This window comes from Sminthopsis crassicaudata, chromosome 5 (assembly GCF_048593235.1).
Source record: "Sminthopsis crassicaudata isolate SCR6 chromosome 5, ASM4859323v1, whole genome shotgun sequence".
Lineage (NCBI taxonomy): Eukaryota > Metazoa > Chordata > Mammalia > Dasyuromorphia > Dasyuridae > Sminthopsis > Sminthopsis crassicaudata.
This window is the reverse complement of record NC_133621.1, coordinates 134,376,215-134,520,393: the sequence shown is the minus strand read 5'-3', so window position 1 is coordinate 134,520,393 and position 144,179 is coordinate 134,376,215. Positions and strand designations below refer to the sequence as shown.

Here is a 144,179-nt window from a genome sequence, read left to right as displayed (position 1 = left end):
GAGGGACTGTCTGAAAACAGACACATGAATGTACTGCTGGTGGAACTATGAAGTAGTCCAAATCATTCTGGAAAGTAATTTGGAATTATCCTTCTAAATAATTAAACTATACCTACTCTTAGACTGAATGGCACAACTGCTAGGCTTATACCTCAAATCAAAGAAAGCAAAAAGGGACCCAAATGCACCTATGTGTAAAGGAAGACATGGTCAAGTTAAGAGTTCTCAAGTATTATAATTGAGAATCTCCAAAGTATAAAAAATGAGTATCACAGTATAAAAGACAGACCCTCCATTTCTCAGCTCCAGGCCTTTTCTCTGGCTATCCCCCATGTGCTGGCTGGTTTTCTTGGCTTCCTTAAAGGCCCCAGTAAAATCCCATCTTCTACAGGAATTCCTATTAATTCTGAGGCCTTCCTCTTTTATTTCTCATTTATCCTTTACATAACTTGTTGTACATGTTTCTTTTACCTCTCCCAAAGACAGGTTTTTGGGGTTTTTTTTTGGTTTTTTTGTTTATTTTGTATATTTTATTATATTGTCCTTTGCCTTCTTTTGTATCCCCAGTACTTAGCACAGTATCTGACACATAGTCAAGAAACTTTTTTAAGATACCTACTGAAAGCCCAAGTGTTCTAATGATATCTTCAAGCTGTCAGGAGAAAGCCAGGAAAGCTAGAGTGCTAGGCAGGCTCCCTGTGACAAATTTATGGAAGGACATGGATGGGAAGATATATTTGGGCTGAGATTTGCATCCTTTGGAGGAACATCTCAGTGAGATCACATATCCAGACACTTGAAAAATATTTGGTGACTGATTGAGATGTGCCCTAATTCACTTGTCTGTTTCAGGGATCAAATAAAAGCATTAAAGTTTTTTTTTGTTTGTTTTGTTTTTGCTAATAAGTATCTATTGTAGCAAAACATGTATTGAGAAATTTATTTTTTTAAAGAAGTAAATGAATACATAAGTAGCTCACATTCCAAAGCTCCTAAATATGAGATTTTCTTCTCTTTGGCATGATATTTTTGTCATTGAGGAAAGAAACCCACACCATGGACTTGGGTATTCTTGAGAAGAAAAAAATGTCAGAGTGGCTTCTGTAGTTATAAATATATCTAAGTGTTCCTACAACTTTGTACATGTGTAAAAGTTGTCAGAAAGAAGGAAAAATAAAATTCTTAAGAGAAGAATCTTCTCTTACATCTCAACCTCACTGGTTCTTATACTGTTTATAGTGAGATTACCTCTCAGAAAGATGATTAACTTCACTGTTAATGACCAGTTTTGATTTTGACTATGTCACATTCCTTCTCTTCATTTTAGATGGGTATTATGGTATAGTGTACATTTAAGTCCTTTTCTTGTTTGATTTAATTTATTTTGAAAAGAAATCTTTATTATAAAGGAAATTTAGATAGAATAGGGAAGGATATACAAGGTCCATTCAGAAGAAGGCTGTGCTTTCTGCTAGGATGAGAATATATATCCTATTTTTATGAAAGGAAACAGATTTTCTACACCTTGATGTCTTGCTACACTTAAACTTTTACAACAAGAGTGAGCTTTGCCACTTGTACTTGGTGAATAAAGGCTTACATCTTTCACTTCAGCCAACTGAATATACCTCATACTGGTCAGGCAATTCAATTATTAATCAGTACATCTCCAAGGCCTACTTTTAAAAGTTTGCTGTAATTATCTGATATATGCAAAAGACAACCTAGTAGACCCCTTTATTGTCCTTCAAAACAAACAAAACCTCCATTTCAGTCAACATAAAAAACATTCTAATCTTGGTCTTTCAGGATCCCTAGTTTTCTTTCAGGACCTCTCCTACACAAGGCCTTTTCAGATACCTCAGAGTGCCATGGGTATTCTCTCCTGAAATCACTTTAAATTTCTTTTCTATGTATATACTACATACCCCAGGATACTTATTGAGGGCAGGAATTATTATTATTATTTTGTATCCCCAGCATCTGGGAATATGTATCATGCACATAGTATTCATTTGATATTTATTGATTTGAATTATGATTTTTTTTGTTATGCCCATAGTCTTTTTGCTGTATTGAGAAGAAATCATTCTAACATTTGATTAATATTCATATTCTATAATACCTTATAAAACTTTAATTCAAAAAATTGCACATCCTGTTAACCAAGACCCCCTATTTAAAAAAGACCTCTGAGACAAATTCCCTGCATTTATTTTAGGAAAGATTTTGCCCCTTTAAGCACATTTTTTATAATTTGTCAGACAGTCCATATAATATAATCTACTGTTTGTCTTTTTTTGTCATAAAGCCCAGGAGACAGTCGATTTTAGTGCTCAATAGCAGCATTTAACTCATCTCATCTCTTGGTAGTATCTATTCTCTTTGATCCTCTTAGGATCTGTTATGTTTTTGTCCCTAATTGTCTTATTTTCTATTATTTTTATTTTATAAGCCTGTATTCATCCTTTTGAAAGTTGTAAAGTTTTAAAGATATCTAAATTAGATCACCTTTTCCTTTAAAACAGAACGTGCACAAATAGTAAAATGTCTGCAGAAAATTAATTACAGGAAATATGAAAAGAGACTCATTTTTGAGTCCTGTTTGTGTCTACCTTCAGTTTAAGAAGCTCAAATGTCAATGTAGAAAGAGAAAAGATTAACTATGCATCCCATGTATTTACTGTAAACCACAAATTTGAAAAAATCTAATTGGGATGTTAACTTGTTTTTCAATTACATTTTTCATCCATTAACAGATGAATATCTAAAGTGAGGCAAATAAAAACATTTTCTCTTGTATGCTGCAAATATTGTGTTGAAGTTTCAAGAATACTAACTATGGCAGTCAGGTAAAATTCAAATAGAAAGGGGGTTGGGGTGTTACTAAACCATTCAAAAGGATCCCTACCAGTTGCATATTGACTTAGGAAAAACCACATATTAACACCATCTGTGTCCTACAGTACTTTTATTTATTTTATTAAATATTTTCCAATTGGATTTTGGCCTGCCTCAAAAGTATTTGCAGCAATGCAGTCTGCTCCCATTGATGTAGCACAAAAAAGGTCAGTATTGGATTTAGGAAGGTTCAGATACTGCCTCTTAATACCCAATGAGTGACTATGGGCAAAATTTAATTTCTCAGTATCCCATGGAACTTCAAGATCAAATTACAACAGGTGTACATGATTGTGCTCCCTGATGCTAGACTGGTGGATTGCTTAAGTTTGGGGAGTTCTGAACTTCAGGAGGCCTAAATTTGATCAAGTGTCAACATTAAGTCCACCATCAATAAGGTAAATGCCTGGGAGAGAAGGTTGTCTAGGAGAGGTGAATTGGTTAGAAACGCAAATTGGGTTAAAGTTGCTGAACTAATAAATTTTGCGATTGGAACTGCACTCTTGGCATGAGTGAGATAGGGAGAAAGAACCAGTCACAAAATAAATATGACAGATGAGTTATTGTACATTGGAAGTACAACAGATGAAATTGAGTCTGGATCCAAAAAAAAATCTTGTATTTGTATACTGAGAAAAGCACTTTCATAAGTTATTTTATTTGATCTTCACAACCCATGAAATAGGAAGGGAAGAAATTGTGATCCTTATTTTTACACATTAAGAAAAAAGGCAGAGTTTGTGACTTGCCTTGCCCCAAGCTAGTAGTAGGACCCCAGTTCTTCCTTGCCTAGGATATTAAATCAATGACACAAGCTAATGATATTTAATTTGACTTGTGTAAATCTTTAAAAAAAAAAACTAAAGTCACAGCTGTCGAATATTACTACTCTTTTCAAATATGTCACTACTCGAATGTTGGAGGGGATGTGGGAAAACTGGGACATTGATGCATTACTGGTAGAACTGTGAATGGATCCAACCATTCTGGAGAGCAATATGGAACTATGCTCAAAAAGTTATCAAACTGTGCATACCCTTTGATCCAGCAGTGTTAACTACTGGGCTTATCCCAAAGAGATCTTAAAGGAGGGAAGGGGACCCACGTGTGCAAAAATGTTTGTGACAGCTCTTTTTGTAGTGGCCAGAAACTGGAAACTGAATGGATGTCCATCAATTGGAGAATGTCTGAGTAAGTTGTGATATATGAATGTTATAGAATATTGTTCTGTAAGAAATGACCAGGAGGATGATTTCAGAAAGGCCTGGAGAGACTTACATGAACTGATGCTGAGTGAAATCAGCAGGACCAGGAGATAATTGTACACAGCAACAAGAAGAGTATACAATGATCAATTCTGATGGACGTGGCTCTTCTCAACATTGAGATGATTCAATTTAGTGCCACTTGTTCTGTGATGAAGAGAGTCATCTACATCCAGAGAGAGGATCGTGGGAGCTGAGCATTCTCATTCTTTCTGTTGTTGTTTGCTAGCATTTTTGTTTACCTTCTCAGGTTTTTTGTTTTTTTTTCTTCCTAGATCCAATTTTTCTTGTGCAGCAAGATAACTGTATGGATATATATATATATATATATATATGTATATATATATATATATATATCCATACATATATACATATATTGGATTTAACATGTATTTTAACATGTATTAGAATACTGGCACTCTGGGGGAAGGGGTGGAGGAGGAGGGGAAAATTTGGAACAGAAGGTTTTGCAAGGGTCAGTGTTGAAAAATTATCCACGCATATGTTTTGTAAATAAAAAGCTATTTTTAAAAATTAGAATCTTTTCTATTGAGTCATGTCTTTGCCTTATGTGACCAAAGTTTTTAAGCTTCAGCTTTGGTATTTGACTTTCTAGTGAATAATTTGGGTTAATTTTTTTTTTAATATTTATTGAATGATTTGATCTCCTTGCTGTACCAGGGACTCCAAGAAGTCTTTTCCAGCACCACATGCTTGTGAAAGCATCAATTTTGTGTTCCTCAGATCTCCTTTTAGTCCAACTCTCCCAGCCATATGTTACTACCAGAAAAATCATAGACCTTCGTTGGCAAGGTAAGTTTTAATGTGCAGTTCAGATTTGCCACAGCTTTATTTCCAAGGAGCATCTTTTAATTTCATGACTGCACTCACCATCCACTCCAAACCCAAGAATATAAAATCTGACACTGTTTCCATTTCTTCTCCCTTTATTTGCCACAAAGTGATGGGACCAGTTGCCAAGATCCTCTTTTCTTTGATGTTACTCTTCAGGCAGCTTTTATATTCTCCTCTTTTCCTTTCTCATGAGGCTTCTTTAATTCTTCATTTTCTGACATCAGAGTAATGTCATCTGCATATGAGATTTGTTGATATTTCTCCCAGCAGCCTTAATTTCAGCTTTTGATTCATTCAGCATAGCATTTCACAGATGTATTCTGCCTATAAGTTAAAAACAAAAATAAGGTGACAATATACAGTCTTGTACTCCTTTTCCCAATCTTATGCAACTCGTACTTGGTTTTAACTGTTATCTCCAGGTTCCTCAGGAGGCAAATAAGATGATCTGGTACCATCTCTTTGAGGACTTAATACATTTCAAATATATTTATTATAAAATGATCATTTGATCAGACTTATGGTATTTGACCTAAAAAAGTAATAAGTTCAAAGGAAATACTTATTTTTCTGCTTCACTGAATCCAGTTTATAAGGCACAAATATGGTGATAATTTAATTTCCTTTTCCCTTAAATTATCCTATCACCTTTCCAAAATTCTTCCTTTGAAATTTACCAATTTCTATTGGAGCCAACACTATCTTTCTAATTACTCATGTTCAGAATCCTCAGTCATCCCTGGCTCTTTTCCTTCAGCTCCTATAGTAGATGATATATTTTGTTATTTGTCTCCATCTCCTCTCTGCCCCTTTCTATTCCTTCTACTACTCTGCTAGTTCAGTTCATCTTTCAGCTGGATCATTTCAAATGACTAGTTTACTTTCTAGTTTCTCTTCTCTACATACCACCCTTTTACTTAGTTGTCAAAATATACACTCTAAGTACACTGTTACTCTCCTGCTCAAGAATCTTCAGTGACTATTGCTCACAAAAGAATTTCAACATATATATGTATGTATACACACATACATGTGCATATATTCATGCATATATATCTCAGTCAAATTAGCTGTTCATTGGATTTGCATTCCATCTCTCATGCTATGTGAATTTTTATTTTGTACATTTTGAGGGAGACACTAGTGGGCATATTCAGGTGGAAATATACAATTTGAGATGCAGATCTGAAGGTTGGGAAAGGGTCAAAGCTGAACATCAAATCTGGAAATTATTTAGAAATGAAATGGGAATGAATGAGATTAGCAAGGAATAATGTAAGCCTTTGGGAGCAATAGATCAAATTTTTAGTTTTTTCTCCCTAGTCCCTTGTACTTAGTTGGCAATTAACGTTTGTCAAATTGAATTGAAGGGAAATTGTAGTAGAGAGAAAAGCCCAAGGCCAGAACCTTTAGGGAAGAACCATATTACAGATTTAAGAATAAGGAGCTAAGGAGAGGATACCAAGAAAAAAATGGTGAAGCAATTTGGAGGAGAAGCAGAAATAGTGTCTTGGAAACAATGAGAGTGTATCTAAAAGGAAGGAGTCATTAGTGTAATTATAAGGTACAAAGGACTAAGAAAAGGCCTTAGAATATGCTAATAAGATCATTATTATTTATGATATGTATCTACCTAATAGTTATTGCTGATACTTCAAAACCTAAACATATAAGCTTAGCTCATAAGATACTAACCAAATAGTTTTAGAAAACTGTACACATTTAATAATTTGATTAAATTTATAATTTCAATTAAATTACTTAATGAAAACTTTTAGGTAAATAATATCCAGTTTGAAATCCAGAATGCTCTTGCATAATTTATCTAATTTTGAAAACTAGAATCTCAGAGACTCATTTAACTACTCTTCTTTTGGGAGTTAGTTATTTGTATTTGCAGATCAGATTATAATAACACAAAATGAAAATTTAAAGCTGGAAGAGATCTTGAAAATCAACTACTTCAAACTGCCTCATTTCACCAATGAGGAAACCTTGTGGGAGAGATCAAATGACATGCCAAAGACTATATAGTCACTATCTGAGGAAAGATTTGAACTTGGGTATTTCTGACTGACTCTAGCACTGCCTATTACACCACCTACGTACTTTCTTTAGATATGTGCATAAATGTTACAGAGCTTTCATGAGAATGGAAATGAAACTTTTGCTCCACTGGCCCTCACAGAGCAGTTTGCTTACATCTCAGGTAGTTTTCCTGTAGCATAGGTATTGTTGTAAGGTACATAAAAATAGGAACTTTCCCCCCCCCCCCCCCCTTTTAGCATCTAACACAGTACCTTGCAAAAAGCAGGCACTCAAAATGTGCTGAATTCCAGGGAGAAAATAACTTATGTTTCCCAACCCCAAAAGTTGTAATACATTGCCCTACAAATTAAGCGTTTCTGTAACAGCATTATTTAGTAACAAAATGCTAGGGATACACATTGATATTTCCAAATTTTATTTCATCTCTGTAAATATCCTAGCTTCTGTGTTAATTGGGAGAGCTGCCCAATTGACATGTTTCTGTTTTTACTGGAGTGGGTCAATTAAGAGTTTGTGTTGAACTATTACCTCCAACAGATACTTTAGTTCTACAAGTAGATGAATGCATGTAGAACTCTGTAAAAAGTTGGGGAAGAAGGGAGGAGGTAGTTAACTGATTTGATTCTATTTTTTTCTTTTAATTCAGAAATGTAAAGAAAACTGACCAAAAAATTGGGTGAGGGAGATTGCAGTTAATTCTGTGTGTGCACGCATATACAACATACGTATGCGTACATGTCAGATCAGTATGAATTTGGTTTAAAGGTAGAGGCCTTAATATATTAAATATGATATAAAGTTTATTATGTGTTGTTTCTATTGTTTGACTTAAGAATATCAGTTTTTCTTCACATAGAATAACAATTATTTACACCACCTGAAATGCTAAATTTGACCTTTTTGCCAGTTGGTAATCCCTCGGATAACTTAGCCTTATTTTAGAATGGATTTTGCTCATATCAATGTATAGTGAAAGAATGTGGAAATATTAAGATGTTTATGTATAAACAGAAGAATATATTAGAAACCAAAATGTGAGAACTTTGTTACCAAAAATGTTTAAACTTTGAAGCTAACTGAAAACACCTAAATGGATCACAGGTGGCCCAGATTAGGATCCATCATTATTGAAATATGAGAAATTCAGAATTTGGATATCATAAAATACAATTCAGATCTAGAATCTGCTCTGCTGTTTGGGTCCACTTTCTCATTTTTTTGCTTTTATAAAAGGAAAATTTTCATTATGAAAAAGCACTTCAGCTATGTGAAGATTTGCAACCACAGTAAAGTCCTGCTAATTTGATATAAAACACTTATTTTAGATTAGATCACTTAAAGTTAAAATATTCTTGTCCATATACAATATTAAGGATAAAAGTTCTAACTTGCATTATAATAGATTAAAACTTTCCATTTTCCTTACTATTCTTCATGTTTTAATACATATACACTTCACTCACTGTTTGAACTTGCAGAATTCAAATTTCCAGGGCAAATGGACTCTTTGCTTTAATTCAAATTACCAGATAATTGTAGAGGGAGGGAGGAAGGGAGGGGGAGAGAGAAAGAGGGAGGGAGGGAGGGAGGGGGAGAGAGAAAGAGGGAGGGAAGAAGGGAGGGAGGGAGGAAGGGAGGGAGGGAGGAAGGGAGGGAGGGAGGGAGGGAGGAAGGAAGGAAGGAAGGAAGGAAGGAAGGAAGGAAGGAAGGAAGGAAGGAAGGAAGGAAGGAAGGAAGGAAGGAAGGAAGGAAGGAAGGAAGGAAGGAAAAGAAAGAAAGAAATTTGGCAATTTATGTGAAGAAACTTCACCTTTGGTTGTTTTGTGCTACACCCCCTAAAATATTAAATGCCCTGCATAGCCAATCATTAATGTACCAAACAAATCTCAATATGGGCCAATCCTGTGGAAAACAAGCCTAATCAACTATTCATCTATATTTTGTGGATAAAAGGAATCTACCAGATTTTCTGCTTTGAACTTCTTGTTTCTGGGCCCTGTATTAAAAGTAGCATTATGGGTTTAAGCTCATGATTTGATCTATGTGGAAGCAACTCCCAGTGTGAAAACTACTCATATCAATGCAGATCAGCAACTGTCATTAATATAACTAAATGTTATAGTTACAGGTTACACACACCAACTGTCATTAATATAACTAAATGTTATAGTTACAGGTTACACACACATACACATCAATTCACAAAAAAGAAAATTTGTCAAATTGGTTATTAGGCATCACATAAATTTTAAATTAAAAACAAACAAGCAAACAAACAAACAAAAAACACAACATCCTGGTGGTTTGCCTGAAATCTCTAAGCAACTGTGTAAACTTAGTTTAAAAAAAAAAATGGATTTTTCTTTCCCACTTATAAAACTGCTGCTTATTTTCTGAGTTATTTCCAATTCAACAAGCTGCCTACAGTCAGAATTCCAAAAACATATAAAAGATATGAAGACAATAGTATTTTGATTTGTTTTTATGCTTACATTGGTTTCATTGTTCATCTCTACTTATTGCAACTGTAGCATAGCCATTCTCAAAACAAGACTGGATGGCAGTAAACCTCTTCAGATAGCATGTAGTACTTTTCTTACCTTAAAAATGTATTGTCATCTTTCCTTGTGAGCCAGGATACATGCATGGCACAGTGCAGAGTGTTTTAGATTTGGAATCAGATCCAAGTATTCTGCCACTTCATACCTTTGTGGCTTTGAGCAAGTGACTTAACAATTTCCTCATCATTTTATAAGTGGGAGCAGCAGATTAGATGTCCTTAAAGTCCTTTCTAACTAAATATGTGGTTACTGTACTTTGTTCTCTTAAGTAAAAATTTTCTTTTCATGAATAATTTTGATTGCTAAAACTTCTATATTTTTCTAATAGGGAGAAACCAAACTAACTGAAAAATTCAAAGTTTAATCTCACAGAAGCTATGATGAAAAGTTTCATTAAGAGTCCTAAATAAATAACAATCATAACATCTAAATTCTTTAAAATATATATATATATATATATAGAAGCCAATCTGAACTCATTTTTTTCCTATAAATTTGACACTATGTTGACACTATGAAATATTCATATAGATACTAGATTTCTTGTTGTCCTTTCTTCTAATTTTACAATTATAATTTTATTAAATTTGAGGACCACAAAATGGCTTATTTTCTTCAATATAATTTCCATGACTTTGATCTATTACCATCCAGGACTTTGGGAATGCTAACAAAATAGAACATGTTGGGCACATATAGTGTTAGCAAGGAAATATTTCTGACTGCGTCAGAATTGATACAGGATTCAGATCTGGAAGAGATCTTAAAGGTCATATAGCTGGAACTCTATTTTCCCCATGAGAAAATTGAGGCTCAGAGAAGTTAAGTAAGGCTTTCGAAGTTACACAGAGAGATAAGTACAGGTGGCATTAAAAGTTCAGCTATCCTGACTCTAACTCTTTATAGCACCACAGAGAAATTTTTTATTGGAATAGAAATTTTCATTTGTTCCATAAATGTTTACAGTGCCTACTACTTTGTGTAAGGCTCTGTGATGGGTGATGAGCGTGAAAATATATAAAATACAAAACACAGTTCATGACCTTGTAAAGCTTACAATCTTATGGTTATAAATTGAGGGGATATTAAAAGTACTGATAGCTCATAATGTAATTCCGCTGAGCTTTTACTAATAAATAAAAATCAATTATACATTCATATAATGAGTCAATGCAATGGCATATTTTCCAAGAAAGTTTGCTTCTGATATAGTTAATACTATCCTGAAGAAATTAATATAAAACATCACTTCTAAACAATAAAACTCTCAATATGAAAGAATATATATTAGAAGTATCCAAAACAGCAAATGTATTTTAGATCAAAATCATTTCAAACAAACAAAAAAAATCCATTTAATAAATAGATTTCAATGAAGGTACTTTACTCAAAAAAAAAAAAAAAAATCCACCCACTAACACACCATAAAAATTCCTTTTGCTACTAATATTAATTTAAGAAAATGCTGATCATAAAAATGGGCTCTGGAAGTAGTTTATCATAGTGTCATATATATAAAGAATACTTTTTAAAACTATTAAACAATGATCCAAGCAATTCAAGGAGGAAGGATTTGACCTAAAGGGAAAAAAAAAACAACTTTTTTTTGAAAAAATGATTGCACATAAATGATTTAAGTGTAACATGACTCTATACATAGGGGACAGAACTCACACTATCTTTTATTTATCATATATTCACATTGCACACCTTTTAAAAATGGCTGCAGAAATACTTTTATGGTTTTAGAAAGGCACAAACTTGAAGAAACAAATGAAGCCAAGTTCATTTTCTATCGAATAAATACATCCAAATCATCCATGGGTGGGGTGCATATGTGAAAAAAATGATTGAATTTCATGCCTCTTATTACTAAGTAATTCCTTTCTAAATATGTGGTATAACCAAAGTAATGAAACTGAGGTTGATGAAAACCATTCCACATATTCTCTATCACACAACTGTGAAAATAAGTTTCATTACTTTATAGTTAAGCCATATAAAATTCCAAATAGGAAAAAATGGAATGCCTTATCAACTAAAACTCCCAATCTAGTTACTGGCATTTAATGAATCATGTGCAGAGTTCATTGACATCTAGGATAGCAACTTCAGAAAAGCTTTCACAAATTCAAAGCTAACTGGCTTTAACATGGTCATTTTCATTTTTCCGTTAGTGGGAGCAGCTCTCAAAATTCATTAATTTTTAAACATTTACACACAGCTCAAGCCCCATTTTCCCAAAAGTTCCTTCTTGGTCCCATTTTCCCTCCAAAGACAATGCCTATCCTATCAGAAATCGGTAAAAAGAAACATGTATCAAAAATAACTATAAAGCTTTGTAGTCCTAAACATTTTCTTTTTTTTTTCCCCATATTTCTTTTTCAAGACTCTTTCTTGATGTTTATCTCTAAATTAAAAAAAAAAAAATGATGTGCTAGTGAAATTTCTAGGAAATTTGAAAAAATAATGATGTGCTAATGAAACCTCTTCTAGGAAATTTGGGGGAAAAAAATAAGATTTTAATAAACTTTTTTTTGGAGCTATAGGAGTTCTTTCTTTCTTTCTTTTTTGGCCAGGCAATCAGGGTTGACTTGCTCATGGTCACACATCTAATAAGTATCAAGTGTCTGAGACCAGATTTGAACTCTGATCTTCCTGCCTCCAAGGTTGCTGCTCTAACCACTGCACTGATGAGCTACCTCACCACAGGCTTTTAATGACTATAAAGTTTAAATTCTTGCCTTTCAGATTCACTAAATTATTAGCAAAATAAATTAATTTATGGGTTTTATGTTACCACACATAACATGCTGGGCAGATTCACTATTATGTTATATAAATCAGAATTTAGTAGACTAGAACAATGTGTTATGGATAATGGGATGCTGATAGGGATGATGATCATTTAGCAACTTATCTATTAGTAACTAGATCCTCAAATTTTACATGTAGAAAGAGGTAGAAGTAAGGCAAAAGTTTCAATTCTCTGTCAAATTTCAGAAAATGGCTTAATTTTGAAAAGCTACAGTAAATTAAATAGAGAAGTGCTAACAAACCCTCAAATTTAATCCTATTCCTTTCTCAAAAATAGAAACTTAAAATTTGAGAAATTATGAGTAAAAGTAGAGATTGAACCATCCCTCAGGGAATACACTGATCACAGACTATTGTTTAAATATAGAAAATATTGTGAAGGTTAAAAATGTCTTAAGTTATCACATTTTGACAAAACTGTTAATATTAAATAATACTTTAACATAATATATCATGTGTGTGTCGACAGAAAATTTACCAGCCTAAACTAAACAATATTAATTTTAATGTGGTGAAAAATAATAAATTTTATGGAAGAACATGAACACTGATGAGCCAGAATACTTTTTTTTTTTTTTTTTTTGCTTAATATATTCTGACTTAAATAAGACAATTCCTCACAAGAAGAGATCTAGTTTGTTTGGAAGGTTTGTGCATTTAACATTTTCCATCATTAAGAAAATGTGAAATGACCCTGAGATAAGACTATAAAATTGTCCAGTCTTTTGATTCAGGTGCTACCAACAATGCATGCAAAAGTAATTTCTATTTAGCCTTTAGCCTATCATACCTAAATGGTTACAGCTAATCTGACTAACTTTGGATTCTATGCTCTCTTAATGGTCACAGCAAAGGCAACTCAAGGCACTGGCCTGCATGCTTTGCATATTTGTACTATAAAAAATTCATTATATAGGAAGGATCTTTTCTATTTACAATAGGTGTGGGGACTTTCTCATGGTCTTAACTCAGTCTTTAATATTATTCAGAGCAAGAGGTTTTTTTATACCCAGTTTCCTCTCCCCCCACCCCCCCATAACATAGCTAAGGAAGTTTGTTGTACATGCTCTAGTTTCCTCCTAGAAAATAAGGCATTTTTGTTCTTGGATGATTATTTCAGGGCAATCTTTCCCCTCCCCCAATATATGTGAACTTGCAACCTTTTTTCAAATTGTATGGTCACATTAGTAGATCTTATACACTTACAGAGAAATTTGGTTACAAATGTTATTCACTAAGCACACACTTTTTAGTTTAAAATAATAGTTTCCAACCCTTTGCATATACTGGCAATTGCTTAAGAAAACAGTGCAACTATAAAGTAGCAAGAAACTTTCACGCACAAAAAATAGTATATAAAAAGTGGCAAGTTAGTCATTTTTGATAGTAAAAGACTGTCATGTTCCATCTTTGGTTCCTAATTATGATTTGACAAGTTTGAAGCCTTGTCCTGTGTCCAGCACAGCAGGAAGAAACCACCTCATTTTTAACCTTTTCAGGCACCTAAAACAAGCTTTGCAGATCCAGAAAAGGTTTAGGCCACAAAGCCAGTTTGCCAAATGCACTAGAGGGTATGTAACACGAGGAAAATATAACATCCAGTGCTTGGCAACATCACTTCCTGTTGGCAAATGCAAAGTGTAGTCGCTCCATCTTTTGGATACACCATATACTGCTTTCACAGCCCGTCCCTTTTCGGTCCAGATGATATTACTGTTAGCATTACAGTTGTATTCTACCCAGTCTCTTGTAAAGTCACCAAGCTGTGCAGGGTCAGCTTCTTCAAGGTCCACCATCTTGGTCATTTCGGCTCCCTGCACTGCAATATATTGATCATTAATTGTTCTCACTTCTTTAATCCACGGGATTGAGTTCTCACTATCTAGTACAATAATAAGTCGGGAACAGAAAGAACCATTCTTTTCTCTCCACCATTCCAAAAGTGTGTCAAGTCGTAATGTATCTCCACCTACAAAAAAAGTGAAAAATCAACAGTAAGATGTCTGAAAATATCTGGATTAAGGAAACTGAGATGGAGATTTTAGGAATGGTCTGTGATAGGACTAATATTTGCCAACATTTCTCTGATGCAACTTCTTTCCCCTCTACCCACACTGGGTACACCCAGGCACCTTTTTTCACAGGAATTGGATATAGTTTTTGAATTTCTACAAAAGATGACAAATCCACAAAAGGAATTTGATTTGGCTCCAGTTCCCCCATCATAAAGCCATATAAAGTCCCAGCTGTAGTAGCTGAGGAGCCTCTGACTTAGTGGTTTTCTGAAGACCATTAAAGTCACAATATTCCTCACCATATTTCCCATGCTAATGACCATAAGTATTTTCATATGGAAGATGATGAGGCATCTAGAAAAAGCTAAATGCTACTATGTGTTATGTTAAAGTGAAGGAAAACAGTTCAATGATTTGCAGGTTCATTCTAGAATATAAATAAAGAGGGATGGTGTTAAAAGCTGCTTCCAACAAGATCACAGTTGGAATTAAAGCCAAGTACCTTTGCAATTATTATCATAGTGCTAGTCATTTTATTTACATTTCAGATTAATAAAATCCAAATTCTTGGAATTAAATATACAATCTAAAACTTAAAAACTTCCTTTATAGGAGACATTTAAAAAAACAGATTTGACTAGTTAAAAAACAAAACAAAAGTTATCCTATTTGCTTTAAAAGAAGATTTAATGAGATAGTCAAGAAATTTGTTTTATAAATTTGAATATGACTTATTTTAAAAGGATGTTTATTTATGAGAAAATTATTATGAAAAATGATTTTCTTATTAATAACCAATTTCATATACAGGACTGAAATATCTTAATTTTTGCTTTTTTTTCCCATTCAAATCCCAGTCTCACAAGAACATTCCTCACCTTGTCCCACAACCCAGATCAGCTTATCTAGGTCCAATTTTAACCATAACTGCACCACTGTTTAAATAGGAATGGGTGGAGATTCACTTTTTTTGGAAGAGGCAGAATGATCTGAGAGTGATGACATGATCAAATATATGTTTCCCAGTGACTTATTAAAAAAAACCCACCTCTCACTCAGAGAGAACTATTACCCTCAGGGATATCCCTCTTCCAAAGCTATTTAAATATTCCATGACCTTCATGAAGGATCTTTGGTTATGAGAGACCACTCATTTATTTATTTATTTGTTTGTTTATTCATTCATTCATTTATTTATTATTCACTACTCTAATGAGCTAATTATTAATTACCCAGAAACTCTCTCAGGCTTTTCATTTATACAGTTTAATAAGGAAGATCAATCATACAAACTTAACTAATAAATTATTTTCATCTGTCCTGAGTTTTGGTAGATAAGGACTAAAAGACTTAATTTTATTAGAGATACTATGAATGGTTTCTATTTTTAAAATATTTCTAGTCCAGAAGAATAGAAGATAACTACACAAATGTTCCAAGGACATCTAAAATAGGGGTATCAAATCCATGGGTAGCCTACAACACTGCTGAGGGAAGAACCAGATTAGCAATTTAAATCATCCCTAGTAAAAAGATTTCATATGACCAAGAACAGGCATGCTCAGTGTTTGGACAATAAGAGGAACCTACGGGTCTATATTGACAGAAATATTTTCAACATTTAAAAAGTCTAACAGTGGATTACCTGCCAGAGCCCATTCTCCAGTACCATGAGTGTGACCACTGTAATATAAAACGTAAGTGTCATGTCTGGGTCCATCTGTAGTCCGAAGTTCAAGGAAAGCTTTGAGCTTGGAATGCAGAGTATCCAAAGAAAATCCACTTGTAGAATAGTCACAGCCATATGTTTCAATCATGTGATATGCAAAAAAACGTTGAATAGCATTAAGCATGCCAGTAGACCTCAAGTTCAACTCCTGAACATGATCTGGAGGAAGAAGTGTTGGCTGACCATCAGGACTATAGAAAATACAAATAAACAGAAGAATAAATTAAATTGGAAGGATGCTAAAGATTATATAAGCCAGATGTTCTTAACCATTTTTATGTCATGGACTCCCTTCAGCAGGATGGTAAGGTCTAAAGTTCCCCTCTAAGAATAATATTTTTAAACGCACAAAATAAAATACATAGGAAACCAATTATATTGAAATACAGTTATTAAAAAAAAATGCTAAGCCCAAGTTCATGGATTCCACACTAAGAACCCTAGATCTAAGCCAACCCCTTTATACAAGTGTTAATTCTTAAAAAAAAAAGAAAATAAATTTTTAAAAAAATCACCTTATTGCTCTCCTAAAATTAAGTTTTCAGAGTAGAAAAGAGAATTGCAAGTAACTAAGAGTATTCAGTAATTTAAAAATACCAATGTGAAAGATACTAGTGAAATAAAGAAGAAATAATGGCAGCCACTGCTTTATGCTGGGAAAATCAGAATATGAGTTCCAAAACTTCTCTGGAACAACAATCTCTAGAGACACTTCTGTAATTGTAGGAAAAAAAATTGTTAATAATATTTTTTTAGAAAAAAAGATTATTTTGCTACATATTTTAAGATAAAATTCATTAGAAAATTGGGGGTCAATAAAGAAAAAGGATATCTAAATGTCAAGTTAAAATCTCTAAATAAAAATTAATGAACACTTCAATTATGTACTTAATAATCCTTTATAAAGACCTATTTTAAATGTGAAAATTAACTTCAAACTTAAATTTAAAGAGAGGGATATATTTGAAAATGAAGGTGATACAAAAGATGATTACATTTTTTTATTTCAAAGTCAATGTAGAAGCTGAAAGCCATATTTCCAAATAGAATAGCAAGTTCAAGAAAATATTACTGTGAAAAGCATAACAATGAATATTAATAATAACTATGAGCAATAAATGAACCAAAAGTAAAGGCATTTTATCCTAATAGAAACATAATATGAAAGGCACCCTTAAAGGTGAAATAAGCTATAATTTATTTAATTAAGAACACTTAAAACTCAATTTAGGAGATCACTCCTCATGATTAAATCAAAAAGACTTAAGATCTCAAAAAATAATGATGAATTTACTGGAATCTAGACCTCAAACTTATAAACTGACAAAAAAAAAAAAAATGGCAAATTACCTCTGCATATATCTTGTAAATAAAAAGCTATAAATAAATAAATAAATAAATAAATAAAATTAAAAAAAAAAAAAAAAAAAAAAAAGCCATGTCTATCAGAATTGATCATTGTATAATTTTGTTAGTGTGTACTATGTTCTCTTGGTTCTACTCACTTCACTTAGCATCAGTTCATGTAAATCTCTCCAGGCCTCTGCTCATGTTTTCTTTTAGAACAATAATATTCCATAACATTCAAATATCACAATTTATTCAGCCATTCTCCAAATGATGGGCATCCACTCAGTTTCCAGTTTTTTGACACTACTAAGAGGGCTGCCACAAACATTTTTGCACATGTGGGTCCCTCTCCCTCCTTTAAGATCTCTTTGGAATATAATCTCAGTACAAACGCTGCTGGATCAAAGGGTGAGCACAGTTTGGTAGCCCTTTGGGAATAGTTCCAAATTGCTCTCCAGAATGGTTGGATCAATTCACAACTCCACCAACAATATAGTAATATCCCAGTTTTCCCATATCTCCTCCAATATACATCATTATCTTTTCTGTCATCTTAGTCGATCTGAGAAACTAAGCATCACTTTAAAATGGTAGGAAAAACAATATATATTTGAAGCCTAATATCCTAGATTCAAATACTACTTGGGATCACTTACTATCTGAATGAACTCAGATAAGTAATTTTGACTTTCTGGGCCTCAGAGTTTCCTCATTTGTAAAACAAGGGGCCTGGATTAGATGATTCCTGAGGTCCCTTTGGTCAGGATATGGCTCAGTGATAGAATGAATGCTGGGCCTGGAGTCAGAAAGTTCTGATCTCACATACTTATTTTTCCATTTGTATTACCAGCACTTAGAAGAATTCTTTCAGTAGGAGCCTTCCCAGCCAACACATGGTATCCTTCCAGCCATGTAAGGGTTTCTGCCCGCCAGCAGCCACCTTTGGCCGTGGCATCTTTCTAACTGAGCTCTACTTCCAAATTCCTACAATAAACCTTTTATTTATCAATCTATGTAAATTCATTTTACAGGGGACACTGCGCCTCATGGGATTATCTATGTGCTGAGAAATGGGGTTCCCCCTTTCCTTTCCCTCATTAGTTGGTGGCCCACATGGGGACCCTGAAAATTGTTACCCCAAAAACTAACCTTAACCTTTTCAGGTCTCTCAGAACCAATTTTTGTCCCTAGCAGTTTTGGCCATGTGTCCCCTCGCCTCCCCTCCATCTTGGCTCTTTGCACTGATCCCCCTCTGGCAGCAAAGGGGACCCCCTAGGCCCCTGAAGAGTGTTATATAGAAAACCCCAATGTCTGCCTCCCCCATACCCTTCAGACTCTTATTTATAGTAAAAGCTCCTTGTTTTTCAAAAAAAAAAAAAAAAAAAAAAAAAGAAGAATTCTTTCAATTGAAACTATTTCTAGCCGTATGAAAGGATGCTCCAAGTCTTTATTAGTCAGAGAAATGCAAATTAAGACAACTCTTGGATACAACTACTGTCAGATTGGCTAGAATGACAGGGAGAGATAATGCAGAATGTTGGAGGGGATGTGGGAAAATGGGACACTGATACATTGTTGGTGGAATTGTGAATACATCCAGCCATTCTGGAGAGTGATTTGGAACTATGCTCAAAAAGTTATCAAACTGTGCATATCCTTTGATCCAGCAGTGCTACTACTGGGCTTATATTCCAAGGAAATACTAAAGAAGGGAAAGGGACCTGTGTGTGTAAAACTGTGGCAGCCCTCTTTGTAGTGGCCAGAAACTGGAAATTGAGTGGATGCCCCTCAATTGGAGAATGGCTGAGTAAGTTGTGATATATGAATATTATGAAATATTGTTGTTCTGTAAGAAATGACCAACAGGATGATTTCAGAAAGGCCCGGAGAGACCTATATGAACTAATGCAAAGTGAAATGAGCAGGACCAGGAGATCATTGTATACCTCAACAACAATATTATATGAGGATCAATTCTGATGGATGAGGCCCTCTTCAATAATGAGATGAACCAAATCAGTTCTAATAGAGCAGTAATGAACTGAACCAGCTACACCCAGCGAAAGAACTCTGGGAGATGACTATGAACCACTACATAGTATTCCCAATCCCTCTATTTTTGTCCGCCTGCATTTTTGATTTCCTTCACATTAATTGTACACTATTTCAAAGTCCGATTCTTTTTGTACAGCAAAATAACTATGGACATGTATACATATATTATATTTAACATCATATACTTTAACATATTTAACATGTTTTGGTCAACCTGCCATCTGCGGGAGGGGATAGGGGGAAGGAGGGGAAAAATTGGAACAAAAGGTTTTGCAACTGTCAATGCTGAAAAATTACCCATGCATACATATATCTTATAAATAAAAAACTATAATAATAAAAAAGGGGAAAAAAGAATTCTTTTGATTTTGTACTCTGCATATAAATGCTTTATTCATATTTTTTATACCTATCACATTTTTTCTATTCGACTATAAACTCTTTGAACAATGTACTTAATAAACAGTGGCAATGAAAAAAATCACTAGATGTAAAATCAAGGAACCTCAGTTGTCTTATCTGTAAAATGAGGTGTTTGAATTAGAGGATCTCAAAAATCCCTTTGAACTCTAAAACTAAGACCCTCATATTCCATGAAATGAAAATGCCTATAAATACATCCCATGGCTATTAGGACACACCACCAACATCACAGATAACTGATTAATATTAAAGCCCTTTAAATAAGAAATTCCTTTGTAATGAATTCTCAGAGAAATTATTAAATTTTTCCACAATTGGGGCCCAAAGTATTCAAATAAATCAAAGGTTCTTAACCTGGGGTCCATGAATGTTAGACATTTTTGATAATTGTATTTCAACATAACTGTATTTGCTTTATGTATTTAAAAACATAATTTTAAGAAGTCCATCTGCTTCATTAACAAAGAAGTCCATGACCAAAAAAAAGGGTTACAAACTTCTGAAATAAACAATTTAAAATGTTTTGAATACGCCATGCTTACTTAGAGCAAGACTTTTTTTGTAATGCTTTTATCCTAAAAATAAAAATGCAATGCTCATATTCTTAATATAATGCTTATAGTTGTAAAAAATATTAACCAAAATTGATTTAAACTTAATATGTGGTTACAAATATTCTAGTAATAGTACTGAATCACCTTACCTGCAGAAGTTGGTTGGAATCACAACGGCATATCCAACACATGTTCCTCCTAAACAGTTACCCAGTTCATGGAAGAGCCCATGAGCCATGGATTCCAATGGTAAAACAATAAGAAACATGCTCAAGAAGATTCCATTTGTTGGCTAGATAAAACAAACAAAAAGATCATTTATCAAATGTTTTTCATATTTCAATGAAACAAACTATCTCACACCTCTAAACAAAAACCACCAAAGCCTTTCAGACCTTTTCAACCTAAAATCTTCATTTAAATTCTAACTCTAATAGCTGTGTGACCTAGTATAAGTCGATTACTAGACAGAATAAGTTAGCACTGGGCTTCAGTTTTGTTATTTGTAAGAGAAGAATTGGGCCTGAAATTTATAATATAATATCTTTGCAAAGATATAAGTCCTTTGCTGATAAATGCAGTGTGAGGAAAAATTATCTATGACTGGCAGATTTTCCAAACTGCTTAGAAACAGCCATTTCATCTGTAAAATGAGAAGGGTGGATTGGAGAGCGTGAGATCTTTTCTAACTATCAGTTTACTTAATAATCTTTTAATTTCTTGGATAGTGCACATACCTTGATAATTATAGACTTGATAGAAACACTTATACTTAGGCTCTCTAAAAAGATATTACTCTTATGAAAATTAAGAATTTTTGTGAAATTTCTAAATAATTCCTATCATTACAGGAAAATTTTAGCTGCTGTAGCATGGAAAATGTATACTGCATTCTTCAATGCATTTTCAGATAGAATAATTCACACATTAAGGCATATATATCCAAGAGGAGGAGGGATGACATAACTGTAACTTTAGAAAATCACTTTATAGTAATCCTGAATATCAGAATAATCTTAGATATGGAAAACTAGGGAAAGAATCCAGGATAGCAGTCTTTTTTATTTCAAAATTTACTCATGATTTTTTTTTTTTACTAGTTCAAGGGAAACAGAAAGTATTTCCTTTTGAAGTATTATAGAGTTTGAATATTCTTTTCACTAAGAAGGATATTGAAATTCACTTTGACATTAACTTCCTTGTTCCCCCTTTTCCCTTATTTCTTTTGAAACAATCATCATCTTTTTCTACCCTTGAGACATTATCTTAAAAATTATGCTTGACTTTTTCCTCACAAATCTGATCACTAAATGTAATCAAGTGTTAAATCTTTGTCTATTCTACCTCTTGTCAATCTGGGAAAACTTAGACCAACTAGAACATCAGTAAATAAAGTAGGCATTTATTCAGGGTCAAAGAATTGCAATTTGGAACAACACACTCTCTTATTCAGACAGGGATACCCAGTAAAAAAGAGTTCTTATAAGGGAATAGTCATGGGAAACAGCAAAAGGATAAAAATAGGCTAAATGCACAGAACAATAGAGCTATAGGAGAGACTGACTGTTAAAGAGTTGTAGAACAAGTCGGAAATAGCTTCTATTTAGTTTTGTCAGGTATTCCAGAACAGATGGTGGGACACATATTGGGTTTTCTCTAGGGCAGTTAGAAAGCTTTGGTTAGAGCAAGACAGAGGCTCCTGGATTTCCTCAAAGTCTGACACTGGAACAGTTCTTACACTGAAATCCTTTTCTCCACTTGGCTCTACCACTACTCTAGTTCAGATCTTCAAAATCTTTAATCTGACCACTAAAATAGCCTCTCCCCATTCTAATCCATTCCCTCCACCTGCCAACTTGATTTCCCTAAATTTCTGATTATGTAACTACACATACAGAAATTTTAGGGGGTTCCTTATTGCCTCTTAGGATAAAAACAATATTTTCAGCATAGACTTTCCAGGGTCCCACTTAACTTTCTAGTTTCCATCACACACTCTACCTTTCAGTCAAATCGGATTATTAGCTCTTTTCTCTACCCAGTATTCCATAGCCTATTCCATGTCTTTGAACAGATTGTGAGCCATTTTCAGTAATGTACTTTTCACATTTCCTTCTTAGAATTCCTATATTCCATCAAAGCACAGATTGGGAGCTACCTCTCATAAGATTCTTCTTCTTCTTACTTATGCCCTTTCCCTTTACATTTTGTGAATGTTTTTTTTTTTTTTTTAAATTATTTTGTATTACTTGCCATGAACTAATAGTAGCTTTTGTGTAGATACAACACTGCATCCCTAGCAAAATGTGAGTTCCTTAAAGGCAGGGGCTGTTTTGTTTTTATCTTTGTAGTCCCAGTCTTAATCAATATTTATTTGTTGAAATGAATAGAAAAATGAAGTCTTTATAACAGAAGAAACTACTCATAAAGGAAATCTTGAGCATCCATTATTAGCAGTGACCAGTAGTACTCTACATATTTGAAATTGAAATCCTCACAACTATTACTGTTTCTTAAATTTTTTTTTCTAAAGTAAATTGTCAAAAGTTAGTTATCACTTCCATTCTACAGATTTACTACACAATTTGTATAACTTCTACTTACATTCTTTTCTTCTTGTTCTTCTAAAAAAGGAGCTACACACACACACACACACACACACACACACACACACACACACACACACACACACACACACACACACACCACATACCCTATTTCTTAGGGAATGGCTAAACAAACTGTGGTACACTGTGGCATATTACCGCACCTTAAACAAACAAACAAGCCAAAAAAACAAACAAACAACCAAATATGAAGAATTTAAAGAAGCATGGGAAGACTAGAAGGAACTGATGCAGAGAAAAGTAAGCAGAATGAAGAAAACAATATACACCACTATAAACAATATAAAGAAATAAAAAGAAAGAACCAAAAAAATAAATTGAAGGCTATGGAAGCCTAACTAACAATCTTGGCTCCAGATAAAATACAACTCTCCTCTCTTTTAAGAAGTCAGAGAAAAGAGGTATGATATATTATGACATGTACTTGGTTAGCTTGCTGAACTACCTTTGTTTCTTCTTTTTATTTTTTGTTACAAAGAATGGCTCACTAGCTATGGTGGGGATGGGATACATTTGGAAATGAATGTGAGGTAAAAACAAGATATCAATGAAAAAAACAAGCTACAGTATGAATAGTTTCTAGCTGTTTCATAATTTATGCTGCTTTTCTAAAGATTCTTTGGAAATTATCTAACTTAAGAATTTTTTTTTTCCTTTCCCTGAGGTTGGGGTTAAGTGACTTGCCCAGGGTCACACAGCTAGGAAGTGTTAAGTGTCTGAGACCACATTTGAACTCGGGTCCTCCTGAATTCAAGGCTGGTGCTCTATCCACTGCGCCACCTAGCTGCCTCTAACTTCAGAATTTTTAAGTTATGGGATGCACATGTTGTTGCAGTTGTATGTAGAACTTTACATATTCTCTGGAGGTGCTTTCATATTATTTACATTTTCATTCAACATAGCAAATGCTACAATGTTTCCTACTTTTCTTCTGTAAGGGTTTACATATCATGCAATATAAGGAATATAAAATAATGTTATTAAATTGAATAAGTTTTGGTATGTTTTCTAAAAATAAAAGTTGTGACCATAAAGACGATATTCCAATGATACTGTCATTGCTTATGACACTTTTGCATTCCTCTCTGCTTTCTATTACTTCTTCCATTTAAAAACCTTAGGTTGACTTGACTATTTCTTATAGGACAAAATACAATTTCCTGCAATGGCATTTGAGACTCCTCCACAATCTGAGTTCAACCAGCCTCTACAGATTATTTCATTCTATTTCCCTTGACATGCTAGCTCCATGCTCCAGGCAAACAGGGCAGATGACAGTTGCCTGATCTCATCCAGCCCTTTCCTATGTGTGGTATATTCATGAATACTATCTTTGGAACTGAGATTACAAGCAAATACAATAAGCACATTTAATATGAAGTCAAGAGGATCTGGATTCGAGTTCCTGCTCTGGTTACTTCTCACTTAATCACATGATCTTGGACAAGGAATATTAAATCTCTGTGCTCTACTTAAAATGAGGAAAGAATAAAGGTCCCTAAGAAGACCTAAATCAATTATTCAATGGAATATGGACTCTCCCTCCCTCTGAATTGACAACAAAGTTGAAAGAATGAGTACTGTTGTATATACAGTAAAACAACTCCCATTCAAATCTCATTTTACTTGCTATTTGGAAACTTGTGTGATATTGGAGAAATCAATTAATATACCTAAGGCCTCGATGCCTCATATAATGAATGATCTAGATTAAATCTTCTTTAAAATCCCTTCTGGTCTAAGTCTATGATCCTATCAAATACCATCAAAAACCCTCTTTTTCATAGGGGTGGGGCTGAGGCAATCAGGGTTAAGTAACTTGCCCAGGGTCACATAGTCAGGACATGTTAAGTGCTTGAGTCAAATTTGAACTCAGGTCCTCTTGACTTCAAGACTGGTGCTTATCTACTGTGCCACCTACTTGCCTCATTTTTCTATTTTATTTTATCACTTAATTTCCACCAAAAAATATTATGACTATTGATGTCTCTATTCCACAGAAAAGACTTACTACTCCACCCCCATATTCCCTAATCTAAAAAAATTTTTAATGAATTTTTAAAATATATGCATATGCATACCTGAAATAAATATAAGTACTCATTTTTAATGAGTATATCCATGTAACACTGTTTTTACTTTCCTAATCCTAAAACTTATGGGTTAACAACAGCTACTACTATGTAATGTTATAGCTGCAATAAACAAAATATATTACATATATGTACACATATATGGATGGATACATATGTTTTCATATGCATGTATATAAAATGAAATTGAGGTAAACTGTAGACTTTTACAATTCAAAAATATGCAGTCATTCATAATATATATCTATGAACTAAAGAACTACATCTGTAGGTCACTCAAATGAGATGGCTAATTAAATAATTTAAAATTCCAATTTAAGTGTTAACTGATTAAAAAATCTAATATTTTAACACTTAATTCTAGCGAATACAAGAATATATCCCATAGCAGCAAAGAACAAAAAATATTATTTCAATAGTCAATTGTTCACAATTTTAGATAACTCTGTACATTACCTTGATTACCAATGAAACAGTTGATTTTTAACAGCTTTAAAACTGAAACTTAATGCAGGGTTTCCAATATCTTTTAAAAATGTACATTAAGACAGTACTAAGGTATAATTTCTTTTTTGAAAAACTGATAAATACATACATACATACATACATACATATATATATATATGTATATATATATATGTATATATATATATATATCAGATTTATTTTACAAAGTGTGAAAACGGTGCTCTAGAAAAAGAAACATTTCTTTCTACCAGGTTTCTTAAAAAGAGATGAGTTAAAAGTTCACCAGTTTTGAAAAATCATTTGCCACATTGAAGAACATTGTTTAAAAAAAAATGGAAAATTAGACAAAAAAACAGTAAATGATAAACAGCAAATATTACTAGATTATTTCTGAGTTAGTAAGTCAGAAATGCTACCATACATTCTATTAAGATAAAACAAACAAGCCAAAAAGAGGATAGTTGGCACTACCTAAATATTCAAAGACCTGATGGTCAGTTATATCCTTAGTTGAACAGATGGCAAACACATCTAGGAGGAGCCAACATGGATTAAGGTTATTACATTTGTTTGTTCATTTTCAGAAAGCCTGAATATTACTGGTATGTAAAGCACTGAGCTACAGCCTCAGCCTAGAATTCATCTGTGACCTTATTATGCCTATTTTATTTTAAGTAACTACTCTATTGTCACAGACAAAACAGAGAAGCCTGGGTGATAAAGATGAGAAGAATTATCTTTGCATGTTTTTTCTCTAGAATTAGCCTTACATTTGAGTCAGTCCACTATAAATCTCTAGAACATATCTGAGTTATAGGAACTGGCACACATTGAGTGAAAGAGTAGATAAGGAGCTATCTTACATCTGTACATAATGATCTTTGTCTAAATATGGGCAATATATGTTAGTACTTTATTTAGAAATTCTTAAGGCTATTATATTTAATTCATCTTTCTATTTTTGCATACTGTATAGAGATTTATGCTAGGAGGAAAAGTGGTTAGCAGGGATCTTATAATAAATCAAACTGATATTTACTAGAAGAATTGCTAATTTCGAGCCTACAAAATGAATCATAAGGCTTTGAAAATAAATTGAATTCAAGAATCCTAGAGCTGAACAAGACCTTAAAAAGATCATTTAGTTCAGTCTACTTTATACTTGATGAATCTTCTCTATCATATCCTGATAAGTAGCTATCCAGGCTCAGTGTAAAAACCGCTAGCAATAATACTTTTTAAAATTCTTACAAATTTTAATATTATGCTAATTAAGCTACAAAGGGGATACCTTTTAAAAGCTAGCTAAAATGATAACAAAATTCATTGGAGGGATAAGAAATCTAGTATCTCAAAGGAAGTAAGGGGGGGAAGAATGAAAGGGAATAATATAGTATTTGAATACCTCAAATTACATTACATGGCAGTAATCATCAAAACTCCTTGGTACTGGTAAAAAACAGACAAGTAGATCAGTGAATAGACTAATAAGCCAGAAATAGAAATACATGAACTGTCTGATAAATCTCACAGCAAAAATTCCTTAAGGAAGGGCTCTTCATTCAATAACAACGGCTGGGAAAACTGGAAACAACTTACAGCATATATTATAGTAAGCTCAAAATGCATATAAGATATATATCAAAATATTTATAATAATACTTTTTATGTTAACAGACTTCTAATCAAAATAGCTGTCCAAGGATTGAAGAAAATGAAACTCCTTCATGATTATGATTAAATATTGTGTGCATCAAAATTTTTTTTAAAAGGATAGTATGAAGAATTCAGAAAAGCATAAGAAAACTGTTAATAGTATAAGCAGAATCAGGAAAACAACATATACAATGACTACAACAATGTAAACATAAAAAAACAACATCAAAAGAAGTGATCCTAAGAGAAGAGTTAAGAAAACTAGTTTCTGAGTGATGGACTTTGGATAAGAATAGTGTACATTCTTCTCACTTGATTTGATATATATGTTTATTATTTTGGGGAACTACTTTTATTTTGTCAATTTTTACTTTTTTTTTTCATTCAAGGGATAACTTTCTGGGAAAAGATTTGTTTGGTAATGAATGGGATATAAAAAGTTAATAAATATAAAATAATGTTAAAAAAAAAGAAAGAAAAAGAAGAAAAGATAACATTAAGTGACAGGGTCTCACTTATAAACAATCTATATCACTTCCATCTAGCTCTAATTGCTTATAAATTCTCTACTTAACATTTTAATACCTTCAAATTATTCCTAATTTTGCTGCCTGGACACAACCAGAACAAGTCTCCTTCCCACCACCACATGACAGTCTTTCAAATATTAGAAAACTTAACATCTTCCCTCTAAGTTCAAAAAAATGTATTCTAAAGCATTTTAGAGTGTTTCCATGTATACCCTAAAAAGAGGTCATCTTCCCACTATCTCTCTCAAGTAGATTCTTGGGCAAATTCAGTTCTTTCACAAGGATGGGATTTCTTATTTGAGGAGTACTTGTCAACTCAAAGATGTACCCCTCTTCTGAAACTGAGACTGTCTCCTTGACAAGGTGTGGATTTGTCTTGGGAATTTTAGATCTTTAAAATAAAGTAAATGGAGCAGAAGCTCTTTTAAGGGTACATGCACTATTTATCTACCTAACTATATATATTTCCACTTCATCTCTAGAAATTTAAGATTCTGAAATTTGAAATCAACTTAGAAACTCATCATGACTATCCCCCGGTTAATTCCCCCATCCTCAACTTTTCAGTTCTTTTACATTTTCTTTCCTCATGTAGAGTGTGAACTCCTCAAGGGCAAAGATGTCTCATCATGCCTTCCTTTTTATCCCTGGCTTAGCATATCACCTAGTACTTATTAGATGCTTAATATTTATTGACTCTCCCACAGTATATACTCTTTAACCTAGTGATACTACTACCAGGTTTATATCTTTAAAAGATCAAAGAAACAAGGACAAGACCTACATATTTTGAAATATTTATAGTGAAGGGCTGGAACTACAAAGGGAGTGCCCACTAATTAAGGAATGGCTGAACAAATTATGGTATATTAATGTAATAGTTACTGAACCATAAGAAATGGTGAAAGGGACAAATTCAGAGAAAACAGAGGGTATACATGAATTGATGCAGCTAAGAACTTCAATCCAGGAAAACCATTTACATGACAATATTTTATTTTAAGATAAAATTATTTTTTATTTTGTGGATTTCTTAAATGTATTTTATTTTTTGAAATACATGCAGATAGTTTTTAATAATCACCTTTGCAAAACCTTGTGTTCCAAATTTTTCTCTTGTTCCCTCCCCAAGCAATTCAATATAAACATGTGCAGTTCTTCTAAACATCCCGCTACACAAGAAAAATCAGATATGACAATATTTTAAAGGAAGAGTTAAATAAAGTTAAAAAGCTACTACGTAAGTACCACAATCAACACTTGTCCAATTATGACTATCAAGAACTGATGAGAAAATAACTCTAGGAAACAGAGGTCAGTAAAAGAACCCAGAAGACCAAGTGTGAGGTCAAACAGTGCCAATCAGACTACTCAAGACTACAGCAGAACCACAATCTGGCCCTAGCACAAAGAAAAAATTATTGCAAATCCAACTCTGCTACAAGTAAGAGCAACAGGGAAAAAATATTTGAATATTATGAATCCCTTAAAGATATAAATATAACATTAAAAAGGAGAAACATAAAAAACTGACCTGGAAATTAGGCCAAGGAAATATATTTAAGAATCACCAAATACTTTGAAAACCATGAAGAAAGAAACAAACCTGAAAAATACATTTTAATATATCATAACTAATAAACTGCCAGATTTATTAGAACCAGAAGACAAAGTCTAGATATAAGTAATCCATCTATGATCTCTTTAAAAGAAACTCAAATAGAAAAATCCCAGGAATGTTATATCCGAGCTTTCATATCACAGAAAAACTACTGCAAGTATCCAAACTTGTTACTTTCTGTCATATGAAACCTGGCAAATCCTATTTAGTTTATTAGAAAAAGGGAATAACTACCAAGATACATAAGAACAGTATAAACATAATTAACCAAACCTCTACAAACAAATAAATACAGATCTAAATAATATTGATTGCTGATGAAGTCAAGCCAACATAATAAAAATGATAAAACTAATGATGAGGTTTAGATTTAGAGAATCAAAATGAAATTAGGGTTTCTGGTGGTCAGGGAGTTAAACGATAAGGCCTAGTGGCAAATTTGGGGTTCAGGGAACCAAATGGAGATATCTGGCTCCCCTGCAACCCCTTGGGATTCAGTGCAAGGGTAGGGAGTTTTGAGGACTCCCTTCAGGCATCGCAGAGATTCTTCATAAAGGAATTTGATTAAAAGGTTTATTATGGGGATTGGAAGTAAGGTTAGAAATCCTGACAGAGAAGGAATAAGGTCTTGTTACGGAGATGGGTGAGGGTAAAGAGAGAGTGGCACTGGAAAGAGTATTCCAAGGACTGAGAACTAACCATTAGGGAAACTGTATGTAGCAATTCATATCCATCTAATTGGCTAAGACAAAAGAAAAGAAAAACAACAAACAATGGAGGGAATATGGGAAAATAGATATACTACTGTACTGGTGATGGAGCTATGAATTCATCTAATCATTTTGAAAAGCAATGTGGAACACCATCTCCAAAGCAATTAAACTGTGCATATTTGACCAAGCAATAATCTTAGTAGATATATATCCCAATGAGACTTAAAAAGAAAGGGGACGGAGGAAACGTATATGTATAAAATATTTATAGAAGCAATTGATGTGGGGGCAAGAACTGGAAAATAAAGGGCTGACCATCAACTGGGGAATGACTGAACAAGTTATGGTATGAAAGTGATGAAATGCTATTAACAAAAAAATGATTTCAGAAAGACTTGTGAAGACTTATATGAACTGATGCAGAGTGAACTGAGCAAAACCAAGAGCAATTTTTATAATAACAGAAACATTATAAAGATAATCATTATGAAAAATATTAGTAACTCTTACCAATACAATTACCCACCACAATTCCAAAGAACTCATGATAAAAATACTATCCATTTCCAAAAAGAGAACTGAGAACTTCAGATCAGATTGACGTATATTTTTCCCCTCCTTTTTTCCTCCCTGAATATGACAGATGCAGAAATTTGTTTTTGTGTCTTCATATTTTTAATGTATTTTGTATTTCTTGCCTTCTCACCAGGTAGTAGAGGAAGAAGGAATGGGAAAGAATTTGGAACTGAAAATAAAACTATTACAAAAGAAAAAAGGAATAAACTCTACTTGGGGATTCTAGACTGCTCTTCTTTGCTCTCCCTGGGTAAGTGAGGCAAGTACTAGAAGTAATTTGGTTTCTTCAGGGTGGTTCAAGTAGCTGGCTCAAGAAGGCTCAAGACCACAGCATCAAACTGATAAAGTTTAGATTTAGGGAACCAAAATGAGATTAGGGTTTCTGGTGGTCAGGGAGTTAAATGATGAGATCTAATGGCAGGTTTAAGGTTCAGGGAACCCCTGCAACCCCTTGGGATTTGGCACAGAGTTCTCTGTAAAGGAATTTACAGACCCAAAAACCTAGATTGATAAAAGAAGTTTATTATAGGGAAGGTTAGAAATCCTGACAGAGGCATAAAGTCTGGCTAGGGAAATAGGTGAGGGTAAAGAGAGGGTGGCACTGGAAAAGAATATTCCAGTGGGCAGAGGCTCCTTGGCATAGCAAGCCTGGCATAGCTGGCATGTTTGGAACCTCTGCAAAGAGATGATTTTAGTTTGGCTCTTTTATATTGAGTGTCTTAGTGAGGGCTGAGTCCGAGCAGATCAGAACCAGTGGGGGCTGGGACAAGCCCGATCTCCTATTGGAATTCAAAGGGATACTTTTTGACCAGGATTTGTAATTGAATCAAAGGCTCTGGGGCATCCTGGAAAGACAACTTGTCTGGGGAGGACATGCATCAGCCAGAAGGGGCTGAGAATCTGAAAGGAATCACAGATCAATAGGAAATATAGTTTCTTAAAATGATGACAATTGGCTTCAAAACCACTGAGAGATCAATTAAGTATATCTCACAATAAAAGAACTACTAAGTATTACTTAAAACATTTCTGGAATCTATTATCTACACATCTCATTTCTTATATCTTTGTTGTCTAGATAAAATAGCAATGAGACACTGTTTTTTTTTTTTGGATTTTGGGCTAAAATGTTTTCCTTTCTACTTTTCGGAACATCAGCTTGCAATACCTCAAAAATGCCTGCATTTCTACAATAAGAAACAATATAAAAATTCTATAATATGAGGTTTTCTTACTGATGGTTTTAAAAAGAAACCATAAAATAAAGGGAAAAGCAGTATAGTCAATGAATACTGACTAAATTGCAGGAAATAACAGCTGTAATGGAACATTTTAAATTTAAAATGAGGTTCTAAGGGAAATACAACAGAAGTTAATAGAAAAGTTTCAGCATTTTAATGTAAATTACTTAGAATGATGGTACTGAATACATTTTGAAAACATTACTAAAATAAACAGACAATAACTATTTAGAGTCAAAGATATTTAGAACCATAAGGGGTAAATAAGTTAACTTCTAGAAGAGGGAAGCTCTGAGTTCCAATTGTACTCTGGCATTAAAGTAGGTTAACATTACAGTTCTTTTCTAATTATAAAGTGGGGTATAGTGGGAAAACTACTTTCTGCCTCTTATATATTATAATTTTAAGAAGATAAAATCATGTGAATATATAATTTTTGTCAACATGGTAAATGTATTTGCTTCATCAGAGATTTATGAAATGCCTGCTCTATATTAAAATCCTGTGCACCAAGCATTAGACACAAAGATATACAAACATATATTGTTATGCCACAGTTCTATTATCCTGACTCAGTTTCCCTAAATTGTCCTGCCTCAATTTTCCTAATTGTTCTGCCATAGTTTATAATTGTTCTGTTCAACCCTATAAAACCACTTTACTCTCTTAATCAGAATATTTGATAAGGATAAAAGATCTTATATTTTAGAATGTCAGAATGCCTCTCCCCATCCCAAGCTATCAGAATATCAGATACCATCTTATATAGATGCCTCTACCCATCTCCGGGGTGCCTCCCCCCATTACGTCATCCTTATCTCCAGTGCCTTCCCCCCATCCTGTCAGAGTCCCATTCCCACTCTCAGCTCCTGCCTCAGTCTACCCCCTGAGTCTGAGCCATATGCATATATGTTATTGAGAACTCAGATTGTTTGCTGGATTCTTGGAGAAGATAGTCTCAGTCAGCCCTGGGACCAAATCATGGATGCATTTGGTCCCAGTAAATCTCTCCCTTTTAAATAAAATATTAAATATTCTCTAATTTCTATCTTGCCTCAGTTTCTCTGGCATTACAATATGCATATATACAGTAAAAAGATTCTGGGATCAAGTTATCTTAATAAAAATACTATATTTTTTGATTCATTTACTAAAATTCCTTTTCTTATGCCTACCTAATCTGTGTATTTCAACAAAATATTAACAATTAAGAAAAGGATATGATTCAATTGAAAATGACATGGCACCAAAAAACCAAATATAGTGTTTTGAAAAGATGTGGGCAAGTTTCATTTGTATTGAACAATTCAGCGTTAGAGAAAGTATTTCTTCTAAATACTCACAGATTTCTTTTGTTTTCACTGGTGAACTTCACAAATATCTCATATGGATGGAAAACATGTAAATAATTTCTCTCCATAAGAATATGAACACTTTAGGGTATTTTCTTTGTATCTCTATCACTCAGCACAGTGTCTTGATGCATCTTAAATGCTTACTGACTTATAGAGCCACCTCTAAAACTTTAAGCTCTGTACCAAGAAATTTTTTCCTGCTTCCTCAGTAGGCATTTAATATAAAACAATAATAATATTAATAAGCCAATGTTTTCATAAAAGTTTAAAGTTTGCAAAATTCTTTACAACTATTATCTCATTTTAACCCCACAATCTTGGAAAGAAGATCCTATAGCATTATTATTTTCATTTTTACAGATAAGGGCACTGAGACAGACAGATTTATAGAGAGCTCCCAAAGTTAAATGTGTGAGGCTACATCTAACCTCAAGTTGACATGTCTTCTTCCAGGTCCACTCTAGCTTCTTCTACCTAGATCCTTCACTGGCCTAGAACTTTAATCATAAAATAACATGTAAAATAACTAAATTCTGTAAAATCATTTAGGACACTGAATATGATCAATTTAAGATATTAGCTTTCTGGGTTTACAATCACAGATAATTCTCTCACAATAGCCATAAGAAGGGATAGAGAACAGGAGGGACAAGCAATACTTGATATGTCAGAACCTTCTGCCATAGACAGTTACTCAGGGCAGCAATTAAGAGAAGAACAGTTTACATCATCATCAATGAGCATTATTTATATGACATTCCCACTGAACCTTCGGGCATATTTACATATTCAACTACCAAGTTAAAGCTAATAATAGAATCTGAAAACCAACACTTTGGCAAAGATGGAACAAACAGATGGATCTTAGTGCCTCATGCTGTTGGCAAGCATATATAAATACACCAGAGACTAAAATTCCAAAGACATGGACAATCTACCAAATGTCCAGCCATAGTAGGGACTTTTAGTTAATTAAGCTATTTCATCTATACTGCTTTAGCAGTTTCATGCCCCATATGCTAAATATTAGCATATGCAATGCAATAAACACCCAATACATATGTGTTTTCAGACAGGCATCTAAAAACATGCTTCAAAAGGGGAATTCCAAAAAGAATCTTAGAAATTAATAACTTAAAAATAGTAGGTGACCAAGAAATGGGGAGGAAAATAATCTGTGGTGATAGAAGGACTACCCATAGATATAGACTTGGATATCCCATAAACATCTCATTTTAAAGCTTATGAATTCAAGTGGGCATTCACTGCGACAAGGCAATCTCCTATAACTCCCAAACTGTGATTCATTATCTCACTCACCACCAAAATTTTTCCAAACTTTTATCCTTCCTCACATCTTTCATAGTTACTCCTTTTCCAATCTATTCAGTTGAGAACTTTTCATATTTTTTGGCAAAAATTGAGACAATTCACAGAGCTCCTTCTTCTCATCTAACATCATTCAGATACCTTTTGCAATTATTTCCTCCTTCACCCGCTTCACATAAAAAAGTAGCCCTTCTGCTTACCAAGGCAAACAAGCATAATTTCCTTCCATCTTTTCCAGCAGATTTTCCCTCTATCTTCTCTACTCTCTCATTAACCTTAATTTTCTTCTAGCTGCTTCATGTCTCCCTCATATTCAAAAAACTTGGGCTGATCCATCTAGTCCCATTGTTTCTCTAAATCTCTATCTCCCATTTGTGGCTAATGTCTTTAAGAAAGCTGCCTACAAAAGCCTCCATTTCCTTTTCTCCCATCCAACTTTATGATGTCTCACTTTTCTTCAAAATTATTAAATATCTATTAAGAGACAGATCTAACTGGTTTTTTTCAATCCTTATCATTCCTTAACTTTCTACAACCTAGACATTACTAAATACCCTTTTCCCTCTAGGGGACAGTGACTTATCCAGGTTGTCTAATCTCTTCTCTTGTCTCTTTTACTGGATATTCATCCTTAATTATGCCACAAATCCTAAGTATTACAGAAGGCTCCTTCCTGGGCCCTCTTCTTTCTTTATAGCATTTCCTTTAGTGATCTCAACTCCTATGCATTCAATTATCATTTCTCTGAAGGTGAGTCTCTCATTTGTTCCTCTCTCCTAACCTCCCTCAATCTTCAATCTCACATCTTTAACTATATGCTGGACATCAAGAATTGGAGATTACCACTACTGATCAGAGAAATGCAAATTAAGACAACTCTGAGATACCACTACACACCTGTCAGATTGGCTAAGATGACAGGAACAAATAATGATGACTGTTGGAGAGGATGTGGGAAAACTGGGACACTGATACATGGTTGGTGGAGTTGTGAAAGAATCCGGCCATTCTGCAGAGCAATTTAGAACTATGCCCAAAAAGTTATCAAACTGTGCATACCCTTTGATCCAGCAGTGCTACTACTGGGCTTATATCCCAAGGAAATACTAAAGAAGGGAAAGGGACCTGTATGTGCCAAAATGTTTGTGGCAGCTCTTTTTGTAGTAGCTAGAAACTGGAAGATGAATGGATGTCCATCAATTGGAGAATGGTTGGGTAAATTATGGTATATGAAGGTTATGGAATATTATTGCTCTGTAAGAAATGGCCAGCAGGAGGAATACAGAGAGGTTTGGAGAGACTTACATGAACTGATGCTGAGTGAAATGAGCAGAACCAGAAGATCACTATACATTTCAACAACAATACTGTATGAGGATGTATTCTGATGGAAGTGGATATCTTCAACATAAAGAAGATCCAACACACTTCCAGTTGATCAATGATGGACAGAAACAACTACACCCAGAGAAGGAACACTGGGAAGTGAATGTAAACTGTTAGCACTACTGTCTATCTACCGAGGTTACTTATACCTTCGGAATCCAATACTTAACGTGCAACAAGAAAATGGTATTTACACACATATATTGTATCTAGATTATACTGTAACACATGTAAAACATATGGGATTGCCTGTCCTAGGGGAGGGAGTAGAGGGAGGGAGGGGAAAATTTGGAAAAATGAATATAAGGGATAATGTTGTTATTTTATTTTATAATTATAATTTTTGACAGTATATATGAATGAGTAATTTTTTATAACATTAAGAGATGTTATAAAAAATTACTCATGCATATGTACTGTCAAAAAATTTTTTATAATTATAAAATTAATAATAAAAAAAAAAGAATTGGAGATTACATAGACATCTTAAACTCACTAAGTTAAAAACGAACTCATTATTTTCCCCCCATTAGCCAAGTCTCCTCCCTTCCTAATTTACATAGTACTTTTCAGGATATCACTATTCTCCCAATGGTTCATGCTTATGTCACTCCCCTATATCCAATTTGTTGCTAATCCTGTCAATCCAATATTTAAAATATCTCTAGGTATCCACTGTCCCTGGTTTCCTTGCTGTTTCTCACACAAGACCCTCGATCTTCTGATTTCCTTATTTTCAATGCCTATTCTTCATGCATAGAACGATGCCCCTACTTTATCTCTTCCTCTTGGCTTCTTTCAAGTTTCAGCTAAAGTCAGATTTTCTAAGCCTTTCCCAGTCTTGTATTTTAATGCCCTTCTTTTGAGACTTCTCACCCTTCCTTGTGTGTTTTATTTGTATATCGTTTACAGGTTGTTTCCTCTATTAGATTATGAGTTCCTTGAGAGTAGGACTGGTTTTTGCCAATCTTCGGATTTCCCAGAACTTAGAATAGTTTCTGACACATAGTGCTTAATAAATGCTTTCTGACTGACTAAATTAGAATGTGGAGAGTAATTTTTGAAAATCTGATATCTGAAGAGCATAAGTATTATTCCCTAAACTTAACAGAATAATTCAATACTATCCAAAGAGTCTAAAGATCCTGATATTATAGTGAGTCAATATTGCCCAAATATATTAGTCACCTTAATTAATGATAATTCAATATTGACATGGGGTACACAGCTAGAATAAGTTATGTTACTATTCCCTGAACTGCTATGTCTTTTGAAATGATTACTTTAAAAGTACCCAAGAATTCTAGGATTTTAAAGAACATCTTTCCCCTTTTGTCTTGAGTCTCCTAATTTTTTTAGTATGATAGATTTTATTTGGTCAATTGGAATGCCTTGTTTAACTCCAACATACTGAGTGTCGAAATAGGATTAACAAAATAAAGTCTGCTGCAACCCAGACTCACTGGGCTGGACATAGGAATTATAGAGGTATAAAGACTTTTTTAATGTCTAATTCTCTTATTTTATGAATAAGAAAGCTGAGATCCAAATAAGTAACTTCTCCAAAATCACAAAACTGATAAGTGGTATAACACATGATTAGAACCATGTGTTTTCTCCTATAACAAACTGTCTCATGTGGTAGAGTAATTAGAAGAGAAGTAACAATAGTAGAAGTAGTTATAGTTAAAATAGCAGCTCACAATTTTGTTATTATTGTTGTGTATGATGAGAATGGGAGGGGGAGAGAAGAGGACTTGAAATTATTCCCTTTCCTAGCACATTATCACTCAATCAACTTACATTTATTAAGTGCCTATTATGTGCCAAGCACTGTTTGAAATGCCATCCCCCCAAAAATAGCTCCTGCTCTCAAGAAGCTCACAATCTAAGGGGGCCCAGGAAATGCTTTTTTAGAAGGTAGAATTTCAGTTGAGATTTTAAGAAAGCCAGAGAAATGAGACGGCAGAGGTAAGGAGGGAAAAAATTCCAGATATGGGGGAAACAGCTAGTAGAAATGCCTGGAGTCAGGAGACAGTGTTTTATCTGAAAAATGACAGTCAGTGACTAGAGTATGTAGAGGGGTGTGAGAAAACTAGAAATATAGGAAGGGATAGTAGGAAGTAGGTATTTAAATGCCTGTTTATTCGACTTGATTTTACATTTTTCAAAGTATTTGCCTAAATACACAGCTCCAAAATACCAAGTGCTATGAAAACTTAAGCAATTCAAAAGTATGTTATAATATTAATTTCTAGGAATAAAACTGTCCTGTTTGCAACAATCAGAATCTGATGAGAGTACATAAAATGGAGCCATGTTATCCATGAGATTAAATAAAAAATGTATAAACAATAGGTATCAACAAGCACTACAAAGAATAATTGTACTTATTGTTTAACTTACTGATGGAAAAGAATATATATAGGGCATATAATAGAAAGCTGGACTCAGACTCAGAAAGATTGTTCTTCTTATCCCTCCTATGACATACTAATTGTGAAGCCTTACTTGCCCTTCTCAGGACACCAGGCAACCCTAACATTGAAAGAAGCACAATAGGTACAGGTAGATCTACATTGGTAATGGGAAATTCTCTACCCTGATGAAATCAGGAGTCTAGTTAAAACATCAATAAAATAAAATCCAATGTGGAAAGAATTACTAGATGGGTTTCTCAGCAACACTTGGACAATACTCTCATCAAAAACATCTTCAAAATGAAAACAAGAATAAATGAAGATTTCCTTTGTCCACATTAAAAGAAATGTCTTGACATTGGTTGAAAGATTAATTTGGATTGCCAATTTATAAAAAATTCAGTTACAATATATCAGGATTAAGTTATCTTCCTAAAATAGGCTCTTTCTTTGCTTTTATTTACACTTCTGAGATGTTTTCCTCATGCATAAGAATTTTAAGAGCAAATTCTATGAAGACTCTTCATGTCCTCTTAAGATGCCATGTTTGTATTACTTATTTTATACTTAAAAGGAAAAAACTACATAGAAGACAGTTTCATGTATAATGTTCCTTTTCTATTCTGCTTTGTATACAAAAATGCTCATTTTATTTGGTGTTCAAGTTTATAATAAAAACAAAAAAATTGGTTTTGATGCTATGTCTACTCCTATTTTGATTAAATAATGTATCTATGAAATGAATAGGCTTACGTTAGGTATGGGTAACAGAATGAAGTAGGAACACATCTTTCAATATAATCACTTTTTTAAGGTTAAAAAATTTTGCTAATTTGATGCAAAATTGTTCCTATTTTCTACTTACAAGTAAGCTATGAAATAGCCTAAATGGAGCAAGGGTTAAAAGAAAAAGCTCCTAGATTATACTGTCATTAACTTAACTGCTACCATACCAATTCTCCAAATATATATTTATCGTTCTCCCACCTACCAGCTGTCCCAGAATCTTTTCACAACTTCTTGCCCCTTCTATTCTATCTCATAGTCAGCTGCTTTTTAGAAAGGTACTAATAACTTCCTTCACACTACTCCCACCAAACACTAATTGTTCCAAGTGACTCAGCTTCAATTATTGCATTTTTCTCTTTTCTTCCTAGTAGCTCTGAATTGTCTTTTATTTTTTTATTTAAACCTTTTTATGGATCAATTTCAATAGATCATTTCCAAACATGTCCCCCCCCACCACCACCACTAGGTGCCTCCCTTTCAAACAAAGGGGAAAACCAGTAAAGCAAAACCAACTGACAGTGAACACTCTGACAACATACAATTTATACAGAATCTTCCACCTCTCCAAGAAAAGAAAAATATTTCTTCCACTAATCTCAGAGACAGATAATCTTTTTATAATTACAAAGTTTGAATTGTCTTTTTAGGAGGCAGTATGTAGCAATGGGTAGCTGTAGTAGTTTTTAATGGATCTAGTATAAGTGAATGATTTCTTCCACTTTAGTACCATAATTTTTAAAAGGATCCAAACCCTTATTCCTTCATAAAAATTCTTACAATCATATAAAACATAAATTACAGTTAGACTTCACAATGTACATATTTATAAGTATTACATAAATATAAATATTAATTTGATTAAGCATTATTTCTGTCTTTTTTGTTTTTACAAATGCTTATGTAAAAAGTTGATGTTTAATCTGCCAATAAAAAAATCTCACCAGAAACAGGTTGTGTGAATGATGTGTCATCAGGTTACCTGTCACATAGCCCTTTTTCTAAAACAGAATTTCCTAATAGCTGGCTAGGCTCTACATACTCCATTTCAGTTAAAACTCCACTTACTGCCTTTCCTGATGTCCTTTAATACTTGGTGACTTCTTTTTGATATTAATTCCAATTTATGCTGTATATATCTTGTCTGAACATAGTTGTTTGCAATTTTGCTTCACACATATAAGCAACTTGAGAGTAAGTGCTGTTTTTGTTATTCTGAGAGTCTCTAGCTCTTAACACAGGGCCTGGCACAGGATAGGTGCTTCATAAATGCTTTGACTTAACTTCATTAGTAGAGTTGCTCCCATGAGGTAAAGTTCTTAGTTGAAATTGTGATATGTGATGTTTATGTGATTTTGGTGAGAGACTCCATATCTCACCAAATTCAATAATGCTCAAAGTGTGTCAACTGACAATCCAAATGAACAGAGAGTTTCCAAACTCTAAATTTCCCACATCAACTAAATTAAGATAAAAAAATTACTTTTGACATCAATTTTTGCCTGAAATATTAAATACTCTAGTTTTTGTCAACACAGCTCCTCCCACATACCAGTGAGATTTGGGAAGTGGAGTAAACAAGTACTGACACTTTTGTTTGGCATGCTTTCAGGACTGACTGGTTTGGGGAAGAGTGACAAGTATCAGCCCTGTTCAACTGAAGGTGAGAAATGTGATCTTAAGGAGGCTGGTGAACAGTTGTTGAGTAAGCTAGGAGTCACTAGCACCATTAAAGTAGAGTAACTGCTTTCGCAAGATACTCTATTTCCCACCTCCCTCAAGCCATCAGGACTCTTCAGATTTTCCCTCTGAAGTTCATGGTAGGGAGAAAGGACCTATGAGATGACAATGAATTCTGGTGGGTTTTTTTTTTTTTTTTTAGTACAGGTGCTATCATCAACCTTATCAGTTGGAAGCTCCTGAGTCTGAGGACAAAGTTCCCAGGAGAAGAGATTTCTCAGAGTAAAAACTAGCTATGTCCATGAGGACTATGATGAAATGCGAAGCCATGCCCTGACTTACCAAAAATCATGGACCTTGGGGCAGCTAGGTGGCGCAGTGGATAGAGCCCCAGCTCTATAGTAAAGAGGACCTGAGTTCAAATTTGACCTGAGACACTTAACACTTCCTAGCTGTGGGACCCTGGGCAAGTCACTTAACCCCAAGTGCCTCAGGAAAAAACCCAAAGACTTCTATAAAAATTATGGACCTGTGATTTGCCTAACAGTACACTGGGCTGAATACATACAAAGGCAGAAAAAAAAAAAAAAAACCAGCCCTACTCTCAAGGAATTTACAATCAAATGGGACAGATAATATATAAACAACCATGTATAAGCAAGATAACACACACAAACATCCATCTCCAAAAATTGTGAAAATCTTACAAGGAAGGCATTTAAAATTAAGGAGAACCAGGAAAGGTTTCTTATAGAAAGTCAGACTTTAGCTGAAACTTGGAGAGATGAGGAGGGGTAAGAATGATACTCAATGAAAATACCCAGAGTCAGGAGATAGGGTGTCCTGTGTGAGAAACAGCCAAGACACTGGACAGCATGGAGTATGTGGAGGAGAGTACAGAAAGGTGGGATGGGACCAAGTTGTGAAAGACCAAGAACCAAACAGAAGATTTCACATTTAGTCCTTGAGACCAAAGGGAGCCCCTGGGTTTAGTGAAAGGTGACACTAACAGGGTTAGACTTATGCTTTAGGAAGATCACCCTGGTAAGCTGGGTGGAAGACGGAGTGTACTGAACAGAGACTGGAGGCAGGGGAGCGGTCAGTGAGCTATGGCAACGATGAAGCAGCAAGAGCCTGTACCTGGAGGGTGACAGGATGTGAGAGAAGAGGACAGAAACAGGAGCTCTTCTGAGACTGGACTGACAGGATGGGCAGCCCTGCATACGGGTGGATGGGCAGCCCTCCACACGGGTATATGCGCAGGGGTATGTGTGCCACTACGAGTGACCAGGAGAATGGTGATGCCCTGAAAACTACTAGGAAAATTATGAAGGGGGAGGGGAAAGATAAAGAGTTCAGTTTTGGTTACACCAAGTTTAAGATGTGAAGTTAAAGTAAAATAAATATTCAGCAGTCCCTTAAAGTATTTCATGTTTTAAATATCAACCTCTCTAGGATAATATTTATACACCAAGTATAAGAGGCATGATTTGTTTCATGTTGTTTCATGTTACAAGTACATGTCATTATGTGCTTATGAGTATTTTGTGTTGTAAACATTTCTTTGTGGGAGAGGGAAAAAAACTGTCTTTATACATAATCTATTTTTTATATAAATTCTATAAAACCCTTTTAGGGAAGCCAAGGAAATAAACTATCTTTAGAGTTTTTCTCTAGAGTTCTACTCTGGGATATAAATGTAAGAAGCCAAAAAGTTCAAGAGTAACTTGATGCCCTCTTTTAGAGGTCAGACTTTCCCAGAAGTAAAGCTAGTCAATCTTTACATGTCACTAATTTTTCCTGGGTTTAAGTAATTAAACATATCTTGCTGGTTGATAATGGTTGACAACATTATTACCACATCCTCTCCCTTAGAAATTCTTAATACTCTTTCCTCCCTTGATATCAATGACACTGCTTTCTGCTTTCTTAAGGGCTTCTTAGTTTCTTCTCTGGTACCTTTTTCTTCTTCATCCCACAAAGTATGTATTAGCATCCCCTAAGATTCCCTCTTTGAGGACTTTTTAAAAAAATATTCTCTTCTCAATCTCAACTACCTCTTTGGCTTCAAAGATCTCCTCTATGCGAATGGATTTGAAATTTATTTCCACATTTTTTCTCCTTATCTCCAAGTCCCTGTTTTTCAGCTATTAGCTGAACATCTTCATATGAATGTCCTGTTTATATCTCAAACTTGTGTTCAAAACTAAACTTGTTTTTTCTCCTTGATCCTCTTCCTAATTTCTCTAAGATACCTACTTGAATAAACTGTCAACTTTCTTAAAACAGCTGTCCTATTCCCCCCATTCCTTCCTTTTCCACACTTACCACACTAATTCAGGTGCTCATGACCTTTCTCACCTGAACTCCTAAAATATTCTCCTCACTATTCGTTTTATTTCCACTCTTTCCTCTCTTAAATGGATTCTAAACACTTCTGCCAAAAATAATTTTCTTAATGCATAGGCCTTATTATTTGGTTCCTATGTTCAAAAATTTTCAGAGATTTCCCCATTGCTTAAAGGATAAAATACAAACTCTTTATTGCTGGCATTCAACTTGGCACATAATTCAGCTTCAACTCCTCTTCACATATTATATATAGTCAGCCAAACTGAACTATTTACTACTCTCTGATCTTGTCTTGTCCTTTCCTGCTTCTATGCATTGCAAACATTATCTCTCCTCTCCTCTCAGACTTGGAACCAATCCCTCATCTTTTCCCTATTAGAAATTCTTCCAGCCCAAACCTCTCCTAAGGTAAACAGCACATTCTAATTTGTGTAACACAGGCATGCCTCATTTTATTGCACTTTGCCTTATAGTGCTTTGCAGATACTTTTTTTTTTTTTTTTTTTTTTTTTTTTTACAAATTAAAAGTTTGTGGAAACTCTGCATTAAGCAAATCTATTGGCACCATTTTTCCAACAGCACATATCATGTCTCTGTGTCACATTTTGGTAATTCCCAGTTTTTCAAGCTTTTTCATTATTATTATACTTGTTATGGTGATCTGAGATCAGTGGATCAGTGAACTTTTGTATTACTATTGTTAATTATTTCAGTGCCAAAGATTGTGCTCATATAAGACAATGAACTTAATTGATAAACATTGTATGTGTTTTGAATGCTACACTGATTGGCCATTTCCCATCTTTCTCCCTCTAGTCTATTTCCTGAGATACAACAATGCTGAAATTAGGTCAATTAATTACCCCAAAATGGCCTCTAAGGGTTCAAGTGAAAGAGTCAACTGATGCAGCAAAATTCTCACCTCAACCTTTATCAACCACTGCCATGATCAATTAGCAAACTTCAAAAAGACCTTCTAACAGCAAAAAGATTATGACTTGCTGACAGCTTGGAAGGTTTTTTAATTAAGGTATATACATTGTTTAAAACATAATACTATTGTACACTTAATAGACTAGAGTATAGTGTAAAAATAACTTTTATATTCACTGGGATACCAAAAATTTCATGTGAATTGTTTGATTGAGATGGTCACTTTATTGCAGTGGTCTGGAACTAAACTCACAGTATCTTGGAAATATGTCTATAATGCTGTTTTTTTTAAAACACAAAATTTATTTTATCCATAGGTGATAACAGGTGATAAATAAACTGTTTCTTTTTCCTCACTTGATACAGAAAAAAACTTCATAAGAATATTTTTAGTAAGTTTTCTCTCATATCTAAAAATAAATTTAAATCTTTTTTATTAATGATGATAATGTTATCCCTAGGTCTACTGGACAATATTAAACTGACCATTTGGAAATTTTTAAGGAGCCATACTGAGAAACAAACATCTGCACAAAGAATAATTCTTTTAAGAATATCTATGATATATTACTAAATGATCTTTTTTTTGACTTGATATTTTACCATAACAAATGTTTTTGACACATCACTATGTACAGCAATAAAGAATAGAAATTTATGTTATCTTCTTCTATTAGAATGTTTTTGCCCATGGCATAGTGCCTGATAAGACAGTAAGAACTCAATAAATTAAGTGCTGATTAAGGCAGCACACAGTAGGAATCTAATGAAATGTTCCACTTTAGGGAAAAGTCAAACATGCCTTCTGTGGCAATAAATCAAACGAAAGGACATTTGCCACCTTGTTACTGTCAGATAAGTGCTAAGCCCAAGAAGAAAGAATTACAGTATTTCAAATGCCACTGAGAAGAATGATTTTATTCCGTAGAACAAAATCAAGTTCAGCTTGAATATTACTTGTATGCTGAAAAACATGGTGAATTATGTTATCAAGATTTGCTCATCCTATTTTCAGACTAAAGTTAGATCACAGTCTAATAATCTTCATTTCCTCAGTAAACTATGGCAAAACCCTTCAACTGCTTCCTACTACCTACTGAATAGTTCAAAATCCTCAGGCTGCTATTCAAGGCCAGTATAATGTGCCAAGTTGTCTTTTCAACCTCACTTTACAGTACTTCTTTCCATGGAGTATATAAATTCTAATCAAAATGAAACACACTCTACTTTCCCTTCTATGTAGCTTTGCAATATTCTCTTCTTTCCTTTCTGACTACTGAATTCCTACCCCACTCAAAAATCATTTCCTAATCACTCTCCAATTGCCCCAGTATCACTTAGTTTATATTTCTTTTATGTAATTATAATGTATTATTCTTGCATGTATCGAAGCTTCCTATTAGACTGAGGACAGGAATTCCATAATTTTCAATTTTTGTGGGTAATTAATATTTATTTTACTGAAATTAACCTGCTGAAACTATCATTTTATTAAATATCATGTTAAAATTATACAATTATACAAGTGGAAATAGATATTGACTTACCTGCCAGGATACTGCACCCAATATTGCTGTTGCAAGAAGACTAAAGAAAACTAGTTGCTCTGAAATTAAGCAAAAATGTCGCATTCCTTTAGATGCCATTACTCTATCAAGGCTATTATTATCTGCCCTGTGAGTATAATAGACTTTATGACAGTCATTTAATTTGGTATGGAACCCCCAAAGAGTTATAAGAAAAATAATATGACAAATTATCCAGAAAATTCCAAAAATGGAAAACCCTGGTATTACAAAGTACCAGAGATAAGGGTTTCCAAGCTTAAATGCTGAAAGAATAAAAAAAGTAAGCTCAATCAAGCCAATGGAAATGACAGAAAATCTTCTACAAATTCTTCCACGATACAAGTAGGGCTTCCACCTTTCAGTAACTGAAAGTCCACTAAAATAGATGTCAAGGAATGGATCAGTAATTAGACAAATAAAAAAACATGCAAAGGCAACTGGATTCTGAGGAGTTTCTAATGAAGAAAAAAATAGTAAGATAACAAAAATCACTAAATTTGGAATTGCTAAGAATGATTTCATTCGTAGGTCAATAATCAGCATCGCCAAACCTACAACAAGCAAGATGACACTCATAGACTTTTCCACCAGCATAGTGGTACTAGCAATGGCAAATCCAACCAGCTCAAGGAATTCAACTGTGGTAAGTAAAGTGGGTCGATGACGGATACAACCACAAATTCTCTCCACTAAAGCACATAATATCCTTAATACTATGGAAGTCAGAAGCAAATACTTAGTCACTTCTTCTTTCACATCTTTTTTAAAAGGTGTATTATCTAGGAAACAAAGAAGACCGAGCAAGAATCCAAACCAAAGGTTGGAAAGGCTTAAACTTGCTGCTTCCATTGAAAAATAATAATAGAGAATGCTGGCAATTCCAAGAACAAAAAGGCCAAGTATAAAGATGACCAGAATTAGGGAATCTGCTGTCTTTTCCCATCTTACATAAAGACCTAGGCATATTGCTACCAATAAATTGATTCTGGCTAAGTAGCCAAGATATCGAACTGAAGAGTGCATATTCACTTCTCTATTCACTTCTTCCAGTCTTGTCATTGCCATATACAGACAATGACTAATACAGTAACGCAGTGATCTACACATGTAAAATGGCAATTAAAGTTCTTTCTCCACACTATAAAAATTGTTTGTACTGCATCCAGAAAATCCAGGACATCTGCAAGCTCCTACTTCACCATTTCCTCAGATGAAATCTTATTTGAAGACCTAAAAAAAAAAAAAAGAATTTGAATTAATTTTAAATTTATTTTCACTGCAGAACTTACATTGTACAAAATAATATAACATAAGTAAAAACGAATTGCTATTTCTCCTGTAACACAATGTAGCATGTGTATATTTATCATAAAAGAAATATTAAATTTATGCCAGTTCTCTCCTCCAGCAAAGTACTACTTTGATGCCTTATCAGGATATGGAGGTCACACTAAACTCCTGAAGGTTGTTAACAATAAAGTACAAATTCAACAAGGTCAATAAATCAACAAGCATTTATTCAGCATTTACTATGTGCCAGTCACTGTGCTGGGTCCTAAGAATAAAAACACAAAAATGTAACAATACTTTCCCTGAAGAAGTTTATGCTGTAACTAAAGAAAAATAGGTCTTTAATTAAGTATATACAAAATAAATAAGGGGTAATGGGGGACAAGGAGAATCGGGAAAGGCTTTTAGAAGGTTTCACTTAAACTGAGTTTTAAAAGAAATCAGGGATTCTAGGGCGCAGAGGAAAAAGGCTTTATGTAAGGTCCATTTAAAGGCCATCTCAGAGCCAGACTAGCTCAATAGCAGGTTGGCTGCAATATTATGAATTCTTTGGCCAGAGCAACTGCCAAAGATCATATACTAAGGATTAGAGGGATTTGAAACCAGCATGGAAGGTGTATCCAGACCAATAAAGTTCTTGATGATAGTGAGCATTTATATACAGTATTAAGATTTATAAAGCACTTGCCTTTGTTATCTCATTTGCTCCTCACTAACAGCTCTATGATAAGGAAGGAGCTACTCCTTCCTCATTTGACAGACAAGTACACTGTCCTAATAGTAGGTCACACAGCTAAGAAATGTCTGAGGCAGACTGAACATAAGTCTTCCTGACTCCAAGACTATATATCTATCAAATATTTACCGTTTCAAAATACTGCCTTGAGTACTGACTGAGGTATATGTTAGTACTCAATAAAAAGAGATTTGGTATTAAAGTACAACGAATAAGGTTAACTATTATTACTGTGATGGATAGCTAGTATTTTTACAGGGCTCTAAGGTTTAAAGAGCCCTTTATAAATATAATTCTTTTATCCTTACAACGCTGAGAAATAGGTACTATTCAGTACCCATTTTACAGATGAGAAAAATGAGTATGGCAGAAATTAAATGACTTGCCCAGGGTTGGATTTGAACTGTTTTTTCTGACCCCACTTTGCTACTTTTACCAATTTTATTTAAATAACAAGCTCTTCCTGTAAGTAGATGATTAGTAGAGCATTAGCTGTGAATTTTCTCTCCTCCAATGATAGTAATGAATTGTTCTCCTCCACCCACCTCATCTTTCTATATCTACTACTCCCTATATACCTGGAATGGTATATGCCAGTTTCCCTAGCTTAGGATACAATTTATGGCAAGATATCAGAACAAAGTTTATGAAGAAAGACTGACATTAATATTACTTCTAATTTTAAAAAGATTGAATATTCTTTAAATTGAAACATTTTATACTAACAGCAGTTTTTACTTAAAATTAACTCCTGTTCTCTCAAATTCTGTGCAATTGTAGATTCTTAAAACTAGATTTTAAGTCAACAAAAATACAAGCAATTAAGTTTAAAACTAGATTTTAAGTACATAAAAACACAATAAGGTTTAATACATTAAACCTACTCATTCCATAAATCTGTTCCATAATTATCTTAACAATTTTGACTGAATAATCTCCTTCAAACAATAGTGCTGTTTTCCTACTTTAAATGAACAACTACATGGCAATGCATCCAAGTTGCCCAGATCATTTCTGTTATGAAACACTTTAAATTCTGTCTACAATAAGAATTTTCAGCAGTATCATTATTAATTTTTCCAGTACAAAATTAAATATTATAAGCTGACATGCCTTATAAACTATAATTCAAACTGGCTAGCTGTAAATTTAGAATGAGTGATTGAAAAATAATTTAAACATCTGTTAGTAATTTAAAAAAAACTATGAGATTATTTCACGGGGACAGATTAATGATAAATAGGATAGTTTTTTTGGTTTGTGGTAACAATAAACCTTTAGAGACCTCTACTAGTTAAAAGTTTGAGAGGAAATCCTCCAAGAACCTAATTTAGAATCAGCATATCTGAAATTCTCTCATAAGATGGACACAAAAAAAGAAACAGCAGGTCATCATGTAATTAGCAACCCAAAGATAGCCATTTGGCTGAGAGAAATGTGCCCACCATGTGACATAATCTGCTAAGGCTAGATTGGTTTCATCTGTCATCTTTGGATGCCAGCTATAAAACATTCATGGAAATGACAAACTTGTCCAAGAAGGAATTGCAGATGTCTCTCAAATAATCATTCTTTAGTTACTTAGCTTTTGTGTTCAATAAAGATTTTAAGAGGCTAAATATTTATCTAAAAGTCACCATTTTATTTATTTCAATAACAATATAAGTTGTGCTCTTTTGGTTTTCTAATCACATTACTAAAAAGAATCTCCTAATTACATATTAATGTTTTAGTCTTTTTTTCTTGACAGATTAAGAAAACAAAACACAATGAACTATTTCTATTTTATTTGTTTATTTATTATAGCAACAAAAAAAAGAGGCAGTACAGGAGAATAGGCAGTGCAGTCATTGGAGTCAATAAAACTCAAGTTTACAAGTAGCCTCTCAATCATATTTGGCTGTGTGATCTTGGGCAAATCATTTAACTATTGAGTGGACCCAGTCAAGTCACTGAGAGTGTATATTGTATAGCATGTTTCAGTTTTCATTGGTAGAGAGAGTTTCCTATCTGGAAGTTCCCTGTATCAACAAAGTCTCAGGCCCAGAACAAAAATGCACAAATGCACACATACACACATATGTTTGTGAAATGAGTCTACACAACCTGTATGCTGCACTGGTACCCACTTAATAATATAAGACACAAAAAGAAGTCCATCTCCTTAACCTGATGCAGAATTTATGGGAAGACATGGATAAGAACATAGGATGAGAAAGTATTTATGGCTCACAATTTGTACCACTTGAAAAAATATCTACCTTGAATTCAAGATAAATCTACTAAATAAAGAAAAAAAAATTGCATCTATGTTTACTTATTCATTCATATACTCAACATTTAGCATTTTTGTCAAAAATATGGATAAAAGCATAGTATGCTCATCAAATCTGCAGATGACAGCAAGCTAAGAGATAGCTACTAGACAAAAGAGAGAAAATCCAAAAAGGCTCTTGAGAAGTTAAAGCACAAGATGAATCTAATAAAATAATCAATAGGGATCAATGTAAAGTCTTGTATTTAGGTAAAAAAAGTTCAACTATATAAGGATAAGAGGGAGGAAAAATGGTTAGAAAGCAATTATGGAAAAGATTTAGGGGTTTAGAAGCAGCACTGTGATATGACACCCAAAGTTCAGAAGGCGGGAGGAAAAAAGTCCCTGTACTTCATACTCTGCCCTCATCAAACTTCATCTTGTAGTCTTGAGCACCAGAAAGATAATAATAAGCTGGAAAGAACCCAGGAGAGGACAACCAGGGTGGTTATGGGTCTTGAGACTATGTCACATGGCACTTTGAGAAACTGGGCATGTTTAGCCTATGAAAGATAAGTTTCAGACATTATAGCTATCTTCAAGTATTTGAAAGGCTGTTATATAGAAAAGGGATCAGATTTGTTCTATTTGGCCCCATAGGGCAAAAAAAAATAGGGAAACTGAAAAGAGAGATGAGATGAAACATGCAACCTAATTCCTTCCTAAGAGGTCTGCTTCCTGAGACAGAAGGGATAACTTTTAGCTGCAAATTTAAACAGATGTTTTTGGATATGAACAATGTGAGAATGTGTTTTGCTTTACTATCTCTAGTTCTTGCTTCCTTTGTTTTTCTGGGGGTCATGTGGGAGGGAGAAAACTAAATGCATATTAATTGAAAAAAGTAAAATAAAAATTAGATTAAAAAGTGAATAATATGCTGAATTCCATTAGGCAGGAAAGAGAATAACCTAGAAGCTTATAGATAAGCAAGGATCCTATCTAGATTACATAAATAGATTTTAAGCTCACACAGTAATGTAATTGGAAAAGGGGAAAAGAGTATTTGATGCTCAAAGGAGGAAAGGCTACTGAGTGATGGTTGCAAAGAGACAAGATGGAAGCATCCGTGAAGAACAAAAAGTACACTTACTCCTTCCTCTTATGGGCCCAAATTTTCCGTGGTCATCAAGGATGGAGCTGCCAGTACTTAGACAAGGTGCGTTCAGGGAAGCAGTGTCTCCAGTAGCCTAGGGCTTCAGCATGAAAGAAAGGAGTAGGGCAGGGGTTCTCAAACTCCGAAGGGCCATATGCAGCCTGCTGAGGACATTTATGCAGCCCGCTGGGTTATGGCAAATGGGCTGAGAGGCGGAGACAGAGTGTGAGCTTTTGTTTTTACTATAGTCCTGCCTCCAACAGTCTGAGGGACAGTAAACTGGCCCCCTACTTAAAAAGTTTGAGGACCACTGGAGTAGAGGATATGAGGAAGTTATTACAAACATAATCAAATGGCTATAATGAATGCTGCTCATTGGGTATCAGATATAGAGACAGACAGACAGACAGATAGATATAAACTGGGTAGCAATAAATTTCAAATCTTTATTCCTAAGTCTGTAGTGGTCAATGTTCAGTCCCACAGATTTCTGAATAAAACCTGTGCTTGAAAGGAAAAAGCAAACAAAAAAGAAAGGAACCACTAAGATACAAACTTAGGCTTATACCATAAATTCCTAACAATTGGAGCTGTCCAAAAGTAGAACTGACTGCCTCAAGAGGTGTTGAGTTCCTCCTGGTTAGAAGTCTTTAAGTAGAGGCCAGGTATGTTGGAGTGGACATTGCTTCTGCCTACATGTTGAGCTACAGGACTGCTGAGGTCATTTACATTTCTGTGATTATGTGTGGTTGAATTAGATGTCAGAGCTCTAACTGGAAATCTCAGTTCCCAGGATAAATTCATTTGAGGAAGGGGAGCTGGGAGATGATGCAAGGAAGGAGGAAAGAAGAGAGACATTGTGCAGACAGAATGTCCTGGCTAGGGAAGAATATCCCTGAGAGACTGTCTCACCACAGGTACAGTTTTAGAGGGAAAAGGCAACAATTTCCCTCCTCACAATCTCCACCGACTGCCAGCAACAGCCCATCCTATCCAAATCATCCTTCACCTGGAAGCCCCTACTACCGAGAGGCAGGGGACACAAAGACAAAAAAATAATAATGAAGAAAGCCATTGCCCTAAAACTGGTTCTCAACGTGTGGCTCATGCTCATGAGAACCTTCCAGTGGTCCAAAAGGTGAAAATTACATTCCTACTAAAACTCAGAAGTTACTTGCCTGTTAAAATACTCTTTTCCCCTTTTCCAACTACATCACTGTGTAAAGCTGGATTTTTTTTTTTATGTGCTTCAATCAAAACAACATATTGCAACAGACTGAAGGAAGACATATTATGTCAGGCTGAAGAAATTTGTAAAATATGTAAATAACGCCACTCTTGCACTTCTTTTTGTTTTGGAAAAAGTTATTGTTCATAAAAATAGGTTATTTGTGTTAACGTGTAAAGAGTTATGGCTATTTTAAAAAATGTTTTAATAAATGAGTATTTATTTTTTTTTAAATGGCCAGTTTTAGTTTCTAATGTGGTAAATATATATCCTTCACCTACTTAAACAAAAACTATTTGGGTTCCTCAATTTTTAGCAGTGGGTCCTGAGACCAAAAGGTTTGAGGCCCTCTGCCCAGAGAGATCTCTACAGATAAGTAGAATAGCACTCGGGGTGCAGTGGGAGGTCAGAAAGTCAGGGCTCATTCCCCGTAAGGAGGAAAGGTGGGGTAGCTTCCCGGGAGCCGTTTCATTTTATCCCAGACCTAAGACAATTCCTCTTTAATAAAGGTCCTCCACCCAGAATCTCTTCCCCTCCCCCACCTCCCAATTTCTTAAGTACAAGGGCTTCTAAAGGCTTTGGGGACAACGCGCTGAGGGAAGTGGACGGAACCAACGAGGGGGAAGAACAGCTTTTCCCCCTGGTTCTTTTTTGGGGGAGGGGGCGGGCCGCCGTCTCGGCTGGAAAGTGAGATTCAACGTGCAGAGACAGGAAGCCCCCCAAAGAAGTTTTCTCCCCCCTCCCCGGGCCCGTAGGTCGCACGTTTCACTTGCGTACTTGTCATCACGCGCACTTTCTCAGCAAGTGGTACCACGGTAAGTCCATTTCCCAGACGCAGACACGGAAGCTCCCCAACCCAGGGCTCTTCCCCAGCGCCTCGCAGCCTCGGCACGTCGGGCCGGACGTCCCTCAGGGTGGGTGCTCTGGGACGCAGCCCACCGCCCTCGAGTCCCCGATACGTCGGGCGCAGCCGCGGGCTTCCGGAGCAGGCCCGAGAAGGCCTCCGCAGTTTCCTGAGGCGCGTCGCGGAGAGGAGCCGGACGGCCCAGGTTCCTCCTTCGCGGCGCCGCTGCCTCTTCCTACCTGGCTCTGCCGGGGCCGGCTCTTCCACTCGTTCAGGCCTGGACGTCTCGGCGTTCGGGGGACGTAAGGAGGTTGGCCCCGAGTGATGCCTGCGCCGCGGAAGGCGAGCGGTCCGGGCCCGGGCGGGAGAGGAACTAACAGAGGCCAGATTGTTGGAAAACTTTCTCCGTTACCAGGGGGGTGGCGGTGGCGGTGGGAGCGGCGGCCATGTTCCCGCCGCCGGCTCAGAGGGAGATACGGAGCGTGGATAGGGTCAAATTAGGCGGCGGCGCCTCCTTCCAGCTCCGATCGCGAGGCGCCTAGGCCCGGGCCGGACTAGCTGATCGTGAGCTTCTCCCCTTCGTCCCGCCCCGCGCGCGCCCAGAGTCCCGGTGAGGCGAGGGGCGGTCGTTCCCGCCCTCCGCAATCTAGCGATTGAGACTGCTAGCCTCGCGGACACAAACTAACCACGCTCTCTAAGACCTCGGGGTAGAACGATCGTTCCCTTTGAAGTAGCTCCATCACCTAACTACCGTAGCAGAAGCCCAGATCTGGGTTCAAATCCTGCCTCCACTCAGTACTTACCAGCGGTAGGAGTTTGAGCGTAATCATTTCACCGTGCTGCTGCTTCTGTAATAGAACGGGTTTGAATTCCAGATCTGAATCTATTACGTGCATTTTTTTTTTAAGGCCCGGGTAACCGCGTTCCCGCAATTTCGCTTCTTAAAAGAGCGGTTTTATCTAAAGTAAACTGTAGGCGTCAGGGGTGGGACTAAGAAACCGAGGCCGTCCCGATTGAGAGGCTAATCCCCTGAGCTGGGTTTACATCTCCTTATCCAGATTGAATCATTTCTTGATGGACCTCACGTTTGGCTGCACGAAGCCTTTCTGGATCCCCTATCCTCCCTCCCATGTATATCCTATTCCTGGTGAGGAAACACATGGAACATCTCATCCAACATCATTACAGCAACGAGACAGCGCCTGGTGCATAGTAGGCCCTTGATATACCAAGAGTTTTTGGGTGCAGCTAAAGCATTTTTTAGGGGAGCATTCATTTTTGTCAATACTTAGATCAGGGGAAAGAACAGGTGAATGAGAATGAGATTAAAAAAACAAGAAAAGCAACAAATCAAAAAACCCCCCAAAAGTACTAAATTAGTAATTCTGAAAATCAAATAGATTTGCAAATTTGAAAGCAAAAAAACAAACAAACCCAACACACTGAATTAATAAAAAAGAGGAATTGCTTTTTAAACTAATGCTAGCCTGATAAAAAGAGAAAGGAAAGCCTAATGATTGGTGTCAAAATGAAAAAAATTTGCAATTGGTGAAAAGAAGGAAGCTTTCTGAAATCTTACACTCAGTTATATACCAACAAAACTAATATAAATGAAACGGATAATTATTTACAAAAATATAAAATACATACAGAATGGAACACGAGATTATTTAAATAATCCAGTATTAGAAAATTGAATAAAGCATAAAAACTCTCCAAGAAAGTTCTAGAACCAGATGAATTTAAAAATGAAATCTATTAAATATTCAAAGAACAATTCATTCCAATCTGGAATAAACTGCAAGAATAGAAAAAGAATGAATTCTGCCAAACACATTCAAATATGTGTGTGTGTGTACATGTGTATATTATATATATATACATACATATATATATATGTAAGTAGCCTTGGTACTTAAACCAATGAGACACAAAATAGATAAAGAATATAATTCTAAATTTTCCCAAATGAATATTGATTAAAAAAAAAAAAGTAAAATATTGGTAAAGAGTTTATAATATCATATTTCTTAAAATGATGTACTATGACCAGGATATATTTGTGCCAGGAATATAGGGCTTATTTGTAAATTTTTTTAAAATGCATGGCATTACATCAGTAGAAGCCCCCAAAAGCAACACTAAGAAGTATAGGAATAAATGTATCTTTCCTAAATTTGGTAAATATCAACTATATAAAGCCAAGAACTAGCATTACAAATAATAGTGAAGAGCTAGGGTCACCTTTTAAAATTCAATTTTATTTTATTTTCACTTCTTAATTCTCTCCCACTCCCCAATGAGGAGAGAAAAATAAAACAAATATGAGGTCATTTCCAGTAAAATCAGCAATAAATCAAGGATGTCCATTATTACTACTATTATTTAACACTGTTAAAAAACTATTGAAGGAAAAATTGAGGGAATATGAATAGGTAAAGTAAAAACAAAACTATCACCTTTTGTATATTATATGATGGTCCCTAAAGGTCAACTAAAAAGTGAAACAGTAACTTCAGCAAAGTTGTAGGATATAAAATTAACATATATATATATATATATGTGTGTGTGTGTGTGTGTGTATACATATATACACATTTATATATATATATCATCAACATTTCTGTATATCACAAACAAAATTCAGCAGGAAGAGAAAAATACTTAAAATTACCACAAATCATATAAAGTATATGAAAGTTTACCTACCATGACATACATTAAGTATTCTGTTACAAAATACAGAAATATAAAGGAACCTAAATAATTGGTAAATGAGTAATGCACAGAAGAAAATGAGGAAAAATGCACAGAAGAAAAAAAAGGAAGGCTAGAAGATAGCTTAAGCAAGAGAACTTTGAAGTTACATGTGGATTTAATAATATACTTTAAAACAAATGATTATATAATAACTTATAGCTTCATGTATAATCTTTTCCACTTTGTATATGAAAATTCTCATTTTATTTTGAGTTCAGGACAAAAAAAAATAAAAATTTTAATGTATTCCTTTTATATCTACATATCTATCTATATTCCCCCCTCATAGCATATAACATCTTTGAGAATAGGGACAGTGTTTTTTCTATCTTTATATTTCTAGAGACTAACATAAGATTCACAGATGCTTAACAAGTTGATTGATTACAATTTCATCCATGCTTTAATTCTTTCCAAAAATGAAGATTGAAACCTATTCATGCCTACTCCTTGCTATACATTTGCCCATATAGGGTATGTCCTCCAAAAGGAGTCTATCCTATGTGTTTGAGACTTTTACTACATTTATTGACATTGAGTGAATACCAGTTAAAAAAAAAATTGGGTTGTCCTTCAGTAATATCACTTTGCTTCCTGATGAGCCCTCTTTTCTTCAAGCCAAACATCTTTCTGAGGTGCCTTTTACCCCAGTTCTCCTAGGCATTGTGTCTAGGATTCTTCTGTACCATGTTGCATCCAGTTCATGTGTGTTAGGCATCTTTACATTGCCTTTTGGGTCTACCCACAGCTTTAACTAATAGAACACATGATTCAAAGCTATAGATCTTATAGATAAATAAAGCTTACATATATATAGTGCTTTGAGGATTGCAAAATCAGTCAAGGAATGTTATCTACAAAATATAGTATGTTGGTTCACGGAGAAGTCTTTTGGAGTCAACAAGGAGCTTCCCAAAGACATTTCAATTTATTTTCCTCCTGGTCATTTGCCTCCATACTTTTGTTCATGACACAATCTATGCATCCTCTCTGATAATATAAATCCTACTCTTTAAAAATTGCCATATTGAGGATATAGGTAGGGTGCCACTAGTCCTATCAACATATCATCCTATCTCTGGTTCTGAGTCTAGAATAATTTAGAAATCAAATACCTAGTTACATCATTAAATATAAACAATGAAAATATATATCCAACCAGTAAAAGTCATAGGATGCACATGTGCTCACATATGGGTAGTGGCTCTTTGGGAACATAAGAAGAGAAGATGGTGAAAATAGGTAAGTGGAATGGAGTTTAAAATTTATTTGAGTGGAAAACAAAGTGGTTTACTTAAATCATTGAATACCTTTCCCATAAGCTGCGTGGTTCAGGAGAAAGAGGGTCATGAGAACCTGGGTTCAAATTTCAGCTCTTCTATTTTTCATATGATCTTAAATAAGGTTTCACTTCTCTGTAATATGGAAGGAGTGTATAGGAGATGATCCTTCCAACACTTAAAATATAGTCTCATGAGCCTAGCACTATTCTGAATAGAGCTTTAAATACTTAAAAGTCTAGCGCTAATGCTAGATTGTGAGAACAATGTCTCATTTAAATTCATTCAACATGCATTTTATTAAGCTCCAGCAGTGTGCAAAGACTCACACAGGTTTCTAGGAATATAAAGATAAAACCCAAATAGTCCAGCAAGAAATTCGATGAATATGAGGAATTTAGAGGAATTTGAGAAGATTGGCCTTTTGTGCAGAGATTAGTAAGAAAAATCACCATACCTAATATAGTGAAAATGAAGAGTACTGAATGGGAGCCAAGCTGCCAGTAAGTTCCCATTCTTGTTCCCAATAAACAGTTAAAGAAATATACCTCCCTCCTCACCAAAAAAAATAAAAATAAAAAAAAAGTGAGAGACTACAGCAGCAGGAAGTCAGACAGAATCATTACATGGGTTCAGAAGATCATATATTTAGACCTAGAAGAGACCTTAGAAGTCATCCAGTTTAACTCATTTGTTTTAAACAACTGAGTAACTAACTATAGTCATATAGTTGTACTTGATATATGGTCACAATTTGGACCAAATGCTCTAACTCTAAATCCAGCCTTCTTTCCACTTCACCATGATACTTGTTTTTGCTTGAAATTTTTTTGTTACGAGCATTTTCACTCTTTTCGTTGTTGCTAGTAAAAAGATCCTAAATCATTTCCCCTTATTTGAATGAAATATTTGTAAAAACTCCATAGCACAGTGCTTGCATTTTATTCTGCCTTTTGTGTTTTTTTTTTACTGGTTTGATTTGATTTTTTCTTGTGCAGCACAATATTTGCACAAATGTGTGCATATATTGGTTTTAACATATCTCTACCATGTTTAACATATATTGGACAACTTGCCATCTAAGGGAGGAGGTGGGAGGAAGGGGGGAAATTGGAAAATAAGGTTTTGTAAGAGCTAATGTTAAAAAATTGTCCACGCATATGTTTTGAAAAATAAAAAGCCTTAATAAAAAAATAAATAAATTTAAAAAAAAGATTTTTTTTTTTTTTGTTACAAGGGAGAGTTCCAGAGTTCCATGGTAAGGGAGAATTGGGATTATTATAATTCTACATTTTGATATAAAAACAAAAGGCAGCAATAAAATTTATTTCAAAATAAAAAATATTCCCTGCCCTCAGTAAGCTTATTCTCTCCTTCAGTGTCTAAGGAGGCTCTAAACAAAGTAGGCAATAAATATTGAAATGAATTGTGTTCATTTAGTCTCTGCATCATCATCCTCATTAGCTGATGGTCCCAAACTAGTCCTCCTATTGATATATTAGTTTTTCTGTTGTTTTCTTGTTAGACTTGTCATTCTTTTCTTTCCTAATTTATTCCAGCAGACCTTCCTCAGCCTCTGATGAGAGTATATATAAAGCCTGGGAACAAGTAGACTTCAAAGAGAATAGCTAAGTTAACTTGACATGATGGGGAACTTTCAAGGATGCAGCAAAAAATAAAAAATAAAATTTAAGTGAATTGACATTAAAGGACAACAGGAAAATTATATGCAAAGGGCTCTCCAATTTAGCATCTTATTTTGGAATTAGTTAGGAATGTGAGGGAAGCTAGATGGCACAGAAGATAAGAGTTCCAGGCCTAGAATCGGTAAGACACAGTTTCATTGGTTCATATCTGACTTTAGACATTTACTAGCCATGTGACCCTAGGCAAGTCACTTAGTCCTTTTTGTTTCAGTTTCCTCATTTTTAAAATAGAAAAAATGGCAAACCACTCTAGTATCTTTGCCCCAAAATAGGATCATGAAGAGTTGGACAAGACTGAAACTACAAAACCTTAGCAATACCCTACTTTCACAGTACTACAATTTCTGAGACCCATCAGAAAATCCCTTGGGGACAAGAAATCGTCTCCTACTCGAGCTTCCTTGTTAGAGCTTGTTTCGTGTTTTGAGGTTAGAGCAGAAATTCAGGGGCAGTTAAGTAGTATAGTGGGAAAAGCACTGACATTCCATTCAAAAGGACCTAAATTCAAATCCAGCTTTCGACACAAGACATCTTAGTTGTGTGACTGAGCAAGTCAGTCCCAATTTCCTCACCAAAATAAAGAGTAGAAATTCAGAGAACACAGGAGCAAGTGTGCTGAAACATTGCAGTACAGTAAAAACAGCACTGGTTCTGGAGGATCTGTTTTAAATTTTACATTTGCGGCTTACTTAAATTATTCTTTAATTTCTCTGGACTTCAGTTTCCTCATATAAGGGAATTGGACTAAAATGTGTCAGGGGTCCTTCTATTTCTAGGTCTATGATACTATCAACCCTGAAATGGGGGCACAGAAAATGTGGTGGGTTCTGTAGGTGAAGAACTCAATAACTGCATGGCATCCTCCATTGGGTAAATGAAGCAGGAAGTGATGACAACATTAATAGCATAAAGACACATGTATGTCTGGGTAGTTCACTGTTCCTGAGTATGAGTGGTTCAGTATATGTCTATATCAACATTTTCGGATTCCCAATCGCTAGATTAAATACTTCTCTCTATTTAGTATTACTATGTTGTTATTTTTGTTGTACTAACACTAACTTTTATTTGATACTGCTGGCATTCAGAATGCATTTGATTATACCACTGAAGTAAAGTCAGAAACATGAATACCAAATCCAAATTCTAAGACAGCCAGATCTAGTTAAGTTAGGATCACAATGGGAAATAGTAAAAAGATCCTAAATCATTCCCCCTTATTCGAATGAAATATTTGTAAAAACTCCTTAGCACAGTGCTTGGCACATAGTAGATACTTAATGTTAGTTCCTTTCCTCCTTTATCCATAGGCACAGGGTCTAGATGCAGCTGCCTATGTGGCTTCTGCCTAAAGCTGCCTTTACTGAAATTAGAACTGTCAGGACAAATTCCTGACATCTGGCAAGTCTACCTGAGCAGCTGGATATAGGACAGTCACCAGGGGACCATTTCAGTGACAGGAGATTTCAGCCTGTGGTTATTAATGACAGTATAATGATCATAATAACCAGAACATCCATTCTTTTCCACCTGCTTCCATGCAGGCAAGACCTGCACACTCGACATAAGCCGTAACTCCACACAGGGTTATTTCACCCACAGGAGATATTTCAGCCCAGGAACACCTGTTGAAAATGTATAATCATGCTAATAAAATCAAGAAGAGAAACTCTGAAGCATCAATGCAAGTGAACTCCAGATAATGCTATTATAGAAATAGATACAGATGTCTCTAGAAAAGGAGTAACATAAACCAGAGGAATACAAGAGTTCTGATTTCCCTGAAATTATTTTTTAAGAAATATTTTCCCAACTACCCTAATATAATTGACTTCCTTTTAGTCCTATATATTTTATGCATCTAAAACATTCTGTCAAGAGATCCATATAAACATCACCAAACTGACAAAGAGTTTTTGTGACACATATAAAAAACTGGATTAAAGGGTAAGTAAGATAACAGGGAAAACAAAGATCCTGTAAAAAAAAAAAATCCCTTCTCTTTTCTATTCTTTTGTTGTACTCCTCTCATCTATTCCAAGTCAGTAATTTATTCTTAGTGCTCAGCTCAAGACCTCCATAGAAATTTCTCTGGACTTCTGGGGCAGCCTTTTTTAGTCCCCCAATCAAGAAAGCCACAAAATGGCAGAAAGGAAAATTGTCTTTACCCCCAATTCCCCTGCACTATCAACGAGTCATGGGCAGAAGGGAGAGAAGGGAGGAAAGGATCTTAATAATAATAGCTCATTACTGGTGGCTGGTGCAGGTATTTTTCTCTTTATTCATGCTGATCACTTCAAAGAGTGTCCTAAAGTTCTCTTTGCTTCAATCTCTTTAACCTATATTTTTGGAGAATCTCATTTGCCTATTATATCAGCCCTGGGACCTTCTCCCCTCTGAGGCCTTGTAGCCCCGGGTAGGCCTCAGCTCTTGGCCTATATGTGTGTGTTTTTTGGGTTAGGTGAACTGATTGGAGCCTCTAATCTTGTAAAATTCAACAGCTCAGGATAACATGCCACAGGATCCAAGTCTCATTCGGGTTTTTGCAACCAGCCCAACAAAAATGCCTCACCAAGGAGTGATCTGTAAGCATGACCTCTATAACAGGAACTCCTCTAGCAGTCAAGCCACATCTGGACATGTGGCAGGACAAATATAATGTAGGAATTAATGTGAATGTATCCCTAGGCGTTGAGAGAAAATGATTGCTTATTGGGAGAGAAAAAAAAATACACACTAGTAGAAAAGGATGAGTGTAGGAACACACATGAATATATAAGTAGATCTGGATGAGTTTAGGAAATTCAATACTGATCAATAAAGTTTACAGGATAGAGGAACTAGGCCATAAAGGTAATGTTGCAAGGCCAATTCCTTTTTTCAGTTTCTATGTCAAGAAGAAAGTTTTTAACTGCTACTTATTGCTTCCTTCACAATGCCTCCCAAACTTTTTAGTGCCCAATTATTTCACTTCTCTGGTAAACACTTTATGGTTTGGGGAAAATTGATGAGACAACCTTATAATATTCCCACATGAGAGAATCTTTAAAATCCACATCCCATAAATGTTAGGATTGCTCCTACTATTTATGTGTGGATGCATGTGTATGTGTAGGACATGGGACCAAAGTGGAAATTTATTTTAATGATTTGATGTTTGTGATCTTGATGTTACTACTCCCTCCAGTATTGCCACTGGCATCCCAATTATGCCATTTCATTTTGTGAGACTTTTGCCCATGGTTTTTCACATATGTACCACAAGAAGTTCACTAAATATACTGGAGATCTTCATCCAAATAATCTGGATTTTTTGACATTGTGTGGAAACCACAAAAGTGTATTGTTCATTGATTATCCTTCACTTTTAATAACATGACCTTTATGGGCAAACTTCTCTATCTTAAAACTAAGCTTAGCACATATTAATAGTAGACAGAAGTATGACTTGATTTCAGCCCTTATTATCTCTTCCTTTAATTATTCAACAGCCTCGGGGCAGCTGGGTGGTGCAGTGGATAGAGCACCAGCCTTGAATTCAGGAGGACCGGAGTTCAAACCTGGCCTCAGACACTTAACACTTCCTAGCTGTGTGACCCTGGGCAAGACACTTAACCCCAGCCTAAAAAAAAAAAAAAAATTATTCAACAGCCTTTTTACAACTCTCCCTGCTCCAAATCTCTTCCCTTTCCAATCATTCTGTATATGTTTGTCAAATTAATATTTCTAAATTGTTGGTCTCACATCATGATACTTTTATTCAAAAATCTTTTTTTTTTTTTTTTTTTTTTTCTTTGCTGAAGCAATTGGGATTAAGTGACTTGCCCAGGGTCACACAGGTAGGAAGTGTTAAGTTTCTGAGGCCGTATTTGAACTCAAGGCTGGTACTTTATCCACTGTGCCATCTTGCTGCCCCTGCTCAAAAATCTTAAAAGACTTCCTATTGCCTTTAGGACTATCTAAGCTCCTTGTCCTAGCATTTAAACCTATGCACAATCTGGATCGTAAGTTTCCAGATATTTTTTATTAAGTTCTAGTAACATGTTCTATATTTCTGCCAAACTGCCACAGTAGCTGATATCTGACCAAGACAATTTGCTTTGGTACAGGCTACCACCTGGAATATACTTCTGCCTGATAGAAAAATCCCTAGTTTTATTCAAGGTTCAGCAAAAGTGCCACCTCCTATTCAAAGTTGATGTTGGGTTTGGGTTTTGTTTTTTTTTTTTTTTAATTTCTCCAGTGATTAGTGTTGTCTCCCACTTGAAATTGTTACTGCATTATGCTACATATTACTGTGTTACTATAATGTTTTATAATCTCCTATTAAAAGATAAACTCCTTGAAGGCAGTTCTGTTTAATCCTAGCATCTACTATAGTGCCTTGCCTATAACAGGTAGTTAAAAATGTTTGTTGAATTAAAAATGAGAAAAGTCTTACCTATATATAAATATTAATTATCATCAATATTTACAATAGCAAAAATATTATATATAAATATTATTTCCCCACAATTGGGTAAGAAGTAAACAAATTATGGTATATGAATATAACAGAATATTACTATATTCTAAGACACAATATGATGACTTCAGAGAAACAGAAGGCTTGTATAAAGTGATATTAAATGAACAAAACAGAACCAAAGAGAAAAAAAAAAATCCATGAAAAATACAATTGCTAATCTTTGTAAATGAAGACAACTTTAACCAGAAACAAATCCTGTATCAAAATCTCAGGGCAACTTTGTAATTAACACATAAAGCATAAGCCTGTCTGTCTTTTTAAAAATGGAAAGCTTCTAAGGAACAAGTTTGTATGTACTATCAGTCATAATCATTCTTCTGTATTGTTGTATTTCCTTAAGTATTTTCAGGTATATCATCTGGAATTCAACTGAGAGCAGCATAATGTATTGAAACAACATTTATCATTAAAAATAAAAGCAAGCTAAGAGACCCTACTTAGAAATTGAACAGATTGAAACCATCTAAACCAAGAAATGAGGAGAAAAGGAAATGAGGAAAATGGCGTAAATTAAAAAGCAAAATTCTTTCTAAACTATGTGGACATGTAAGAGTATATTAAGAATACTAGAATGGAAAAAGGTGATGATAATTCTAGGAAGATAGTGGTATTAAGCTTTAACCTTTCTAAAGCTATTGAATTCAGAAATATACCACATTGGAAAAAGCCAAAGTGGATATGATCATTCAATGTTTAACAAAAAGGATGTGATCTCTAATTTTGTGATGATATTTAGCAGAGCATGTATCCTCAGCTGAATGAGGATCATCTTTATGTTACTTCCATTAGCAGACACAATCTTTTTGTTTTTGTACCTAGCACCTAGGACAGTGCTTAGCAGATATTTTAAAAAGACAAAAGCAGAGGAATAAAAATGATATATTCTTTATTCCTATTGGGTAGTCAATGTTTATTGAATTGAAGCAACTGCCAGATAAAATCCTTTGACACTTTGGTTGTAAGTGGAAGTTTCCAAATTTCCTATTAAGAATGATAATTCTGCCCCATACGTGTGTGACTTCAGTTTACAAAGTGACTTCCCATATATTATTTTGTTTGATCTTCATTACAAGCCTACAAGGTAGATGGGGAAACATCTCTTTCATTATGAAGCCAAAAGCACTTGTTGGTGCTTAAGTGGCAAAGCCAGGATTTGAATTCCAAGTTTAGAATTCTTTCCATTATATAAGTACATAACTTTTTATAAGGACAAATTTGTGGACATTGGACCTTGTATTTCATTTGTAATGTTTAAATTATATGTCTTTTCCTTAAGATTTCCTAGGGTGCAGACTATCTTAATTCACATTTCTTTATAGAGATCCAACTTCCTGCTTAGTATCCCAAGCATCCAGTATATTGGATGTTCAATCCTTTGTTAAAAGGTGTGTGATGAGGTTAACTTCCCCTCCCCCCCATATTTGCCATTGGTCACAAAAGAAAACTGATTATTCCAGAAAGGATTTTTAAAAATCCATCATTGTTAAAAACAAAAGTACCAAAGTGGCATGAACAGTATACACAATGCAACCCCAACATTGATTATTGTATTTGTTCATATTTGAATTTCACATCTTATGGAAGACCAATTTTGTTTCTAAAAGCATCATTATCTATCCATAGTCATAAGATCTTTGCAAAGACTATGAAACTAAAATGATAACCTTACTAACATTATTAGTACCATCTAAAAGTTATGATACCTTAACATAAAAGCAAGACTAATAGTAACAATTTCAGTCAACTCTGATGGACTTATATAATCTATTTTTGACATTGGATCTTTTTGCTTCCTTCTAGCACAGTATCATCCTGCATTGGATCTGAAAGTAACATTTTAGTTCAAGTATTCCTAGTGACTCAATAAGAGAAACTCCTGAAGACTTTACAAGAGGAATTTTTTTTTATTTTTAAGGGAATCACAAGTTTTATGAGCAAACCATGGAACAAAGTTAAGACAATTTAAAGAATTTTCTTGGTAAAGCTGAGTCTTTAGATATTTAAAACACATCTTTGAATTTGCCTTCCTCTGACACTTTGGATGTAACCAAATCTATTTTGAAATATAGGAATTTATGGGAAACCTTGAGGAATGTAGCTATAGTTGCATGTTTTTATTCTTTTTGCTTAGTAGCAGCTGGTGGAAATTGCTAAAGGGTGACACTGGTTTAGAATATAAAGGGCTTGTGCATCTGTAGACTCAAGACTAATGTACTCACATTCCCTTTATTGATTTGCATTCAGGACAGCAATTCCGTATCAGATGACTGACTCATGGCATACCCTTGATTCTTATCCACAAAACATTATATGATTTCATACTCTAGGTTAAGAGACGTAGGACCAAATATGAAATATAAAAATAAAAAAGCTTACTAGTTGAGTCCCAACATTCTCGTTTTATATTATATAATGAAGTAATTGAAGCTGAGAGGCAGAGACTAGCTTATGAGTAGGCTGGTAATGGAACTGAATGAAATTCTTACACCCTATGGTGTATGCCTTTAGGACACCACTGAATTTATTTTCATTAGGGGGTTGTAATGTGCAAAAATATGAAGGGAAGGGGAAAGGAGAAGTGATATTATAACTTCTTACATATACTGAATTTCTTTCTTATAAAATATTTGTGGAATGGTAGTTTATAATGTTCATTTTAAAGTTGAGGACACAAGCTCACAGAGGTAAAATGACTTGCCCCAATTCAAAAACAGCCCCAAACCCAAGTTCATATATTGAGTCCAGTGTTCTTCTATTGCATGTGGTGGAAAACCACATGCATATAGTGTCCCTTCCTTCCCAACATTCAAAGCCATTTTCCTCCCTAGGAAGGAAAATTTATATGCAATCTCAGAGAGCAGGCAGCTACTTGGCTGTGTTTTGCCTGCTAGGCAATGATTCCCCAAATCATTTTTATGGTACACAGTATTATGACAGATCAATGCCAGCTTTGCAGCTGCTTAGCCATTAAAAACTATGCATGGAGATTGATCAATACCAGTGTTTAGAACTTCGCTCCTTCGAGTTATTTTTTCTTTTAATCTAAAAAATATGAAAAATCTGTAGACACTGTATAGCATTCAATATTGATGGACTAACTTGAAAATTCTGATTATAACAGGAAAATTTAGCAGACGTTTTTATTTTTGATTATTATACAGAACCTTTTTGAACTTGGTATCACAGAATCTAAGTTCAAAAAAACTTCAGAGGCTTCTCAGTCCAACTCATACTTTAATAAAACAAGTCATCCAACTTTTTCCTGAAGAACTTTGTGAAAGATATTCGTTAGGCAATCCACTTCACTTTTAGATAGTTCTGTGAATACTGTCTCCCTCTGCAAAATCTACCTAGTTCTGTCTTCTAAGACCAAGCACAAGACTGATCCTTCCAGCCCACAATAAGCCTTCTAATGCATATTTTCTATACCCCAATCCCTTTAGTACATCCAAATATGGTATGATCTTGAGGCCCTACATCACCCTAATTGTCTTTTTCTCAGCACTCTTCTAGCTTATCAACTTCTTCCCTAAAATGGGCCCAGAAAGGGGGGAAAAAATAGATTCAGTCTGACTAGGGAAGAATTTTTATTCTCAAATTTATTCATCAAATCCTTAAACTTGGAAACTGTTTCTCTTTACTGCAGCCCAAAATTGCAGTTAACTTTCTGGTCTTATATCCTATCTTCTTGACAGGCTTTATCACATTGGACTCACTGAATTTGCAAAACTTCTAAACCCCTAGATTTCAATTATATGAATTGCTATCTAGCCATGTTTTCTTAGTTTTGTATTTGGGAAGACTTTTTTTTTCACCAAAGGATGACTTCAATATTTACCCCTATTAAACTAAACATTGACATAGCCCTCATAGTTTTCATCTCTTTAAATCCTGTCATCTACATGTTAGCTTTTTTAGTGCCACGTCATCTACACATTTAGTAAGCGGGATGATTCTTTTAAGTCATTTTAAAAAACATTTTTTGAAAGGTGATCTGTGACTTCATCAATGTGGGTAGCCTCCAAAGATCTTCCTCTACCATTGTAGAGTAGTACAACCTCTGCAACTTATTCTTAAGAGAATTTTGCCTGTAACATTGAGAGACTATGACATTCAAAATAACAGCCAAGTACAAGGGGAAAAAAAACTTAAAACTGGTCTTCCTGATTCCATGGAAGCCTATACACTAAAGTATTTTTTTCTCTTTTCATAAGTCACTCAGAAATATCGAACAGTACAAAACTCTGAACTAGTCCATAGCCTATACTAGTACAAACTTTCTGAACTGACACAGAGTCACAGTTGACTACTTTTGGGGTGCAGCAATTCAAGCAACTCTGAATCCACTTTATACAATTTAGCTCACATTTCTTCCTTTGAGGTCAGTGTTTTGCTAAAAGTCTAAATTACATCTACATTTGTCACATCAGTTTGGATCTATGATATCATATACTTTGTAACGTAATCACTGCTTTTCCATCTAGTCACACTAACCATGTGTTTAATAATCTGACAATCTCATAAGCTTATTTTGTAATATTAAGTCTTTAGGCAAAAACTGGGGCATTTGTTCTTTATTCTCACGCATCTCTCCCACTCCACTATCTCACAAAGATCTTCAATGGCCTGATAGGTCTTTCAGCAACTGGGCCTGGAAACCTGTAAGAGCAGCTAACAATTCTTGGGTTCCAATTCTTTATTAGCCATTTTCATTCTTTATAGTCCAGGTCAAGTGACCTGACAGAAAAAAAAAAAAAAAAAAAAAAAAAAAAAAAAACCAAACAAACCAGGAATCAAGCAATTGCATCTCTTTCCCATCAACCCTCAGCATTATCCCATTCACCCAAGAGCATTTAACTAGAAAGTGAGATATTGTACATGAAATCAAAATAGTATTTATCAAGCACCATGTCAGTTATTATGCTGCGACTCTACTTTCCCCAATATGCCTTTAAATGAATTCAAAAGGAATTAGCTATTCTGAATTTGGCATAAGGCTCTGAAAGTTGTCTATATAAGTCTTTCACAAAATTCTTATCATTTCTCCATGACAATAGAGTTCTGAACTCATCTATGTTTATGTTGTGGGGAATGTACTCTGATGTTTATTTTAATTTGTTTTTAAGTTCCTTACTATTCCTATACTCTAGGATGGGCTTTTGTTCCATTCTCCCAACTAATTTTTCTTTTTATTTTCATGTGGTTAGTAGAATCAGGGGGTAGCTAGATGGTACAACGGATAGAGTGCAGGTCCTCAATTCGGAAAGACCTGAGTTCAAATCCAGCCTCAGACACTTAATATTTCCTGGCTGTGTGACCTTGAGCAACTCACTTAACCCCAAGTGTTTTAGTGCCCCCCCCAAGAGTAGTCAGAATGTCTTTTCTTCCATTAACACCAGACCAAAAAGCACTCTACCTTGCTTTCCCATTGTTTCATGATTTCCTCAATTGAGTTTCCTTCATAATCTACTTCAAAGCCACTCCTAGTCTCTTATACATGACATAAATTCCATTCCCATCAAGACAGTTTACTAAGAGATATTAGATCACATTTTCTTTTTGTTATAATCTTTTAAACTATCTTGTTATTTTTACTTTGTATATATGTGAATAGAAACTGTAGACTATAGATTTCACTGCTTCTTTTATTAGATTTTTGTCTATGGACAGACAAATGAATAATCAGGAAATCAGTTTCAGTTTCCCCATCTATAATGAATGTACTACATATTTCACTGAGCTATAATGAGTATCAATTTTATATACTTTAGTATATAAATTTAAAAAACTAAATCACTATAAATAGTGCTATCATTAATAAAATTTAAAAATACAAGAAAAAGACTTTCTAACTCATATCTGCAATGACAAAAGAAATTAAAATAGACTGAAGTGAAAATAAGGAAGTCAATCAATGTTCATGGTAATGGTCAGTATTTAAGCAATGGAAACCTACTATATGCAGCAGCTATTTTTTTTTTTACCCAAGAATTTTAAAAGTTAGTGCTTGTTAATTCATTTTATGTTCTAAACTTATGAAATTAAACCAAACTGATTTGAAGTTTATTGTGACAAGAACCTGTTGAAGACTGATAGGAAAATGCATTGCAGAGATGTACAATCTCTTCATAGTGAAGAATAAGTCACCTAATACTTTGAACTTCAATGCAAAGAGAGTTAAGAACTCTAAATTAAATGTCACTTAACTTTTCTGTTGTCTATGATATTCTATGTATCAAAATGAACTATGAATTCTCAAAGGGCTTTTTGGTCCCTCTTTTTCAGGAGACTTATTCTTTATACCATATTAAACTGTCATGGGAATCTTCACATTTACATTAAAAAATTTATGTTCATGTTTTAAAATTACAAAGTTACAGAAATATACAAATTAAATGAGTAACCCATAGGGATTATGACTTTAGAGCTAGAAAGGTCAAACAGATGAACATCCTAAACAGAGCCCTTTAGACTAAATTACTTGCCCAAGGTCACAAATAGTAAGTATCAAGAGACTTCGCATTGGGGCAGCATTATTTATTGTAATATCTATTTAGTACCCCACAAATTAAAAACAAAAGCAGAGGGGCAGCTAAGTGACTCAGTGGATAGAGCACCAGGCATGAAGTCAGGATGACCCAGTTTAAATCTAGTCTCAGATATTTCACATTTCCTAGCTCTTTTAAGTCACTTACCCCAACTGCCTAAGGGAAAAAAAGAAAAAAAACAAAACAAAACAAAGCAAAACAAATGCAGACAGTACTGGAGAGAACAAACAATGGATTGAAGACAAGATATCCTAGAGTTCTAGTCCAGGGGTTCTTACTGGAATACATAAAAATCTCAAAAGGTATGCGTTTAGATTTCAGGGGGCTCACTGACTAGAATAGGAAAAATTTACATTATTTTCTCAAACTTCTTTGCTGAAATTTAACATTTCTCTGAATTATTAAATAACATTTTCTGAAAAGAGCACTATTAGTTCTACCAAGTTATCAAAGAGATCTATGACACAAAAAAGGGTTAAGAAACCTGTTCCAAGAAGGTTTTGTAAAGATGAATGTTGAAAACTATCTTTGCATAAAATAAAAAGCTATTAAAAAAGAAAAAAGAAACTTGTTCTAGTCCAAGCTTTGAAGTTGAATGGCTCTGAAACAAATAACTAAACATTAGAATCAGGTTTGTCCTTTACAAAAAGGAAGTTATCTAGTCTCAATTTTGACCTTTTGAAGCAGTTAGATCCATTTTTGGAGATCCTTAATATTATTAAAGTACTTTCTTCTATTCAGCTCAAATCTGTCTGGGTTAGACCTGATTCTACTTGAATTAAATCTAATCCTTCTTCCAGATAGTAACCTTTCAGTAGTTAAGTCAATGATCATGTTCCCACAAACTAATTATCATCAGTTTCTTCAACTAATCTTTTTATGACACAATGGATTAGATGCTTGGTCTATAATGCTTCTATGAGTTTTGTCTATGGACTAATCTAAATTTGGATTTAACTTCTGAATAGATTGGTTAATATATGATGAATTCTTCATCCTAGATAATTTATAAAGGTGCATTTATAGAGATGTACATCTCCAACACTTAAATTTTCCTCTTAAACTTTATTCCAAGGAATACTCACACCAGTGAAATCAGATTCTTGCTATAATTACAATTAACATGGGGGGAGGGGAAAGAGAAAAATCATTTAAATTCTTCGGTCCACTGAATCTTCATATGTAAAATGAAAGGGATGAAGAAAATACTACCACCTCCTACAGTTGAAAACTCTGAATTTTCTACTAGTTATACCTTTAGGTGGCATGTAAGTACCAAATTACACCACAATCACCAGCTGACCATGACATTATTTACTGAAACATCTTAAGTAAAAGTTTGCAAAGCTGTCAGTTTATAAGTAACAGACAGGGAGCTGGGAATATTAATTTTTTTTTTAATAAATGTGCTTTTGTTCACAAAAAAGTGAAAAAAGGACAACATCAACTCAAACATACATTATCTGGTGTGCTACTCTCCCACTCCTTGGCAACCATGATATAACAACACCTGATCTAGTCATGATCCTGAAGAATTTAACCAAAAGATCAGTTGCTTTTAAAACCCAAATATTCAGACAATCCTGCATTTGACAATGCCTAGAAAGCATGACTACCCTTCTGAATTTTCATACCCAAATGAAGTCATTCTGTAAAGTACCTATATAATAAAAACTATTACATTTTTTTCAGTCTCCTATATAACATTACATATATCCTCTGACCACCAAGCCATAGGAATGGATTAATTTCAACACTTAAAACACTTAAATGGCTTTTGTGGAACACATATTGGTTTGAATTCTGTGCCATCTCTGAATAAATGGTAAATTCAGAGTAACAAATGATATTCATGAATTCAAACACATTTACACTAGATGGTAATAAGGTCGTAGACAACTTGAAAGTACTAATTAAAATACACCATGCACACTTTGGAGCATAAGCAAAATCAGCAACATGTGTAAACAATTTCAAGAATGTATAGCACCAACATTTTAGCTGTAACATAACTGCTGACTCTAAGGCCATGCTAACATAACATTCCTCTCCCCTAAGATATTTTATTTACTTTCAAAACATGTTTTAAAACATGTTATTTTGTTTTCTTTGCTCTTGTAACTGAACTGAGTGAAATCAAAGAAAATGAGTATGGCAGTGTAGGCACTCTGACCACAATGTAGTTTTGCAATTATCCTAAATTCAGCACTCCTTTTGGTTACAAGAGATGACTGCAGAGCTTCACTAGAAAGAAAAGTCAAGTCTTAATTTGAGTAACATGTTACCTAGAAAAGTGAATTATTCCAAATGACATTCTACCAATTTTAACCAACATACATTTTAGAGAAATAACACTTTTAAGTTTTTTTTTTTAAAAATCTAATTTTCAGTAATTTAGCAAGTAAAATCTAATTTGAAATAATAGGTGTAAACAATCAACTGCTTACCTCTTAAAAGGATAAACTTTGTATTTCTAAATAAAATTTGACATTCAATCTTAACTACAGCAAGTCACAATAAGCACAAAACAATTCATATCAGAGTATATAGAAGTGCAGTTTATGAATCTTAGGATGAACTTATAGAAAATGCAGTCTTTCTTTTAAAGCAACCATGAAATCTGAAATTTTGATATTTCAGTGCAAAACCTCAGTATGAGGTATTTTTAAAATGTAATAACCACTTGAAAAAAAAATCCACACAGTGGCACTCTTAAAAATGATAGATTATGAGACAGTTTCTGGCTGATGAAAATAAGATGGCCTAAATATTCCAGTTGTTAAAACTAGTTTGTCTTCCCCTAGATAATTTTTTCCCTTCATCTATTTTTTTTTTTTGGGGGGGGAGGAAAGGAGAGGAGAAGGGAAAGGATTTTAAGAGAAAGTTTAATTATACTGCCATCTAAGTCCAAGACAATAAGCTCCTCTTCTAGAATACAGACAAATAAGAACACTAGACTATCAAAACAATTTCTGTGATATTATCAGATGGAGTATTTTATATTTTTCTTTAAAACTCCAAAACTGAATTTTATCACTTAAAAAGGTGAAGACCATACCAAAGATGATTCATAAATCAGTTTTTTTTTTTGTTTTTTTTTTTTAAATTCAAATGTTAACATAGTTGCTTTGGGTCAGTGGGGAGCAGCATATTGCTGCCTAATTTTAAAATTCTGTATATAGTGAACTAAGAGTCACCCACAAGTAATTACTAGAATATTTATGTACAAATCAATATGAGATGTATGAAAATACTAACTGCGTAATTAGGTTAATGGAATTCATTTACAAAGCTTTCTCCCCCAAAGGTTTCACTTTGGAGTAAAAAATAATTGTCAAAATCTATAAAAGGACACAATGTATGACACTTGCATGGATGTGATACTATGCCACACATTCCTCATCCTTACCAAATTCTGGTTAAACTTTTTATGAACAGCAGAAGAAAAGAAACCACAATGAGTATTATTACTAATAACCATAAAGCACAGGCAATACTGGTTCATCAGCCAAAACTGAACGGAAAATAGCTTTGTGCTACAGACAATATTTTTGCTACCAAAAAAAAGAAAAAAATTGTTAAGTGCGTCCAGAAACCCTCCAAACAAACCAATCTTTTACTTCACATCAATTTTAACTTGTGAGTCAAAAGTGCAAACTACAGTTTTCTATGCAAATACCTCAAATTTTTCCCCACTTCAACTTAAATTCCAACAGTATTTTAAAAGAAAAAAAAAAAAAAAAAGGAAAACAACAAAATGATGCTTCATTTCACACAACAGCACTGAAGAGAAAAATGTACCTTTCTGTATTTTAGTGCTACAAATCCTAAAGACTGTAACAGTAGTTTCTGCTACAATAGGAGTCATTTTGCATGAAATTTTAAGCTTTTTATATAAGAATAAATTTTAAAATTTAGAAGTAGAAAAAAATAGCAAACTCTGTAAACCTTTGCAATTTTTCTATGCAAACCGTGTTTTTAAGTACTGAGCCCATGTTAATATCTCAAATTAGTTTGGGCAAGAAAGCAGTCTGGATTGAAAAGGGCTTTTTTTTCCTTATACTTATTTATATTAACTTAAAAGTAATATGGGATCTTCTAGCTCATAGAAAGGAATTGAGCTTGCTTGACTTTCTCCAGAATCTGAGTCATATGGAGCATCAGGAAGCTCCGTGAAACTGTAAGCCAACTGTTCATCTTCTACATCAGAGCGGACATAACTGGAAGGATTGGAGTATTCCTCATCTTCTACACTGTTGAAATCTTGTGGAATATATAACATTCCAGGATAGTTTCTGCTAACCAAGTCAATAGTAGTTTTCAGAGAGATTTTCCTAAAAGCCATTAGATGCATATGAGAAAATTTTGAATACTTGAAACGTTTAAAGCCAAGAGACTCTATAGCAATCTTCCAGCTTTTCATCATCATAGCATGTCGATTCTGATGAGAGGAGTCAGGAGTGATGATGAGTAACAGGCCATTTAATACTAAAAGTTCATGGGCTTTTTTGCAACAAATCCACCGCTGATAAGGTGATGGGAAATAAGAAAGAAGGAGAGAAAAAACAACTACATGAAACAGTTCTCCAGGAAGAGAATCAATTGGGTTTTTCAGCTGTTTTAAAAAGGCATCTATTGTATCTTGTGCAAGTTGAAGTGGCTGCTGAAGCTGCAGGTTCAGGAAGTCACATTTATAGACACTCTGGGGAGAAGAAAAGGAGAATAAATTAAGACTTTGAAAATTACTGTCTGCTCAGAAATTAGAACAATCATGGACATACAGTTTCCATTCTCCATAATAAGGCACATACACTTCCACTAGGCCTTACCCCAAATTATCATCCATTCAAAAAAGATGTTATCTCAAATTCTCTGAACATTTCCTAAATATTTTGTGACTAACTTTAATTTTCCTCACATGTCTTAACCACATCCAGTTGTACAGTTTTGGGTAAAGACATTATGAAAAGGTAAGAAAATTGTCAAAAGAGGGTAGGTTTACATTTACTTAAACCTGGATTATCAGAATATAAGTAGAATAAATTATTTGCAGCCATTTAATAATTTCTTTTAAAAGCTTAGAAAATATTTATTTAAATGTCTATAGGGGAAAAAATTATTCATTCTAAGATTCAAAAATATCTTAGCCTGAGATATTGGACCAATTCTAACAACTTAACAGGGATAAAGTTTTGGATATGGATTTTAAAAATCAATAATCCAATTAGAAGTAGGGACAGAATATCATGTGAAAAGATTGTAGGAGGTTTTAGTTGCCTGTCAGAGTCAGAAGTGAATAGGGTTGTCAAAAACATCAAGAGTTCATTTGTGGGAATAGTGTCAAGACTCTTCGAGTTGGGTCTTACTATATAGTCTGCTTTGGTCAGAAAGTATCTAAATTGCTATGTTTAGGACTAAGACTTATGCAAAAGGGCACCTAAGATGGTAAAGGAAATTAAAAGTATATTATATGAGGATTGCTTGGAAGAAGTAGAAAAACTTTATTATGTGGGAAAAGGACTTTATTTTGTTTTTTGGGAAACAAATAAGAAAAACTGGAATCAATGTTAAAATTTTAGAGTAATATATATAAGCACAAAACCAGTAACCTCTTGAGAATTATTAAATAATGGATTGACTTCTGGAGAGCTAAACACACACTCATACATACCCTCCCCCCACACACCATTTAAAGAATAAATTACTTTGGTCTCTTATTAGTTCATTAATTATGCAAAAAGCCAACCACCTAGTTCAAATAGCCTAGGATGGTATGCCTTTCCACTTAAGAAAGAAATGAGGAAAAGAGCCAAGATAGGGAATTTTCTAAGAAAACAAAAAGTTGTAAGATTCCAGAGTTCCACTTGAACTACAGGTCTCCTCCTTCCCTCACCCTCCCCCCCCAGAAAAAAAAGACCCACAACCCAGATTGTTGGGAGGGGAGGAAGAAGCCTTAGCAGGAAGGTAATAAAGATCTTTGGTCATATTATTTAGTGCAATGGCTTCCTTAATGAGAAGACCAAACCAAAGAGGTTGGGTGACTTACTCACAAGTCTCAAGACCAGTATATCAGAGAATAAATTTTAACTCAGATTCTCTTGACTCTTGATGTAATTCAGGTCAGCAAGTGGAAGTCAAATGATGCAATATACTTTATGACACATTTTGAGAACAATTTCCATTGAAACATTTAAAATTTACACATGGGCTAACTCTTCAGCTATTTAGAAAAAGGCACTTCTTTAATATTCCAAATAGGCAAAAGTTTTACTGTACTTCAATTTGTATTATGGCCAAAAAAGTGGAAGGGAAGAGAAAAAAACAGCAGTTAAATATCATGTTAATGTTAATTACTAAGTAAAGATCAAACGTTAATATTCAATACTATAAATTTAGATTCCCCCCCCCCCCAAAAAAGTACAGCCAGTTAGATACACTACCAGTATACTATCCATTTCTGCTACAAAGGAAGTGAATTTATATTGAGGAATAAGTACATTTTAAAATATACTTATAAAACATATGAGAACAAAAACCATACAAATAACTGATACCTCCACAGCAGGTACAATGTCTATGCCAACAGTCAGAAATTCTTCAAATTTTAAAAATGGATTAAAGCAGCTGCCAACATCAAGTAATCTGATCTTTCCTGAGGGTTGAAGCAACCTAAAAATAGAGATGATGAAAATGACGAATTGTTGCTTGAAAGATAACATTTAACAATTATCTGAAAACAAAAAGGAAAACATGTAGATAAAATATCCAAATACCAGAAGGTGATGAATCCATTCTTTGACAATTTACATTTTACAAGATATATGCAATATAGTTATTCTAACTTATTTTGGTGATATAAAAAGACCAGTAATCAATTTTATATTCATTGTTACTAAAGAGTTTTTCTCCACTATCTCACATAGTATATCTAAGAAGCTGCAGGACAATTAAGAAAGACGGAAAACTAAAGACTATTTTAATCAAAATACAGATTACCATTTACCATTTTACTCATTACCATTTTAATCAAAATACAGATGTTGCACAAATCAGAAAGATGAATGCTCAAAGACAACAAAAATAAAAACATAGAAATAATGAGTTCAGGCTGGATGCATATAATCCTTTTTGGCAAAAAGATAAATAAATAAACAAAAAACAAACTTAAGTATACATGAAATGACATAAGATAAAAATTGGGAAAAAATATGAAATATTTTGTTTAAACCTTGCCTGGGAAATCTTAACTTTGAAGGCATGTTGCCTTGACAGTACATCTTCTATTCTATGGGGCTGATAATATAACTAATTTATTTTTAATAGTGATGTTGGCTATGTGAAAAAAAAGGAAGGATAAGTAGGGTGAAGTACAGGAAGACCTGGGTTCAAGCACTATCTTTAACCAAAATATTACCTAGAAGGAATGTCTCAGAAACATTCTTAACAAGAATGATTCAATTTTAATTTTGTAACGAATATGTACACTTTCAAACACCTAAGTATTTAAAAACAAAAACAACAACAACAACAACAAAACAAACAAAAAAAAACACCCCTGAAGATCTGGTAGTTAAAGGTTTATGGTGAGAATATATTAAATACCTGACAAGTAACCTTGACAATACCAATCTAAACTTATATAGAAACAATCACATAACAATAGCTGAAAATTACTTAGTTGACTTCCCCTTAAAAACAAATTATACCAAACTTAGCCTATTATTTTTAATCAAAGAATGTGCAGGGCTACAGTGTTGAGCAAATCTAAATCTTCATGACTCAGCAATCTGCACAATATTTCTCTCTATCAAGATATCATTAGTTTTTAAAAAAAAAAGTTACAAAAAACCTTAAGAAACAAAAATGGTCCAAAAGAGGCACAAAAAAATTCACTTAAGAAAAGAACTGCTTTAAAAATAAAACAGACAAAATGGAAAAGGAAGTGCAAAAAATTCATTGAATAACCCCTTAAAAATTAGAATTGGGTAAGTTGAAGCTAGTGACTCCATGGGACATCAAGAAACAATAGAACAAAGAAAAAAAAAAAAAAACGGAAAAAAAAATGTGAAATATCTGTAGAAACAAATGACTTGGAAAATATATTAAGGAGAGGATTATTGGACTACCTGAAAGCCATGATTTTTTTAAAAAGAGCATAGACGTTTATGTGTCAAGTCTTTATAAAGAAAAAATACCCCAATACTTAGACCCAGAGAACAAAACAGAAATTGAAAGAATACACTATCACCTCCTAAGAGAGGTCCCAAAATGAAAACTCCCAGAAATATTATGGCTAATTTCCAGGGCTTCTCTGTCAAGGAGAAACTACATCAAACTCAGAAACAATTAAAATATCATGGAGTCACTCAGGATCACACAAGATACAGCAGCTTCCACGTTAAAGAAGCAGAGGGCTTATGAACTAGGAGTACAACCAAGAATAACCTATTCAGCAAAATTGAGTATAATCCTTTGGGGGGCAGGGAGGAATGGATATTTAATAAAATGAAGAATTTACAAGCACTCCTGATGAAAATGCCCAGAGTGGAAAAGAAAAATTGAGATTCAAACAGAAGACTCAAGACAATGATAAAAACTTAAAAATTATTTTCATTCCTACATCAGAAGATAAAACATGTAGCTCCTTAGAACTTTATTATTAAAGTTCATCAGAAGTCTACATAGAAAATATGCAAGTTTTGAGACAATTCTGTTAGGATGATCTTGTAAAAAAGAAGACTGCCCTGGGAGAAGAATGGGGAAATTTTTCTAACATGTGTGTGTGTGTGTGTGTGTGTGTGTGTGTGTGTGTGTGTGTGTGTGTTTATATGTATGTATACAAGGAAGAAATTTTATAGTGAAAGAGAAATAGTGGAGTGGAAGGCAATTATCTAAATCTCAATGTGATTGAAATTACTTCAAAGAGGGAAGAATATTTATATATACATTTAACAGTTGGGTATAAAAATCTATCTCATTCAGTGAAGAAATGAGGTAAGAGTGTGAGGAAAATATTTACAGCAATTCTTTTTATGGTGGCAAAGAACTGAACATTAAGGGAAAACTGTAGCATATTATGATGGAGTACACGTTATAAGAAATAAAGAGGGGGTGGTTTCAGAAAAAATATAGCAAAACCTATATTAATGATAAGAGAGAAGAACTGGAAAATTATTGTTCAAATAACAGCAAACTTGTAGTGATTATTAATGCTGAAAGACTTGACTTCTCTGTTCAATACAATGATCATCAAAGACAATTCCAAAGGACTCATGATCAAAAAATACTATCCCAGCTTCAGAAAGAGAACTGATGAACTCTTGATGGCAAACCAAAGTATAACTTTCTCACTTTTTTGGCTTTGTTTTACAATAAGGTTGACATGATTTCACATGTATAACTGATATCACATTGTTTGCCTTTTCAGTGAGTGAAGGGAGGGATTGGAATAAGAAAAATAATCTGGAACTCAAAATTTAAAAAGTAAAGAATGTTGAAAAGAAGTAATTTTTTAAAAAGCCTTATTTTTAAAAAAAGATGTCATGTGGATGGTTAATTATTTTAACCATTGTCTTCACATTCAGCTTTTACTTCAGGAGGAATGAAAGGGGAAAAGTATTTGTTCGATTCTTGCTATACTGCAAAATCTTTTGTTATGTGCAAGGGATATAAACAAAAATTAAATGAGTTCCCAGTTTCAAGTAGCTCATATTCTAAATAGTGAGCATATATAGGACATTTCTGCTTTAAACTACCTAGGAAAGGCATACTATTTCTTACTATATGATGGTAAAGCAGATGTTAATGCAGTTTATTTTAATGTAACTTCCACTGATAAACCATACTTGAATCATTTGATGATAGAGAAAACATTGTTTTGCAGGTTGTTATTTAGCAGTCAACTATTCTCTTTAATATCTTTTTGTTCAACCAAATGGATTTACATGTGAATTCTACCAAATATTTAAAGAACAATTAGTCCCAATGCTATATAAACTATTGGGAAAAATAGGGAATGAAGGAGTCCTACCAAATTCCTTTTATGACACAGACATGGTATTGATACCTAAACCAGGTAGGTTGAAAATAGAGAAAGAAAATTATAGACCAATCTCCCTAATGAATATTGATGCTAAAATCTTAAATAAGATATTAGCAAAATGACTTCAGAAAATCATCCCCAGGATAATACACTATGACCAAGTAAGATTTATATCAGGAATGCAGGGCTGGTTCAATATTAGGAAAACTATTAATATAATTGACCATATCAATAACCAAATTAACAAAAATGCTTTTTCTGCATTTAATAAAATGCAACATCCATTCCTATTAAAAACACTAGAGAGTATAGGAATAAATGGACTTTTCCTTAAAATAATCAGTAGCATTTATTTAAAATCATCAGTGAGCATCATATATAATGGGGATAAACTGGAACCATTCCCAATAAGATCAGAAGTGAAATAAGGTTGCCCACTATCACCATTACTATTCAATATTGTATAAGAAATACTAGTTTTGGCAGTAAGAGTTGAGAAAGAAATTAATGGAATTAGAGTAGGTAATGAGGAAACCAAATTATTACTCTTTGCTGATGATATGATGGTATACTTAGAGAACCCCAGAGATTCTACTAAAAAGCTATTAGAAATAATCCATACCTTTAGCAAAGTTGCAGGATACCAAATAAACCCACATAAGTCATCAGCATTCTTATATATCACTAACAAAACCCAACAGTTACAAAGAGAAATTTCATTTAAAGTAACTACGGATAGTATAAAATATTTAGGAATCTATCTGCCAAGGGAAAATCAGGAACTATATGAGCAAAACTACAACACACTTTCTACACAAATAAAGTCAGATCTAGCCAATTGGAAAAATATTAAATGCTCTTGGATAGTTGAACAAATATAATAAAGATGACAATACTACCTAATCTATTTATTTAGCGCTATACCAATCAGACTCAAAAAACTATTTTAATGACCTAGAAAAAATAACAACAAAGTTCATATGGAAAAACAAAAGGTCAAGAATTTCAAGTCAATTAAAATCAAATGAAGGTGGCTTAGCTGTACCAGATTTTAAATTATAATATAAAACAGAAGTTACCAAAACCATTTGGTATTGGCTAAGAAATAGACTAGTCAATCAGTGGAATAGGTTAGGTTCAAGGGACAAAATAGTCAATAACTTTAATAATCTACTGTTAGACAAATCCAAAGATCCCAGATTTTGGGATAAGAATTCACTGTTTGACAAAAACTGCTGGGAAAATTGGAAATTAGTATGGCAGAAACTAGGCATTGACCCACACTTAACACTGTACACCAAGATAAGATCAAAATGGGTTCATGATGTGGGGAATGGAGAGTATAAGGTGAAGAACTTAAAGGAATGTTTAAATTCTTTTTTCTGTATTTTATTATTCATTAATTCTATGTCTCTGTGACCTGCATAAGTATGTTGTGTGTTAGCCAATATTTATTTAAACTTTAGATATATTTACTTGATCTGAAAGGATGACATTTATCACTATTCAATGTTATCAGTATTTAGACTATTAGTTGAATGCTGTTAGCTTAGTAATCTAAATTGTGATGGTCTGTTGGCACCCATGTCTAACATTCAATTAAGGGGAGAAGGCACCTATTTCTCAATGCTCCCCAATTTATGATGTAATCCTTTGTAAGAGAAATCTTCTATTCCAACCTCTCCAAATAGCAACAACCAATTAGATGCTTCCCCCTCCCCTTCTCAATGCTCTCTTACTTGTGATGTAATCTCTTGTATAAAAGTTATGTTATCTTTCCTAATTCTTTAGTCTTCCTACTAGGTGCTTTCTCTTTCTTATCTCATGATGGGATAAGCTCATTCTTCTGAGGTTTTCAATAAACTTTTCTGTCTTCTACTGAGTGATCTCTGAGTAGTCATTTTGGGTAAGGGTCTTCTACATCTTGCACAATGATATAGGCATAAAGAATGAAATTATAAATAAATTAGAAGAACATAGGATAGTTTTACCTCTCAGGCCTGTGGAGAAGGAAGGAATTTATGACCAAAGAAGATCTATAGGTCATTAATTGATCACAAAATAGAAAATTTTGATTATATCAAATTGAAAAGGTTTTGTACAAACAAAATGAATGCAGACAAGATTAGAAGGGAAGCAATAAACTGGGAAAGCATTTTTACAGTCAAAGGTTCTGATAAAAGCCTCATTTCCAAAATATATAAAGAATTGACTCCAATTTATAAGAAATCAAGCTACTCTCTAATTGGTAAATGGTCAAAGGATATGAACAGACAATTCTCAGACAAAGAAATTGAAACTATTTCTAGCCATATGAAAAGATGCTTCAAGTCAGTATTAATCAGAGAAATGCAAATTAAGACAACTCTGAGATACCACTATACGCCTCTCAGATTGGCTAGAATGACAGGGAAAGATAATGCTGAATGTTGGAGAGGATGTGGGAAAACTGGGACACTGATACATTGTTGATGGAATTGTGAATACATCCAGCCATTCTGGAAAGCAATTTGGAACTATACTCAAAAAGTTATCAAACTATGCATACCCTTTGATCCAGCAGTGTTACTACTGGGCTTATATCTCAAAGAGATCTTAAAGAGGGGAAAGGGATCTGTATGTGCAAAACTGTTTGTGGAAGCCCTTTTTGTAGTGGCCAGAAACTGAAAACTGAGTGGATGCCCCTCAATTGGAGAATGGCTGAGTAAGTTATGATATGGAATATTATTGTTCTGTAAGAAATGACAGCAGGATGATTTCAGAAAGGCCTGGAGAGACCTACATGAACATGAATGATGCTGAGTGAAATGAGCAGGACCAGGAGATCATTCTGATGGATGTGCCCCTCTTCAATGAGATGAGACAAATCAGCTCCAACAGAACAGTAGTGCATTGAACCAGCTACACCCAGCAAAAGAACTCTGGGGAAATGAGTATGAACCACTACATAGAATTTCCCAATCCCTCTATTTTTGTCCATCTGCATTTTTTATTTCCTTCATGGGTTAATTGTACACTATTTCAAAATCCAATTCTTTTTGTACAGCAAAATAACTGTACGGGCATGTGTGTGTATATATATATATATATATATACACACACATATATATATATATATATATATATATATATATATATGTAAGTATATTTAACATATACTTAAACATATTTAACATGTATTGGTCTACCTGCCATCTGGGGGACAGGTGGGGGGAAGGTGGGGAAAAATTACAACAAAAAGTTTTGCAATTGTCAATGCTGAAAAACTACCCATGCATAAATCTTGTAAATTAAAAAACTATAATTAAAAATATATATCTATATATATATCTATATATAAAAAAAAGATATGTATATATCTTTTTGTTCAGCGTCTAGCCTGGAGGAAACCAAAGTATTTGTAGTTATTGCCTTCTTCCACTGATACAATATGTCTTAAGTTTAAAAGCCTTCAGTCTCTACATTTCCTTGGTGGACGAATTTTACAATGACATTTAAAATAATCACTGGAGAAAAGATTCCTCAAGATGAAAAATCTATTTGATTAATTTTTCAGCACCACCATCAAGCTTGTAGCTTGAATACCTAGCCATGTACATTAAATGATTAATAAGATGTTTTGGTTCCCCTTTCCCCCTTCAATCTGCAGAGTTATACTTAGATCTACTTAGAAAATGATAATAGGTCTAAGGCTAGGCAGAATCACAATGGATTTAAGCAACTTCTCTAAAAAAAAAAAAAATGCTACTGCTTTATATAAATTATTCTTGAAAGTGTTGGTTTACATTTTCTTTTTCTTTTTTTCTCCCTGAGGCCAGGGTTCAGTGACTTGCCCAGGATCACACAGCTAGGAAGTATTAAGTGTCTGAGACCAAATTTGAACTCGGGTCCTCCTGAATTCAAGCAGGCTAATGCTCTATCCACTGCGCCACCTAGCTGCCCCGGTTTACATTTTCAGAAGCTAACAGTTTTTAAATGTGGATTTCACATACTCTAGCATTCTCTCTATACCAGAATATGTTTCACATTTAGAGTGGCTTAATGTCTTCATTACTAAGGTGGATATCATTATTTGCAGATCTGCAGAAAAGGATATGCAAATTAATGTAAAGAAAGGGAGAAAATCAAAGATCAAAGATGAGAAATTATTATAATAGGTTAGCAATATTATTGCTAAATATATATAAAAAACATATTTCATGACAATTAAATCATTTTAAGAGAAACCTGTTTCAGGACTGATATTTTGAACTACAAAGTAGCTAGAAATTGGGAATTTTATTTTGGAGAAGCTGTAACTGTTAATTTTGGGGTGATGGGATAGGCACTCTCACAGAATGCCAGCTGAAATATTCTAACTACTTAAACTACTTCAAAATGGTTCTGGGGTTCAAGTCTTGTAAAGCTACAAAATACCATGCCTATGAATAATAATATCAGTGTCTCAGAAAATTATCTTAATTAAAAAAAAATATTTTAAAAATCTAGCTGTTTTATAGAAGTAAAGTGCTTAACTGGAAGAAATCTTAGAAGAAGCATCAAACTCAAATTATAGAGTATGTGATCACTATGAGAGAAAGAATGGAAAATAATCAACCTGAGGTAGCTTTATAGAAAAATTTTATGCCATGGAGGTGGGATAAGAAAGAGAAGCCACTAAATGAAGGAAAAAAAAAAAGATTAAGAACTAAAAACTAAGAACTAGGATATCATGTTATAGAAACCAATATAACTAGAGAATATCAAAAAAGAGGCTGTCAACAGCTAAGTGCTCTAAAAGAGCAAAAGGTTATAGAATAAGAAAAAGCTATTGAATTTGGCAATTAGATGACCAATGACCCCTAAAAAAGCAATTTCATGACAACAGTGAGCACAAAAGCTATATAGTAGGGGTAAATAACAATAGAAGATACATGGCTATTATTGAAAGTAAAGGCTAATTTTTATTAGGTTAACTTCTAAATTATATCTAAGACAAAAACAGGTATGAATACTAGTGACTTAATGATAAATTATGAAAACATAAAGATATGCTATATATATATGATTTAATTTTGTTTAAATATGTATATCTTTGGTACTAGTTTAATCTTTTATGTTTCCAGAACCTTTTACATAAGTTGATTCATTTCTAAACCTGGAAATTTCAAGGGCAAAAGTCCTGAAAATATATTTCCATGACTTTAATGATTTTTATGTTCAATATCGGGGAGAATGGTTAAGAAAGTGAACTAAAAGATTGGTGTTCACTTCCATGACAAAGACAAGTAACTCTCAAGTTCAAGGTAAGAAAAATCTATTTTGATATAGAGCAGCATGGATCTGATTTAGAAAATGAAAATATTATCATCTATTAAGACAATGTCAAGGCTTATTGATCACCAAGATGTTTTAAGCGTAAAAAAAAAAAAAAAAAAAAAAAAAAATTTATTAAAACTAAGTACTGAAAAAAGGTCATAGTAAAATTCTGCTACTAGTTGGTTTAGAAAGACTCCCAAAGCTAAGAAAATAGCATATCCAAATAAGCACTGATGATTCAGACAGCTGAGTTATTTTGGATAACTAGGATAGATCTTGATAATATGCAACAATGGAAAGCATCAGAGAATCACTGAATTTAGATATGAATAAATGATGTCCTCAGTTCTCTCTCATTTTAAAAATAAGGAAAATGAAGCCCCAGCTAATTATTTAAAAAATAATAGAACTATAATCCAAACATAAACTTTTAAATTCTAGTATTTATTAAGAATTGGGTAGATTCTGCTTGCCTCAGTTTCCTCAATTATAAAATGGAGATAAGTCTGACAATCCAGTGCTACTGTGAAGATCAATGAGATAATTTGTAAAGCACCTAGAAAGTATCTGGCACACAGGAGGCATTTAACAAATGGTTATTTTCTTCCTTAATTCCACAGAAAACACATTCATGTGTGCATGTGTCCACTGCTCCTAGATTTAAAGCATTATTTTCGCATTATATAACTTTTAAAATAGTAGTTTGTTATCTTGCTATTCTAAATGAGAGTGGAATCATAGTATGGTTTGCATAGTTGATTATGTTCTTCATTATCTTATTTTCACAGGTTTTGAGGCAGATGGGGTAGGTATATAATTAATCTGCAGTTTACATATAAAGCAAATGAGATTCACAGAATCCAAGGGTTGGAAGCAACTTCATGAATCAAGATCAATCCTTTCTACAGTATTTTCCCAAATGGTAATCCAGTGTGCTTCTGAAAACCTCTACTAAGGAGGAAGTTTTCATTGTCAGAAACATAGAATGGGTCCCAAATGCTCTGGGAAAGCCACATTGAAGTGCAAACAAGAAAACTCTATGGGGCAGCTAGATGGCACAGTGGATAGAGCATCAGCCCTGAAGTCAGGAAATCTGAGTTCAAATTCAGCCTCAGACACTTAACCCCAATTGCCTCATCCAAAAAAAGAAAACAAAGAAAAGAAAGAAAACTCTAATCACTTTTTTCACACAACAATCATTCAAGCTATTGAAGACTAAGATTATAACTGCCTTAAGATGAAACCTCGTTCAGGCTACATATTGCCATACTTACCTCTGCCAGTTCCTTCTACCTATTCTTGTATGATATGGTTTAAAACCTTTTCACCATTCTTGATGCATTTTTTGCCTATGATCTTCCTAAAATATGGTACCCAGAATTTAATTTGATACTTCCTGATACTGGTACATCCTGATCAGAATGGAATATTTCACTTCTGATTCAATATCATTACATGCAATGTACCATTCTGGTAATATTCCTTTGGCCCTTCATTTCTGCCTCACAGTCTCAGAAAGATTAAAAGAATTTGGCAAAGGACTAAAACAATTCAGCCCAGTCTTTTTTTCTAGCCTAAATAGTAATGAATCCTTGGTTATATTCTTGGATCCTTATTCTCTTACTTCCAAATTAACAACAACAACAACAACAACAACAAAACCCACAAAAAAACCCACCAAACCCTCATATGATGACAATTACTTGAATTTCAAACAACTTTCTTTAAAGAATTACCTTTTGTTTCTTGATACATTTACACTTAAAAAGAATTGTTCAGACTCACAATTTCACATAAGGAAACTTCATTGCATGTACACAAATGTACAACTTATTAATTGTTAGTATAAAGTAGAAACAAATCTAGGTATTTGGCAATAAATCAGATATTTAAACAAAATACTATAGAGACTATGAAGTTGGTAGCACCAAAAATAAGGGGAAAAGAAGATGATGTACAAATTGAATTTACAGTAATTTTACACAAATTGAAGAAATTTTGAAAAGGCAAAATGACACAATGGATAGAGCTAAATATACAGTAAGGGACCTATGTGATTTTGTTTAGTATCCATGTGATCATGGACAAATCACCTTATCAATAAGGTGTAAAATGTAAAATGGAAATAATACTGATAGTACCTAACTCACTATGTTGTTGTGAGGATCAGATAATGTAAAGAAACTGCTTTGTAAACATAAAAATATTAATTCAAATGTCAGTTATAAGGAAAACAAAATCTTTTGCATAGCAGAATGCATGTAACAAAATAATCTAATTAGGCAATAGATGTGATTACAATTTCTGTTTTAACTAAACAAGAAATTTCCCCAGGAAACTTCCTTGTAGTCATCATTTGTATATTATGAAAGAAAGAAATAGCTCATTTTGAAAAACTAGCTATTAGTTTACAACAAACTTAATATGTAGGTTTCATTTAACTTATATGTTCCTGGAATTTCATGGCTAAATGAAATTCATAAAATCAACAATATATTGTGGCATGGAATAAAATGTAATAATGTAATAAAAGATCTTAAAAAACTAGCCTAAGAGACCCAATCTGAAATAAATAGCAGCTTTAATGTAGACAGAAATGACCATGTTCATATTTATTTTGCAAATCAGAGAGGATATATATTTGCTGTACCTTCTAATAATTTCATAAATAGGCTTTTTGGGAATATAACATGATGATACCAAATATTTTCTGGAGTTTTAAATATCAAAAGTTTTTATTAACTGCTTAATGTTTTTTACTTTCTGATCTGAAAGTACTCCAAATTTTAAACATCTCTAGATTTATATATGTATTCCAATGGCAGCAAATGAAATTATGTTTCTTAATTTGTTCGTTAATGCACCAGCTACTTAGTCTCCATTTAAGTTTGAAACCTTTCCTGAAATACTTTTAGTTTTTTTTATTCAATTGTAATTAGCAGAAAATCCTTGTCTTATTTATTCATCTCTCATGCTTAAGCATTATAGTTTCGCCATTTATTTCTTCTAACTACATCTTTTTTTAGTTATCTCACTGAAAATCCTAACTATTATACCTACACTTTAAAAAAAAGTTTATCTGAAGCATAATAAATTCTGCTCTATCTCCTCATTTTAAACTGTGTGAATATTAATTGTGTTACTTATACACAAAATCAATCTATAGATACACAATCTATTGTTTAATCCATTGTGCTATGCTCTCTGTGTAAAGGGTTAAGTTCATTCTGTTAATTTTAATTGTTTCCATTATATTCCATCATATATATATATATATATATATATATATATATATATATATATATATATATATATACTTTTACTTCTTTTGTCTTGGTTGTTTAAGAAGAGGAAGGAGATTACACTAGTGATCTCTTTCCACTGTACTGCCTTTCTTCTATGCCAGACCCTGATTACAGTGCTTATACTTACTTTTCTTTTAATCCTTCCTTATGATCCAGCCTCCAAAGATTGTTTTGTTCAATCCAACTCTCATCCTTCTCTTTCGTTTCTTTGTTCCTACCTGTTTGCTTGAGTTCAATGCTTATTATGAACTATGTTTAATTTATGTTAATTTATGTTTAATTTGTCTTTGTTTAGATCAGATGAGTGAGTTTCATGTACATGCCAGTTCTAGTTCCCCATTTCAGAATTCATAAAGAAAACTTTTTTTCAAAGACTTAAAAACTGATAAATGCAAGATATCACTACAATTCTAGAGGATCAATAATGAAACACACTTCTGACCTCCTCACAGGTGACAGATTAGAGATACAAAAATGAAACATTTTTAGATATGGGCCAATGTGTAGATTTCTTTGGCTTGACAGTGCTATTTTATTGATTGCAATTGGAGGGAGGGATGAAGGACGAGGATTATTATAGTGGTGCAAAAATAGAAAAAAAAAAAAAACAGTAAATGAAGCATTAAAAACAAAGAACAGGATATTAAAAATGAAACAGAAAAACCTTCCATATTCATTAAAAAAAGAAGCAAAACATATAACAAATCTTTATAGGAAATATGAGTAATCAAGCAAATTCCCCACATTTATGTCCAAAAATATTATATATCATTATTCTGCATATAAGTCTGGAATCAAATGATGTTTTTCCAAATATTAAATACACCCTTCAAGGGAGACATACTTGCTGCTACTAAGACTGTTCAAAATAATGTATTGGAGGCACATATACAAAAACTTTTGCTAAACAAGATTACCCTCCAAAAATACCATTCATCTAAATAAGTCACTTTTTCATCTTAGACACTAAGGCAATTATCTATTTCAAGTCCTAACTAAAATTCCACCTTCTACAGGAAGTCTTTCTCAAATCCTCTTAATTCTAATGCTTTCCCCTCCATTAATTATTCGTTTTTATCCCGTACGTAGTTGTACAAATTTGTTTGACTGTTATCTGCATATTAGACTGAACTCTTTGAGAATAGATGGCTGACTTTTATCTTTCTTTGTATCCTCAAAACTTAGCACAGGCTTAGCTTACAGTCTACCAGACAGAAAGCTCTTAATAGTTTACTAAAAAGATGATTTCCATTCTATAATACTTATTTATAAATATTGGAACATGATTAACATATGATTAACTTCATGAATAATGGCAAGTACTTAAATTTTACTTTAGTTAATAGATGACTTATTTAGTTATTACTCAGAAAAAACTATTTATTGATTGAACAAAAGGAATTCTAGACATGGGGCAAACTGAGTAAATGGCCTTGTAAAGGATAACTATCTAAAATAGCAATACTTTTCTTTTTTCCCTACTGTTTTCCATTTTCAATGTACAGTTCTATATTTCTATTAATTTGCATTTTTCTGATAAACCACTGCATACACTGTTATTTTCTACATTCTTAGTACACAAAACCAGTACTGAATAAAAACCAAAAAAACCTAGATAAAAATACATCCTATGATATTGTTGGCTACATTTAAATACCTCTCTGAAATGCTCTTTTTGCACTCATCAGTTTTACTGGGTCCAATTATATAGAAAACCTTTAGCCACGAGATGAAACAGGAATAAACAACACCTTGAAGCAAGAATTCATAACATATAATCTCTTCAATGTGGAGGGTCTTTTATTCAACGTCCCATAAATATTTCCAAACTTTGCTCCAAAAATTCTGACAACGTCCCATAAATATTTCCAAACTTTGCTCCAAAAATTCTGATAGGAATTTGGTTTCTAAAAAGTTGGTAATGTGAAACTCCTCTTTCTAAAATCATTATGAAAGGAAATATCAAACATACTTATGTATGTAATCAGGCTTAAATTCCCTTTTCCCTCCAAAATTCCCTCTCCTCTACTTATCCTGACCCTGGATAAGCATTTAGAGATTTTGTTGCAAATAGAGAACTCAAAAAATTATCACTGGCTGTTTGTTGTCTTATGTGAATATATCCTCTTTATCTTTTTGAAGAGTTATGTATTTAAATAGTTTAACATTTTTCATACATTCTACCCTAAAGGAGCTTATATTCTGTTAGATCAACCTAAATTTTTAAAATAAATATTTATTTTTTAAAAATTCCTATTCAAAAGATTTACAACTGCCAACATGTAGCAATTCTGAATCTTTGAAGTAGGAAAGTACAATATTGAGGGAGAAAAAGACCCCCAAGATTAGAGATCTGGGCAGGTCCTACATAGGAGGGAGTACAGAGAAAAAGCCAACATTTACAGCACTACTCCCAGAGGCAAGCAGAGAGGAACACTGGGCCTTAAGTGGGTCACTAGTTTTAAAGTAGACCTTTTGTCCCTTGACAAGACTCACTGCTCTAAAAAGTTTAGTGTCCAATCAGAGAGCCAAGTTACGATGTTAATCTCTCTCTCCTCCAAGTTATTCCTTCCCCTATAAAAGACCTATTTGTACAGTAATTCCACTAAGACCTATCAGGACCCTAACTCCTTTCTAGGGGTAGCCTGCCAATCAATGGGTCCATCAGAATTGCAGGTTCATTAGGGAACTTGCTACACCTCAAAGGCATATTCCTCCAGGTTAATTCTGAATTCAATGAGAAAACTTAGCTCTCATCTTTCCCCTTATTAATTGCTAAAACTTCTTTTCTTTACTAAAAACTCTGTATGGATTTACTCTGCAATCTTTGCCTCTTAATTTGAAGATGGTCTAAACCCACAAATTACTTTAAGATAATATGCAACACCAGCCCTAACCCCAATATACTTTTGGGATTCAACACCTCCTCCCCCCCATCATTTGATGGCAAACCCTATCAATATGACTAAATGATTACAACCTTTAAATAGAATTTTTAGCACATGTGACTAAATTCAGGCATATTTATCCCATTTATTGGTTCAGTTTTCACAAATGGCCTTCACAAATAGATTTCCATCTGGATTTGTGAAAGAAGTACCCATTACTAATGAAATGACAATTCAATGAAATACTAATATTAAAGTATGTTCAAAACAATTTACACAGAAGACACATTTCTCTCATAATCTGAATGTATGACAAATATATTATTTTCAAATTTTTTTAAAGCATCTTTAGGAAAATAAATTAAACCAAATTGAAGAGTATTGCAAAATAATTATACTGTAGGTATAGCTGCAAATTATTACAGATTTTGTGCAACTTAATTATATTTACAGTCTATGTTTTTCCCCTTATATGAAATTCTTCCACCCTTTCCCCAAAAGAACCAAAGTCGTAAGAGATTAAAAATCCTTAAATTTGAATCTCAAAAACTATTTGGAAGACATCAAGACAGGGATAATGTAAATCTTGCTCCTAGGTAGTTTTCTATCCCTAAGAGAAAACTTAATTTCTAATATTTGCCTTCATTTTAAAAGTACTTTTATATTCCAGTGGTCTCATTTCTAACAAAACACTAAAAAGCTTCTTAAAATGGGAAAAATGAAGCATAGAAAATAAGTGATTTATGCTTCTCATGATTATATGTTCTGAATCAGACTACAGTACAAGGTTTTCAAGGTATCAGAAAGCCTCAAATAACTGGCATTTTTTCAAAAGTAGAAAATGTCAAAGAAAGTGAAACAACTTATAAAAATCCTTCCAACTTCCAAACTTGTACTCTTCCCTGCTTGTTTAAACAAAAAGCCACCTAGATTTAGAGCTGGAGGCATCTTAAGAAATCCCTTACCACTCTGAAGGTGTGAGAAGTTGTGAGAGACTATAAAAGGTAACAAAACCCAAAGTATAAATACTTTAGAGCAGTGGTTCTCAAACTTTCGTTCTCTACTTTTTTATACTATTAAAAATTATTGAGGATCTGCCTAAAGAGTTTGTATTTATGAGGTATATTTTTAGATATTTACCATATTTGAAATTAAAAACTAATTTTGAATTTATAGAGCCTCTGAAAGGGTCTAAGTAACCCAGGATTCTCTGAACCAACCACACTTTGGGAACCACTGTTTTAGAGGAATTTTGGCAACCAGCAGATATGCTGTCTATAGATGTAAAATATTTTCAAAAAATTTGTAAATGATTTTCACAAAGGGGACAAGCTAATTACTTCCTCACCATAAGCTTCTGAAGAAACTTTAGTTTCCTTTAAAATTAAGGTCATGTCAAAATTAATGTCAATCTCTATAGAAAACCTATCTTGCTACACACCTAGTTGTTAATATTCTCTTTTGATTCAAACACTAGTGCTTATTTGTTTATTTCTCGGAATCATAGATCAAGACAAGGAACTTATTTAAAGGGTATCTAGTTCAACACTAATCTTAAAACACAAGTCTGAAGAACTTAAGTGATTTATCAAGATCATACAGTTAGTAAATATAACAGATTTACTATATGTTCTAAGTCCTATACCAATACTCCAAAATAAAGCTCTTATTTTTCCTTTTGTAATTTATATCCCTAGTACCTAGCAATAAAATTTTAATACTTGCTAAATTGGATTAGACTAGAAAGCAAAACTTGTGAGAATTTAGGATAAAAAGATTCACTTGGTAAACCAGGGTGACATACACAATGAATATCAATGTTCCTACATAATTATGCCATAAGTAATCAATATCTAAGTTCCTAATACTTTAATAACATACAACTCCCACCTACTTGGTCTGTAGTCCTACTGACACACTCTCTTGGAACAATAAAGCTAAAAGAAGAAAACAGTTCATTTATCTGCAACTGAAGTATATGTGGCTAACCTTAAACAATGTAACTCTGTTTTATAATTTAATACACATCTTCAAAGTTTAAGAGAGACAACAGAGAAGGAACTTCTTGTTTCATTAAATAGTCTTTCAACATGGACAAGGAATACTAAAGAAGATAAAAATTTTCTATCCAATTTAATTCAACATATATTACATATCTACTATATGCAAGGTATTATGGCAAGAGCTAAGATACAAAACAAATGCCTTGATATTCTCAATATGGGGAAAAATAAATATGCTCAAAAATACAAAGTAACAAAGCAATTTTAAGAGGAAAAGGGTGCTAATAACACATTGAGAATGGAAAGGTAGAAATGAAGCCAAAACTATAAAGCAGTAACTTTTTTAAAAAAGGCCAATGAAAAGATGGTAAAGTGGAGAATAAAGGCTACTGATCTAAAGTGAAACCCTTAATAATGCTGAATAAATGAAGCATTACTTTTTTAGGTTTAATTATCAACATAATATATCAAACATTCCAAGTGATCTCTCTGCTTTGTCTAATTTCAATTTTTTAAATAGCTTTTAAAACATTCCATCCTCTAAACAATAATTTCTACATTTTGAGTACTGACCTCCTTTGGTATAACTTTCCTGCATTTAGTTTTGGATCCACATGAAGTGATTTTTTAAAAAGAGCTAAACATGGGGGAGAGATGAAAATAGACATTTTAGATGGGACTCTTTCTACATGCAAAATAATGTTATTTAAAATGCCTTTTTGAGAAGCCTATAGTGAACACAGAAAAATCATTCTTAATCATTATTATGAATATTGAACAGTAAAGCTCTAGAGAAATGTAAAAGGTGCACAAGGCTATTTGTCCCCATACTAAATGGTATCAAATCTGTTTTGTTTTTTGAGTTCTTCTATTTCTACTTTTTGGGATTTTTCTTTCATCTTGCTCATTGCCATTTTGATGGCATCAGTGTACCTGTCCATAAAAATGACTTTTGGTTAAGACATTAAGCTTATTACAAAAATTCAAATATAAAATAATAAAAAAGATTATTAATAAATTATCAAAACAATTAAATGGTAGGAGATGGAACACTGGACCTGTAGTCAAGAATTGAATTAAAATCCTGCCTTAGACACTTACTAGCTATAGTGATCCTGGATAGATCATTTTGATCTTTGCCTTGGTTTCTTTATCTGTAAAAAGGGAATATCAATAATAGCCACTGCCTTACAAGGTTACTGCAAGGACAAAAATGAAATAATATTTATAAAGTATATTTCAAACAACATAAATGCTATCATGATCATCATTATTACTTACGTTTTAGTGTTCAGAATATGGGACTTATTTTTTTTAATTAATTTTATAATTATAACATTTTTTTTGACAGTACATATGCATAGGTAATTTTTTTTTTTTTTTTTAACAACATTATCCCTTGTACTCCCTTCTGTTCCGAATTTTTCCCCTCCTTTCCTCCCCTAGATGGCAGGCATTGGGACATATTTTAAAAGCTTAAAAACTGCTTTAATTTTCCTTCAGCATGTTGACTGTATTTTGAATAAATGATCTCTGGATAACTGAGATGTCATTTTTGAGGCAGAATAGAAGACTCAAACATGAAAATTTCTGAAAACACCATAGCATGATGAGAGCTGACTTTTGGGGGTTTGTTTTTAATTCGAAACTCCAGTGAATATACAATCTGCTTTATAATATAGTTTTAGGGAGTAGACTAAAGGCACCAAAAAGGCTGTGACTAGCCTAGAGTTTTACTGTCAAGTCCAAGGCAAAATTTGATGTTTGATCTTTTTGATCTGGATAAGTGTAAAATTCAAAGAAAGCTTGCAGGATTTTATTAAAAGCAAAGGTAGGATGTGTGCTTTACTCTTTTAGTGGAGAGTGAGCCAGAACACACAGGGCTTTATCAAGTGGACTGGATGGGATTTTAATACAATTAAGGGATTCAAAGCTAGGTGAATGAATTAAGATAACCAAAACAAGACATTAGAGATCCAAATCAATCTAATATAGAAAACTTCTTCCATTGGTGAGTCCCAAAGACATGGTCCGAAGCTATTTAACATTTATCAATGATTTAGGTGAAAGCAGAGAGGCAGAGAAGACAGATGACAAAATGTGACACATCTGCCTGTCTTTAGTACTGTCACACCTCTGCCACTCTCCATGATTATTCAAGGACCACTGAATAGCAGTGAAGCAATTAAGATCCAAAAATATTTTAGCAGGCTACAATAATGAATCAAATATAGTAAAATTAAATTTAATAGGTTAGTAAGATGGTTGAGTAAGCTGTATCTTCAAAAAAATTAGAAATATGTCAATAAAGCACAAGATAAAATCAGCAATCATTCATTAAATAAGAAGGAAAAATAACCTCCTACAAAAAAAAGGTCCAGAGCAAGAGATATTGGCTTACTACCCCATATGCTCTTCTGCAAATGCTATAGATTTCATTTGGCAATGGCTAGAGACAAAAGATGACTTGAGTCCAAAAGACATTTGAGTGGAACCATCAAAGACCTTCATGAGACTTTACCCCCCCTTTTTTTTTTCCTCTGCTGTCTTTTTAGGATACCTCCCCTGCATGAATACTGTTGCAATGGTTATAAAGACAGAAGTCTACTGGGACTAATAGTAGGCAGTACAGAGCCTCACCAATTGCATTCAGCAGCCAAACTAACATCTACCATAATCTCATGGGGTTTTTTCTTGGCAGGAATTAAAGACTCAGTAAGAAGAAGAAGAAAAAGGAAAAAAAAAAAAAAAAGACAATGGGTTAAAAAAGACAGACATAACACACAGAGAAATGGGATCCTCAAGCATGAAAACTCCCAAGTCAGAGAAAAAAATGCTCCAAGTGGAAGAGAAAATACAAACCATAGAACCAAACTGAATGAGATAGTTCCAGTTATTGATATGGGGAAGAATATTTGATATATGATATACCAAAAAGCAAAAGAGAATTAATAATCCTAGGTTATTTTTAAAAGTTAAGCATATTGGAGTTAAGGAAAGTACTTTTAAAAGAATTTGTTACTTCCAAGCACTTACATGAAAAATCAAGAGTGATTAAAAAAAATTTTCAAAGATCCATTCAAGTTAGATAGCTTAGATTAGAATTAATTATGCTTCAGATGAATTCAAAAAAGAAAAGCAATCTTGCATAACCTCAATGAAGATAACAGTTAAAAAAAATACAGTGGAGAAATAAGCAGGCAAACTTAATTATGCTTAAAAGTGAATATTAATTATATGTACACCACCCCCTCCCCAAACCTGTACAATATTTAAGCTTTTAAAGGAAAAACTAAAGCTTATGTAGTAAGATAGTAATCAGTGTATCCCTCAATATACTGTTTTCAGAATTAGACAAAAAAATAATATGAGATGTTTACTCTTGCTAGGTCCTATGCTTAGCGATAAGAGGTAAAAAAGCAGCAAGACAATTCCTACTTTTAAGGAACTTATTCCGTAATAGGAGGGAAGGAGTATGACATACAAATATATATAAAGCAATCTATATGCAAGAAAAAAAGGAAGTAATTAATAATGAAAAGTCAAATGAATTAAAATGGGGTTAGGGAAGGTTTTCTGTAGAAAGTAGGATTTTAAATGGGACTTAAAGGAAGCCAGGAAGGTCAGTGGTTAGAATGGAAGAGGTGAAGTGTTCCAAATATTAGGTACAGTAAGTGAGGAAGTATAGAGCCAAAAGATAATAGTGAATAGTTCTGAACTAGCCAAGAGGCTAGTGTTACTGAACATATCAGGAAATAAGGTCTAAAAGGACTGGAAAGATAAGAAGGAACTACATTATAAAAGATTTTAAATGTCAATTTAAATAGATCATTTTGTATTTGCTCCTGGAAGGAATAGGAAGACAGTGGAGTTTATTGAATAGTTAAGTGACATGACTGTCTTTACAAGAATTGGTGATTATCGAAGAGAAAGCTTCAGAAATACCCATTTTTGGCAATATATGACAAGTCTTTAGAAGAACTAATGATGCACTATGGTTTAAAGAATTTGTAATCCAGAAACAACAAAGAGATCAGTCTTAAATGGAGAATAAATAATTTTATCACAAAGAGGAATGTCATTAATTAATTTCTAGGGGCAAAGTGTCAAAAAAAGTATGTGTGTATGTATATATGTAAAAACACACACATGTGTATGTACCTTTTGTACTTACAAAAGTGTAAAATGTCCAATTAGGCATGCAAGAAGACTGAAATACTAAACAATAGCAATAAAAATGGAAATTCTGAAAAATCAGTGATTTAATAAACAAAATTAAAAGTATAAATACTAAGCTGACAAAACTATGTCCTGTTTTTGAAAAATAACCATAATAGATCAACCATTTGCTAATCTGTTTTGCCTTTAATAAAGAGAAAAACTAAATTACCAAGGAGCCAAAGGAGAAACAAAAAGTAAAAGAAAAATTTTAGAAACTGCTATCAAATTGTATGACAAAACCACAAAATTTAAATAAAATATTTATAGATATACAAAATGCCCAAATGAACAACAACAAAAAAAATGAAATGGAGACATCCTCTGTAAATAGATATGCAAGTGAATTACTGTAAGGATGAACCCTATTATATAAAATATTCACAAAATCAAAGACATTCTACTAAAATTCTGAGACAACCATGACACCAATATCCTAAACCAAGGAAAACAAAGCAAATAGAAAATTTTCACTAATGAATATGAATACAAAAGTGAGCAAAAGTCATCCTATAAAGCAACATTCCAAAAATTCATCTCCATGTTCAAGTTCAATATATGACAGGAGTTTTGTAAAGATGACTTGATATTAACAAATTTTAAAGGTAATCAATGAAAATGGGCATAATTTTTCAATATATAGGAAAATAGGATACTATAATAAAAATACAGGGAAAAAAAAGCTAGCATTTACTATGAAGCAGAAAAACATTAGAAACTTTTCCTAATATAGCCATAGTAAAGCAGGATACCCATTATATCCACTTTAATTTGATACAATGTGATAATTAGCTACTGCAAAGAGGAAACAAAGTTATCTCTTTTGCAATCATTTAGAGAATTTAGAGAATTACAAAGAATTTATTTTTAAAAACCACTTTAAGATTATAACTTCAAAAAAGCATGATGTAAAAATATTCAATGTTGCCTTTAGAAATTACAAGAAATTCCATTTAACAGAATGCATTTGGAAATTTATAATTACAAAGGAAATTTTGCAGAAATGAAAAAATAATTTAGGTAATCTGAGAATTTTTAAATTTTCATTACCAAGTCATCCCAACACAGCAAAAATGAATACATTACACAAATTACCCTATAAATTAATTCAATGCTGTGAGTCAAATTAACAGTAACATTTTATTTGGGGAAATAAAAGGTCAAGAATATATTTTAAAATATTTTTATCCACATTCAGTCTCCAAAGTTTGCTCTCTGGATATGGATGGCTCTTTCCATCATAAATCCATTAGAATTGCCTTAAATCATCTCATCATTATAAAGAGCCAAGAAGCTCAAGAATATTGAGGAAAAAAATTTTAAAAGGGGAACAGCATACTATTATAAAGCAAGGGTTATAGAAACTATCTGACCATGGATTAATATTAGTGAAAAGGCAGTGGAGAAGTAATATTTAAGTTGTGCAATCTATTACAACTCTGTAATTTGGTTCAATCCCTTAATTTGAAAAAAAAAAAAAAAAAAAAAAAAAACTTTTCAGTTTTTTTTTTTAACATGGTAATATAGTGAGAATTAAAGCTCAGGTTATTAATAGTTTTCAACCACACCATGAATTTAAGGGATTACTACACAAGTAAACTATGGAAAATACACATAAATATATGTTAATATATTCACTGATCCCATTTTCTTCCAAACATAGTCAATCAAAATAAAAGCTGTTACTGTATTGTGATTTGATTATTCGAGTATTTAGCACACTGTAGAACACTCAATATACATTGAAGAGCAGCTGGCTTAAAAGACACACAAGCTAAATGAAGTTAGATTTACTTTCATTTTCATTTGATAACAAGTACTTTCAGATTTTATCTAAGAATGTCTAAGATAGTATGGCTTTTGTGTGAAGCAAACTCAAGAATTTGCTGAATTCATTGTAAGGTTCTCCTTTATGGTAGATGTTCACCTTGCAGACCTATAGTATTATAATTAAGAATCTTTCAGACTTTATAGACTTCATTTCTATCAAGCAGTAAAGGCCCAAAGCCTCAAATTTATAGAAGAGAAAAATATGGCAAAGGAATGTTAAGTAGTTTCCTCAAGGTCATTCTGGAAGCAATTGTAAAGGTAGGGACAAAATTTAGTCTAGCTTCAGAGATCCTATGGAATACAGCAAAGAAAATTAACTGAGGGAGTGGGAAGTGTAAGAGGATTTTTAATGTGCATATAATTAAGAGGAAATTAGTACTTGTGTTTCAACTGTATGAAAACTTATCATGACCAAGGGAAGTATTTCTAGGAGAGAGGGATATGCTGGGAATTATAGGTGAGATAAAAATAAAAGATATAAATTAAAGTTTTAAAAAAACATTATTACATATTGCTGCTTTGTAGTCAGGCAAGAAAAGGCAAACTTCATCAGCATAGATTAAACAGATAAAGACAATTTTTAAGGAAGAAAAGTCTAAACATGTACTAATTTAAAATTCCTCTGATTTTTAAAAATACAAAGCTCAGCTACACAAAGCAATTTTGGGCTAAGGAATGCTATATACTTTTTAATTAGCTATTCTGAGCACACAATTATATGCTATCTTCTATTATTATATGTCAGACACATAGTAGGCACTTAAGATTAATTTGTTGTACTAAATGTGCCATGCTGACAATCCCATAGCATTTATTACTACAGTAATGCTTTATATAGCAGACTTAATTTTTAAGTGAAATAAATATACATTATTTCTCATTTCCCCCCTCCATTTTCAATATTTTATTTAAAATTAATTGAAAATATAAAATACTACCAAAAGACTGATCTGTCTGAACTCCATTCAGAATTTTCTTGCATAAAGTCACTGTGCTTTTTATTTAAGAAAAGTCAGGTACTTAAAATAGCAAGTAAAAGTTTCGTAAAATTTACATTCTGTTTTAGGCTACAAAAAACAAAAATTCTTTTGATTACATTGAATTAAAAAGCTTTAGTATGAACAAAATTAAGTGGGAGGGGAGAGTTTATATCTCCATTAAGGGTTTGATATCTAAAATATAACTAACCAAAATTCAAAAACAAAACCATTTTCCATTAAGTATACAAAGGACATAAACTAACATCCAAAGAACAGCAAATTATTAACAACTATATTAGATTCCCAATCAAGAAGGTTGGGAACATACTTAAGCATTTAATAGAAACCTGAAAATTCCCACCAGACAGAATAATGATCATGAAATCCAATGAGAAGCAGCTTCAATTAATGACTTTTTTCCACCACAGAATTATACCAAATCAAAAGGAAAGAGGATGATCTGCAAAGCAGTGCCATTTTAGGTGAGCATGTCACTATCTCCCAGCAATACCAAAGAAAAGAAATTCCATGAGAAAGTCACAAATGGGTCAGTAACTAGATCTTAGAAAACCCAGGGTCTTCATTCAAACCACAACAGCTCAGATACCAAGTGACTCCAGGGTCCCTATGAGGCTATCTTGAAGTATTATACAAGACCCGAAAAATCCAGGATTATAAATCTCAAAAGACTGATAGAGGAGGCAGGTAGGTGGCGCAGTAGATAGAGCATCAGCCCTGAAGTTAGGAACCTGAGTTCAAATCTAGCCTCAGACACTTAACTTATCCTAGCTGTATGACCCTGGGCAAGTCACCTAACCTCAATTGCCTAAGCAAAAAAAAAAAAAAAAAAAAAAAAAAAAAAAAGACAGGGAAGGGGGGGGAGAAGGAACAGAGAAGAAGAAGACATACTGCAGAAGGTGAGAAGTCAGTTCAGGAAACTCAGGTGTCTTAGGATAAAACCAAGGAAGGCTGACTACCTTACTCACAAGTTCAACAGGGAGAGGACTTTGAACCTATCACAAAGTCCTAGAAGTCCTAGTTCAGTCTGTCCTACTCTGCTCACTAAATCTAATGCCTGGTCAACCCATATAAAATCTGTTGTAGTTACAATAATTCTCCCCAAATGAAAGTAACTCTATAAGAGATATAAGGAGAAACTTGAACAAAAGTGGATTTTTCAGATGGACTAAATGAGCACTTAGAAGAAACAATGCAAAAGATTAAAAAAAAAATCTTTGGAGAAAAGAACTGGAAAAACAGCTTAGAAGATAAAATGGCTTCGTATGTAATATTATGTATGTAATAGTATGATATCAAGTGGTATCCATGATATTATATAACATAATAATATTACATGCTATATGCAATATCATACATTATGTATTATTATAAGAGGACAAGATTGTAAATAAATTTGGATCAAAGAAATGACTCAAGATGCCTCCAAAAGACCAGTGATGAAGCATATGCTGCTAGCTGCTTTTTTTCCAGAGAGGAATTGGGCACAAAGTGTTAAAGCATATATTCTTGGACACAAAATAATGTGGAAATTTGTTCTGTTGACTACACATGTTAGTTGCAAAAGTTTTATTGTTCTTTGAGGGGAAGAGAAAAAAAAGGAAAGAGACATATTTTTGGATATAGCCACTGTGTGAATTTATTTTGCTTGACTATATATTTGTTAGAAGAGAAGTTTAATTTTTTTTCTCTTGATTTTTAACTTAAGGAAGTGGATTAGGAGGGAACATAGTAATAGAGATGCAAAAAAACCCAAGAGGACCACAAAGATTTTTTTTTTTAATACACAGAAGAAATGAATCTGAGAAAAACAGGAGAATTTTGTAAATAACACAATTTATTACCTCATTTAAAAAAAAAAGTGGTACAAAACAGTTAAATATACATTCCTTTTTTGGGGGGGGGCATCATACTGTTTATGTGAAAAAGCCCCTTTGTGTTATTTACATTCAAAAGCAATTGTTGCTTAAAGAAATGATGGCCTAAATAGCTGGAGAATTATTTAGTGTTCGTGTTTCAGTTGTATCAACATAATAAAAATTACTATGCTGCCAAAATTTAGCTACATATGTAATACTTGATATTACAGATGTAATTTCAAGATACCAAACAAATAGTTTGATACAATAACCAAGTGGGAATAAAGGGAGAATTTTTTCTAGCACTTTTGGGGCTCAAATTATGTTTATAAGCAACTACCCAAAACACTTTTTTACTTTTAAAAAATTTGAAAACTAGGATCAATGAAATAGTCTAGAATCAGTAATAAGGAAGCAATAACCCAGTGTTTATTTAATAAAACCAGAAAATGTAAATCATCAAAGAAAGAATTCCCTACTTGATAACTGCTGAGCAAACTGAAAAGTGGCTTGGAAGATTTAGCTATCTATGAGATGGATTTATCGCACAGAGAATACTATTCTGATGAAAAGGAAAAGGGGAATGACTTCAAGAGACAAACACAGATACATAATAAACTCACTGATTTACTAATATTGTAATAAAAGACACAAGAGAAGTTGGAGACAAAGAAAAAGTAACAGAGAAAGAAAATAAAAATATGGAACTGCTCTGAAGAAAATATGCCTGTAACAATAAACCTGGAACGAAGAAAATGCAGGAAATGCTATGAACAAAAGGATTTTTAAAACCTAATTTGAGAAAAAGAAGAGATAAAATAAAGGATCAGCCAAGTAGCTCAGGGTCAGTAAGATGATGATAAAATAAGCCAAAAAAGAAGTATTCAAGTCTTACTTTACTTTTCTTGGCAAAAGAGAATGATCCTTTTAATGAGAAAAAAAGCAGAAAAGAGTTGGCTAATACCAAATTGATAGCCAATGAAATAGGCTCACAGTTTTAAAGATAATAAAAGTCGTAGAGACCAGCTAGTCCAATTGACTCCTTTTATAATTCAGCAAACTCATGATCTGAAAATAATTTGTCCACAATTATATGAGAAGTAAAGCTTAGATTCAAATCAAGGTCCTCTGACTCTAAATCCAAAGATCTTTCTAGTCACAATGATATACCAAACTATATAGGGGTATAGTAAAACAGTATCAAGCTCTTGATGAATTTAAATCATGGGGCCCATGAACTATAATTTAGGGTACATAAAATAACTGGCAAGGTGACTGCTCATCACCAAATTTCAGTACTGGGTGGCATATTTTACTTATTTTATTTTTTCAACTTTATTAATAATTAACATATTTTGACTAAAATAATTTGTCTTTTTTAATCTCACACTTTTTAAGGTAGAGGGCTGAAGTCTTCTAGGGTCTTGGGATAGGGTTTGGGGGGATTTTTTGACTTTTTTAACAATCAAAGTGAGATCAATGTTTAAAGAAACATATTTCTTTATGCTAACATTTCAATAGAACACTAAACACGAGAAGCTTTTGATCTTGGTTAGTCCTATGTCCACTCTGATTTCCCAAGGGTATAAGGAAGGAATTTGCCCCTTCTCTTTTTTTCTTCCTCCTTCTTGGTCCCCACTGCTATGCTTTCTGTCCAACTAGAAAAGGGTGGGTGTGAGGTGGGCATGCTCAAAGAGGGTGCCACATTTTAGAAAGTTAGTTAAGATGTACTTTACTAAGTGCTAATTATAGACCATGTACTAGCACTACAGATACTAACAAGCAACAAAGGTTAAATGGCATATCTGAGGAAGAAGAAATAGACTAGCATAATTTAAATCATGAATTGTTTGAAGGGGAATGTATTCATGGTTAGGAGCTATAACCTAAATGAAGAACCAACAGGGAGACTGAGGAGTTGTCAAGACAAGCAGGACAATCAGGAGAAGTAGGATAATAAATGAAAATCTATTGAGAAGATGGTGATTAATGGGGGCTTAGTTTGAGGAAGAGGATCATTAAAGCAGAGATCTACATAAGATTTCTTATGGATGAGAATAGTATTCAATAGGTTGAAAGATGATAACAAAGAAAATGATTCAGACATATTCTGAATGGCCACAGAAGGCACAACAAGAAACAATGGGGTAGAAATTATCTTTTTAAGTTTACATCAAAACTTCATTTGGGTTGGACTACATAGTCACTAAATCCTCCCCCAATTCACATCTTTGTAATGCTGTGAAACTTTCTCTGATTACCAATGAATAACTTTATACCCTTCTCTAAGACTTTGTTAATACCTCTGTTATGGCACATACCATTCCTTGCCTTGCATCAAAGTTATTTCTGCACAAATCCTCTCTTTTATTGAACTGTAGGCTCCTTAAGAGAAGACTAATTTAATTCACATTAACAGGAATTAATATTTAAAATTAAAGAACAGCTGAAAAAATTAAAATACACATAAAGCAAAGTTGATCCTCAATTTTTTTGCTCTATTCTTTAGACTACAGTAGCAAACTTTTAAAAAGATTTTTAGATATTACAAAAGATAAAGAAATTATGCTCTAGATAATCACCTAAAAAACTATTAGAAATAACTCAAAATTTTAGCAAAGTTGCAGTCTACAAAATAAACCCACATAAATCTTCAGCATTTTTACACATCACTAACAGAACCCAACAGCAAAAGATACAAAGAGAAATTCCATTTAAAATAACTGTTGATAGGATAAAATATTTGGAAATCTATCTGCCAAGGGAAAATCAGGAACTATATGAGCAAAACTACAAAACACTTTCTACCCAGAGTTAGATCTAAAGAATTGGGAGAATGTCAAGTGCTCATGAATAGGTCAAGCGAATATAATAAAGATGATAATACTACCTACACTAATCTACTTATTTATTAGTGCTATACCAATCAAACTGCCAAAATACTATTTTATTGACTAGAAATAATAACAATAAAATTCATCTGGAAGAAAAGATCAAGAATTTCAAGGGAATTAATGAAAAAAAAAAAATCAAATGAAGGTAGCCTAGCTGTACCAAATCTAAAATTATATTATAAAGCAGTAGTCCTCAAAATCATTTGGTACTGGCTAAGAAACAGAGTAGTTGATCAGTGGAATACGTTAGGTTCACAGGACAAAATAATCAATGACTATAGCAATCCAGTATTTGACAAACCCAAAGACCCCAGCTTTGGGGGATAACTGCTGGGAAAATTGGAAACTAGCATGGCAGAAACTAGGCATTGACCCACACATAACACTGTGTACCAAGGGAAGAGCAAAATGAGTTCATGATCTAGACATAAAGAATAATATTATAAACAAATAAGAACATAGGACAGTTTTACTCTCAGATCTGTGGAGGAAGGAATTCATGACCAAAGAACTAGAGATCATTACTGATCACAAAATAGATAATTTTGATTATGGTAAGTTAAAAAGGTTTTATACAAACAAAACTAAAGCAGGCAAGATTAGAAGATAAGCAATAAACTGGGAAAACATTTTTACATTCAAAGATTCTGATAAAGGCATCATTTCTAAAACAGAGAATTCCACTCAACATTATAAGAATTCAAGCCATTCTCCAACTGATAAATGGTCAAAGGATATGAACAATTTTCAGATGAAGAATTGAAACTATCTCTAGTCATATGAAAAAGTGCTCTAAATCACAATTGATTAGAGAAATGCAAATTAAAACAACTTTGAGATACCACTACACACCTCTCAGATTAGCTAAGATGACAGGAAAAGATAATGACAAACATTGCAGGGGTGTGGGAAAACTAGGACACTGATACATTGTTGGTGGAACTGTGAACGGATCCAACCATTCTGAAGAGCAATCTGGAACTATGCTCAAAAAGCTATCAAACTGTGAATAACCTTTGACCCAGCAGTGTTTCTACTGGGATTATATTCCAAAGAGATCTTAAAGGAAGGAAAGGGACCAACATATGGAAAAATGTTTGTGGCAGCCCTTTTTGTAATTATAAGAAACTGGAAACTGAATGGATGCCCATCAATTGGAGAATAGTTGAATAAGTTATGATATATGAATGTAATGGAACATTATTGTTCTATAAGAAAAGACCAGCAGGATGATTTCAGAGAGGCATGGAGAGACTTACATGAACTAAGTGAAATGAGCAGAATCAGGAGATCATTATACACAGCAACAACAAGGTTATATGATAATCAATTCTGATGGACGTGGCTTTCTTCAACAATGAGATGACTCAAAACAGTTCCAATTGTTCAGTGATGAAGAGAGTCATTTACACCCAAAGAGAGGACTAGGGGAGCTGAGTATGGACCATTCTCACTCTTTCTGTTGTTGTTTGCTTGCATTTTGTTTTCTTTCCCAGTTTTTTTTTCCCTTCTTAATCCAATTTTTCTTGTGAAGCAAAATAACTATATAAATATGTATATATATACTGGATTTAACATATATAACATGTATTGGAGGACCTGCCATCTAGGGGAGGGGATAGGAGGAAGGAAGGCATAATTTGGAACAGAAGGCTTTGCAAAGGTCAATGTTGAAAAATTATATCCATGCATATGTTCTGTAAATAAAAAGCTTTAATAAATAGATATTTTAAAATAATAATAATAATAAAATAAATAAATTATGCAATGTATTAAATGCCTGAAGATTTAATAAATGCATAGCATGTTTTCCCTGTCCTGGAGTAGCTACCTAGGAAAATCAAACTAGACACTCATATAAAAATATAGAAAGGACAGAAATATCAAATAAGTATTCAATATTCCACACATCAGAAAGGAAATTCAGGAAATCACAGATTTAAAGATATAACAATGCTCTAGTCATCTAGGCTCAACAGATTCATTTTATAAATAAAGAGACACTGAAGTCCCAGAGGGGAAATTGCCTTATATAGACATAGATATAGATATAGGCATATATCTATCTACATATATAGATATATGTCTATATCTATCTATATCTATATAAAATATAGATATTAAGTACCAAAAAGCAGGGTTTAAAAATCAGTCCACATTATTAAACTGTGTCATTCTGACTCTTTAAATAAATGAGACATTAAATTATAAAAATTAAATTCTGAAAGAGTCCAGAAGCCAGAAGTAATTTTAAGTTATGGTATTACAGAGAGTAGGTCATGTTAGATCCTCAAAGATGACTACAACTCCAAGAAAAGGAGGGTTGGTAGGGGGAGATGACAAGAAGCATTCTATAAAAAGAGAAAATAATATGAATATAATCAAGGAGGTAAAAATTCTATAGGCTTCTGTAGAAGATACTAAGTAAATATATTATCCTGTTGGAACAAAGAATATGTGGAAGGAAGAGCAAGAAGAAAAGTTCAAGTGGCAGATTAGGGACTGACTAATTTAAGTGTAGAATTGATTCTATATTAGTAAGAAGCTATTGAAGATTTTGATGGAAGGGGGTTATTTTGTTGTTAGCAAAAGACTAAATGTGGTCAAAATCTTTTTTGGATAATTGGATCTATCTTTTATGTAAATTAGAATTTTCATATGTAATTTTGTCTTTAAGCATGACTCAGCTATGTTGAATATTCAAAAATATAGCTAGATACATAAAGTACATTTTAAAAATCCATTCACTAAAAATCTAGATATTTTAAATCATTGAATAAAGGGAAAATGTTTTTGGATTGCCTAATTTTTAATTTAACTTATTTAATCCTTTTATCAAAGTTTTCTTAACTGAGATCTAAAAACAACATAATTTAAATATATCAGCCTTCCTCATTCTTTCTAAGCATTTGTAAGTCATATAATCTGGGATATCACATTTCAATTTTAATTTTAAATCTAAAAATACTTTTTTAAAAAAGTAGATTTTTATATGCTCCAGAATGGATAATAAATAACATTTCTGATTCTCGTGTTATATATATATATATATATATATATATATATATTTCTTTTGCATTGGCTAAGGACAGATTAAATGCTCCTAATTCCCTATGCAGTTAGGGTACTATTTCTTACCTCTTATTCTACTACTAGAGTACATACAAAGTATGTAAAGTAAAAATGGAGACAAGCAAATGCAGAAGTCTTACCAACTAAATGAAACTATCTCTGAAATGTAGTGGAAAGGACTGAGCATGCAAGGAGCACCAGGAGAAAAGTAAGCTGTCTAAATGAGTTGAGCTCAAATCCAGACTCAAGTCACTGTTATCTGTTATAATTTTAGAGCCTTTGGAGCCTTAAATTCTTCGGGTTTTGACTTTCTCAACTATCAAAATGAGAGTTGGGCTAAAAAACCCTTACCATTCCTTTGGGGTTCTAAAATTCTGATTCTATGACAATACAGAACATTAACATTTTATTCAGCCTATGTGCTAATATGAATTATCAACAAATGGAAATTTACTATGTCACCAAAAGTAAAGACACATTACATTCAGATTAAATTGAGTTCAGATAGATCCAGCTAGCTTTAATTTTACATTCTTAAAATAAAATCAAAATCTACCAATTAAAGCACTAAGTGAACACAGAACTTCATAATTATTTGTGAACAAAAATTATTTCATTGGTTTATCATATATATATATTTACAATGTCATATTAAAACACAGTTTAATGAAACAAACAAAAAAAAAGACTTACTCAGTTATATATTCAGGATTTGTAAAGCTGAAGTTGGTTAAATGATCTTCAAACTTAGATGAATCGTTAACACTTAAGGCTGGTGTACTCTTAGCAGCAAGTACAGCTCTTTTTTCATCTTTTTCAAGGGCTTTCCTCTTTCCACCATTTTGGAAATATTCTCTGCACACACTAAAGGTAAAATGAAGTTATATAACAATATATAAATACAAGAAAACATAGTAAAATTATAAACAATAATTAAACCAAAAGTTTGAACATACTCTAAGTTCAAATTGGTTATAGAATATTCAACAAAGAATGAAGGGTATTAATATAAAAGAGTAATGACAAAAATAAAGACTTTATTATTTGGTATGAAAAGATACCTATATGTATGAGGCATTTATATACTTTCCTGGATTTTCTTAAGCAGAAATTAAATTCCTTGTAAAGAGAGACAGTTTAATAAAATGTTAAATAATTTCTATTATTTGTCAAAGCAAAAAAATGTTTTAAATATGAATTTTAATGAAAACAGACCAAAGGAAAAACCTTTGTTATATCAAAAGGAAAACTAAAATAAAAATATAATACCAATCTACTGATTATAACCAAATATGAATACCTTTTCGCCAATATAAGTAGATACAACTAAAGTAAGGCATCATAAAATATTTTAGAAAGACAAAGACAAATACTTAAATTTAGCCATTTCTATAATTTACACATTTCAACATCAATCTGATTTTCTATCACACTAAAAATATTCCCAAATTTGTGATTTCATAAATACAATGATTTAGCCCATGAGTAACTACAAAAGAATGTTTTGATGAGCAGTTCTAGAAGAAAGGGTCAGACATAAGAGAAAATCACATAAATGGATCAGAATTTGGTTATTATTTTGAGCAAAACACAGCATGACTTTATGAATACTTCATATTACAGATATGTAAGTACATAAATAAAATATTCATATGATGGTCCTTTATATTAATAAAAGTCGTAAATATATAAATAATGGATGCAAAATATGATTCACAGTGTAAATTGTAAATATTAGACTTGCAGGTAGTAAGTAAATGAGACAAGAACAATTTCCTATAATTCAAAAATATCACATGTTACAGCAATAAATTGATTCTAAATTACTTTGATCTACTTTAATATCTAAAAATAGACAAAAGCATACAGAAAATGAAAATTAGCCATCACTACAGCATTTCCCCCACTATAGTCCAATATGCTTGAAATTAGTCATCTAGCTAAATTAATGTGAAATTCATCTAAAATTACAGAACACATTATTAAGGAGTTCTGAAAATGTATCAATAGAAGCAGAGATCACTAAAAGGGAAGACTGGTCATGACAGTCCAACCAAATTTCCTCTTTTGATATAAAAACTACAACTAGCAAACTCAAGGGAATGCTATAATTAGATGTTGAAATGAAGATTTTAGTAAAACATTTAATAGTATCTCATGCTATGCTTAAATATAAAACAGAATGAGATAAGCTAGATTGGAAATCAAAAGTCCAATTTCACGGAGAAGATAGGTTGCATCCCACTAACCTTGCCATATAGACAATCATGGATTTTCTTTACAATATAACTACATCTATTTTTTTATTCCTTAACATTTATCCCAATCCTACCAACCTATCAGTAATTCCTTCTCCACTCCATTTCCCATCCCCTCTCCTTGTGTACAAAGTACTTATCTTCCTTATTTCTATCCCCCTCTGATTATGAACTAGATTTGGTAGCAACTGACAGTAAGGACTGTCTCCCCACTTTTTCATTATGCTAGAATGAGCCACACTGGATGAGTGAATATGTTATTTTCCCCTTCAAACTCAAATCTACCTTCCACTTTCCTACTTCCTTACTGTAAAATATGTAAAAATCATCACAACCCAACTAGTCATCAACATTCTCATGACTTCACTGTCAACTTTGATAACAATTTCCCTCAACCATTTCCATATCATGTTTATCACCAAATCTTGTGGTTTTTATCTCTACATCTCTCACATCTGTTCTCTTCTCTCTGTTCAAAGCCATAGTTCTTCTTAAAGAACAAGTCAAATCATGTCACTCCCCATGCAAAATTCTTAGGTGGTTAAACCTTTGTAATCTCATCTTTTAATTTCTATTTTTGTGTTACAACACATATCAAAAGCCAATCAACAAGCATTTATTAAGTGCTTACTAAGAGTCATTGTGTTCTTCACTGAGGACATAGATATTATGGGCTCTACAAAAAAAAAAAAAAAAAAAAAAGGCATAATTAGCCTGCGTATTTCCTTAAAATGGAGGTTTGAGGAAGAAGGAATCAATCAGAAGAAAAGATCACAGGGACAGAGTAAACTTTCATGATGAGAATATACAGGGGCAGAGTAGAAGGCTGCTATGGAATGTTGGAAAAGATCCAATCACTACAATCAGTAGTGAAAACCACTTATGGACACAATTATTAGCGCAAAAGTTATCAAATCTGTCCTTAGACACTCGATGGCAGTGTGATCCTACTGTATGAGTGTTTACACACACACACACACACACACACACACACACACACACACACACACACACACACACATTTTAAAAGAGTATCAACAAAGTTTGAGAACCACTAGGCTAGATGAAAATAGAGCTCTTATAAAGAGGTGGAACTGACTCAAATATAAGACCCACAAAGTCATTAACAGATACATTTTAACTTGGAGAGAGACTTTCAGTAGACTGCCCTAAGAGTCTATTCTTGTTCTTTTTGACTTTCTATTATTGAGTTAGATGTAGTCATAAATAATATGTTGCAAAATGGCAGGACTTTAAGTAAGGAGAAATTGTTAACTAACTAGATATGGTCACTACTCCAAAATTTTAATTGGTCATAAAGATGGTTTAAATTAAATAAAATGAAATTAAGCAGTTATAAATGTCAAATTCCATGTCTGAATTTCCAAAAAAAGAAAAAATCAAAATCTTTAAAAATTGATTTTCTTTTTCTTACTTAAAGAACTCAGAGCAGTTGAGTCCCAAATCAATCCAATTTAAGGTAAAAAATAATCCTAACTATTGTATGTTATCTGCATTGCAACTACCTTATTTGTAATAGTGCAAGCTAGAGATTAACTCGATTAACTCCCCTTCTCCATTTCTACCAGTATCTTGGCTAACAGTATCTCAGTGTAAAACACAATTAGTACTCACTAAAAGTAACAAGTGTTGTCTTGAGATGTCATTCCTCTCTCTTTTCAAGGAAGATAATTGTTTACTAGAGATGTTGCAGAAGTATTCTTATTAAGCTATGGTTTGAATTAGATAGGCATGAACTAAAATTTCATGTCTAAACTATACCAATTTTTTTGTTCATAATACTTTTCCTGATAATTATATCTTTGCTCTATTCAACTTGAATTTGACTTGAACTAAGGGGAAATATACAAATTTTACTCCAATGACAATGGAGTACTCAAAACAGAGGCCATATCATTAAGAATTACTTGATGTATATAAGAACACAGCTTTAATTTAGTAATCTAGGTAATTAACTAAGAGAGCCAAACTCTTTATTTGTCAAATGTACAACACAGCATGGTATTATACTACCTACATAAAAGTCAAAGCAAACCAAACACCAAACCAGTCTATTGGAAATCTTTTTAACAGAATATTCTTTAAAAATGCAAACATAATGAATCGTTTTAATGATAACTCTCAGTCACTCACTAGTTCCTCTACTAAATTAAGTGTTATGTCCATAATTTACATTAGTAAAAACTATGTTTAATAAAAAATTAGTGGAAATTTTGTCTTAAATTTTAGGTCTACAAATGAGAGGAATTACTACCAAAAAATCATGTTTTCTAATTTTAATAAGCATAAAAGTATACTTAAGGAAAATGCAAAGGATCGTCACTGTACCTATGCCATTAATTCTAACACAACAATTTTTTGAGATCGTCATCTTATGTTTCTTAGAACGTTCAGAAACAAAACTTCAAAAGAATGGGCAGTAGATTTTAATTTACAGGCCAAAAATTTTAATCTTCTGTATCCTCTTATGAGGGAAATTGCTATATTTGTTTTGGGAAAAAAAAAAAAAAAAAACCTCTTGGAAGACCAGAAGAATTTACCTTATTCATCTTTTATATTGTCCTTAAATTTTAGCATACTGCTATAAACTATAAACATTTTAAAATGAGCTTCATATTCTAGAATTGGATCTTTATTGAGGCAGTGATAGAATAAGAGATTGGGTCTCCCTATTTTTGCACAAGTTAAAAATGAAGCAGGAATTTTTTCACAGTCATGATTATCAATAGTAATCAGCATAAAAAATTTAATTCATTCTGTTATTTCTGAGCCTGGACCCATCCCTCCTTGTTAAGCCTGGGAGCCCTCAATTACCTTTATATATCTGCCTCAGCTTCAAAGCAGTAGGAATTAAAAGTATCATCTAGTTGTTGTTGGGTTTTTTTCTGTTGTATATGAGACATGCTCTGAAATAGGGCTAATACATACAAGACTCTATAATACAATGAAATAATAATCTAATTAAAATATTAAAACTAGTAAATTAAAAACAATCTCAAATTCTTCTAATTAATACCTAAGTAGTGCAATATCAAGACATTGTTGTTTACTAAAAACTGAAAGTCCCATAAAGATTTAAAGGGAATATCTAGAAAGTAGCTATTAGTATGATTTTTAAGTTTTATTTTACCCTTACAATGCTGTTTCAGAATATCATCAGGGTAATAAACAATTTCTCAGAAGCTAGTGGTAACAATGGTGAACATTATCTTCCTTTCCTAAGCAGACACCAGAGTAGTTAGGTAGAGCACTGCCCTCAAGCTGTGTCATAAGTCAGGAAGACTCATTTTCCTGTAATTAAAACTAACTGTATAACTCTTGTTTTACCTCAGATTTTCATCTGTAAAATGAACTGGAAAAAGAAATGACAAACCACTCCAATCTTTGCCAAGAAAACCCCAAACGAGTCAGACATGATTGAAACAAAGTAGGGGGAAAAAAAAAAAAAAAAAAAAAAGAAAGTAGAAAACAATTTTGTCTAATATAAGTTTTAAGTAACTGATTTCTATAACTTCTTTCTAAATCTATTCTGAGCCTATTAATATATTTCATTGCAAGCTAATGCTTTTTTGAAGCAAACTAACCAAAAAAAATCTTAAAGGCAAAAATCACCTCTTCCATAAAATACTTATACATAACTTTTAGCAAACTTTTATTGCTTCAAAAAAGGAGGCTGTAGTTTGAGACTTGTACAAGTCTAAGTTCAAATAAATCCTCCTGTGAATACAATATGATTAAAAAACAAAAAAATGACATTCTTAAGGACTTATAATTCTAGATTGGTGACTCAACTATACTACCATTATTTTTGTTATATGAAAGAGCATATCTACGTGCATTTCATTTATATTTAGTCTCTTAAACTATTTTACATAAAAAAAAACTAGGATTGTTTTCTCTTCAAAATAAATATAGCTACATTTTTTTCTTCATCCTGCCTAACCAATTTGTTTAAGCTATCAATTATTTTACTTCCTAAAAATATTTACTCAAAGCAAACCAAAAGACAAAAGATTTCATCCAGATAAGTAGCTAAAGTGTCTAAATTTTAATACTCTTATGGAATAAATAAAACTTTGGTTTATATAAATTCCTTTTCAAGCTCCCTCAGCATACACCATCATAAAGTTTAAAAATCAAAGTTTAAACTTCAGTACAACTTAAGTTAAAAAAAAAACAACAACAAAAAAAACAACTCAAGAACTAGAGATGTGATAAACAAGAGGAATGTCTTCTAATGTGTAAACAAAACTTCCTAAAAGAAAAGGACCTCCAGAAGGACCTCTAAAATATGTTTAATAACTTGAGAATGGTGTGGTAGAAAGAATACTGAATTTAAAAACTAAGTTCATTTGCAGCTTACCAATTAATTATGACCTTAAGTAATTCAAGTCAATGTAAATGAAATACTAACAGTATATACAGGTAAGGCTCATACTAGGCTTTGGGGACAGAAAGAAGAAAAATGAAACTCTTGTGATATTGAAAAATCAAGCTCTTCCAATTTACTTAACTTCTAAATCTTAAGCATCTTCATCTCAGAGAATATCTCAGAAAGAACATCTTTGATAAAGGTTTTATTTCTAAAATACATAAAGAATTGACTCAAATTTATAAGAATTCAAACCATTCTCCAATTGATAAATGATCAAAGGATATAAACAGACAATTTTCAGATGAAGAAATTGAAACTATTTGTATTTATATGAAAAGGTGCTCCAAATCACTATTGATCAGAGAAATGCAAACACCTCTTAGATTGGCTAAGTTAACAGGAAAAGATAATGATGAATGTTGGAGGGGATTGTGGGAAAACTGACAACTGTAAATATTGCTGGTGGAACTGTGAATGAATCCAACTATTTTGGAAAGCAATTTGGAACTATGCTCAAAAAGTTATCAAACTGTGCATACCCTTTGATCCAGCAGTGTTACTACTGGGCTTATATCTCAAAGAGATCTTAAAGGAGGGAAAGAGACCCACATGTGCAAAAATGTTTGTGGTAACCCTTTTTGTAGTATCAAGGAACTGGAAACTAAGTGGATGCCCCTCAGTTGGAGAATGGTTGAGTAAATTATGGTATATGAATGTTATGGAGTATTATTGTTCTGTTAAAAAAAAAACGACCAGCAGGATGATTTCAGAGAGGCCTGGAGAGACTTACATGAACTGATGCTAAGCAAAATGAACAGAACCAGGAGATCACTGTACACAGCAACAAGATTATATGATGATCAATTCTGATGAACCTGGCTCTTTCCAACAATGAGATGATTTGGACCAGTTCTAATTATTTAGTGGTGAAGAGAATCATCTACACCCAGAGAGGGGACTGTGGGAACTGAGTATGGTTCACAACACAGCATTTTTACTTTTTTTGTTGCTCCTTGCTTGCATTTTATTTTGCTTCTCATCTTTATTTTTGGTTTGATAGGATTTTTCTTGTATGACAAGATAATTGTAAAAATATGCATGCATATACTGAATTTAATATATTTCTACCATGTTTAACATATATTGGATTATTTACCATCAAGGAGAGGGGAAAAATTGGAATACAAAACCTTGTTGAAGAATTGTCCATGCATTATGTTTTAAAAAATAAAAAGCTTTAATAAAGGGGGAAGAAGGGAAGACCATCTTTAAAGATCTGTTTCAGTTCAAAATCTGAAATCTATGAATCAAAACCAAGATCCTTTCCTAGTAAAATGAATTCTTCATAATAAATTATAAATGAATGAAACTATAATAGCAAAAGCTAGAACACTAGAAAAAAAGGAAAACAATCCTGCTTTACTTTAAATGTTAGTAGTAAATGTAACAAAATCATTTAAAATAATTTAAGGAGAAAATAAATTTATTTTAAAAGCTTAAACCAATTACCTGCAACACCATTCAATCCGACCTTCTCCTTCACAAGTTTTTGCCCAATGATTATCTGCAAGATTTTTCATTGCAACAGCATATTCACAGAGTGTTTCTTCATCCTCACAATGCTCTCGCCAGATCTTATCAAAGTCTCCAACTAAAAAGAATAGAATTTTAACTTTTGTTACATTTGTAAAGATTATATTTTAGGGCATTTTAAAGTGATTCTAATAAAAAATATATAACTTAAGAAATATATTTTTATAAGCTACTTAGAAAACATTAATATTTTTAACAAAACTGTAAATCAAAGTCTTATTTAGATGTGTTATATTTTTACATCACATTTATAGAATAGCCCCACTCCATGAGAGATCTAGTATAACAAAGCAAACCAATAAAGCAATTCAGTGACATTCCCTTAAAATATATACATTACATATCCTACCTCCCCCACTGCTCAATTAAAAATTTTTTAAACAAATATATTCTTTCTTCTACCTCCCCTCACTAAAAAGATAAAATTCCTTGTAATAAAGGTGTATATTCAAACAAAAAATTAAATTACCTCTTTGATTATATACAAATATAAATGTGTGTGTATGTATGTATAACATATATGCTTTATTCTGAACCCTAAATCCATCAATTTGATTTCAGAAGGTGGACAATGTTTCCTCTGGAACCATGGATGAATACTGAGGTCTTACCCCTTTCACAGCTGTATTTCTTTACAATATTATTATGAAAATAGTTCTTAGCATTCTATCATTTTACTATTTACTGGTTTACAAAATTCATCAGAACGGTTCTTTTTAATAATATCCTGTTCTTCTAGTGGTTGTCTTCATTTCCCATCAGGCTTCAAGACTCTGGAGTCTTTACCATACCTAAAAAACTTCTGCTTGGTCCATCTTGGAAGAGCACTCCAGCTTTGGAATTCAAACCTTGAAAATACCTTTTGGCTATGGAACCATTGCCTGGAATTGGATAGTTCTATTTAAGGAGGTTGCTCAGGTCAGTCCTGTTTCTGTTTCTCATCAATCTGTATGCTTTGGCTACCTTCATCATTTCCTTAAATACACACCTTCATCTCCCACTTCAGTTTCCCTTAATGTATCAGGTTTCCTCCATTAGAAAATTTCTTGAGGACAAGTAATGTCTTCCTATCTATATCTGAAATTCACAGTATTTAGCACAGTGCCTAGGCAAATACTAAGTACCCAAGAAATAGCATGAAATAGCTTGGTGAAGTTTCTACTTACTTTTTTGTCTTTACATTACTGTTATCACTGTATATATAAATCAATCTTCTGATTCTATTCACCTCACTTTTTATCAGTTCCTAGAAGTCTTCCTAGAATTCTCTGAAATTATCATCATTTCTTTTTCTTTTTTTATTATTATTATTTTTTTAATTTAGAATTTTTTTTATAATGTTATCCCTTGTATTCATTTTTTCCAAATTATCCCCCTCCTCCCTCCACTCCCTCCCCCCGATGACAGGCAATCCCATACATTTTACATGTGTTACAATATAACCTAGATACAATATATGTGTGTAAATACCATTTTCTTGTTGCACATTAAGTATTAGATTCCGAAGGTATAAGTAACTTGGGTAGATAGACAGTAGTGCTAACAATTCACTTCCCAGTGTTCCTTCTCTGGGTGTAGTTATTTCTGTCCATCATTGATCAACTGGAAGTGAGTTGGATCTTCTTTATGTTGAAGATATCCACTTCCATCAGAATGCATCTTCATACAGCATTGAAGTGTACAGCGATCTTCTGGTTCTATTCATTTCACTCAGCATCAGTTGATGTAAGTCTCTCCAAGCCTCTCTGTATTCCTCCTGCTGGTCATTTCTTACAGAGCAATAATATTCCATAACCTTCATATACCATAATTTACCCAGCCATTCTCCAATTGATGGACATCCATTCATCTTCCAGTTTCTAGCCACTACGAAAAGAGCTGCCACAAACATTTTGGCACATATAGGTCTCTTTCTGCTCTTGAGTATTTCTTTGGGATATAAGCCCAATAGCAGCAATGCTGGGTCAAAGGGTATGCACAGTTTGATAACTTTTTGGGCAAAGTTCCAAATTGCTCTCCAGAATGGTTGGATTCTTTCACAACTCCACCAACAATGTATCAGTGTCCCAGTTTTCCCACATCCCCTCCAACATTTATCATTATTTGTTCCTGTCATCTTAGCCAATCTGACAGGTGTGTAGTGGTATCTCAGAGTTGTCCTAATTTGCATTTCTCTGATCAGTAGTGATTTGGAACACTCTTTCATATGAGTGGAAATAGTTTCAATTTCATCATCTGAGAATTGTCTGTTCATATCCTTTGACCATTTATCAATTGGAGAATGGTAATCATCATCATTTCCTATAGAATAATAATGTTCCATTGTGTGTATACCATGTTTCTTTAGCCAACCCCTAAATAATGGACATCTCTTCAGTTTCTATTTCTTTGAACCTATAAAAAAGATTGGCTTTCAAAAATTTTGTTTGTTATGAGTTTATTAGAGTTTATTTTACTTGGAAGTAGCACTTTTCTTAATTTATTCTTTTTCTTATGCTCCCTCCTTCCCTTTCTATCTTATGTACAACTAAGCTCTCTATGGAAAAAAAATTTTTTTAAGTATTTTTTAAATTTAATCTGCAGTATTCACATTTTCTCTATCACTTTCTTTAAGTCCAGATAATATGTAACAACAAAAATAAACACTTGATTAAAAGAGATAAAACAGAGAAACTAGATTATACTGATAAGTAGAATGGAAATATAAATTAAAAGGTCAGATAACATAAATATTTTCACCTCTTTTGTTGTTGCTGTTAGTTTTTTCCCCCTCCTTTTTTTTTCTTTGTGATTTTTCTTGTGCAGCTTGATAAATGTGGAAATATGTTTAAAAGAACTGTACATGTACTACAAGGGAAGAGGGATAGAGGGAAGGGAGGAAAAAAATTGAAACACATGGTTTTGCAAGAGTGAAGCTGAAAACTATCTTTGCATGTATTTTGAAAATAAAAAGCTATTATCAAAATAAAGGTGAAAATAATGTGAGGGAGGAGGGGGGAGAAGATTAAAAAATCTACCAACAATCAAAATTAGTGGTAAATACAGGATATGATTTCATCCTGACTCATATATTTTAAAGATTATAGCTCAGTTGGCTGTAATTAATAAATAATCAAGTGAAAAAAGTCAGTTACAAATTCAAAAGCAAATATTCTCAAATTTAGAGGCCATTAAATTACCTAAATTTGGCATGAAATATCATTTAGAGAACTACATATTAAGATGACCTCTAAGACATGAACTTACAACCCACAAGAATGGCAAAAATGTTCTAAAATAAAAAAAATATATATTAAGTTTTCAGTTTTATAAATAAACTGGCATTCTAATGTGATTAGTGCAAATATTTTGTATAACAGTATCTCAATATACAATAAAGTTAACAAAACTTAAATTATTTTTTGGCCCACAAATTTGACTGTTAAGATTCCAACCAAAAAAAATTTATATATGGATTAAAAAAAGACCTATTTATACAAAAGTCTTCATAGTTACTTTATTTCTAAAAAGTACTGAATACATATTTTCTATAACATTTGGAAAAAGCTAAGTAAATTATGATATATAACATAATGGAATATTGTGATGCTATAAAATATTAAGAACTGCAAGGAAATACATAAAATCCTGTATGAAGTAAATAAATAATAAAAGCATAACCAGAACTATACACACTGATAGAAATGAAAGAAAAGATAACAGGCCCAAATTACATGGCCTATGAACAACAGTCCTTGGTAACTGTTTCTGTTGTAGATATAATAAAATCAGAAATAAGGGGATAGGAATCCAAGGTCAGGATATCCAATTCAGGAGCTATGCTAAAAGAACAATGTCCAAAGTGACCTTCTGGAACCCAGATGAGCTGAACTTGTACAAATATGTTAGACACTGGTGAGACCAATTCAATTCAGGAATTGATCTAAGTTTGAATCAGTCTACTCTCCCAAAGACCAAGAGGGTACAAAAGAAAGTTCTGAACGAAATGTCTGCATGTTTGTTCTTGTTATAGAATTATGAGTATCATATATTATGTGATTTGTGTGTTTGTATAATACTGATTATATAAGAGAAGGGAAAGAAAGAAGGGAAGGGAGGGGAGAGACTTAAAGATGCCAGAAATTCAGGAAGGAGTAGAAAAGAATACTTTTCTTTGTTTATCAGGTTTAGGTCAGGTTTTTCCCCTTACAGTCAAGAAGTATTCACTAAATGCCTTCTCTGTGCCAGGTACTGTGCTAAGCACTGGGGATTAAAAAAAAAAAAAAAAAAAAAAAAAAGGCAAAGATTCAGTCTCTAACCTGAAGAAGCTCACAACTTAATGAGGGACACAACATGTAAATATAATAAAAAGAATATAATTAAAATAGGGAAAGTACTAGAACTAAGAGGAATTCAGAAAGGTTTCCAATAGAAAGTGGGATTTTCTTTGGGACGTAAATAAAGACAGGATGCAGAGATGAGGGAGAAAAATGGATATACCAAGCATGTGGGACAAACAGTAAAAGTGCCTAGAGCCAGTTTTGGTTTTGCTAACATTTTTCATTCTAAAATTAACTTTTAAAAGAGGAATCAAATTATTCATACTAATAAAATCAGATATATTTAGTTCCAGACATACATTTTCAGAACAATGTTTCTATGACTTCTCTTTCACTTTTCACATGTAATCAAGTACCAGTTGATTATTTCTGCAACATCTCACATTTGTGTTCTTCTATCTACTCCCATTACTATCACCCAAGTAAAAGGTCAAGTTTCTCCCCAGTCCCCGCTTCACCATTAACCCTTTACTTTCTTCTAGCTACTCCCAATTCACTTTTCACCACCAGAATAATCTGTGTGCACTGACCTCTGCCAAAAAACAAAACAAAAAAACAAAAACAAAAACAAAAAAAAACTTCAGTAGTTCCTATCAAATGAATTTAAATTTCTTTGCCTGAAATTCAAGACTATCCTCGATCTAGCATAATATTATTTTGAGCTTTATCCTAATTTTTCCTTCCATCACGGTATATTTCATTTAAATTGGCAAAGCATTTAAAATTCACTTGAGTTGTTATGTTATAGTTATTAACGCATGTCTTATATAGTCCCATTAAGCAAAGTTCATTATGGCAGAAACAGGGTCTTATCTAAATTTTTCATCTTCTCCAATGCATAAACAAGCTGATATGCATATATTAGGCACTTAAAGCTTAGTGAAGTTAACGTTTAAGCAGCCATTCAGAAATCATAAAATTGATCTTAATTTTGGCTTAATATACTTCATATGAGGAAACTTACCTGATTAGGAAGGTCAAAGACAAATAAGTACTTTTATATTTAAGGAATTTTATAATAGATTTCTCTCCTGAATGTTACTAAGTATAATTTAAAATATAGTCTCAATCCAAATTTTAATTTTAACATTTAATTTAATCAGAAATAATAATTGTAAGAGAATGAATGGCATGGTGAATAGAGAGAATAATCAGACTTGAATTCAAGTCCTCTAACATACTGGTTGTTTGACTCTGGGCAAATCACTTAATCTGTAAGTGTTCTTGGTAACTCTCCAAAAGAATATATTGCCAAAGGTGCTTTATTTGCATTGGTAAAAAATGTTTGCTTACTTGAAAATTCTCTAGATTAATAAAGATTGTTCCTAGTACAATAAGAAAACAAATTCTTTGTTTTAATAGTATATCATTTTTCCAATTGGTTTCCAACATTTATTTGCTGAATTGATTAATTTTTCATTCATTCAATCTTGAGTTACAAATATTTTTCCTCCCTACCTGCCAACAACCCCCTCCCCAAGTCAGCAAACAATCTGACATCAGTTATACCTATACAATAATTTTTTGACATATTTCCAATCTGAGTCATGTTGGAAAATAAAAATCAGAAAAGGGGAAAAATCACAAAACAAAACAAAAAAGATAAAGATGGTTATGCTGCAATCGATTCCATATTCTTTCTCTGGTTGCAGATGGCATTTTCCATCCCAAGGCTACTGGAATTGTTTTGGATCACTATATTGCTAAGACCTAAGTCTATCATAATTGACTTTCATACCATCTTGCTATAACTGTGAACAGCTTAATATAGTTCTCCTGGTTCTGCTTGCTTCACTCAGTATCAGTTCATATAAGTATTTCCAGGCTTTTCTGAAATCAGCCTACTTATCATTTCTTATAGAACAATAATATTCCATTATATTCATATACCATAAGTTATTCAGCCATTCTCCAATTAATGGGTATCTGCTCAATTTTCAATTCTTTTGTCACCACAAAAAGAAACACTACAAACATTTTTGCAAATGTGGGTCCTTTACCCTTTTATGATATTTAGAATACAGAACCAGTAGTGGCACTGCTGGTTCAAAGGGTATGCACAGCTTTATTTATAGTCCTTTGAGCATAGTTCCAAAGGGCTCTCCAGAATGCCTGGATTAGTTCACAACTCCACCCAACAACACAAAAACTATTTATTCTTTAGGACTATCTAATGGGATAAGCTTGTAAGGACATTTAAAATAAATAAATAATATACTGTCATGGGCTAGATTAATGTTATTGGAACTAAAATGTTCTTTTATATTTGTTCAAACTGGCTCTTTGTATTTTAGAACTGAAGATGCTGTTAAAAACAAAATAATAAGTTTTTTTTCCTCCCAACTTAGCAAAATATTAAAAGGCAAAGCAGTTATGGCAGCACCTATAACTAAATAGTTAAAGCAAAATTTGTCAATATAGATGTGTTTCCTTTCCTTAGAAAATTATTTTTGAGCAAGTGTAAATCTTTCAAAGGGTAACACATTATGAATAAAACTATCTAAAAGAAACATTGAAAAAACAACAGCACTTTTAAGCATTTAACCTTCTTACTCTAAATGTTGTATTAAAACCAATTAATCCATGAACATAGCAGTTTAGAAAATTGTTCTCCAAGGATTGAAACTTTTCTCTTAGAATAGCAATTCCCAACCTTTATGGTCTCTAAAAGAGTACTGAGGAATCTCTTTCTATACTTAGCAATTAAGGATTCCAAAAAGTTTCTGTTTATGTAGGACACGGATGGACAGACACATACACACAGACGTGATTTTTACCACACTAAAAATTAAAATTCATGTTTTAAGCATTTATTAGTTTAAAATAAGCCCATTAGTAATATAACCTTATTTTTATAAAAAATAACTTTTCCAAAACAAGCAAAAGAATGGAATTGTCTTATACATTTTGACAAATCTTTTTCATATCTGACATAACAGAAGGCAGCTGAATTCTCTCATCTGCTTCTGCATTCAATCTTTAACTATAGGTTATTTCAATTGATGTATTTGAAGAAAATCTAGCTTTCCAAAGACACGTTATTGGAAAAAGAGGAATATTTTAATAGGCAAATAATGTCTTAGTCTTCTTATGAACATAGTTTTGAAGGGAATTGTGATTTTTAGAATCACAATTTTGAGAAACGCTGTCTTAAATTTTTTTTTTCTCCCCACTTCCCACTCAAGGAAAAAAGACACAAAATAAAACTCAGAGTAGTCAAATGATTTTCTCATGATTATCTATGAGAGCTGGTGGCAGAGACCAGCTGGAATCAACTATCACATAGCAAGATTTCATTTTTTAAATTCATTATTATGAATGAATAATTCAACAAATATTTAAGTTGGTACTACATACCTAGCACATATATAATGGAATTAATTAGTGAACAGGTCAACCTTGTACTCAGAAAAACCTTGCCCTCTGGCAGTTCTTGGCTTTATGACTATGGGTAGACAAGTCACAGTGGCATAGGTAACTCTCCCAAGACTTAAGGGAAGCAAATCAAGTAGCCCCCACAGATAGTTTTGTATTTGAGGATACCAAAATAAATAAAGTTCCTAACTTTAAAGAATTTACAATCTATAGAGGGAAACAGATATACAGATAATACAAATTGGAGTGGAGGCAGGGAGAATTTTAGGGAGATCAATATGGCACTTGAACTGAGGAGGCAGCACTTGAGCCAATCCTTTAAGTATATCAGGGATTTCCAATTGTCTGGCAGACATAGTAAATGTTTTGGTGCATAGAATAAAGGCTCAGAAAGTATTTATTGGAAATTGAATAGTCCAAATTCAAAGACAAAATATAATGCTAACATGAATATAACACTAGAACTACAAGAGGTAGATGCTAAATTTTTGCCAAATGCAATGTCTTTTCATAATCCTTGATGGTCTAGTCTTCTCTTTGCAGCCCAACATAATAATAAAAGCAAACCTTTATACAGCCCCTGCTGTATTATAGGTACTGTGCTAAGTGCTTTATAATTTCATTTCATATTTGATTCTCACCACAACTATTCTTAGTTTCACTTAACATCTTAGGAAACGGAGGCACAAGTTAAAAGGCTTGCTGAAGGTTGTAACCTAAGGAATAAGGAATAATGTAAGGAATAAGTGTCTGAAGCCAAATCTGACTTTCTGACTCCAGGAAGGCCTTTGATCGTTCTTTCAATGACTCATGCTTTCTTATACAAGCTGGTAAGTATCTATTAAGAGTGATTGTCGGGCAGCTAGGTGGCGCAGTGGATAGAACAGCAGCCTAGAAGTCAGGAGAAACAGAGTTCAAACGTGACCTCAGACATGTAACACTTCCTAGCTGTGTGACCCTGGGCAAGTCACTTAACCCCAATTGCATCAGCAAAAAAAAAAAAAAAAAAAAAAAAAAAAACCAACAACAACAAAAAACCCCAAAGTGATTGGCATCCTTTCTGAGAAGGCATCTACTCTCAGCATAGCCAAGTCTAGAGGGGCTCCCAAATCAGCCTACTATAAGACTTTCATCTACAATCCCCCCAAATACTCCTTTTCCATTTAAATGCACAGCTATTTCAAATTCAGCAAGGAAAAAACTAAACATTTTTTCTCACTTAATTCTTCCCAAAAACAGTTTCTTTAACTACCCCATTTCTAATAGTATTAAACTCATCATTCTTCTATATCTCTGATTCTTTCCTGCTCTATCCAATGTATCATCCTCTTCATTCTCTTACCACTGCCACCAATCTGTTGGAGATTTTTCTCACTTCCCAATGTGGGTTTCTTAGCTGCTCTTCTTACCTCAATACAAATTCTCCATATATATTTAATTAATTTTTCACTTTATTCTATAACTACCATCTAAATATTTTAAGGGTTTTTTTTTAAATACAAAGTTCATAAAGCAAAATTGTCAAAAACAAAATTCAATACAGTGCAGAATTTAGCTTAAAAAAAGGCTCAATTTGTTCAATGAGGCTTTTCAATATCTGAATGTTATGTATTATCATGTATTGATGAGACCCAAGGGCAATTATTAGGTATTACTGAAATTTCAGGTTATTTATTTAGACTTCAAGAAACAATGGATGAATTCAAGGTAAAATAGACTGGAAACAGCAAAGAAACCTGTTTCAAGACAAGAACTGAGACATTTGAAAAGTAGAACAAGTAGATCCTGGAAGTGCCACCCTGTTCCAAGAATGATCTTTCCTAATTATTAAACCTTTAATAGGTTCCCACTTGCCTTCACAACTACTAGATGTAACTAAACTGTGTTACTCCCAAGAAATATATAATTTGGGGATAACTATATTGCATAAAAAGTGAAGCTATATACACAGTCCTGGAAACTTAATTGTGAATAAATGTAACATTTGTTTTAAAAAAAAATCAAATACTATTAACTACTTTATATATTATCTATACACTTACACACAAGTCAACAGTAACAAATCAACTTTTAGTTTTGAAAATGTTTTTCATTTTTACAATTTGTAATTATAAATTAAGACACAATTAATGAAAAGACAAGAAAATGAACTGTTATGCATAAATCATTGTGTTTAATTATCTCTTTTCAACCAACTCTTGGCTATCAATTAACAAAATGTCCTAGGACAAAGCTAATCTAAACAGCCCTTCTATGGCCAGTATTCACCTAACTATGCTGATTTAGCAAAGATGCTATCACAAAAGGTAGTACTTTCTGCCATTGTATTAGAATAGGTATAATTAAAAAAAAAAAAAAAAAGTATTAAGGTAGCAGAAATTAAAAAAACACTGAAACCAAAGATAATTTACTCAAAGTTTGTTTGTTTGTTTTGGATGGGAGGGTTAGCAGACTTGTTAAATTTTTTTATATTAACTTTTTATATTCTTCATTTGGGCCTTTTAAAACACTCTGGGGAAAAGAAATCCAGAAAACTCTTAATTAAAGACAGATGATTTGCTACCTTAATTTCTTTAAGGAGTTTCAAATCTCTGCTTTGTGGGAAATTTAAATATCTTGATTTTTCTTTGAAATCTTTTCACTTTTTTTAAACTCATCTACAAACTGCTATGTTTATCTCATAGGACTTTAGAATCAGACTTATAAGTAACTTTACTTATCCAGTTCAACCCCAAACCCCATATTTTACAGACAGATCTAGATGGGAGAAAAAGCTTGCCCTGTCTCATAAGGTAGTACAAGTAGAAGATCAAGAATTTGAGCACAAATCCCTCTAACTCCAAATTCAGTACACTTTCCACCACACACCATCAGGTCCTCATTCTCATTTAGCTATTTGCTGTGAAGAATTTAATTGACCTGTAAGTATTCATTAGGCACTTATTGCGTGTTTAGCTCTATTAACAAATCTACCATTCAACATGTAGTTTACTCTTGTTTAGGCCCACCTTAGTTAAGATCATTTCCTTTCTGAATTTAGTTTCTGTAACAAATAGATCCTGAGCTTTTCTATTTTAGTTGTTTTAACCTATAATCTTTTTATTTCAACCTATAGCTTTATTTGGAAAACATTTCCCATCACAAGCATTTTAAAGTACATATATTCAGTACTGAATGAACTTTTAAAAATTGACTCAAATATAAATGACCAAAAGACATGTTTAAAAAAAAAAAAAAAAAAAAAGCTTTACAGAAAATAGCAATCATGGCTTTAATGTCAACAGCTACTGTCATTTATATATAGTCTTGAAGTGTTGATATGGACACCCAATAAGTTTAGAAAAAGAGTTGTCAAATATAATGGAAATCATTCATGGCTTCTTTAGAAGAACAGGATTATGGGAAAAATAATACAAAGGCACCTGAAAAAACACATGGCTTTACTTCAGTTCTCAGCTTGATGTGTACTTATCAGGCTGATCTGATTAAACAATGAAGTCTTTGTTTGCAAAGCAAAACATGCTGTTTCTTATTATAAGTATGTCTATAATTCCTGTGATATTTTTGCAAGATTTTTGGTTCATGTCTGGATTTGAAAGTTCTACACATTAAAAATAAAAAAATAAAAATCTAAATATACAGGCAGTACCTGACACACATACCCAACCTAAAAATTTTTTATAAAATTTTATAATTTTTTTTTTATAAAAACTCAACAACTTTTCTCAATACCGCTGGAAAAATCTTTTCTTCCTTCTCTAGATCCTGAAGATCCTTGTCACTACCTGGAATCCAAGTCCCGGATAAAGTAATATTAAGCAGGAAAGGATCAAAAAAGAATTGTGTGGGAGAATAAGAATGAAAAAGCCAAGAACACTCCAGGAACCCCCCCAAGGCCATTCCTTTCCTGGGGTCATTCTAAGTCCAAGGTCAGGCTCTACCACACCAAGCCCCCAAATGCTTTTTTTAATTTAGTCTCAGCTTCAAGACACAGAAAACAGCCTAAGGCAGTCTTTTTTGCAGCTGGCACTTACAGTAGTGGAAGATGTGTCCTCAGCAACTTAAATTGGAATTCAGAAGATTCTGACACCCCCACCCCACAAGAATACTATAATTTTGGTAAATTACCTACAAAGAATTTGGTGGGCTACTTTAGGAGCAATTCTTACTATAGGAAAATATCTAGTATTTCAAGTAATCCAACATATTAAAGAACTTCATTTGTAAATAAATTGTAGATTACCATGTTAGCATAAAGCTCTAACATATAATAGAAAATAAATTTTAAAGTGTAATGATGTACAAAATACAGTTACTCTTCCATAGATGGCACTACCATTTTTACCTGTGAATTGCATATCACCATACTTGTTAGGATAATTTAATCGGAGAGACAATTGTTTAACTAATAAAGTTTGTGGGTTAGTGGAACAAAGCGTGAGACATAGAAATCTAAAGCAATGGTAGAATCCAACAGAAATAATTAGGAAAGTCTAAAATCTTTTAAGCCTGCTAGAATTTAGGCAAAAATTTTTTTTTGAATACACAGAAATGGATACAACTTTTGATTATGAACTCTAATTATCAACAAGTAGTGTTCCCATGGTTAACATTCAAGTGTAAAAACATGTTTTAACATGTGGGAACTAAGCAAGTGCAAGCAGTATTTTAAGAAATCACACAAGTTTAATTAGTAGTCTGTTTAAATTAGTAAATCCTATTCCTTTATAAACCAGGGAAAAGTAAAATGTTGGTACAAATGAAAATTCCAAACTATTTGTCTACCATTTATTTCCCTATCATAAAATGCATTTTGCTCAAGTTTCTTATATATTTTGCTTTAAGTTATCAAGACAAATTTTAAGAAAAGTACACTCACTATTTCCTCATCTTTCCAAACAATGCAAAAACCTATAACAAATACCATTATATAAAGGCATTCTCTTAAGATCAAGAATGATGCAACAGTTGCTATGGTAACTATTCCTTTTATTGAATAAATTGTGGAGTGAGATAAAACATCCTTTTCAAAACAAAATTTTCTATATTTTAATTATGCCAAGTAAGTATCCCAGTGCCACCTACTAAAACCATTATGAGAAACCTTTTCAGGCAACAGATTATTTTATAAGGTCTGAGTTCTTAAGAAAACTAGCTTTAAATTTGTCAAGTTTTATTTGTGAGATTGAATTTATGACCAGAGAAATGTTATAACCACAAAAAGGAACAAGGATACTTAGTTTTAATTTAGGTTACTTAAGTAGACGTATGTATATATTAAACTTTGGATCAAGATGATAACTATAAGATTTATATCACAGTATTGTACTAATACCTTAACTTGTTACACTGTATGCAAACTAAAAATAATAATCATGCATATACAAGTGGGAAGCTATTCTGCTAGATAGAAAATTCACTGTAAGAAAATTGTTTCCTAATCACTGGAAGGAAGGAAAAAGATTGACATTTTTATTTATCATTGAAAATATCTAATTGTGATTTTAAGAATAAAGCCACCTATATTCCATACTGTTTGCCCGCCTACATTTTTAGATCGCAACGATATTTATTCTATTTTATTATTTCCTTCAAACACAAATAAAAGTTATTAAGGTTCTCCAACTAGCTCTCACCATTCTGAGGAGCTACTTATCTACCACTGATGGTAGGACTGGACTCTCAGACACAGCCAGCAAAAAAATTATGACATAATGACACTGATAAGAGGATCCATCCATTTGAAAAACTAATTATAACTTCCATTCCTCCTCTACCCAAGTCAAAAACATTTTAGTACAGGAAGAAGTGGGGTAAAAGGTGGGGGGATCTGGAACTCGCTTTTAGAACACCACACCCACACAAGGCCTGCCGAGTTCGCAGCCCCCCGAAAGCCGGCGACTCATAGGATGGGGGAGGGAAGGAAAGGTGGGAGATAGGGAATAAGCAGAAAAAGAGGGAAGTGACAGAAAAGGGAGGAGGGGGCAACTTTCGTCCTCCGGGGGATAACGGTTTTTACCTAATTTTTTTTCCAGGATCTGGGTTCTTCACTCCACCTTTTCAAGTACTTTTAATTCTTAGCGTGTCCCTCCCCCCCCCTTCCCGGTCCCAGGCTCGGGAGGGGGAGGGAGAGCAACAGCGACCTCAGTGACCCTGATTTGGGGAAGGGGTGGAAGCGTGTGTGGGGGGGTGCGTTCCTTTTCTTTCAGCCCCCCTTTTCCCATTGCCAATGCCCCCCAAGTTCTTCCTGTATCCTGGGGGCCGGGAGGAGAGGGTTAAAAGACTGGGAGGCTGGGGAGGGGGCGAGCGGTGATTTGGGAGGGATGAAAGGGAGCGCAGCTACGGGCACAACCCCGCCCCCCCCAAGCTGTTTACCTTCGCGGTACTTCTTGCGGAGCCGTCGGTGGACGCTCTTCACCAGCCCCGAGAGCTTCTCCTGCTCCAGCTTCCGCTCCTGCTCCCGAGGCGGCTGGCCGCCCGGGGGCCCGGCCCCCTGCCCGCGAGCGGCGCCCCAGCCCCCGGCCCCGGGCTCCATGTCCCTGCCACTGCCGCCGCCGCCGCCGCCGCCGCCGCCCGCTGCTCGGGCCCCAGCAGACACTCACACGGCGGAGCGGAGCAGCGGAGGAGGCAGCAGAGGCAGCAGCGGGAGAGGGGGGTAGAAGGCAAAGGAGGAGCAAGAGCAACGACAGTCTCCCCACCTCCGCGGCTCTCGGACCAAACGCACGTCAGGATTGGTGAGAACTGGAGGGCTGGGCGGAAACGGAAAGGGCCGAAGGCCAATCATGGGGAAGCCCCGGCGGCGGATTTGGGTTATTTGGGAAGGCGAGCAGCTGGAGGGGGCGGGGCTCAGGGCCCAAGCTCAGAGCTCCTTTCCTATCCCTCCCCGCCCCCCCACATCTTAACCCGCTCCAACCCACCGGATCTTGAGCGCATGCGCCTTCGAGGCTCCCTAGATCTGCTGCCGTCTGGGGCTTCTCTGCTTTGTAGTTTGTTTTCCATTGAAGTGCTGTCTTTTTACCGTATATTAACTTCCTCTAGCTGAAAGGAATAGTGTGCTGGGCTCAAAATGACCATTAGCCCACTCTGACTAAAATGTCCCTGGATTAGCGCAGGTTGCTGTTAGCTGTGCGCTATTATACAAATGTCTTTGTTCCTATAAAGCCGTTCCTAAGCTTTCCAAGGTAAATGGCAGCAGCCCTGAGCTGCAGACGGAGGGGTTAGTGTCCAGAAGCACTTTCACTTACAACAGTTCTATGTTAGCCCCATGAGAGCCCCGTGGGGCGGGCCGAGGCAGCACTAGTGCCATTTTGCAGATCAGTCCGGTTACTGCACGTTACTGTATGCGGCTGCCCATCACAGACCCACCGGCGGCCTGGCAGACGCGGCATCTCCTGAGACTGATGACTTCGCGTTTGCTGCCCCCCCCACCTCAAACACACTTCCTCCCCTTTGCATCTGCACAAACCCCAGTTGTACTTTGAATCTCAGTTAAAGTGCAAGCTTCTGCATGAAACTGTCTTTTCTGATCCCTTAAGTTGTTCCTCTGCCCCATAGAACAGTCTCCTCGGGGCAAGCGACTTGGGCTTTTTTCTCCATATCCCCAGCAATTTTACACCATGTCCATCCAGAACAGACATTCAATCAATGTTTGTTGATTGACTGGTGAAGGAACTGGAACCCCTTTAAATTACCCTGTCAACATCGTGAACACCAGGACTTATAATTTAATTGTGTACGCCAAGAATTAAGAGATGTTCTTAACTTTTTTGTTCCATGGACGCCCAGGGCAGTCTGATGAAGCCTATGGGCACTTTCTCAGAAAAATGAGAAAACCAGTTATATTATAATACAATCATAAAAAAAAAAAAATGTTTTAAGCCATCTTTTGATTCAGGCCAGTTCCAATGGTCTTTTGATAGACAGAGCCATCTGCTCCCAGAGAGAACTGTGGAGACTATGGATTATAATATTTTTACTTTCTTATTGTTATTTGCATTTTGTTTTTTCTCAATTTTTCCCTTTTTGTTTAGATTTTTCTTGTGCAGCATAATAATTGTGGAAATATGTATAGAAGAATTGCACATGCTTAACATAATATTGGGTTACTTTCAGTCTAGGGGAGGGGTTGAGGAGAAGGAAGGGAAAAAATTTTGAAACACAAGGTTTTGCAAGGCTTAATGTTGAAAATTATCTAGGAATATGTTTTAAAAATTAAAAGCTTTAATAAAAAATAAAAAATATATTTTAAATCACCTTTTATATAGTCTCTGGCTAAAAATTCCTAAAGAGATGTTAGAGATCATTTATACAATTTTTTTTTCAAATGAAAATTGGGACCTATACAGGTTAAGTAATAACCAAAATCACAACTCATTCAGGTAAATAATATAGACATCAGCTTTATTTTAGAGAGGAAAAATATTAAATTAATTAACTCAGCTTTTCCATTGTCACAAGTCAGCAAGTATCAGAGACAAGATTTGAAGCTGGGACCTTTCTGCATCAACCTACTCTGCTCATAAATGACAAAGCTGAGACTAGAACACAAATCAGAAGATCTTACTTATTACTACTTACTTCTTACTATGCCAAGGTCTCCCAACCTGAGCTTTAAAGTTATGTTTGAAGGAGGAATCCAAGACATTAAGGTCAGTCTGTCATTAAATATCAGGCATCTGCTATATTCAAGACACTGTGTGCAAAGAAAGGTAAATGGCAACCCTGCTGTCAGAGAGCTCACCAACTAAAAGAGGAGGAAACAGACAAACAACTGTGTACAATCAGGTTATATGGCAAATTGAAAACAATCTGTGTAGGGAAGAGAAGATAATAAGCATTTTTATAGCACCTCCTATATATCAGGCCCACTATGCTATGCTGTTTTACAAATATTATCTTATTTGATTCTTATAACAACCTTGAAATGTAAGTGCTATTGTTATGCCCATTTAACAATTGAGGAAACAGATGTTAAGTGATTTGCCCAGTCACACAGCCACATAACTGTCAGAGAGCAGATTTGAATTCAGGTGTTGTGACTTCAGGTGCAGCGTTCCAATCTATTGTACCACTTAGTTGCCTACAAGAATTAAGGGGGAATTGAGAAAAGTTTCAGTAGAAGGTGGAATTTTAGCTAGGACTTGAAGGAAGTCAGGAGGAAAGATGAGAAGGGAGAGCATTCCTGGACATACAGGTTAATGAACATCACAAATGGGATGTAATCCTGGCCCCTCAGCTACCATATCCAACATTTTCCCTCCAGTATTTATTTAACCTATAGCAAAAGGAATAAGCAAACAATTGATGTTTTCTATTTTAATAGTTTTTTTCTACATAATTTCTATGTGTTTTATATATATAAGATCTCTAAGTTTCCTTTGAGGTCTAAGGTTCTATGGTTTATGTTATAACACTTTTTATTTAATTGGGGAATGAGCAGACTCTTTAGCTTGGCCTGAATATCTCAAGCAATGCCCTATATCAGGGGTTCTCAAACTATGGCCCGAGGCCCACTGAGGACGTTTATGCGACCACCCGGTTATGGCAAATGGGCTGAGCGGTGGAGACAGAGTGTGAGGTTTTTTTTGTTTTTACTCAAGTCTGGCCCTCCCACAGTCTGAGGGACAGTGAACTGGCCCCTATTTAAAAAGTTTGAGGACCACTGCTACTCTGGTAGATAAGAGGAATGGAGAAAAGGAAGGAGGAAAAGGAGAGGAGAGAGGATGAGAGAGGTGGGGAATGATAGAAAAATTGCCAAGAGTTGCCTCAGGTGGTACTAGAGGCAACTGTCAAGATAAATGGAAGTTTTTCTCTTGGACAAGTGCAAAATTTAGGGAATTACAGTGACTTCAAAAAAGACAATTGATTACTGTTTCTGTTTACTTGCAGCAATAAAGTCTAGTGAATCTAGATCATTCATTGTCTGGGATTTGTACTAGTTGACTTCATAAGCATAGTTATCTTCAGGTATTGATAAAATTCTAGTATTCTGTAAAATTTGATTAAGTCAGCCAATTGTAGAAGTAAGCTGTGTGTGTCCTTTGAACTAACTTCAAAAAGGAATAGAAATGATCTTTCTAAATAGCCTCACAATCAAATCATCTCGTCCCAATTAGTATTAAAGCAATTACATTCCTAACAACTTTAGCCTCTAAAGTTTTTCACTGATTACTAATGACTAGAATTTTAAAAATTTAAAATATTTTTATTTAAATGTTCAGCTTACTTTCTTGATATTGTGAGAGGTTCTTGTTTATTTTTAATTGTTTTTTGTGGTTAATATGATATTAATTATCCCTGAAATTTATATTTATATTCTGAGATCAAGCACATTTGAGGTGAAATGGATTTGGGATAAAGGGCAGAGTTATGTGCTGTAGAAGATAGAAGGCTGGATCTGAACAGGAAGAGGAGTCTTCCTAAGTTCAAATATAGCTTCAGACATTCAATGAGTTGTGTGATCTGGATAAATCTCTTGACCCTGCTTGCCTCAGTTTCCTCACCTGTAAAATGAGCAGAGAAGAAAATGGCAAACTATCCCAATATCATGAATAGCCAGACACAAATGATTGAACAATTGTACATGGTCTTGGCTACTTATTTCTTGTGTACCCCTGAATAAGTCCTTTTACCTCTCTTTGTCAGGATTTCCTCATCTGTAAAATAAGGAGGTTGAATTAGATAAACTTTCCATTTCAGCTTGAAATCCACAACTCTCTGATGCCTTAATCTGGCATAGAGGTGACCATAGATTCTCAAAAACCATACCATTTGAGACTCTAGTAGCTCTCAGGAAGCTTGGAAGGGTTCAAGAATGGACCCAATGACAGAGTGTATTCATTTTCTCGGATGACAAGCCTCGATGAGTTCAGAGATACTTATATCCAAAAAAAATTGGCCACCCTGTAATTAAATGTATGGAAAATTGTCTTCATGGACTAATACCCCCAAAAAATCACCAGACTCTTCATAGGAACATGGAGTTTCTGCAACACTTTTTGTTGTTTGTCGTATTTGTTCTTGAAGAAGACCATGACATCAGAAAAGTGACATACAAGTGGAAGGGCTGAGCAAAAATCACCTGCCTCACTTTCCCCTCCAGAGTCTCTGAGTCCAGTGGCAAGATATAGACCAAGACAAGTGTAGATGGCCCTTGATGAAATGGGAGACTTTGGCCTTTTTAAGCTAAGGTCTTCAACAGGTCTTAGTTTGTCTGAAGCCTCATCCATTCAGTAATTTAGACTAGGTAGCAAATGAGGCAAAAACAACAACAAAAAAAAAACAAAAACAAACAAAAAACAACAACAACAACAACAAACCTCTCCTCTTCCACCTAATCCAAAAAATATAAAACAAAAAATATAAACAAGCAAACAAATACATGAATAAATACATCTGGGAGGAGAAGACCCTGAAGGTTTCTGGCCACAGCAGAAATGACTGCTATTACTTTCAACCTGAGTCAATTGGGACCCAAACAAAAACCAAATGAGGCTTGGCCAGTTAGAATCAGATTGCTTTTGGTTTAAGGCCTGTTCCTTAAGAAAGAAATCTAACCCACAGTAAAGGCAAAGACATTTTGAAAGTGTTCAGCCAGGCCTTATTTCATATTGAAGAAGGTAATTTATTTAAACCATTTCCCAATATGACATTATTTCTGAAGAAGAATTTCTGAGTTTCAGGAAAAGAGAGAAATAAGTTTGGTAAGAATTTTCCATTTAAGAGGAATACATTTCTAATACTCAGATGAACGGGAGTAGATAATTTCATTATCCATTCAGCAAATACCATCTCTTGGGAAAAAATGAGCATATCTTTCAAATGTTAAATTATTTATTGGTGTGAATATTTCCCTATCTTTATGGTTATTGATATTTTTGCTGTTTAAAGGGGTCATAGTGATTGATTTAGAGTTTGACAGGACTTTTAATAAATCTAGTCCAATCATTTAATTTTACAGATGAAGGAACTGATGCCCAGAAAGATTAAGTGACTTGAACAAGGACAGAGAGGCAGTCAGTATGAGATTGAGGCTGTAGTAAACCTCAAGTCCTTTGATTCCAAATTCATTGTTCTTGGGGGTCAAAGGAATTGGGGAAGGAGGGTTAGATAGGACGCAAACCTACCTGCATTTACTAAACAGGAAAAACCTGTTTGGGAGGGAACAAATCTAATCTCTTCAACAAACACTTGATAACTGAATTTCTCATCCTCATTCTTTGCCTCACCTGACCAGCTTCACATTCCCCTATGTTCTTTCAGCTTGTCAAAGTACATATTCTATTTCTTTTTTCTTTATTTTCTTTTAAAAAATAGCTTTTCATTTTTAAAAATACATGCAAAGATAGTTTTCAACATTTGCCTTGCAAAACCTTGTGTTCCAAATTTTTCTCCTTTCCCACTTTCCCCTAGACAGCAAGTAATCCAATATAAGTTAAACCGTATGTATCCTATTTCAAAGAACTTTCCAAGGAAGTATCCTTGGAAAGAAAATATCTTTGTTTTTAAAATGAAATTTTTTTGTAAAAGGGGAAAAAAAAACTCCATCTTATATTAGGATCAAGTCTAAAGACAATGAAAAGCATTTAACAAATGTCAAAATGCCACCTCACATTTATTAAGTGCTTTATACCCAAAAAACCTAGGCTACCTAGGATTAACTTCATTTTATAGGTGTAGAAATCAAGTTTAGGTTACTTGCTCAGGGTCACATAGCTATTACCAAGAACCAGGAATCAGATTCCAGCTGGTTCTACTATATTGCTGTCATGGATTGGTCTACAATGGTCCCAATCCAAGCCTTATTATCCAAGTCCTTATCCTTATCCTTATCCAAGTCTTGGATTTAATGTTTGGTTTCTGATGGCTCAAAGTGAATGAAAATAGCAATTGTTTCTGTTTTGACCAGAAACCCCGAGGGTTTTCCCTTTCCCAGACTGATTTTTTTTTTTTTTTTTTTTTTGAGAATAGGTAAAAGAGGCCATTCTTTGCCATATTTTCACCTAGCTTAATTGCTAAATGGCTGTTGACTCAGACACAAAGAGACCGGTTAAAGACTAATCTTAAAAAGGCTGAAGCCTCCTACTGCCTCGGGGCCATCTCCAGTGGTCCATATTTTTTTGCCACTAGATTCCGAGGGCTCTGGAAGACAGAAACTGAAGCTAGTGAGTTTGCTTAGCCCTCCCTCATTTAAATCCAATTAATTTGCAAGTCTTGACCTCTCCTTCCCTATGTCTGAGTCCTCTTGGAAAATGAAGGACAAACAACAATAACTATACTTTGCTTTCTCTTTAATTAAATGCCATTCAATGAAAGTAGTAGTTTCAGTCATCATTGGAAAAAGGACATTGATATACCAAATATTGTCAGTGAAAATCTGGTACATCTCCATAATAACAAATTATAGTGCCCAGGTAATAAAATAATTTTAAACTTACCTTTTATTTAAGATTCTGAAGATACATTTTATTTTAGATTAGATTATGTGTTATTTTTCCCCTCACAAAATATTTATGCAGCAGAGAGAGTGGAATAACAGGTTTGGGAGGGGGATTATGGTTGCCTTTGAACTGCTTAAAGGATTAATAATTTATTTGCATTGTGTATTGATTTTCAGTACAACTTTTGTTGTACTCTATACTCACTCCATTACTATACCCTTTAAAAAAAAGAGAGAGAGAGAAAAAGGTGCTTACATTTAATATTAATTGAGTATACACTTGTGTGCAGCAGTAGGACAAAAGATCTGATTTGATTCTTAATTGTTGAATATGGAGTTTTATTCCGAAGTTGGCAAAGATTTTTGCTCCATGATTATTTAGATATTTATTTTTAGGAATAGAAATAAAAATGACAATAAAATTGGAGGAGGATGCTAACAGTTATTTTTAAGCTATTTACCTCATATTTGCATCATTTCCCAGAGTGGATTATAGAAAAACAACTGCCTACTTAATTAGCCTTGTTCATTCATGCAAATAGAAGGAATCTGCATATAATATTGATATTATAATATCAATTCTATATAACTGTCAAAAGGCTTTCTTTTCTCATGTTTTCCATTGCATCTTCCTTAGAGGAGTGAATTGAATCTTTCTTATGTTAACAAAAACAGGTATAGCTAAGGAATAGGAAAAGGAAAATTTTACATGGATCAAGTTTTCACATATTAATGGAAAACTACAACTTAATAAGAGCATACTCTTCACCAACAATACTTAGTATGCATTGTAAATAGATTCTAAGTTCCTGGAGGACAGGTACCATTTTTCTTTTGTCTTTGGAGTCAGTCATTAAAGGTCTTCTGGTTGTGTTATGTAGGTACTCAATAAATAGTTGGTGGATTGGAGCATTATTCTAAACAATTGCAATTGTTTAAAATCCTATCATTGTACTGAGTAGCATTTGCTACAACCTCTGCTTCCACAGAAAAACTTTAAAGTATAAATCAAATTAAGTCTTTTAATAACTCTGAAAGCTGTTAGGACTACTGTGGATTACAGCTGCTAATAATCATAGTTTGTGACTACCACTAAGTAAAAAAGCAAAATTTATAGTGTTGGTGCTATGAAGTGCTTCATGAAATTAGCTAAACATCTATAACAGGATTGTTGAAGGGATAAAGTTCCTGATGGAAAAAGGGAAAATTGATATTTTCTACGGCATGTTTTGGCATGCCTGCTTTATCTTATTATATTATTATAGAGGAATCTTTGAGAAATTTTTGGAACTAGTCTAGATTGCCTAAAATGGAGACCTCTGCATCAGATAACCTCCTTGATTGACTACCTGGATTGATGAGGTCCTGATTCTTTGCCCTGGGAGGAGTGGTTGAACCGAGAGAAGCTGAAGAGTTGATCCCTGAGGCAAGCAGGGAGAAGGCACTGATAGAAATCAATTTAGCTTCATGGTCCCACTCTCTAGGGAGTTCCAGTCAGAAATCCAAGTAATGTCAAACCCCTGAGATCTACCCTCTGTGGTGGTCTTAAGGAGTCTCACCTTGCCATGCCTTGTCAGAAATTCCAGTCATGTTAAATTTTCCCTTTAAAATCTACTTATGGGTCACCCCATGGCTACTCCCTTCTTTGGATCAATCCATGATTGCACTCTGCCTGAGATGTCTTTTCCTTTCCCCTTCCCCCATGTTATGTGGCATCTCTCCTAACTCCACTATGCTTCCGAATCCCACTTCTCTTTATAACTACCTAATTCTTTTGGGGTGTTAAGTCCCTTTCAGGATTTAGTCTGCCAGCTAAGGACACACCCCCACCTCATGGGGTGCTCCCTTTCTACTGGGTAATTGTGAGTTCCACTAAGGAACTAGTCTTTCATAGGCTCTCCCATTCTATTTCATATTTACCATTCCTGGTGTCTGGTGTATACCTTCATTTTGTCTGTAACCTATTCCCCTAAATAAATCTACCTTTTGCCAAAGAGAATGGCCATTGTGAATTCTTCTCATGAGTGAATCCCAACTTTTGGTGCCTTCCATCTTCGGGTGTCACACCAACCACACACATCATTTTCCTGCTAAAACCACGTCAGCATCTTTTAAAATGATGAAACTGAGCTGTTCCTTCTTTTCTGCTACTCTTAATTTGCTGTCCAGAGGATGAAGATCACAATTCACCACATCATGAATGGAACCAGTGTGAGGAGAAAAACTTTCCTTCTCCTGTTCCCTATGGAACCTAGAAGTACCAGCCATGGTAACTACTTTGGAATCAGGATAAAGTAGCCAGCTCTGTCAGAGAAGCAATAAGTAGAATGCCTGGGATTGGAGTCTAAGGACAGTTTTAGATTTGGAACTTAGACTGTGTTCTATGGAAGGGAAGAGGAAGGGGAAGGAAAAAAAGATTATGCTTCCCACCTTTTGGAGAAGTAAGCTTGTATATTTGTGATTATGCCTTCCTTTCTGGAAGTAATGGGGAAAAAATGCAAAGGAAGGTGACCTTGTCATACCAGACCTAAAACTATAATACAAAGCAGAATTATCAAAACCTTGGTAGGAAAAAGTAATGGATCAGTGGAATGGATTAGCTTCACAAAACACAATAATCTATGAGCATAGTAATATACTGTTTGATAAATTCCAGCTTCTGAGATAAAAACTTACTATTTGACAAAAATTACAGGGGAAACTGGAAAATAATACCGTAGAAACTAGGGCACCCTATACCAAGATAAGGTCAAAATAGGTTCATGATTTAGATAAAGAGTGATACTATAAGCAAATTAGGAGAACAAAGGGTAGTTTACCTGTCAGAACTATGGAGAAGGGAGGAATTTATGACCACACAAGAAAAAAAGAGAACATTATGAAATACAAAATGTATAGTTTTGATTACATTAAAAAGTTTTTGCACAAACAAAGCCAATGCAGCCAAGATTAGAAGGGAAACAGAAAGCTGGGAAACAATTTTTATGGCCAGTATTTCTGATAAAGGCCTCATTTCCAAAATACATACAGTCAAATTTATAAGAGTACAAGTCATTCCCCAGTAGATAAATGGTCAAAGGATAGGAACAGATAAAGCCATCTATAGTCACATGAAAAGATGCTCTAATTCACTATTATTAAAGAAATACAAATTAAAATAACTCTGAAATACCATCTCACAGCTATCAGATTAGCTAAGATGACCAAAAAAAATATGATAAATATTGGAGGGGATGTGGGAAAATGGAATATTAATGCATTGTTGATAGTTATGAACTAATCTAGCCCTTCTGGGGAGCAATTATATCCCAAAGGGCTATAAAACTGAATATCCTTTGATCTAGAAGGGTCTCTTACAGGATCTATATCCCAAAGAGCTCATTAAAAAAAAAAAAAAAGAAAAGAAAACAGGATCCACATGTGCAAAAATTGTAGTAGCTCTTTTTATGGTGGCAAGGGATTGGAAATTGAGTGGTTATCCATCAATTAGGGAATGGCTGAATAAGTTATGGTGTAAGAATGTAATGGAGTATTATTATTCTATAAGAAATGATGAGCAGGCTGATTTCAGAAAAGCCTGTAAAAACTTGAACTGATGCTATGTGAAGTGAACAGAACCAGGAGAATATCATACATATTAATAGCAAGACTGTGTGATGATCAGCTATGATACACTTAGCTCTTCTCAGCAATACAGTGATCCAAGATAATTCCAATAGACTTGGATTAGAAAATGCCATCCACATCCAGAGGGAGAATTGTGGAAACGGCATGTAGATTGAAGCATACTATATTTGTTATTTGCTTTTTCTTTCTTGTAGTTTTTCCCTTTTGTTCTGATTTTTCTTTCACAACATAACTAATATGGAAATATATTAAAATGATTGTACATGTATAAACTATATCAGATTATTTGCTGTCTTGGGGAAAAGTAAGGTTGAGAAGGAGGGAGGAAAAAAGTTTGTAACTCAAAACCTTATAAAAATGAATGCTAAAAACTATAATTATATGTAATTGGAAATAATAGAGTACTATTGAAATTTTAAAAATAAAATAAAACAAGCTTTTCTGTGTAAAAGCTGATATAACTAACAATGGCTAAACAGAACTGAGGTACAGTGGTTTACTTCCTATAATTAAGGGGAAAATATCACTGAAAATTAGAGCTTTTTGCTGAGTCTAGATATCTCACAGTCACCTGATGGATATGCAAGAACCTTGTAAATGTGATATGCCTGGTCTTCAGGCATTGGGGATCACAGTTATATGTGTTACACTAAAAAACTCCATAAAGTTGGACAGAAATAAAGTCATTGTCACAGAAAGCTCTAGAAGAAAGAACTCCAGCAATTTACTTCTTCTTTTTTTTTTTTTTCAAGTTTTTATTTACCAGATATATGCGTGGGTAATTTTACAACATTGACAATTGCCAAACCTTTTGTTCTAATTTTTCCCCTCCTTCCCTCCCCCAGATGGCATGTTGACCAATACATATTAAATATGTTAGAGTATAAATTAAATACAATATATGTATACGTGTCCAAACAGTTGTTTCAGCAATTTACTTCTAATGTGAATCTCTGATATTAGCTACCTTTTTGTTGTTGTGAAATCAAAGATGTCATTGATGGAGAGGATTCCCAGTGAGGAAACTTACTCTACCATTACAAATTAATAACTTCTGAAATAGTTTTGTTTTGTTTTTTTTCCTGAGGCAATTGGGGTTAAGTGTTAAGTGTCTGTGATTACATTTGAATTCAAGTCCTCCTGACTTCAGGGCTGGTGCTCTATCCACTGGAATGAATACTTTTGAAGAAGAAAAAAATGGGAAGCAATGTATGCAGTGCACATGAACTCATCCCGTTTGGGTCAAGCCATTAAGGTGCCAGAGGTTGAATATCTGGAAAAGTCAGATATAAAGTCTTTGTTACCAAATTAATTTTAATCAAATCCCATTCACATTGATTTACTATGGTAATATTTCCAATTTATCTCAAGTTTCTGAAAGTCCTTCACTCTAAATAAAAGGCATCAGAAAGTTTGATTTTGGTAAATTAAAAAAGTAAACAACTCCCCCCCCCCTTTTTTAGTAGATCATTTACTTACTATTCATAAGTTGGCTTGAATGGATCTTCTGTAATTATTTAGGAATCAACTACTTCAGCTTCCTAATTCTGCAGATGAAGAAACTCAAGCCCATAAAACTGTAAATAATTTGTCTAAAGCCAGCTAAATGATAAAGTGGGAAGATGCACCCACTCTCTTTACATCACATTATGTTTAATTGTCTGATATTTCTTCAATTTGGCAAAATATATTTTATAAAAAGAAAATTGTCAATTTAGTTAAAAAATGGAGTCAAAGTTTTGGGGCTGAATTTTTTTGCATAATTTTTACAAAAATCTGTTGCATTTTTACTTTTAAAATACTTGGAATTTTTGTTGTTGTTTGCTTGTTTTTTTCTTTTTTCCCCTTTTGATCTGATTTTTCTTGCAAAATATGACAAATATGGAAATATGTTTAAAAAGATTCTACATATTTAACCTATATCAGATTGCTTGCTGTCTTGGGGAGGGGAAGATAAAGAAGAGAGAGAGAAAAATTTGGAATACAGTTTTACAAAAATGAGTATTGAAAACTATCTTTACATGTATTTGGAAAAATAAAATACTATTATAAAATAAAGTAGTTATGATAGAATCATGAAGACTCAGAAATAGAATGTCATCTGTTAAGTACAAAAAACAGGAAGAAGCAGAAAGCTGAAGATTAGTCTCTTACTATTGCCCATGACTTAAAAGTTGAAAATGACAGGCAAAATACTAAATTCTTAATCAGTATTTTTTGTTCCAATTCCAAGTTGATGATAGTGACTTACAAGCATTTAGTAGCTTCCAAATATACAAGTATTTTATTAGAATTTAAATTTTTTCTTTTTAATGCCATGATACAGGTGTTCACTTATCCACCAATGAGCATGTAGTATTAATTGAACTATTACAATGTGGTCTTTCCTTGTGGAGTTTCCTTGGAAACTAGGAAACTGAATGTGGATGAAAACATAGTATTTTCACCATTTTTTGCAGGGGGCGGGGAACAGGATTCTTTCTAGTGGTTTTTCTCTTTTTGATCTGATTTTTATTGTGCAACTTGACAAA

The 144,179-nt window shown here is 33.6% G+C and overlaps 2 protein-coding genes across 4 annotated transcripts; both read right to left on the bottom strand.

Moving 5' to 3' along the window:
* Nucleotides 1-10,741: 10,741 nt before the first annotated feature.
* Nucleotides 10,742-54,923, bottom strand: TMEM168 (transmembrane protein 168). 3 transcript variants are annotated; one of them, XM_074268273.1, is made up of 5 exons: nucleotides 54,217-54,923; nucleotides 45,888-47,138; nucleotides 20,724-20,866; nucleotides 16,109-16,383; nucleotides 10,742-14,417 (listed from the first exon to the last, which is right to left on the bottom strand). In XM_074268273.1, exons 2-5 carry the CDS (start codon nucleotides 47,013-47,015, stop codon nucleotides 13,870-13,872), a joined length of 2,094 nt encoding a protein of 697 aa, XP_074124374.1. In that variant the 5' UTR covers nucleotides 47,016-47,138; nucleotides 54,217-54,923; the 3' UTR covers nucleotides 10,742-13,869. The 3 variants fall into 3 exon arrangements, with proteins under 3 accessions (XP_074124374.1, XP_074124373.1, XP_074124372.1); XM_074268272.1 differs by lacking the exon at nucleotides 54,217-54,923 and adding an exon at nucleotides 53,653-54,160; XM_074268271.1 differs by lacking the exon at nucleotides 54,217-54,923 and adding an exon at nucleotides 53,347-53,646.
* A 10,225-nt stretch (nucleotides 54,924-65,148) lies between these two features.
* SAMTOR (S-adenosylmethionine sensor upstream of mTORC1) lies at nucleotides 65,149-131,234 on the bottom strand. The gene is made up of 5 exons (XM_074268274.1): nucleotides 130,959-131,234; nucleotides 116,806-116,947; nucleotides 109,336-109,506; nucleotides 76,790-76,904; nucleotides 65,149-74,937 (listed from the first exon to the last, which is right to left on the bottom strand). The coding sequence occupies exons 1-5, from the start codon at nucleotides 131,116-131,118 to the stop codon at nucleotides 74,308-74,310; spliced, it is 1,218 nt and encodes a 405-aa protein (XP_074124375.1). The 5' UTR covers nucleotides 131,119-131,234; the 3' UTR covers nucleotides 65,149-74,307.
* Nucleotides 131,235-144,179: the final 12,945 nt, after the last annotated feature.

Bases quoted from the DNA above. Each gene is read 5' to 3' on its own strand.
- TMEM168 (XM_074268273.1), bottom strand. From the start codon at position 47,015: ATGTGTAGATCACTGCGTTACTGTATTAGTCATTGTCTGTATATGGCA. The intron at 20,867-45,887 runs GTAAGTCAATAT...TGTTTTATCTAG, and splicing joins TGGGTGCAGTATCCTGGCAG to CCAACAAATGGAATCTTCTT. The intron at 16,384-20,723 runs GTAAGGTGATTC...TATTTTCTATAG, and splicing joins ATTCCAACCAACTTCTGCAG to TCCTGATGGTCAGCCAACAC.
- SAMTOR (XM_074268274.1), bottom strand. From the start codon at position 131,118: ATGGAGCCCGGGGCCGGGGGCTGGGGCGCCGCTCGCGGGCAGGGGGCC. The intron at 116,948-130,958 runs GTAAACAGCTTG...TATTCTTTTTAG, and splicing joins CCGCAAGAAGTACCGCGAAG to TTGGAGACTTTGATAAGATC. The intron at 74,938-76,789 runs GTATCAGTTATT...TCTTCTCCCCAG, and splicing joins ACATTGTACCTGCTGTGGAG to AGTGTCTATAAATGTGACTT.